Source organism: Maylandia zebra, linkage group LG8 (assembly GCF_041146795.1).
Source record: "Maylandia zebra isolate NMK-2024a linkage group LG8, Mzebra_GT3a, whole genome shotgun sequence".
NCBI classification, from domain to species: Eukaryota; Metazoa; Chordata; class Actinopteri; order Cichliformes; family Cichlidae; genus Maylandia; species Maylandia zebra.
Genome location: NC_135174.1, coordinates 20,211,696 through 20,336,352, shown reverse-complemented (window position 1 = coordinate 20,336,352; position 124,657 = coordinate 20,211,696). Strand labels below are relative to the sequence as shown.

Sequence of the window (124,657 nt, the reverse complement as noted above, 5' to 3'; positions counted from 1 at the left end):
TCCCTTCTCCTCTATTCTTCCAAACTGAACCTTTGGCTCATACATGGCTTTCCTGAACAGGTATTAATGAAAAAAAAAAAAAAAATACAAAGGAGAACATGAACCGGAACTGATAGTTTTTCTGCATTCCAACATTCCAGTTCTCCATACCAAACACTGACATTTAATTCAAGTGAAACCAGTTAGGCAGATCAGCTTGTGTATCTCCCTTTAAGGTAGATGTGAAATCAGTGAACATAAAGATATTATTGAAAGATACATTAAAAATATGAGTTTAATTTTAATTTAGTCAACTTCCCTTGCCCCTGCACTGATTACATTTTAAGCAAAAGCATCATTTCTTCCTTAAATAACAACAAAAAAGGCAGTGTTTCCTTTCTCTGTCGAGATGATTAAGATATTTACAGTGTGTCTCAAAATGTAGAGCGACACCAGAATGAGAAAGACCAGAGGATGAACCACCAACAGGAAGAAGACCAGGAGGCTGTTCCTGAAAGAGCAGTCTGTGGTAGAGAAAGTCTTATTACTTAATGGATTAGCAACGTATATCAATAACTTTTTGTTTTGTCATGTTTTTAAATCAGATTACCAAAAATCAGTGACTTTTAATAAATAGTAACAAGTAATAGTATCAGTGCCAGAGGCTATTAAGAGGTGCACAAATAGTTCACTTGTTGTGACCAAATTTAAACCAGATAAAGTTTTAGCTTTTTATCTGTGCAGGCATCAACTGTTAGATAGAACATGGATGATCACACATCATAACTTGATAATTATGTTATTTCTGATCCAACACGCATATAGTTAAACTGGGAAATTTACACAAAACAGTTTCACCAAATTGCCTAGATCAGAATAAGTTACCACAACCATGTCAGTGGAGGAACAGAACAATTTATTCAACAGTAATTTGAAATACTGTGTCTCTAATGATGAATTCAAAGGACTTTGTTAGCCCAACTCAGCATTGATGATCATAGGTCTATTCAAGTCCACCTACCTGAGCAGGACCACTGTCTATGCTGCCACCGTGCCCTGACTTGTCACAATTAGGTGGGGCCCAGCCATCTTCACAGTGGCAGTGCCCTTGATCATTACATACCTGAAATAAACATTAAAAAGAGAAAGTCTGACATGTCCTAAGTGTCTGTATGAAAAAAGAAAATGCAGTTTTACCCCTTGGCTATTGCAGGTGGTATTTGCATCACAGTCCAGGTTGGGCAGGAGAGCTGAGGCATTCACACACTGAAAGTCCAGACAGGCCTGAAAAAAAATTACTTACTGCTGCAGTTAAAATGAGTCATTAGAAGATTTTCCTTCTTATAGAAACACTATTGTCATAGAAAAAGTGAAATCACATTTGCATTACTTGTTACATTTCTTTCTGTTGTCATTAGCAACGAGAGTCTGCTCACCTTTCCTTTACCACAAGGGCTGCCAGGGTTAACATAGGCTGGATCTACCACATCGGTACCAAGGTTGAAGTCTGCATTAACACAAGTCTTCCCAGCAACTATTTTGATACTGACTGTGACACCAGGAGGAGGGTTATACACATCCACATTGGCGCACTGCACCTTTCCACACATGGCATTTCTGCATCAGGAAGTCAAAGAAACAATCAACAAACCTTTAAATGGTATGCCAAAGATGCCATTATTTTCTTTATTCTAATCAAAGGCTCTTTGTAATTGCACTTTTATTAAAAGTTTTCGCATTATCTCACTTGGACGGAAAGTATAGCTTATTTGAAAATTTTAATCTTGCCACAAAAAGTTTCAGCAAGCGCTGATGTGGGTTCACAATAAATGATTCAGGTAGCTAAAAGTAATCATGTAATATTTACGAACAGTGAACTTCATTAGTTGGCACTGTACACCTAGACAAGGTGCCAGTTTATCACATTGAGACAGACATTAGCTCATGCTCACATGCACATCTAGACCCAATTTAGAATCAACAGTTAACCTAATTGAGCTGTGGGAAATAAGCAGGATACCCAAGGGAGAACCAATGGAGGTACAGAGAGAGCAAACTACTTAAATTCACAACATGTTAAATTAATGATGTCTAATCATTAAAAGACAGTACTTACGCTAAAGTACATTTGATGTAGTTTCCATTGCTGTTGATTCCACAGCTACCAAACCGATCTCCCTGCATATTTGCATCTTGGAAACAAATATCTGCTGCTTTTATTGCATTATCTGCCAAAAAGAGAAATAATATCCAGATAAAAACAAGACAAATCTGAGAATTCTTATCTTGCCTAGTGATCGTAACCACATTACTGAAAACTAAAAGCATAAAAAAGTAATAAATTATTACTGGATCTACCTGGTGCGAACTGATGTCTGCACTGATAATCGTATGTCTGGCAGCGTCCTTCATAGCAGTACGCAGTATTGTTTTCACAGGGTAGGCCATCCATGAGATAGAAGTCATTTGGACAAAATTCATTTGTGCCATCACAATATTCAGGAAGATCACAGGTGTTAGCAGACTTTCTGCATGGTGTTCCCAAAGCCATGATCTTAAAAAAAAGAAAAAACGAAAAAAACCCAAAACTCAAATCAAACCTACTTTTATGTTTTTGGAATGCACAAGAAATGAAAAATTGCAACACAGAAGCAAAGTCCAACACATTTCAGACCTGACAGTTGTCACAACATGCTCCATGAGCACACATGGACCCACGAGTAAAGTTACATGTGGCAGCATCACAGCACTCATTCTTGCATTCCTGTATATAATAGATGGAAATAATTATTCTTACTTACACAGACAAAAAGATATGTCATGACGCAGATGTTTATGTGCACCCTAGTTAATAAAATGCGTAACATTTTAGATTTTGCACTGCACCAAGAATACAAATGATAACATTAGGTATTTTTTCCAGTGTGTGTGACCGTATCTTAAAGTAGTACCTCTGGTCTGCCACAGTCACACTGCTCCCCATTCTCCAGTAGGCCATTGCCACATTCAGTCACATATGATGCAGTGGGCTGATTTGTCAGACACACGCCTCCTCCTCTTGAAATCAGTGTTTCAAAGTCTGATGCACTGCACTGGCTAAAACTGGTGGCACCACTACAAAGTAATGGGATAATCCATTAATAGAAATATGCAATTGGATATGCCTCATATCCAATTACATAATTGCATAATAATAATTCATATGATTCCACTTGAAGGAATAATAAATGCTGAAAAATTAAGCATGTAGAAAACACAATAAATCACACTTTTTTATTTGTGGAAAATGTCTTACCTAGCACTTCCTGACATGATGCAACTTGTTCCATTACAGAGACAGTTCACAGTGTCGTGATTCATGCCCAGGTTATGGCCCATCTCATGGGCCACCACAGTGGAGACAAAAGCCAAATTGTTGTCGCTGAACTGTAAAAAAAACCCCACCAGTATATTTAAATTGTGACATTTTAATAACATTTATGCCAAAATGTATATATGTCTGTGTATATATGTCTCTGTAAGCAATATGTATATATATGTATGTATATATATATATATATATATATATATATATATATATATATATATATATACATACATACATATATATAAATTGATACATTATTACATATCCAGTGGTATGTAGCCTATGTATTATCTCAGCAGGGCTGCTGTACATTGAATGGCCAGCACATATCAGGAAGCAAAGCAGAACATAAAACATGCAACGTGAGGGACTGTCAAAATAAGACAGGAACCAAACCACAGACATTCCAATTTACAGTAACATAGGGAAAATGTGAACAAACAATGAGAGCACACACACTTTGAAGACAGGACACAGAGGCTGGACAGAAAGAGGGGGAAAAAGCCGAGACTAGAACGGAAGACATGGGGCACAACTGTAGGGACAGACAGGGATACAATATAAGCAAAACAGAACAGAACTAGATAAGAAACAAAACTATAGATTGTTAATAAATAAATAAAAACAGGAAATGGGAAAACAACAAAAAACGCAAAAAAACTGGGACCAAAACGCAGGGATCCTAACACTGAAGGAGGAACTAGAAAGCTACTTCCAGTTATCAGGAGAAGGAGTACAAAACTAGCCTGACTCCAGATGAAGTAGAGTTGTTTATACCTGAGACCAGAGCATGTGCTAACTGCTACAAGTGAATTCTTATATCCTTCCACTTCTCCGTGGTAATAGCAATGCACCTGGGAAATGCAAAGAAAAAAACAGGTTTTAGAACTAGTCTTCAGATCCAGCCTTACAAATGAGTTTGAGCTTAAACTTACTTGATTTGCTGGATATGATGTGTCGTAGTTACCGGTGGCATCACGCAAATACTGAACAAAATTTGAGTGTAAGAAGTCTCTGAATGAAAGAGAAAAAAAAATTATTCTAAAGCACAAAAAAGGAACTTACATTAATATCTGTGTGGCCTAATGCTGCACATACCTGTTCTTTTTCAGATGAAGGACATGCTTTTTATTGTCTATAGTGACTGCATATGACAAGGTCTCATCTCCATATTTCTAAATGTATACAAAAAATGTTAAATGTTCCATATTAGACCATCTGCTGAAAAGATGATTAGGTCAGGTATCAGGTACCCACCTCTTTTGAATGTCGTGGACTGTTAATGCTCCTAGACCATCTGTGAATCATCTGAGGATTTACAATGGAATACTTGGAAACCCCATGGAAAACATCTGGAAGGTAAATTCAGTAAGATACTATAAATACTGAGAAGTACTCACTTATAATCTCATTATCACTTATCAGTAAAAGGTCTTTTAAATGCCAACACTCAAAACACAATCAGATTTCTGCGATCCAATCCTTTTAAATGAGAAAGAATTAAGTATACACTATAGAGCAAACAAAGCTCTTAGTCAGAGTAATAATGAAAATACAAATGAACAACAATATGTAGCAATTGTCGTTATGAGTGTACAAAAGAAAAAGTTCAGCAGACAAACAACACAACATTTAGCCCATCTCAAATGTGATGTATCCAGGTCTCGTGCCTGTTGAGTCTACTGAGTGTCTTTTATGCTTAATTCGAGGCAAACCAAAGTAGGTCTACCTGTTTTTTGCTTGCTTGTAATAAGGAACCTCCTTTGACGGGAAAAACAGGTATGATAAATTTAGGCGGAAAATAACAGCAATTTAAAATATTTGTCATACAACAGGTATGCATTGGTGCACCTATTTAATTTTAATTATATGTGTGGACTTTTAAGACAGGTGTGTGTAGAGCTGTTGAATGGAATGAGCTCCCAAATACACCTCAAATATGTGAAACACTTACGTAACATGATAAAAATAACGATTTTCTCTGTTTCTATAAAACAATGCTGTAAACCACGACGGTAGTATCGTGTGATGGGTGTGATGCAACAAGAGCAGGTTAGACTTCCGGCCTTCGAAGGGTGCTTTCAAGTGATGTACGTTTGAGTTATCGCGTTTTTCTCGTAGACATCTTACGTCACTCTCACGGAAGTGTTTGTTGTTTTTAAAGTAAGCTAATAAACTGTAGCATCGCTTCAGTGAAGTAAAAAAGTACGGGTCTACGGTTTAACAATAACAAAAGGCTGGAAAAGTTTCTATGCTGTCCTTCGAGTCTCTTTCTAAGTAAAACGCTATCGATTAACACAGCAGCTGCTCAAGTTTTTTGGATCATTGTTGGCTCAAAAATAGTTAGCACGTAGGCTAACCAAAAAGATACGACTGCGTGAGTCGTTTGTAGATAGCCTATCAACTATCTGCTGAATGTGAAATGCAAACATATGTTTCCCTTTATTGCCATGCATTAAATTTTTAGTGTGATAACTAGTAAGTTAATGGGCTACTTTAGTAATTACGTTCATAACTAAAGCACTGGCATCTACTTTCTAAAAAGAGATTGCGTTATGTATGGCTGCGCACCATTTTTTAGGATTTGTTCATCTACTGAAAAAGGGACTGTATAAGAATCAAGTCTGTGCAAAAAACAGCATCTTATCTTTGGCGTCAGCTCAAGTTGTCCTGTAAGTGCACATGTACGGTGCAGTCTTCAAGTTTAAATTGAACCCGCACGGCACGGACATGTTTTATGTGTTGTTCTATTCTTTTGTAGAATGACTGCACTGACAGACTTAGAACCTTTAGCAAAACGACTAAAGGTGGGAACAAGTGCTCCATTGTCTTCTTCATCTTCTCGTGGAGGTATTTGTCTAAAAATATTTCCCCCCCTGCAGAGCATATTACTACATTGCAGTATCCCCCCTTTGTAAAATAAAAATTCTGTGTTTTATTTGTCAGGCTCACTTTCGAGTAGTCAGAGCGTCGGTGCTGCGACTTCAGATCAAGAAAGAATGGAAAATAAAACCGAGAGAAAGGTGGTAATAAGGCCAAAAACAAGTGGAGCAGGTGACTTAAGAGGTGTCAAAATGAAAGGTCGCCTTCAAAGAATTGGTCCAACACAGCAACAAAAGTTCAGAAATACTCTTGAAAGATGGTTGATCAAGCCAATGGAAACCTCGAGTACAGGAGATGTGTGCCAAACCCAAAATGATGAAGAAATGATGGATGATGATGGTTTTCAAAGCACCTCAGCTCAGTCTTTAGAGTCCAAAGAAGCTGAAATACTTTTTGTCACTGACACAGATGAAGAAACCCAGCCATTAACTCCAGCAGACTTAGATCAAGATCCTCCTGTATCACCAGCTGCCAAAGATTCTGCAGGGAGTGATCTTACACCAACATTGCTTCAAAGTGATGATGATTTAGAAACAACAAAAATGGACACATGCCCAGCAACCTCCGATGGTTCAGTCAAACTCAATTCTAAAATTACAGACTTCTTTTCGGGGGTGTCATCACCAGGTTTTCCTGGGAAACGACGCAGGTCAGAAAAGTCTCCAGAGAAACAAGATACAGAAAATAAACCTAACCCTTCTGAAGTCAGTTGGCTTGGGACACCAATAAATGAGCTAAAGAGGATGCCAGAATGTGGCAAACCACTTCCTCCACTGAAGAATGTTCCTGGCCATCACACCGTGATGATTAGGGTTTGATCAGTTCTCTTCTATTCAGATGACAGCACAGATATAGTAATATACCTAACAATTCAAGAAGTTAATGTTAAACCTAAAAATTCAAGAATTCAATATTAATTGAATTTGAAATTCACATGTGATTTTAAGAGATTTTGTTGTGATTTCATCTCAGTGTTTATCCTGAATATATAGAGTAGACATACTTGTATTATTAATCATGAGACTGTTTGGTTTGTGTACGTGGAATGTCCATACTAATGTCATTTATTTTGATTCCCATTAACAGACAGATCTTCTTCAAAAGGATAAAGTTCCTGTTCCATATCCCACTAGATTTCAGGATGCCTGGGACGATGTACATGTCAAGATGCCTTGTTCCAGCAGGAACTTATTTCCTATAGAAGATGAGGTAAAGGCTCAAGTGTTTAAAACTTATTTTCGATGTGAATTAAGAAATGCACATGAAGTTACAGGTTGAGGGCATAAATTCGCAAGTTCTACTTAAGTTGTTTAAGTTGTGGGTTATGTAATCAGTGCAGTCACATGATACACATTACTGAAGGCAACTATTTAATTATTTAAAGCATCTAAAGAGAACCATAATTAGATGGCAAAACTATGGATGATGAATGAATGTAAAAAAAACAAGATGTATGTAAAAAACAGTCATAGTAAATTAATAGTATGTGGAAAAGAGAATATTTAGGACAAATGTGCATGGTGCAATGTCCTATCTGATGAGGCAGTGATGCTTCATGCTCAAATAACTAATCACATAGTGTTTTGAGTGTCACGTCTTACTCGTATAGTGTCCTAACATAACAGTGACAGTGGATGCTAGAAGCTTCTCTGCACCAGTGCTACATAGGCCATCACTGTAAACTCTACCCAGTTTAGCCTTTGTTTACTGTCTGTAATAACCTTTGATAACATAAAGGTATCATAATTCAGTTAGTTTTTAAAGATTTCTTTATATTAAATCAAAAACTTTTATTAATAATAAACAACGTCAGGAACATTCCATGTACTTTGTGATTTAAAAAAAAATCTTGCATTAATTAAAATTTAATGCATAACCTTTAAATTTACTGTTCATCAAATGTCACGTGCTTAGGCCTTACCTTTGACCTCAGTATTATCTTTCTCTCCTGTCTTCTCTTTCATGCCTCTTTCTTGATTTCAGAGAGTAAAGCTGTCACACTTTAAGATTTTTCTTCTTCTAGGGAAATAGAGCAATTGATGCAGGTTGTGTTACAAACTGCACAGAGGGAGTTTGTATGTTTGCTGATATTTGTTGAGCTGCATTTAAAAATGAAGCATCTTAAACTCTGTTTATGGTTGCTCATGAATTGCTAAGTCCAAAAACTGCAACTTTACTTGCTTTAATGACATGAACACATGACAGGAATGAGAAGTAAAAAAAACCAATGTGTGCAGTGTGCAGATGGGACCATGGGGTGGCGTTAATTTCTCGCTGATATCAGAGGTAAGCAGCACCAGGCTGCAACACAGAAAAAAAATCAACTCCTTTGATATTTTTGTGAATTCAATGGACTCTAAAATGTGGTTCACTAACTCATTAATGCTGCTCTGGATCCTGCCAGCTCACTTTAACTCCTGCTTGTTAGTTGCAATAGTTAGAACAGTTCTAAGTTTGTAACATTATAGCTGGCAAGATGTCAAAAAATAGCAAAGCGTATGGTGCTTATTCATCCAGGCTGGGGTTATTCCTTCAACAATAGCTGTAAAGATTCCTCACATCTCTGAAGTTATGAAGTACAACAAAACAACACAGTATTATTGTTTATACATAAAAAATCTCAGACCTGAAATGTATACTTCCACAGGAAACACAAGAACTGCAGAATAAAAGTCGGTGGGAGCTGATCAAGGAAACTTTAAACAAGACATTTACAAATCCTCATGAGCTGAAGGTACGTTTTGTCCCTTCATTGGCAAGACAGTATGTCTCCTCTAGTATGTCTCAGTTGTTGTTACCAGACTCTACCATAAGATGGCATGATTAACCCAGATACCAAAATACTGTCACAGAATTTAAGTAAGCTGACACTTTAAAAATGCAGGGATGCATACATATGGAGTAATTGTGACTTGAAGTGATGTTTAAGATTAATTTTGATTATCAATCTTATATGTTTATTTTTGTGATATTACAGAATGCAATGTTGAAGTACAGTGCATCACATGCCAAGAAATGGGACTTCGCAGCGCTTCATTTGTATTGCACAAAGGTAAACAGCATAGCTATCAGAGTGTGATGATTAATAATTGTTGATTTTTTAATCGCGTTGAAAATATAGTGAATTAAGCATCTTTTGTTTGGAGCTGTCATCGAATTAATACTGACACAGAGGTCTGTAATCACACACAAGCACATCTTAAAGATGTCAAAAGATTAGCTGTAGTATAATAAAGTATTAAGTAGCTAAGTATTAACTGTCCAATCACGATGCTTAATTGCCAGCAGAAAGCACCGTGTTCATCTGTTAATTATTCTGCTATAAAAACACTATTAAAAAGCAGTATGAATCAGTATCAGTAGATAAGACTAATAACCAAATTTGCAGCTCCATAATTGCAAATACTATGAAGACATTACAGACACAACTTGTTTGAGGTTATTGATACTAAGAGAGATTTGTCTGGTTAAATCCTTGCCATCCACACCTGGACTTCATTAAAAGGATATTAAAATGATACAATTGTACCTTATAAAAACTTAAGATAATTGTTTTAACGGAGAATATAAGGTAATTCTAAATTATTCTAAAGTTCTCTTACTAATGTAAGGAAATCAAGTTTTGATAGATTCCCCTTGAAAACATTTGATTTGTTTTGCCCTTTTTCAGACTTTCCTTTTCCAGCATTACAGACATGAGAGTGAAAACATTGCTCATAATTATAGAGAATTTCACAGGTTTTAAGATGTTGTTTACATGATTTTTTTGGTACTGTCCCAAGCTAAGTAAAAGCACAAACAAAGATGAGCCTGAGTTGCATCATAATTTCCAGAGCACTGTTGGTTCACAGGTCTTTGCTCAGAGTTGTCAGCGTCTTCTCCGGCCTTGTTTGGAGCCCATCCATCATGTGTCTTAATGTGCTCTGTGTCATTCTGTGTAGAGAATCACAGAGGACTGTACTACAATCTGCCTCATGAAGGGGATGCGAATATTCCACTTGAAGCGATAGCTGTGTTTTTATGTTTAATATAAGTAGCACTGAGCCCGTAAGAGTAAGAAATACTCTTTTTTTTTCACGGTAAAGTATTGCTACATCACCATGTACTACATGGCATCAGCTATATGTTTCACCGATATCTCTTATGCCGCATGAAAAAGGACACGTAAACCTTTTTTCATCAATGTCATTATACCAAATGGGTTTCTGTTATTTTGCTGAGCAATAATGGATTTAACAGCGGGACAGAATCCTGCAGCCCTTTACAGGCAAAATGGGAGTCGAGAAAATATTTGGTCTTTAGTCAAAAGGTCACATTTAGTAACTTGTCAGAAATGAAAGTGGTTGAGTTTACATTCTCGGAAACTGATTTATTCCAGCCTTATGATGTTAAATAAATTGTATGGTGTATGTATGATATAATTTATGTTATAAAGGGAATTCTGTTAGCAAATTTTCAACATGTTAAGGCTGAGAAGCTTTAGCCATAGGCTAAGTATTATTGTTTCAGCTGGCTTTGGATTGTGTCATTTGTCAATTTGAATGACAAAGTTGTCTTATATCATACAAAAAAATACCAACTACCAATGAACATTTCATATAAAGTCACATTTTAGATGAGGCCCCTTGTAAAGTGTAGATAGAGACATCAAACATCTGCATGTGTGCACATTTGACTGCTAAATTGTAAAAACAAAAATTGGTATAATTGAGGGTTATGTTTGATACCAGCTGATAACTAGTGACGTAAGTGTCACTGATGGGCACCGTACTTAACTCTTTTACTTTTGTGCCATATAGAATTTACTCAGAACTTTCATGTGTTACAAATCTGTGATTTTTATATCATTATTATTAAAGGGCTGAGGCCACCAGAGCCGAGCTCCACCTCCCGATAACGAAATCACTGCTTGTTAGAGCTCAGCTTTAGCTCCATCAGCATCACAAACTCGCATACAGAATTGCCCCTTAAACACAGTAAAGTTAGCCACAGTAGACTTATTATTACTTATTATTACAAATTCAGGAGATGCCAAGTGAATAAAAAGTAAAGAATTAAAAGACAGCTATTCCAGTTATTCTACTAATGGAAACACAGTTTCTTATATTAATCCTATAAGCTCTTTTAGATACAATATTTTATTGAATGATAATTCTATAATAAACAGAAAAAATAAGATTGCTTGTTTTTTAAATGCACAAATGACACAATAAATTTAAATAACTGTCAGTCTTCTGCTTTTTATAGTTTCAGTGGAACTAATTTCTACTAAAGGGTAATTCTCCCAGTTGAACCCAGAATTAACCCTGGAATAAGCCAATAGTCTTCATGTGTGTAAATGATCCAAGAGAGCAAGTAGAGTTTAGTATTTGTTGACATTTAATTAAAAATAAAAGCGTTTGCTTTACTTCCAATTGTGTGGAAAAGCGAACAGTGTAGAATAATGCACGCAGCTTTTCACCTCCTGACGTCTCCCGTGCTCCTTGCCACATTGTATGATTTGAGTGTCAGAGAAAAGGAGGGATTGAATAGCATGGAGTGACGGGCCAGGCAGTTTCATTGAATATTCATCTGAGGACGGATTCCTTATGAATAAGTGAACAGCTGTTGACAGAAAGCATCAGTTTTGTTCTCTTTCATCCGCCCAGTCAGTGCTGTATTTACAGTTAGGAGCATGTGTGTTTTACTTTTACATGGTCTCATGTCCGTGGACTTGGTTAAGCAGATTGCTTTAATTTGTAGACCTGTTGGGAAAACCTCTGGTTTCTTGCTGCTTACACCCCCACGTCTTGGTTGATTGCTTTGTCATTTCGGTGCGATGTACAGAGCAGTATGAGGTCATACAGAGAGTTAGTATAGCTGATTTGATGCACGTCTTCTTCTGATTTAAAGAGTTCAGCTTATACTGCCTCAGCTATTTCTACTGTCTCCTCCGTCAGCTGCCTTAATTTATAATGCCTGTAGGAGCAGTTTACGATGTCAGCTAGGTCATTACTTACAACACTGTTTAGTCAGGCTTCTTTTGCCATGATATAAATGTCCAAGGCTAAATCAACAGTAAAGGCTTCATGTGCTGGGAACACACTGTCCTTTCTATTTCAGACACTTGGTCATTTGCATCTCTTCCAAGAAGACTGTTTAATCAGTTGGCACGCAAGTGTAACCTTGATGAAATTGCTCTGTTATTGATCATTCTGACATTTTGTAGCCAATATGGATGTAAAAAAAAAAAGAATATATAATGTCTGTTATCTATACGATTCATAAATGTGGTGTAGTCATGGAGGATATGCTACTATGGGGTGATATTATTATTAACATAGATGACCTGTCCCACTTAGACTTGATGTATTTTTATAATATGTCACCACATCTTTCACATTCTCTTTTTAATTATCAGTATAAGAAGAGAACAGTTAGCTGTAACAGTCATTGAGCTCCCATAGATGTTTTACATCTGCATATTGTGGATTGGAATGCCCTTTGATTTTCTATAGTGCAGATATTTCAACAGTATTTGTTTCACCCTAAAAAGTTTGATATGGATCATAGCTCGTGATTTTCTCTGTCTGTCTCAAACTAATCAGCCGAAACAGCTAATAATGTCACAGCTGATATTTGTGGCAAAGCAACAAATATAAACAGATCTCTGGTTCTCTCCAAGGTCCTGGAGCCTGATGCTGCTGAACATCTGTTTGAGTCCCTGCTGCCAGACATGGTGCAATTAGCGCTGAGAGCATCTGAGCTCTGTACCAAGGTAAATCCGTTGCTAACCAATGGAGACCGACATACTGGTCTTTAACATTATAGATCATTGCAGCACATTGATCAGAAAAGTCATATAATCCTGTAAAATCATAGTAAAAATTATGAGTTCAAAACACATAAGATGAGATGTTTTGATCATCTGGATCTTACATCGTGTAGTTAGTGTGTTTTTGCAGTAGGAAAAAAATTCATGCCCTAATTTGACCAAGCAGCCTATCATCTTGTTAAATATTACTTCACTGCATTGATTTTATTTCTACTGTGATTCATTTAAAAACTCAAACGGTCCCTCACAAGTAGGCACATTAGCCAAACAGATTTGTAAGGGAACATTATTCATGTAGCAAACTCCGCATTGTTCTTCCTTGCTTATACAAATTTATTTATAAAATCATAACTGTAAATCTCCCAGACATGAGGGTGTATGGACTTTGATTTAAATTAAAGGTTGATTTAGGAAGCACATAATGGTGCAAGATTATTAGGATTTTTTTCAGCGTCTAATTCAATAAATTGACAGAACAAATTATTTTGACCTTCCTCGGTTGTACCTATTTTCCTCTTCTAGCCAATACCCCTCCTCAAGGCAGGCATGAACCACTCCATCACCATGTCTCAGGAGCAGGTGGCATGTCTGCTCGCCAACGCCTTCTTCTGCACCTTCCCCCGACGGAACTCTAGAAAGACCGAGTACTCCAACTACCCAGACATTAACTTTTTCAGGTAATCTGGGGATGTACTACTCTTTGACTCATGGTGCTAAACGTAATATGATGTTGTTCGGTAAAGTATGTATTCGGGACAACTAACTTCATTCACTATGCATGCTTTCCTTATTGTCACATGACATAATGCTGGTCTTTGTCAGGATTATCAATGTAGGTCTTCACTTGGAAAGTATGAAGCATGGCTTGAGGGAAACCAGGGCCCAGGATGTGCAAAAAGGGAATCCTGTAGTAAAACATTTTGAACATAGGAGTATCAGTGTTGGCTAATTGAGCCACGCAGCAAGCTCCTGGTAAATGCAAATCATCCATCAAGCCTATCATTGAACTTTTTTCATACATAGAAGAAGATAGATAATGGCGCATTTTCACATGGATTTTTTCTACTGAGTGAACACAGATGTCTCAGGAAATGTTTGTTCATGAAAATTTGCTTCAGAGATAGATGTAAAAGCATCATGGGAATTCATCAGTAAAATGTATGTGAGCTCAATTCAAGAATTTAGAGATATTACATAGTTTTGCATTTTCTTTGCATTTTGATTTTAACTTTCATTTCCTTTTTCTTTTTTGTTTTTAATGCAGTCTGGTTCAGTTAGAGTCCAGAGTAGATTTTCTTGTTTCAGTTTAGTTTTTGCTGTTTGAAAATATTCAATTTTAGTTTTCATTGGTTTCATTGTTAATTTTTTGTCTTTTTGATTATTATTATTTGAAGGTGATTTGTCAGAGGAAAGATTTAGGAAATTGGTACAGCTATGAGAATAAAAACACAACTTACAGAGTCTCAATAAACACGCCCATCAGTGCCTCAACAGGCACTTTGTTAATACAATTTTACCAAACTAACAAATACTAGAAATATGGATGTTCCCTGCATTTTTTTAAGTTTTCTAAGTTAGGAAAATCATTAAAGTTATTCAATTAATTCTAATTAGGTCTAGTTTCTATTTTTATTTTTGTTATGTAAATTTTTACACACCCGCTTTTAGTTTTTGCTTTAGTTTCAGTTAACTATAATAATCTTGCAAAGATTAAGTGACAAACTATGACCTAAATGACAGGTTGAACAGAAATGTGCTAGAGCCAACCCTGAAGGGAGTGTTTCTCTGAACGAACTGGTGCTGGTGCTTTCCGTTGAACATAAATTTACATTTATTCATCGAATTTGAACGATGCTACTGTTTGCTTTCTCTTGCACTTGAACGTTTCTCCAGTATGAGAATGTAAAAACAAGTGCATTCCATTCAAAAACACTGCATGCGACAAACATTAGGGTGTTTTCTTAATTCTGCAAACTTTCACTGTGGAGATTGTGTGGGCGGTGTAATGTAAATGAGTCTGCAGTTCACTGCAGAGTCATCTCTGTTGGCATCACATTGTAATTACCTAAATGGAAGAGGAAATTAGATTAACATTGACTCAGATGGCTGCTTGTGACAATAGAGAAGGCCGTTGGCTATTTTGCAAAAGGCAGTAAAGGAGTTCACTGGCATCTGAATTTCATTTATGTTGTGGTTGTGCTGTAATTTCAAAGAAACTGCAGCATCGTCCCCTTTTCTTCCTGCGCAAAAGTGTCCTAAATATCCTATGTGGTATGAGACAGAAAATTAAGTTTATTTCATTATTCAAAATCCTTAATACATTTTTATTTCACAGGAATACCCAGAGGGTTACTAAAGGAAAAACAAACACTCATTATCTGCGAATTTATTTATTTATTTTTATCTCAAAGCAGTCTTCTTATTTGCATTGAGATAAAAGTGACTATAAACACTATTATCTTTGAGGGTTTTTTTCCAGCATTGACTCTGCCATTCAACATGTTCTTCCTGAAACTGTATCTATTATTTTACCACAGAGTGCAGCTAAGTTTATTAGAAACCCAGCAGTTACACTAAATGTAGCTATATACACCCTTTTACTGAGTTGCATCATACCTTCTGTACATCAGTTGGAGGTAAATTTATGTTATATAATTATATATTAATACCGTATTCCCTAAAGACTGTATGGCGATCTGTTACTAAAAGGCTGCCTTATGTAGTAGCTACCTTATGTCTAAGACATTTTCCCCGGGGACTACATGAGGCATGATTGTTTCTCGAGTCCACGCTGACAAAGAGAAATGAGTGCTGGAACTGACTTCAATGAATGAGTTTCCCATCCCCTAAAGGGCTCTCAGTGCACTGAGCTTTTGTCATTATTTCATTTCCTTCACTTGGAATTTCTCTCTTTATATTGTGGCATGTGGGGTGAGCTGCAGGGTTTTTTAGAGTGTGCTTGAGTGGGAGATGGTGGGCTTAATGCTCAAAGTGTATTCAAACCCATCCACTGCGCCTCGCTGTTAGCAGCTTTGTGTGTATCTGTGCTATATTCCAGGGGGATTGCCTTTTTGCCTCCTGAGGACTCTGTTGCTTAAAAGGGACACGGGGCTTCTTAATGTATCCCCAAAGAGGGAGGCCTGTTTCCCTCTCTCTCTCCCTTTTTGAGTGAGTGCTGTGAAGTGGCACATGAGTATTGCTCTGTGATGGCAAGCCTGGGGCAACTCCGTTGTCGTAACAGCGAAGGAGCTCCTACATAACCGGCTACTGACTGAAAAGGGAACTGAGTGAGAGGTGAACTAATTCATATCAAACGTTAAAGCATGACTGAACTCACATGGCTAAAGTGGACATCCTGTGTCTCAATTTTTCTTGGTCCTAGCTGTGGCATTTTGATTGTGAGGGTTGGGCATTTGGTTGGGATGCTGTGTTAAACCAACTTTCTTAAGAAGTAAGCTTTTAATTTTTGTTTAAAAAACCGGATGTACAATATCAACAGTTATGTAATTAAATCCACGATTTGTTCTCATCTGCAGGCTTTTTGAGGGGTCCTCTGCAAAGAAGACTGAAAAGCTGAAAACCCTTATGTGCTATTTTAACAGTGTTACTGAGAAAAGTGAGTGGTCACATTTTCTTCATGTTAAAAATTTACTGCCACATAATTGTCTTGCCAGATAAAACATTTCCCTTGTTTTTTGCAGTGCCTACAGGTCTTGTAACATTCACCCGAAAAAGTCTGAATAAGCCACCAAATTGGAAAAGGTATAATAATATGATGTCAAAATAATATTATATGATGTATTCATTGGGCTGTTTGGAAACTAGCATGGATACATGTTCACATGTTCTTGATGTTGATTAAAAACTGGAAACTGTTTCAGCTCACAGACTCCACTCACGAAGCTCCACATCACCTGTGAAGGAACCATTGAAGATGATGGGTATGGAATGCTTCAGGTAAGAGAGAGTATGCGAGGAATGCACGAGTTGGAGAGACTTGAACCCATTGAATCTTTGCCCAAACGAGCTGTTTGTTGGAGTGTGCTTGGTTCCCATCCTCTTTCCCTTTACTGAGCCGCCTCATTCTAGAGTCTTCCACCCAGAATGCTTACTACTGCTGAAAAGGCCTTTGAGGGAGCATTTGATGTGTCGGAGGGAGTTTGCGCTGGGACTGGGGTCGAGGCCTCTGAGCCTCTTGTGCTCTCTGGGTCGACGATACTTCCTGTATACTGTCAGGATGGCCTGCTCTGGCTTTCACCTTTTGTTTGCCTCCAGTTGCCACAAACTGACAGTTGATGTGCACACATGAAAAGCTCTGGGGCACACTGCAACTTGGATTGATGGATGCTCCATGCTTTGTTGGGGTGGGGGCTGTGGTGAGGTGTTGACAGCCTGTCAAAGCAGACTTTGGAGGCTGGCTCGCTGTCCCAGAGATGAGTGACCAGTTTAGGGAGATCTGCTCTCAAACTGCTGCTCATCCCTTTGCAGCTTCTTCCTGGGGTTGTGAGGGGTTTGGTCTGGTCTGTCTACAGGCCAATGAGCAACTGTCAGAGATGAAATTGTAAGATTATATGTTCCACATGGGTGCTTTCTGACTAAAACAATCAATTCACGTCTCTCTGAGCTGAATCAATGAGATGAACGTTTGTTCTGAATCACAAACAGACTGAAATAGCAGTATTTGTGACTGGAGAAATATGTTTATTTTCACCTGTAGGACTGCTCTCTTCATTTGAAATTTGCTACTGGCAGCCTCATACCTAAATGCCTCTCCTGGGAAGAGTTTATTTTGGCATGGAGGACAGATCTCTGAGTAATGCCAGCACCTTAGGGCACCTTTCCAATCAGCTTGTCAGGGATTCTGTCACAAACTGACTAAAAAGGGCAAAGACCATTTCATGAGGTGCTTTCTTCCTGTTTCCAAAGCTGTCCATTTTAACGTCAGACAGAATGTTAGCAGTTAGATATTTTCTTTTTATTTTCTAACATTTTCACATGTGACAAAACAATAGATGCTGCAAGAGTATTAATAATGTTTCATAATCTTTCCTTCATCATCAACCATCTGTCTTGATTTGCAGGTGGATTTTGCTAATCAGTTTGTGGGAGGAGGTGTCACCGGGTCTGGTCTGGTTCAAGAGGAAATACGTTTCCTTATTAACCCCGAGCTAATTGTTTCTCGTCTCTTCACTGAAGCACTGGATCATAATGAATGTCTGATTATCACAGGTAAGTGACAAACACTCTTTAACCTTGTTAAACAGTAGTTGTTACTAAAGGAATCCTATTCAATGATTCACAATTTAATCATATGATTCCGATCAAATCAATAACGCCATAGTCTCATTCTTCTACTTTTCTTCTACTTTGCTTTTTCGAATTTGACAGTAGAGAAATTGCATTGATTTCTAGTCAAACCCAGCATGGAGAACACATTGCACAGCTTCAGTTTACAGCTTTCTGACTCAGCATGGGGCTAAAGGATGTTTGTGGCAATTGTCCTGTTTTCTGTATCTGTCCTTGTCACCTGTTTTCTTTTGATTGGGTACACACGGTAAATTCTGGAGACAGACTATGCTGTTCTGATTGCGCTGTTGGGGCTTTCTGTTGAGTAATACTTCAGAAAGGAGTGTTTGCCACAAACAAGGCTGGAACAGGCCAGTAGACCCAGTAACAAGAGCATCCCTTAGGGAGCCCCAGCAGGAGGCTGATGGCACCTGTCTGCTTTGTGGCTTGATTGTGTTCGATGAAGACTTTAGACAACCAACCAAGATACAAACTAACAAAAAAAACAAACAAAATAAACAAACCATACTCAAATTCTCAAATATAATGTGACAGTAAAGGCCGCTAGTGGAACCAAGTCACACTAGTGAGTATGGTTGATGTGCCTTCTGATAGAAGTAAACAGAAATAGATTAATTGGTTTCACTGTGCAAGTGACCCAAAGCATACTGCTAAAGCAACCAAAGCAGTTTTCAGGGCAAAGAAATTTGATATTCTTCAGTGGCCAAGTCATCTAATCTCCGCTCAATAGAGTGTGCTACTCAGTTATTAAAAGCTTTAAAGTGAATACAGAGAAACTCAGAAACAATCATCAACTTAAGTACGTTAGGGCAAAGATTTGGCAGACCATCTCAAGGAAGAAACAGCATGTGGTGATGTTCATGCGCTCTAACTTCAGGTAGTCATTGACAGAAAATTATTTTCATCCAAGTATTAAAGACAGTATTTAAAATTCTGTTAGTTTAGTCCATTTACCGTAGTTTTCAGGTCATAAGCCGCTACTTTTTCCCCACACTGTGAACACTGTGGCTTATACTGACGTGCGGCTAATGCATTTTTTTTTCATGCGGCCAAAAACATTTTGCCTGGTAACAGTAGACCAATAAAATTGATAAGTAGTATATATACAGTATATATTTTTAGCGGTTGTTAAGAGACGTTGTAATGTTGTTTGTGCACTGTTCCGTAAAAAAACCATAAGCAACGTAATTTGTGTGTTACCGATACGTACGTATACTTAAAGGTAGCCGTGTTACAGGCGCTGTTCGAGGGAAAAAAAGCATTTGCAGTATGTATTTTTGTATGTTACCATAACGTTTATGTTACCATGTTTATGTTACCTTACGGATTGAATTAAACGTTAAAAATCCTCACATGTAGTATTTCTGTGTAAATATCTCATATTACGAGTGAAACGCATACGGCTTAAAATCCGGTGCGGCCTGTACAAGTACAAAATTGATTTTCTTTCTAAAATTAGAGCATGTGGCTTTTAATCAGGTGCGCTCTGTAGTCCGGGAATTACGGTACTTTTGAGCCTCTGGCAGATGTCAGAGGTATGTAATGTAAATAATTCCTTTGCAGTTAATGCAATTCTTTTGTTAAACTATTAGAATTAAAGCTAAAAGTCTGCACTTTATTCACAGCTTGAATTTTTGATTTGACAAAAACAAAACAATTTGTCCTTGTCTAAATACTTATGGACTTGACTGTGTACCATTGATGTATATGTGTATTAAAAAAAATTAAAATTAACCAGATCTATCTCTCTTTGGCCCCACCGGACTTATTTATGCACCATTTATTTGAGTTATTTTATTTTGTATAACTGATAGAACATATAAGCTGCTGTAATTAATCCAGGTGTCTGCACAGGCCACATATTACACATTTTTGAAATCATGCTGAGTAAAATCACTATGAAGTACTCCAAATATCTACTATGTTTTTGCCTATTTCAGCTTGTTGTTTTGCATTGATTGCAATGTTTTGGTTAATCCACAACTCATTTCGATACCCTTAAGGGACAACAAACATCATGGATTACATTATATCATGTTTAAATAGAAACATCTTAAATTAAACGTCCTCCTTACATAGCACGTGCATTGGGTAAGAACAGGAAGTGAGGTCCTAGAGGCACCAGTCATACTGCAGCATAAGAGTTTCTCGCTCTCATAGAGTCACCTTGAGACTTCTTGCTGGCCGCCTTTCCCGCGTCTCTGCTTATGCCACTTAACTTTATTACTTGGGCCCAGAATTAATTATAGCTGGAAGACCTGACTCAGACCTGCTCTACTAATGGACTCTTCCATTCCATCATCTTTATTAAACCCGGGCTGTATCTCTTGTCCTCCACGGTAAAAGTCCAAGCCTTTGCTGCAATGTGGTCATGTGGTAAATCATGTTCCCTTGTGATACATTTTGGCATACAGTACTGAAGCTAATGGATCGTACTCCTGCACTGAAATTTGCAAAAGTGCCTTATCCTAATTGAATTTTCCTTGATTGCTAGATATCTGGCTGCCAGTGGGGCGGTCACAAGTATAAATAGTATCAAGGAGAACTCATATGAACCATATGAATGGTGGTGCTGACCAGAAAATGTGGTTCATGCTCGGTGCATGCAGGAGACAGTCATAGGGATTTTTCATTTTTATTTTTTCACAGTATTTTTTTTTTTTTTTTTACAGCATCTACAATTTGAACATAATTAAAGCTATATTTTACCCATGTGCTATCCTCTTTCGTTCAAATGCAGAAGTAAAACTTGTTAAAATGAGATACACTGCTGACTTTCTAGTGTCTGGTCTTCCACAAGAATGTGAGACAATTTGTTTTGATGCATTTACACATGAATGGGACGACCTTCAGTGAATTACACCCGCTGTTTTTTAATACGACCTGTTCATTTATAAATAATTTCTAAGGAACAGACACATCTTCTTCTAGCCAAGATCGATCCTCTTCAATTCTTACTAGAATAAATTTTTAAATGGCAAATGGGTTGAATAAAAAGCAAAAGCGTAATCTGTTTTGCTCCTGAAGAATGTGCCATTCAAATGCAAAAATGTTTGAGAAAAGAAATCTTATTTGGAAAACCAGTAAAGGTCAGGTGTATGCATAGTGTATGCACACAAAACCATCTAGTACAACAGCTGTAATATCCCATCTTTAGATTAGATATCAACATCACGAAAGTATTTATTAAGTAGTAGCTTTATGGGTTTTTTTATTCAGTTATAGTGCTGGGTGCAAGTTGACATGTGTTTGCCATCAATAGTGTGACTGAAAAGTACCTTTGCATGTACCTCAGTCTTTTGCAGACCTTTTGACCCAAAGTATGCATCTCTAATTTCAAATGTGCCAATGGCACTGAAGCTCAAAAAACTTCATATGGGCACATAAGTCATGTAGAAGGTTTATTTTCTAGCGCTGTTAAACTACACGAGGTATGTCATTGTCTTACTCATTTTGCTTATTTAAAAAAATAGAGGCTGGTTAATTATTAATGATGTGTCTGTCAAGTGGAGTGCACCCTAGAGATTCCCCCATGTGTTACTAATAATAGCTGCTGACCAAGGCTTCTCTACTAATCGCTTGGTTTATTCACCTTGCAGCATGAAGCATCTCTGCAAGTGCTCTCAACAGCTAGGTACTAATGAGTGTTAATGAATGGGAAGTTAATCTGTGGCCCAATTATATTGACTGTCCTGTTGTCTACCCCCCTCTGCTCCCTCTTTACGGGTGTTGAGTGCTTCGCTGTGTGCTGGTGGTCAGTCATTGCTGCTTGCATCATTTCAAGAGGGGTAACAACTTGACCTTCTGTTTTTCAGCAATCGGATGCTCTTCGATCACTTTTAACCCCCTAAAAAGTATTTAGTGCAAAAAATTAGTAATAATTTGTTTTCTTTTTCTGTGTGCATGACTTGTTTTAACAATATTAATTTTCCTTGTGGTTTTAAGCATTGAGCTGGGTTTAGGAGCCAGTTGTTTGTGTTACACTAAAGTATAGTAACATGGGGTTTCAACTACTGATAGCATTTAGGTGGGAGCCCTAACAGAGTTTTTAAATGTCATTGCTTTTACCTATCAAAGATTTGTTATTCTGTATGTTAACACAATAAACTAATCCACATATTAGTTTTGAATCATGAAGAGAAAGATAAATAATCTTTAATTCTAAGTATGTGTAAATAAAATTGAGATTTATATGTTTATATGTTGCCTGCTTAAGTGTGCCTGAAGTTCCTGTTTGTTATTAGGAACGCAGCAGTACAGTAAATACACAGGATATGCACAGACCTACCAGTGGGGTGGCAGCCGTTTGGACACAACTCCAAGGTATCTGGTAATTTTACTTGGTTTAAGACCTTTAACATTTTAAAATAATAAATAAAAACTGTTGTAACTTTGTTAGATCTCCTTACATTGATTAGCTTGTCTTTTTCACCACCTTGGTCTAGAAATATCTTGTAAAATAGTCACACTAGTCAAACTGTAGCATGACCAAAATTACTGCCAGCGTGTGCAATGAACCTGTGAAAATGTTGCTTCTGAAATAGTTGCTATGTCAACACAGCCATAAAACCCAAATGAGATGGAATCAGTTTTTTATCAGGCTGAGACCAAGTTGCCAGTTACAAGCAATCTGTTTGTGATAATATGGCCATTCACTCTGATAAATCAGCAGATATTGCAAATCTGTTGCCATCTACATACATAGAAATTCACAATTACTAATTACTTTCAGAGTCCAGACAGAATTTTGTGAATCTGAAAGAAAAATTTATATATTTCTCATTAAATAGTGATGTGGTAGCTATGGAATTTAAGCTGCAATTATTAAAGGAGTTACTGAAGGAAACATGCAGTGGTAGATTCTTTCCTTGAAATGCATGCAAGCCACACACAAACTCAACCAAGGTTTCCACTGGCCAGCTGGCCCCACTCTGAGATCCCATTTAGAAAGGTTACCATATTTAGTACACATACGTTTTCCTTTAACTTTAAATCTCACAATGGATGGATTGCCTTGTCTTTTCTGACTCAGGGCAGCATTTTGTTCCACTAAAACATTTCAAAACCATTTCTTTGATTGAATTTTTATTTCATTTTCAGTGATGGCTGGCAGAGAAGATGCACTACGATTGTGGCCATCGATGCGCTGCAGTTCAAGAACTTTCTTGAACAATTTCAACCAGATCGACTCAACCGAGAACTTAACAAGGTTGTCTTTTACTTTTGTTTCACTCCTTATTTTGTGTTATTTTTTGCAGTTGTTTTTCTTCGCTCTGTATGTTACGATGAGTTGAGTAAAGTATTTGCCCAAAATTGTTGAAATTAGGACCATAAATCTCGGAGTTCGGTGTGGTCACTTATAGCTAGCTCCAAAAGTGAGTCCTCACAGACTTCATGGACAGCTTTGCAGCAGAAAGAATTATGTTTACAACTTCCTATGAAGAATTTTACCATAGCACACATCTTTAAAGGCCTAAATTTAGTATAATAAGGGATGTGGTCTCTTTGCATGCCAGGTTGGTTTTGTTGTAAGGCTGTCTCATATTAGCCAGTATTAACATCCCATTTATTATCATAGTGAATAATGGCTGCACCTTCATACCTATTGTGTGCTGACTGTTAACTCGCCAGTTCTATCCTTGTAGTAGATTCACTCCGGTAAGCGTTAATGACTTTGTGCTTCATCTCTGTCATCTCCTCTGGCCCTGCACCGGCTACATGAGGAGAGAGAATAATTATCAGGTGTGCCTGCTCCACCCCTCCCTCCAATTCTTGAGTTTACTGTTGCTGGAATTTGACACTATATGAACTGAAATCAATTGAATTGAAACACATAGAACCCCACAGCCAAGCCACTGCAATACCCAGATGCAGTTAAAACAATAGCTAAACAACAGATAACTAAACTTCACAGATGTAATCCACAAACCAGTTGGTTATGTCATAGTAGGTGCAGCCATCTTTTATATCCAGTCTATAATTTGTCTTATGCTTCACACCTGTTTAGATAGAAAAAAAAGAAAATTGTCATACATAGTGAGTGCTGCTGAAAATATACTTTTCCCCCCCCTTTTTAAGGGCAGCACTGTACGTTTTGATTTGGCAAATTTTTACACTGCATGCAGAGGGATATGTGTAGCAGCCTAGCCTGCCAAGTGACTTTGTTAACCACTACACTATAGAGCAGCTAGGTTTTAAAAAAATCTACTCTTAATTTCTAAATTCTCGGTTAATTTTTTACAAATTTGTATTCATGATGGTGAATCTGTAGGGAACTTCTATCACTGCCACTGAAGTAATTTCATTTTAGAATTTTGATTTGCATTGTTTTAATGGTCTGAAGCCATTTGGTTGCGAATGGGGGAAAAAAGTCTCATCACAAATGTCACCTGAGTTGATATTGACTTGTGTTTACTTTTCTCAGGCTAAATAGATGAATTATGACGTGCCATATGCATGTAATACGTACTGATAGATTGCTGTATTTGTAAAGAATAAACATAATCATATTCATTACACTGTCCATTAGGCCCAGCATGAATTCTAATAAGCATAATTAACCTTAGTGCAATTAATCACCGTTAGCACATTTGCATCATGTTAAAGACACAAAAAACAAAAACAAAAGTCCTTTGTTATGTGTAATCTTCCCATGGTTGTCATATCTATTTGTAATAGAAAATCAAGATGTTGATGTTGTCAGGTCTGCTGTCAGAAATCATGGAGGGGTTTGACAGCTCTGACAAGGATTTAAAAAATGGACCAACATGAAGATCAATCCCAGTTCGACTATTGTTCAGTTAACTGTCATATCTGCCCTTTCACAGGAAGAATTTATGACTGGTCAGTTGGAGGACGGGCACTTACAATTCGTTTTCAGTATACATCATTAATGTTAAGAGTCCCCTGCAGATATCTCATGTAACAACCTTTTGCAAATAATTTGCCATGTCACTTACAACCCACCCAACATGTGATTTCATATGTTTTTGGTTATAACACATGGGTTTAGTCAAACGAATCGATAACATTGAGTGAATAGCCATGAAGTGGAACAATGATGCTAAATGACATCGTGTTAAAAAGACATGTTCAGCCTAGTCAACCAAACCTTATTTTTCATGGCCTGTCAGCAGCATGATTGTTATTACAAAACAAATATTCAATTACTTTTTGTAGTCAAACCATTTCACTTACATCACAGCTGGACAATTACACTATTTTACCACTTCGTTAGGTGTACCATGCTTGTACTGGGTTTAACTGCCTCAGTTGGCCATGGCATAGATTCAACAAGGTTGTGGAAAAATTTATCAGAGACTTTGGTCCATGTTGACACAATAGTATCACAAAGTTGCTGTTTATTTTTTAGCTGTACATCCGTGATGTTAAGATCCCATTTAATCAAATCCCAATGTTGCCCTTTCGGACTAGGATCTGGTGACTGTGGATTTTGAAGAACAGTGAACTCATGGTCATGTTCAAGAGACCAGTTTGAGATTATTTGAGCTTCTTTACATGGCATGTTATCCTTCTGGAAGAAGCTATCAAAAGATGTGTATACTGTGATCAGAAATGGATGGACATGTACTCAGTATTGAACCCTACAGCCAAGCCACAAACCACATCCTGCCACTGCAATCCAGAAACACTGAGGTAGGCTGTGGTGTTGAAGCAATGCTCATTTGGGGCCAAAAAATATCCCCCATAAATTACAGGACCACCATCAGCAGCCTGAACCATTGATACAAGGCAAAATGAATCCGTCCTTTCGTGTTGCTTACAATATAATTACATTAAATGATTGCATTTCTAATTTTCTGCTGTCTTTGTGTAGGCTTACTGTGGCTTTGCATGCCCTGAAGAAAAAAGTCAGAACCTTTCAGCAGTTGCGACAGGAAACTGGGGCTGTGGGGTTTTCGGAGGTGACACACGTCTGAAAGGTAAGCACTGACGTAACACTGCCGTCAGAGGATCTCGTGGCGAAATGGGCTCCTGTAATCTTTGTGCACTTGGCAGTCTAATTGGAGTCTCTTCCTCGATATAACAGAATGTATTTTAGATAGAAAAGCTCCAGCAGATCAGTGTGAGCTCCATTTGTCTTCTGGGAATGCGTTCATTTACTTAAGGCCTGTTCGTTGGCTTCCTTCTATTGATCAAATGACAAAGTTAATATGTTTCATTAATAGAGAAATTGATCGCCTGCTTGAGTCCATCAATCTGTTGCAGCTTTCTGTCTGTGCCTTGTATCACTGTCACAGCAAAGGGAGCTCCTTTTTGCCAACAATTTGCAGTAATAGCTCTGCTTCTCACTTACTATCTGACTTGGAGACCTTGTGCTTACAAAGTATACATCCATCCATTTATTAATTAGCTGTAGCAAGGTACAGTCCGTTATAGGCACTATCACTACTGTCTGCTTAATGATGTGCCTCCAGGGAAGAGCTCTGTAATTCAGATGCTGTTCTCTGCCTCGATTTATTGTCTGTAGCATCGCATAGACCCCCTTTTTTTTAATTGCCGGATAATTTTTGAGGAAAGAGTTGAAAGGAGAAGGGGAGAGAAACAGCTGACATGAAGAGATTCAGCTCAGAAATCCTGTGAAAATGTTGATTCAGTTTTGCTCATTAACTTGGCAGTGTACTAACATTCATTAATCAGTAGACACATTTCCGGTCTCTTAAAATATTCACAGCTCACCGGGGCCAGACCTGGACTCCCTTTGTAACTAATCCAGCATACTCAGTAGGGGTGAGACCAGTTCCCCAGATAACTTACCTTTTGCTGTAGGCTACAGAAGCTGATACTTCTCAGTTTTAAACAAAAGCTATTGGATGACTTTTCAGACCTCTGTTTTATTTGTCTTTGTTTTGTTTTTGCAACTGAATCTATGAACGTGTGTGGAAAACTCTTCAAAAGAATGTTCAAATTGTTTTTAGCTTCTATATTTTCCTTTCAAGCATTTGCTTGAATCCTTAATATACTTGAATACTCAGTTATTTTCCTTTCGAACTATAAATAACATTTTTTTTAAAGTCCAGTTTAGTTGATATACTGCATTGAAACATATTTTGTGTCACATACACTATTGAGGCTCATCACTGCCTTCTTTTCCTCCAGCTCTGCTCCAGATGCTGGCAGCTGCTGAGGCGGGCCGAGACGTAGCCTACTTCACCTTTGGTGACAGCCAGCTCATGACAGATGTCCACAACATGCACTCTTTCCTCATTCAGAAAAATATCAGTGTTGGTAAGGGGAACAGCCCAGGCATCATGCCAGCTTCTTGTTTTTATGAAACTTTTTGCACTTTTACATTCAACATTTTTAAATTGTCAAAGATGCAATTAAAGAAATAAAGTAAATACAGATAATATGTATTGAACACGCCACCAATTTTCTAAGTAAATATAAGTAATATAAGTTTTAAAGGTGCTATTGACATTAAATTCTCACCAGATGTCTGTAATAACCAATCCAGTCCATACATGCAAAGAAATCAAACCATAGATGTCCATAAATTATATGTAAGAATGAGAAGTGACACAGAAATGGTACTGAACACGTGAAGAAAGGGAGCTGCGAAAAGGCATGGGAAGAGAGGACACCAGCTGACATCTATCAGTAATCAGAAAGCAATCCTGCCACTTTGTGCAAATGAATATCAACTGGTTTGGTTCCCAACCGATGGCCTATAAAAAGATATCTCGTTACCATGGTGTCACACAAGAAACATTTCATGATGGGTAAAATCAGTGCGCTTTATCAAGACCTTTGCAGCCTTATTGTTGTAAAACATACTCATGACATTGGTTACCGAAGAATTTTTAAGCTACTGAATTTTCCAGTGAACACTGTTGGGGCCACAATCCAGAAGTGGAAAGAAGATAATTTCATCATAAACTGGCCATGACCAGGTGCTCCCCACAAGATTTCAGACAGAGGAGTGAAAATAATTATCAGAAGAATTGTTCAGGAACAATGGAGTTGACTGACTTGTGGAGAGCTACAAAAAGGAAGGATGAATGGAAAAACTGGGGATATTTTTGCTAAAAATCTGTTGCCATCTACCAAAAGACAATGGAAACATCCAAGGAAACTTTCAGTTGGTTTTGGAGAAAGCACATAAAGCTCTATGGAAAGCACTAAAGCTCAGAGTTCATAGAAGGGGCCCACGAAACCTTCAGGAGTTGAAGACTGTGTGAAAGAATGGCCGTGGCATGACAAGCTGTCATCACGATCAGGCTTTTGCATGTTCGATACTTTTTCTCGTGTCACTTCATTATGTAACATAATTATGTTACATCTATGGTTTGATTTCTTTGAATGTCTGGATTGGATGGGTTGTTGCCGACATCTGGTGAGAATTTCATTACAATAGCACCTTTCGAAACATATTTACTTAGAAAATTTTTATTATTTTTACCAGCTGTAATAATCCAATTATTTTTTGTTATGAGTTTTGGAAAATAATATGATCTCATGAACCATGAAATTTCCATCCTATATTTCAGTCTAATATGAAGATTAGACAATATCTCCTTGTCTTGTTACAGGAAAGGCGTATGATCTCTTGGGGCAGTATTACAGCTCAGAGTGCAAGAACTGCCTTGGTCGACGCCCTGACGTCAGCCTCTATTCCTTCATCTACCAGCAGGTCAACTCCTCCCTGGCGCCTGATGACTCCAACATGGGTTCAGCCAGACAACACGCACCCACTGACTGCCATTAAGGTTAGGTGGCTGATGAGTCACCGTGATTTGCCTTTAAAAAATGAACATTAAATGAATAAAATATTTTCAGTTCCTTTGCTTTTTTAACAAAATCTATTTTCTTTTGTTCATATGATGGTGGATGTACCAGATGTGGTTTTAACCACAGGCTGATAAAAATGATAATGAAGGTCTAGCATGCATACCCTTTAAAAAAGGCAGGGGGTGGTTAGTTATGGCCGCGTCTGGCACTGTACTCCAAGATGTGTTCATTTGGCTGTAGCTGGTAATACTGCAGTAGATTGAGCTTCAGTGTGACGCGATTGTGATTTTAATGGTGAAGCAAAGGTTGCCATCCATCTTCTCAGTTTGTCATGTTGCCTATTTTTTACACCAGCACATATCCAGCCTAATTGAATTGGCTGTCAGAAATCAAGTTAGAGGAAAAGAGTAATAAGAATTGTGTGTTGGAAAGCTTGCGGTCCCAGAAAAGTGGTTTGATTTAAAGAGCAGCCTATTTCTCAGCAATAATCGCTTAACTTCTGTGTTTATTTATTTGCAGGCATTGAAAATGGATCCATTCAGATTACATTGTTGTGGGTGTTTCTCTGTTTGTGATTGCAATTAAGATATTAAAAAATAAGTGTTTGCGTCTTCCATTCATTTCAATGTAAAACAGTTTTCTTTGCCTTTTTAATTTTTATATAACATCACTAGAATTAAAATAAATATTCTTGGCAAATTTTGTTTTTCAAAGAATTAAAAAAGGTTACATTAAAAATCAACAGCACAATTTAAATTGAGCCACAAATCTCATCTCTGACTTGATGAATGATGGTTCCTTGTCCCACAGATGTTATAGCAAAATGACTTTCTACACAGCCTTACCATTTATCTGTCCCCAACTATTGCTTCATCCTTTCCTTCACAGTTTAATAAGGTCACACCTTTTATATAAACTGCACATGACACCTCATTAAGTGAAGAGTAGATCATAGAGCATCCAGTCAGATCTGGGAGTCAGGTAGTGGGAATCTGTGTGATTCGTCTGCCTGTTATACAAAATGCAGCTTCTTTTGCGTCAAGAAGCTGGCTGACCGAAGTTTCTGCAGGTAGATCTTTGGCACAATGTGTTTAGCTTTCATGGATTTCCATGGGTCTTTATTACAATTATGTATTTAAGCCAATTTGTGTTAAATAAAAGCTGATTAACACCATTAGCAGTCTGACATTGATACAGTTTTATCCTTTAATGGTAACTAAAGCATGGGCTCAAGCTGTAATTGTGTACTTCAATGAAATAGATGATGTTTTATTTCACATTTGACCATCATTTATTCAAACGCAAAAGTTGTTATCTTTCAATTTATAGATTGGCCAGTCTGCAGAGGTCTATATGCACTATTGTGCAAAAATCTAGAGCCCCCTGTCATTTCTTTATTTTGCTAGGTAAAGTGAGTTTGAAAGGCAATATTTGGTAGGACCACCTTATTTTTCAAAATCAGCCTGAACCCTTTTAGAAAAGTAGTCTTCAGGAATAGTTCTCCAGTCTTATTGAACCACATTTATGGCTCTTCTTTGCTTGTTGGCTGGCTTTAGTTCTGTTCTCTTCAAAATGACCCCACACTGATTCAATAATGCTGAGTACCAGGCTTTAAGGAGACTAATTCATGACTGATAGTGTTCCAGTGTTTTCTGTCCAGGTATGCTTAAACCGCATTGGGAGTGTGCTGGAGATGCATGGTGGATCAAAATCTATTGGTACCTTTCAGTATTTACAATTCCATTGAGTTTGACAAGATCCTCAAAACCTCAAAATTACCTTTGCAAACATTGCAATATTTCTGTTAATAGCTATTTGGGGCTAAATACTCATTTACAACTGGCATTTTTAATAAAGTCAACAAAAGAAAGGGCAACAAATTGTGTTTTTTGTGACACGTTGCTAGTAACAAAGCTCTACTGAGGATTCAGTACAATATAAAATTGGTTCTTTGCTAAGTTGTCTGTTGTGTGGAGACACAACACTGGTTTATCCCTTGAGTTAGGTGTCTTTTTCAGCTTCAAGGATGTATAGATGATTGCCAAGTTGTTCAATAAATGAAAATAAATTCTTCTGAAAATTGTCAGGTACAAAGACTGCACTGAAAATGAGTGAAAAAGCAGCAAATGTCCCAAGAAAGCCTGACTCATTTGTAAGTAAAACATAAATTACAATCTGCTCAAGAATTTTGCACAGTACTATATGATATTTTTTTTTGTTGAATGTTAATTTAGTTTTGTTTGCTGAATGGATTCATGGGAGCTTGTAAGTAAATGAGAGATATGTAGGTGCCTCTAAGCTTGGTGCTGTCTGCCTTTATAGAATCAGGGCCTGAAGCAGGGGGTCTCTCTTTGTACCTTGCTGGCTTCAAAAAAGCCTTTGGTGGCATCTCTCCAGAGGGGTTCCACCATAGACACACAGGGGTATCCTACTGGACTGATCCCTCTACAGTGAGCCTCATGTGTGTTTTCGACCTTTAGCCTGCCATCTGTCAGAAAGTCACAAACATGCCCTGTGTTTAGTCTTCTAAACATCTCTGTAATGCAGTCTGGTAATGAAAAGTCCTATTAATAATGGAGTTTCGAGATTGATCTCAGTATGGAGTGGGTCCTTTAAAGTAATTTTCTGTTGTGTATGCTTATATTCTGTTAGCTCTTCAGCTTGCTTCCACTGGTTATTTATTTTATAGTATGTAGAATATCTTTTGCTGTTTTAGACATCGAGCAAGACACTGTGTACATAAATTCAGTGATTAATCCTAATTAATATGGGAACCCACTTTTGCTTTAATGCTAAATTCTAAAAAAAAATTGTAAATGGATTGTGATGAAGTTTAGTGCAGACAAATGTACACATCTCTAAAGCTAAATTACAAAAGATCGGCCCCTTTAGTGCTTCAAAGAGAAACAAAAGTTGGCATTGGAGTAAAAGGTGATTCTTTTGTAGCAGGCTGATCCAAATAAAAACCACTAGACTATTAAAAAAGCTTTTTGAGTAAATAAATTTGGACTTTGGAAAAAGGTTTCCTGTGCCACTTGGGGTATTTTTCCCCATGGTGACTGCACTGTTAACAAAGTAATTATTAACAAAGTTTCCAGCAGTGTACGTTTTTTCCAGGCTTTGCGCTAGGCTCCAAGTGTGGTACTCAGGAAGTTTATCATTGAAAAAGCTGTCCTCGAGAATCGTCTACCATATCCTGACCACCTGTCCAGTGGTGGCTGAACGGGATAAGAAGTGAATGAATGGATGGGTGGATGGTTATTATGTTTATTAATTAAGGCAGATGTGGCTCAGGAGTTAAATCATGTCACCTATTAAGGTTGGTGGTTTGATCCCTGTCTCCTCTAGTGTACATGTTGAAGTATCTTTGGGTAAGGTACTGAACCCCGAGTTGACCCGATACATCCATCACAATGTGATTGTGACATTAAATGTGCGTAGGCATCACAAAAGGCACTTGTGGAACTGTGTACGTGAATGGTTGGATGGGGCTTGTTTGCATCATTAGGAGGAAATTATCAGCAGTATGATAATAAAACAAACTCAAATTTAAGTTTATGTTTCATATGTTAAATAAGGCGAGTTAGCAGAAATAATTACACATGCACTGTAAAAATAGACTACATGGCGTACTAATGTAAAGCCATCTTATTTGATGATTATGACCGAATCATCAATGCAGCCCAGACAACAAAGACAACACATTAAACAGCCCATTAATAAATTCGTTTTGAAGTTTGAAAAATAAAAAAACATCCACTTGTGTTTTGTTTCCATCCAAGGGGGTCAGCTTGGATAATGTAGGGTGCTGTATTATAAATTGGGAGGCCTATTAAAATTAATTATAAGCTATTTACTTCATATTTCCTCATCATTTTTGATCATTAGTGGAAACTCCCTGTAGCATTTTGAGGAGTTATGCAAGGTTTTCTTGGCCACAGATTAAAGGTATTATCAGCTGAATATTGATATGTTTGATGAAACCCTGGGAGCTGCGGCTTGTATTTGTTTGGACTGAAGACATAAAACCAAAATAGGATTCGCTGTCACGAGCAGCCTTTTGCTAATTATTCATACTGTGTCCTTTTCCATGGTAAAGTCCTTATGGGGGAAAAAAAGGATGAATGTTGCAAATACACCTGGGGAATTGAGTTCTAATGGCATGCAGCTAATTTGCAAATGATTCTGATCTAGGAAAATAGGTTATGTTTTTTACAGTATTGGTAGTAGCATTGATGGTTAATATATGTAAAAATAGTCACTGCTAACACCGAAATAGACAGAACTAAGCGTACTAACCTAAAACTTCACCCAAGGTCAGCCTATGTAGAATCAAACTGGGGGATTTGTATGTCCTAATTTGTCTTCATTGTGCATATAAGCAGTTCATTTTAAAACTGAATGACTGAACTTTTAAAGAAATGACCTCTTTATAATTAAATATTTAGACATCAAAGAGCTCTGAGCGTGCTCTAATTAATCTCTGCGCTGCAGTTTTTATTGCACAATGTTCTTTAGCAAGATCTTTAACGCAGGTACATCCTATTAAAGTAGCTACATTGCTGGTGCGGGACACAGTCAGCTAAGTTTAGAGTGACCAGGTTGTCCCGCTTTATGTGCAGGACATTTTTGTCCCTTGTTGCACTTACTACGACAAAAGTCAAAGGTAAATGAGAAGAAATACGAGATGTGTCATTTAGGGATGCACTGGCAGAACAGCAGCTGAAATAAATTGTGCATTAGCTTCCATTTTGGTTTGTTTTATTTAATTAGAGAAAAGTGGGAAATTTTCTTACTGAAGTGTAATGCAGTGGTAGTTTGTTTGTTTTTATTTTTAAGTTTTTAAGTTTAGATATACACTTTATTACTTACACCTTGCAAATATTAGCTTGGACTCCAATCTAGTATTAGAAGACCTGTTAAAACGCCCTTTTAACAGGTCTTCCTCTTTAAAGGGATTTTTTCCTTCCCACTGTTACCAAGTGCTTGCTCAAAGGGGTTGTATAATTGTTGAGGTTTCCTCCGACTGTTGTAGTGATTTGCTGCTGCATGAACTGAATTGAACTGAATTAATAGCGTCACACAGTTGCTCCATAATCCATGATGGGAATCTCCAGTTTGACCACATCCCAAAAGAACTCTACTGGATTCAGATCTGGTTACTCCATTTGAGTGCAGTGAACTCATTTTCATGTTCAAGAAACTGCTTTAAACCACTGATACAAGGCAGGATGGATTCACGATTTCATGTTGTTTATGCCAACATATCTGACCTGGCCTGAACGTTTTAGCAGAAACAAGTTATTAAACCAGACAACACTTTCTAATCTTTTATTGAGGTTTCTCACATGACACCATAGACATATTGCTTGATATTTTTCTGCCATATTGGACTTAATAAAACCACTAATTCCTCGACGTGGCTGACTCTCACTGGCACCAACAAACTTGTTATATTCAGAGTCACAAAAATCACCTTTCTGCCACATTCTGATGCTTACTTTGAACTTGAGCAGGTTATCTTGATCATTTCTAAATGTCAAAATGCACTGAGTTGTTTCCATGTGATATTTGTGTTAGAGAGCAGATGAACAAATATACCTAACAAATTTCAGACTGCTTTGCCCTTTAATCAGATTTGTGCCATCATGATTCACAGCTGTATCTGTAAATGCCCTCTCACACAGCTGTATCTGTGTGTGTGTGTGTGTGTGTGTGTGTGTGTGTGTGTGTGTGTGTGTGTGTGTGTGTGTTTGTTTGAACTCAGTGTGACCTAAATGTTTGACTACTTCTTCTGCGTCCTGTGTGGTGCCTCAGCAGTGGCATAGTTGCCATCGTTTGATGGTAATTTTGTCTCTCCTCCGGCTCTACACATGCTGAGATGGTTCCTCGTCCAAAGGCAGTTCCTTTGCTGCCCAGAAAATTTGCTTGCATTGTCTTTTATTTGGCCTAAACAGCCAGCAGCCAAAATAAATATGGGCTGTTGTATAGAGCGTGGAGGTAGTGGATAAATCCATTTAAACAGTTTTTATTTATTAGTGACAGCTTTCTATGACCATTTTTGTTTAAATGTTTACACAGCAATTGATCCAAAAGAAAAATCAATTTTAATTGATAGCCAGCAGTAATACCTAAACTGACTGCTCGTTCTGTAAGGTCAAGGAGTGAGTGAGTGAAATAATTTTTTGCTCCTTGTGTTATTTGATTGCCTATTTGTCACTGGAGTGTCATGTGATTGATACTGACTCGGCTTCAATGAAAGATGAAGGAAGGCCATCGCTTCTGGCATGCAGGAGTAGGAATATGTTGGCTTCAATTTGTATTTTGCGAGCATTTCTTTTTTTTTAAACCTCATTAAAGACATTTGCTGTACAATCATTCCACACTGGAAAAAGAGCAGTTCTTCTGGCCATAATTGTATATGGGAGAAAATGCATGTGTTAGCTTCCTAGCATTTCTATTGAATTCAGTGTCAGAGTTCTTAAAAATCTGCTGGATAGGCCTTTGCAGAAGAAAGAGCACATTCAAATGTGAGTGTATAAAACTGAGAGAACCTGCAAAGTGCTGACCACTTAAAATTGCATGAACTGTTCATTAGTGCCCATGTTTGCTGATTTTCCATTTTTGCCATGCATTTGGATTCACTACATCAAATTTAACTCTCTAAATGCACCATGCAGGAAGTTGTCTTCTTCTTCTTTTTTTTTTTTTTTAAGTTGTGCTGGTTTGCTTTCTGGAGTTTGTGTTTTTGAATGAAGTAGTTCCTCGGGCCTTTAATTGCACACTTGTTGCTCCACTCACCCGTGAGGTAGATAACACCATCTGTTCCATATCCGCACAAGACCAATCATAATTTCAGAAAGAGAAAAACATATTTCGTTCCCTGGCAAAAATTTCAAAGCAGTGAGTCTTATTAGGGAATATGAAACACACCTTTAAAATAGGCTTTAAAAATATTTCAAATTACTGTATTATTTGAAAAAAGCCACACGTTCAAGTGAAATGTATTGATATACATGTCAGTGTTGATCTTCGGGTACTTTGGGCATGTTACCGCATCAGACAGATGTCTCTATCGGGGTTTCAAAGGTGCCGGAGGCAGATGCTTCCCAAACATTTCAAAGGAGACATTTTCCTGGCTTTTGGCCTTGATCATTTTCAGGATATGATTAGATTCCAACACACGGTCACTGGGGAGAAAACAAAGTAACAAAAATAAGTTTAAGTAGACTTTACTCACTAAGACGTAGATAATGAATCAAAATATGGTGGGTTCTAATTTAAACATGAGGATATGTTGCACTGCAAATTGAAGATCTTTACAGTTTTTCACTGTTTATCGGACAAACCTGCAGTTTTACATTTTTTCAATACTGAGATTAACTTTCAAACAGTTAAACATTCAATAGAAAGCCATAGCTGCAATTTTTCCTTTAACGTATCCCATAAAATGCTTGATATGTTGTTTTGTGCATGTATGTGATGGGTCTTTGACAGGGTGGGGACCATGGAGAATAGCACTGCGTGGTGACTCGAGGCAAGGACCCGTCACGTGTCGCAGGTTGACTCTGTTTCTGTCTGTCCGTTGAGTGAAGGGAGTTGTCTGAAAGCGCTTTCAGGGCTTTTCAGAGTAGCTTTGGCAGAGTGAACCCCAAGGCTCTGCTGTGCACTGGGCTTGTTACAAAACTGTCACTGTTAGGGTGGCAGCACACAATGCAGTGGTCCCTTTGCTGGATGTAGGACAAGAAATGCATAGCTGACTGTTAGTCACAGATAAATTAAGAAACCAAATGTAGTACTTGTCTTTGTTCCCACAGGGCGAGAGTTGAGGATTTCCTGGTTAAAATGTAATTTCCTGCTTGGCCTTTTTAAAGCCCCCCGGTCCTTTAGGAGACATATTTTTTTAATCAACACATAGTAAATGAAACATAATAACATCTAGCAGCTACCTCAGATAACTCAGGGGATTTATGGCTTCTAATTGAAAAAGACTATTTTATCTTTCCTCTCTGCTTAAGATTATTCATGACTGAGTTCTTAACATGAGGTTAATATGATATATTAAAGCGCATCACAAAAGAAAAAAAGTGGATAGATTTACAAATGTTGGCAGTTTTTTCTCGTTCTTTTTCATGCGACCATAATATAAAATCCTTATTCTCTTATTTTTTCTTTGCATAGCTGTCAGTGTTGTAAAATTTTATGATGTTTGGCTTCTGTCTGGCATAAGCAACGGTGAATCTTTGCTAGCATATATTTCTGAGTCAGTCGCCTTATAGTTTATCTCAGTGTTGGGTAATTGTAAACTACAGACACAAAGCCTATTTGTTGTGCCTATCTGAGCTGTCTTGTAGGCCACTTCCCTTGACAAGTGTGGCTTGAGGAGCTATAAAGCAGCACTACCGTCATCCCTCAGCCCTGTCCTCTATTACATATGAACCTGTGGCTAAACTGACAAGCTTATTTACACCAGGAGACATGTAGCCCAGATAACGCCATCGCTCCAGTGCCAAACACTGCAAGTTCACAAACACATCTTATTGACATATTCCTAAAAGGCGACAAAGAGATGGAGAGTGGGATCCCCATTTCAGTTCACCAGTCATTTAGTTTAGATACACTTCCTTCACGCATAAGTGAATGAGATCTTTTCCGCTGTTGCTGCTCAATTACCTGAGCACCCATAAAAAGCCGCAGCTTCGGTCTTTGGAGTGAGATATTGTTGCGCTGCTTGTAGAAATCAGAGGATGATTTAAGATGAGCCCTTCTCTTGTGAGAGAGACTCGGCAAAGGGATTCTCTGTGTCACCAGATATTGCAAGCTGCAGCTGCTCATTTACCTCGGGACCATTACTTTGCGACGCTGACTCGCCTTCTCGGCACCTCCTTCATGTGCCTTCACGGCCCCGTGGAAGTAAATAGACACAAATGAGCCCAAGAATGTACAGGAAACACTTAAGCTGTATCTGTGAAAAGAGGTCACGCGGCATTATTTCACAGCTGTGCCGTCTGTAAAGTTTTTAATCTTATTTCTCATAAGAACTCTTCATGGTTGGATTAAGTTTATATCACAGGGAAGTCCCCTGTGAACTATGTTGCATAATGTGTTCGTTGATCACAGTATGTGCATTCCCTATGGTATTGTCTGTATTTCAGTTGTGATATTTGCTTTACCAGTAGGGGAAGAATGATAAACAAAAATCTAAATTCCTTTCTGCTAGTTAGGTTCGTGGATTAAAATAAAAACTACTTCTACCAACATTCCAGGTATCAGGTAAATGTAGCTTTGTAAAGGCTGATGAAATTAGCTTATATCCACAGTACTTATTTTGCTGATTTGGATAGAAACTAATGGGAATGTATGGTCTTTGTTGATATAGCATAAACTATATTTATGATAAGGTCACACACAGAAACATCGGTAACAGTTCATCTTTCTTAATAGGAAAGATGAAAAAAAATAATTTAATAAACAACAATACCGGTACATGTTAAAATAACACTACAAAGTTTTTTTTCTTAGAATTCACCTTAAAATCTTTTTTCCTTCTCAAAATCTGGCCTTAATTATCTAATTTTGGTGATCTATGTGTGGTAGAGATATCTGGCTTTTCATGAATATAAGGATACTTGCTCTGCCTTTCCGGAAAACCTGGATCTGGACCTGGATAATCAGAAAAGTCCACAAGCCTTGAGCCCCTTCATATAGGACTTTTTTATTTCTACAGAATGACAGAAGAAAGTATGCACCTACCCATGATGAGAGGCTCATGGTAGTGCATGACCGGTGTCCCCCTTATGTCAGTTAACTTCATGCTTCTGCAAAAGAAAATACTTCCTGCTTCAAATTGCACACAACAAGGTGTGTGGATTTCTTTTCAATAACTGTACCATAATTTCTGAAAAAAAAAAAAAAAACATCAATGAAACTGCTTTTTCAGATGTACATTCCTGGACAATGCTGTTAAGTCAGGTTGGTAAAATGTCCCTTTAAAACACCCTCTGGCATGTTAAGAACTGAAATGTTACGTGAAAATAAGAAAGTAAAGTTCAGTTAGATGAGAGGTTCAAAATAAGTTTACACTCCTCTTTCACAGAACAGGCAAATAAACATTTATTTTCTTCCATCTGCTGAAGCAGCAGTTGTTTTTCTTAATGGGTCACTGTAATTGGCAGCGGTCAGGGAGCGAGCCCTGCTTCGTGGTGTGTGGTTTAGTTACTGACGTCTTGAGACCGATGGAGGCATTGGCAGCTGTGGGCTCGAGGATGCTGCTTCTGCTGACGGGGGCCTCTGTTCATCTCCTCTTCACCCTACACAGTTCTGCTCCACAGGGACAGTGCTACTGGGACAAATGGCCACCTGGGATTTGAGCACTTAATGAAGCACACCTTTTTTCGCCGCTCTTCTCCTCAGTCAACCTCTTTTTCCTAAGGCCAACGATCCCGCACCTCACATCTGGCCTGGCAGCTAAGTAGATCTGTTGGGGGAATTTAGGGAATGAGAGAATTGCCTTTTTGGAAAACATGTCTCACATGACCAGAGCCACAAAGCCTACATGCATGCGAACTCATGCCTTTTTATTTGCCCTCTTGACAGCATAGCCATTAGCTGCCTGGTGGCGATTTTCACTTGTCAAGTGTTATGAGATATCCTTCAGAACTCATGGCCAGTTTGCAAATTTCTCTGCATTACTGAGATAGGGTTTGTGAGGAGAGTGCAGCTCTCCTAATGACTTCCTTCCATCTAACTTTTCTCCCTCCTGTCGCCTTGGATCCATTCATATTTTGCACTTATGCAACCAGCTCTCATGCTGAACTGGGAGGTCGTGCAGTCAGACGAGCGGTTGTTACTTCGATGTGAGGAGAGCATTTAAGCGTTTGTCTCTTCGCAGCGCTTTAGTGTATGATTGACTCTGGTCTTAAGATGATGGCCTGGCACAACCATTTACCTTCTTAACTTGCTCAAGTCATGGACTAAGACTTTCTGTTTCTTTTTGTTTGTCTCCTTAAATATAATAAGCGCATGCAAGTGTTTCAAAGACATAGAGACATCTTTATTGCTGTGAGGTGCTTATAGTAATGATTATGCTGATGACTGCAATGCTCAATGACTCTTAAGGTTTTTTCCTCCTCCCCGACACACAACTTTCTTCACTTTTTCTAACTGTAAAACCCTTACACTTACCGTCCCCACTATTCACACAGAAACCTCCTTTATCAAGGCCACTCAAATTAGCCACGCCTGTTCGATGAAAGCACAACCACTGCTGGACTCATCGCAGGGCCGAGGCATAAATCATTCCCCCGGAGCAGGAGCCTGTGGCAGGCCTGGACACACATCCACCAGCCGAGATTTACACTGCACATCGGAGCATAGCTTCGCAATCTTGATCCTCTCCACCAGGTCATCTTCAAATTGGTTATTGATCTTCCAATCACAAAATGAATCATACGTTGCCAACACTGTTTAGGTGCTACGTTTACAGTAGCCTGGCTTGGATAATGTGCAGTCTGGGGATGGATTATAGTTTAGAAACCATGAGAAAACAAGTACCTGGGCTGAACAGAGTAAATAGGAAAATAAGTTAGAGGCAGTGTGCTTTGAGATGAATGGGTGTCATGCTGTCATCCAACAGAGCCTCATTATAACATTATCACAACAGCTGAAGATACTGTTGACAGTTGCTGAAGTGAAGAGCTTGAAGTTAGCCGCTCTACTACAGTGAAATTCAAGTGTGTGATAAAGACTGGAGTCATTTCAACATTTTCATTCAGTAATAATTATTGCTGTTATTCTGCAGTCTGTCAGAAAATATGAATAGTTAGTTCTTTATTTGATGGAAACAAATCCTTCGCCTAGCTTTTAATGTTGTCTTTCCTTCTCTGAAAAAGCTGCTTAATCTAAGCTGAAATGCACCAGGTTTGGAAATTACTGTGAATGATCCTCTCACATCTACATTAAATGGGACCGGTACTGTGGAAGTAGTTCATTTCAGCTCTTGGCACATACTGTTCTGTGACATATTATTTAATGGGACCTCACTTCTCACCCAATTAGGCTTCAAGAACATGTCTAAATGTAGCTCCTGCCCTGGGATCAGCTTCCCCATAAATGCCAGTATGGCCATTATCAGTATACCTTTGTGAGGGAAAACAGACAGCTAACTATAAACCCAGCCTTAATTGAAATATTGTAAGAATGGCAGTGGTAATGTCTTTGAATCCCCTCATAAATGTCAATATTTGAGACACAAGACAATAGGACATTTCTTTCCTGTCCCATTTTGGAGGGAAAATGTCAAGCTCATTTTCATTTTCAAAGCAGGCTGCATGAGTACTTGGGTTTCTGAATTACCTGATGATAATATTAACAGTGAAAGGACAGGTTCAGAGTAACTAATTAGCTGCTGAATGGAGTCATGTAATCTTGTAGCTTTTTAAAAAAAATATACATGTTGCATATGTCCAATTACTGATCCTCATTATGAGCACAGTACACCGGGATTAGTGATTATAACAGTTGCATGATTTGTGATCCTCAGTGCTTCTGCACTCTTAAAGAAGTAATATTTGAAAATACTTTCTCAGTTTTCAAGAACTCTTCTCCTACTTTGCCTTCGTGTTTCTCTGTTACAGAGAGTTGCTTTTCATTTCTCTTGTACTCTGCCAAGCACACGAGCAGGAAAGAGGATATGTGAATGGACAGCTCTGCTCTACTCTCCCTCTCTAGTCGATAGCAGCTAGCAAGCAAGGTCCTGACTCTGTCGGCAGTGTGGCAGAGGCTTATTAGTGGTAATGTTCTCCCATCATCCATCTCCAGGTGGGCTTCCGCCATTGATCTCACCGCCAAGTCTTGTCACAGGCTGCTCCTCATGAAGTGAAAGCGCTGGTTGCCATCAGCACTCACTTTTCACAACCAATCGTAGTGTTCTGTCAATAGACCTTTGAGCTGGACAGCCAATATTGGACCTTTGAGCTGTTTGTTCCTTATTGTGGAGCTAAATTCAGCCAATAAACAGCTCAGAGTTTATTGAAAGCAAGCATATAGGCATAATGCCATATAGCGTTTAGGTTGAAGAATTTACACCTGCATTCTCACTCAGTTAATTCATGACGTCATGTCAACAAACATAACGGAAAAAAAAGTTATTGCATTAGTTGGCGTCCTGAGCTCTTTACAAACAATGCTTATTCTTTAAGCACTTTATTTGTCAAGCCACTGCTTTGGCCTGTCAGATGCAAGTACAAATTCCTGTTTAATCACTCTGTGTAAACAGTACATTTGTAGGATTATTGTAAGTGGTGCATTCATCAGACTGGGAGTGCGCGTGTGAATGTTAGACACAACAAGTGCTTGCATGAATCTCTTTGAGATTCAGAGTAGAAACGCACTGCCAAATTACAAGTCCATTTACCATTAGTAGGAACTGGGTGATGTCAGATAGCGGACTGTTTTTAAGCCTTGTGCTGGTCAGTGGCATTTTAGTGTGCATCACTTTTTAGACCATCATGAGGGTTACATCCATCTGTATCCATATTTTATACACTGCTCAAAAAAATTAAAGAAACACATCAGATTTCAATGTAAAAAAGAAAAAAAGATAATAGATATCTATACTAAAATGCATTTGGAATGAAAGATTGTTTGTTTGAAATGAAAATTATCAAAATACAGAGGGCTGAATTTAAAGACGTGGCAAGCTAGTTCATTTTGGTAAAATTTAATTCCAGCAACTCAAAATAGTGCTCAGTAGTTTGTATACATGTGCTTGTATGCATTCCCTCCATGCATCATATCCCCACACCATCACAAACTCACCACCATTCTGGTCATGCTGAACGACGTTACAGGCAACATTACGTTCTCCAGTCTCTGTCACGTCTGTAACATTTTTGAAAAACACAGGGTGCCGATGGACTTGCTAATTTGGGTATTCTATAGCAAATGCCAAGGCCAGGCTTAATGGTAACAGGCAGTGAGCACAGGGCCCACTAGACACTGGGCTCAGGCTCTCAGGCCCCCATGAAGTCATTAACACCAAAGCAGGTGAAACGTATTAACAACCCCCTCTGCTACTTAACTGGCCAGATCAATATCCCAGAAAATGAATTGACTTGATGTTATACTCTGATTAAAAAAGTCTTCCTTTAATTATTTTGATCAGTGTAAATACAATATGTGTGAAAAGGTTGCTCTCTCACAGCAAGAGAGAATTTCCTGTATCCCTGTCTCTGGTTCTCTCTGGGAATGTGAGCGGGAATGGTTTGCTGTCGCTTTGTGTTAACCCTGAATTGGACTGACAACCTTTCCTTGGTGTATCCTGCCTCTCACCCTGTGACAGCTGGGATAGGGTCCAGTTTCCCCCTTGACCATAAAATAGGGCGACCGTGGTTCAGGGGGTTGGGAAGCTAATCTTCTAACCGGAAGGTTGCCAGTTCGATCCCCAGCTCTGTCTGTCTTGGTCGTTGTGTCCTTGGGCAAGACACTTCACCTACTGGTGATGGCCAGAGGGACCGATGGCGCGATATGGCAGCCTCGCTTCTGTCAGTCAGTTCTGTCAGCTGTGGCTACTCCACCAGTGAATGAATAGTGGAATTGTAAAGTGTTTTGATATATAAATATAAATGCAATCCATTATAAAAATGATAAGTTGGGTGGATTGTTGAAGAAGACTTGTTAAGAACTCCTGAGACCAAATTGAAACTCCTATCTGTGGAAGAAGCAGACCCAAAAAGACATGGGAGCTCAGCTCTGCCCGTTTCTCTGGTGGGTGCCACTTAGACTAAAAGCCCCTCAGTGGTTTGGCACAGTTTGTACTGCAGATGATCATCATCTCAGGCTGCAGGAGGTCAGTCAAATGGAAACTCAGATACTGGCTGTCATTAAAATAAATAAATAAATAAAATAAACCAGAAAACACTTCTCCTTCCCTTAGCAAGATAGAAGACACGGACCGATTAGTTCTATAGTGTTACTACCAATAGTAGTATTTGCTAGATGTAAATACTTCAAGATAGAAGTTGCTTGCAACTAATTTATTTCTTCAGCTGATCCATGATATAGAATATTTGCTTGACTAAAGTAAAGGCAGCATCAGAAAATCCCACATTAACCTGGAGGCATTTGAGGCACAAGAGTGTATCCTGTATTCCTGGGTGCTTTGATTCAATTAAACATTTTTCACTGTTTCACTGAATACAGAGATGATGATTTGCATTATTGTGGAACTGGACAGCTATGAGTGTGCTACCACTGACACATTGAGCTGTTTCATCCACATGAGTCCACATTTTTCTTTAGCCTAATTTTTAGTCCAGATTTAATTGGACCAGTTCATGGAAGCTTTGCTAAATGGGCACTTGGTCGACCTGGTTCAGTGGTTTAACCAATGGAGAATTAAATGTGTCTCTCTCCCTAAAGACCTCATCTGATGCCAATGAAATTAGGCCATCTGTTGAGAACGTGTGACTCAAGTGGCAATGCTGCAAACAGAAAACCCCATGCAAATGAGTCCAGTTACATACAGCTGTAATTGAGACTAATCATCATTGTTAGGGTTTTCTTTAAAGCTATGTTAGCTTTGCACTAACAGAAATTAAAGTAAGCTCATTTGTATTTGTCTGTCTGACATTCTACTTCAAGATGAGGCTGTTTTGCTCAACTGTTAAGACTACTGGACCTGAAACCATTCACAGCATCTGAACAGTAATAGTTAGTTATCTGATATTTAATTATTAGACTGTCTAGTGCCAGGCATTTTGGTTGTTGATTAAACAGATTTTATTGCATGTTTGGAAGATTGAAAAAGCTACAGCTGCATCAGTAATCGAGATGATCAATTAATGTTATAGCAATTCGTGACATACTTATTGGATTTTAGGGCTCAGTTTCCGAGTTTGCAGTGTGGTCACATTAACAGAAAAGAAATGAGGGGGAGGGCAGGTATGGATGACAGTATCCATTCCCAGTTACAGCAGCATAGCAACATATTAACTGTGCAAAGTAAATGTTTAAATTAGCAGTTCAAGAATATGTTAAACGATACCCCATTTAAACAATTCTGTGAATTTCAAGGCTTTTCTCTTTTAATTGAGGTTCTCCAGTCATGTGGAAAAGGAAATTTACTGTATTACTGCATCCATAGGAGTTAAGAAGGTAAGTAGCAGCCAGGCATTGCTAATCAAATGCAGTTGTTTAATAGATCATTGGAAGGAGTGACCACCTCTAAAAGCAAAAAAGTCGAAGTTGACATTTTGCAAATCTGGGGCATTCAGCTGTATTTTAACCCAATGACAGCAAATTCAACTTAAAGTCAAACCATGTATTTCTCAGTGAAACTGCAAAAAACCCAAGAGCTACATATCATACTCTACAGTCCTTACATTTTAAATTGGGTGACAGTACAATAAAAAAAACTAAAAAAACAATGCCAGGATAATGACTCTTCTATCTAAAAAGGCAGCATGGCTTCGGTTTGCAAAGCTGCATGCAACAAGCCATAAGACTTCTGGAGCAATGTCCTTTGGACAAATCAGACCAAAATGAAGAAACACAAACACAGAACTTTAGCACAAACACCTCATACCAACTGTCAACACGGTGGTGGAAGGGTGAGGATTTTGGGTTTGTTTACAGCCACAGGAGCTGAGCACCTTGCAGTCATTGACCATGAGCTCCACTGTTCACAAATTATACAAATGTGAGACCATCTGTCAGCTAAAACTTTGGCAAACTGGGAAATGATCCCACCATAGCAGCTAATCTATAACAGAATGCTTGAAAATGAAAAGAATCAAGGTGTTGTAATGGCCCACTCAAAGTCCAGACCTCAAGCTCATTGAAATGCTGTGGTAGCTTTGCATAAACAAATGCCCGCAAACCTTAATGAACTCAAGCAACGTTGTGAACTAGTGTAGGTCAAAATTCCTCCACAGTGATGTGAGAGACTGAAAAAGTCATGCAGAAAATAACAGACTGCATGCACTGATTAGCCAGTGAGTGGTGACACTCGATGAGTCATGAGCGTCTCCTTCACAAAAATCAAAACCGCCATAAAACCTGATTAATTAGCAAGACACGGCATCAAATTTCTAAGAAAAAATAAAAAATAAAACACTGACGCGATTTTAGTTTTAAGTTATTTTTATTTATGGAATAGTTTCCAGTTTTACTACATGACAGTTTTATTACAGCTTTTACGTGTATTTTCTTCTGTGAACAAAATATTGCTACTGCCTTTCAAAATAAATTAGCATTTTGTTTTCCTTGTCAAAATAAAGAAGACTGGACTTTTCACTGCACTTCATAAAACACCATGTCTGATCTGCCAGAGACATGTTACACATTAATTACTTTTATAAAAATGTTATCATGGATGAGTGTAACATTAATTAAACAGGCTGCTTTGCTACAAATATATTATTTTACATGTATCACCCAGATTAGACAGCAAACACCAAGAGGAAACACATCAAATTAACATCAAAGCTTTGAACATCAATAGATTATAACAATTTATTGAAATTATTGAAAACAGCTTGCATGACTTTAGTTTTAAGGCATTTTTTAAATTCTCTTTAACAATATTTCACTATATTATAAGACTTTCCACACAGACATATAAAAATACAGCTATTATTCTAAGAATAAACATGGATGTGTCACCTAGTAATTTTTCTGGTCATAGTTTTGGAAATTGTGACATTCACTTTGGCTGATGATACACAGATACATATCCTATGTGTCATTTGCACACAACTAATATTCTCACACACCGCACCACTAATTAACCATGGATTTGCTTCGTTGTAACACAAGCCACCACACGAGATTAAAAAAAACCACTCACAATTTATATGTGTAGACAAATCTACATCCCAGTTTTAGTGAACATTTAAATGCTATAACATCATGCATGATGTAGATCACCGGAATTAACTGAAATCGTACTCTGTTTTATTCTGAATATTAAAAATGGTCACTGTAGTTAATTTAAAATTACACAAGCTCCATGCATTTAATGATCTGTTTTGGCAAATTGCACATATACCCTTGATTTTGTGTTATTGCACAGAGAACCTACAGTGTAGCTAACATCAACTTCCTTCTACCTCCAAGTGCAAATAAAAAGCACTTACATAAGTGAACACAGTGGTATGCCTCAGTCATTAGTGGACTGTATCTTGCTTATAATGCGGCACTGTTTATAACACTTTACACATAATATAACTATTGCTATTAAATACAGTACATACATTATAGCTAGACAACTTTGAATGTGCCACTGAAACCATATCACATAACTCACTTACAGCCACTTTTCTATGTTTGAAGGTATTCACACACACGTTGACAAAAACATCTTAAAGTTCATCATCACACAGACTTCACATTTGCACAGCCTCTTTGGCAACCTGATGGCATCAGAAGAATAAAAAAACTAACTTTAGAACATTTAAATCTTACAGCACACAACAAGTGAGGTTTGCAGAATCACATTTACAGGATGTTATGATTGTTATAAGTGACTTTTATTTAGTGTTGGTATTTTTTTTTGCCATGTAAAGTATGTTACTAGTCTAAAATATACACTAGGATCATTCGGCTGAATCTCTCACTGACTGAGGAATTGACCCTCAGATCAGTGCTACAAAGCGGACATGGCTTTAGTTTCCTAAAGGCAGCAGACCAGTTAATGTCAGTCTACCAAGTCAAGCAGGATCAGTGCTGGACCAAAATCGTTCTGTTGTCCACACAGATCCAAGAGAAAACTTTTTGTTTCTTCTTTTAGTTTTCATACATATATATATATATATATATATAATTTTTTTTTTAAATGTACATGTTTTATATACAGTTACATGTGAACTTTATGGCTTTAAATTTTGTTATGAAAGTAACACTATTGCACAGACAACAAAGACATGTGAAGGCATCTTAACTACTGAGTCTAATGCTAAAGCCTAACAGTGGTGAGTGGAGCAGCTGAGTGGGCGTACTCCCTCAGTATGGCTTACTTCCCTGATTTATGAGGCTGGCTGGCTCCCTGGCTGGAGACAGCAAGTTTGCTAGCTGTAGCATTGCTTCTATTGCACAAGTCCCTGATTTCCAGCAGGCCCTCATTCAAGGCTTTAACGAAAACGACCGAGCTAGTCTCTGTGTTGTCCCAGAAACTAGAAATGCAGAAGATGATGTGGTCTGACTGTGGGTTGTAACAGGCGCCATAACCGTTGGGCACTACTGGGCCATAGCAGCAGAACATTTCCACAGTGGTAGGAACCTGGAGTCAAGACCACATAATTATAATCATCATCATAATAATACTACATTTTATTTATAGGTGCCTTTTAAAACACTAAAGGACACAGTTGAAGACATCATAGAAAGGTAAGAAGCAGATTCCTAAAATTAATGTGATATTTTACAGGAAGCCAGTGAAGCTGCCAAAGGACGGGAATAGACCTGATTAATTTGCTACTGTGGGGTGAAAATGTTCTGAGGGAAGCAAAAGCTAAATCTAAAGATGGTCTAACAGAATAAACTCACTATCAGGGGACGTCAGATTCAGGTGAAGTCTAGCAAAGAAACAAAAACAAAAAAAAATGTTTTGGTTGGATAAACAACATCATCATTGTCATCTTCCTTTTCTTCTTCTTTAAGCTGTTAGTGGATCATCTACCATCTCACTAAAAACACCATAGCAGGCCTTATTACCGTCTTGTAAACCTTCCCTTTCACTGTTGCTGCTATCTGCACCCACCCACCCATACATCCCTTCTCTATCTCTTTTGTGGGCTGTCCATTGGTTTGGAGGGTTGACCATATAGGTATTTAAACTCGTCTACCTTAACTATGTCTCCTTGCAGCCTCACTGATACACCTGTCTCCGTCTCATTCACAAACATCTGCTTCTTTTCCTTTTCATTCCTATTCTCAAGCGCATACCTTCACCTCTCCAGGCTCTCTTCCACCTGCTCCCTGCTCACACTACACATCACAATGTTGTCTGCGAATATTATAGTCCATGGACACGCCTGCCTGACCTCATCTGTCAACCTGTCCATCACCACTGCAAACAAGAAGGGGCTCTCTCTTATTAACCTAGCTTCAACAACTCTTGCCCATTTATTTATGGTGTTGTTCATCAGCTTTATCCCTCTGTAGTTATTATAGATGTCCACATAATTCTTGTTTTTAAAAACTGCTACCAGTACACTTGTTCTCCATTCATCAGACGTCATCTCAGTCTCTAAGGTTGTGACAAACGATGTGGTGAAAAAGTCCACTGCCCTCTCTCCTCCGCATCTCCTTAAACCTAATATCTTTAATTAGGCTTCTGCAGTTTGGAAATTGGCACGTGCACATTTGCAGACTCCATTACTGCTTTAAAATAATTACTTTATGGTTTAGTGATTCTCTTTAAGAGGTCTCTTCATTGTTCTTGATTGTCTTTGTTGGTTATAAAGTGTGGTACTGAATGAAAATTTGCCCTTAAAAAACTCCACAGCGGCTTAACTTGAATTAAATGCACACGAGTATCCTCAAATTGCAGAAAACACAATAGCAGATTTATTTGTGCTTTACAGGTATATTAACACATCATTTTTTTCTTTTTCATTCTTAGTTTGTGGAAAAGCAGAGAAACATCTGTATTTCTCTTTTTGTCTCCATGGAACATCTGGTGTTTCATCTGTCCCGATAAAGGGAAACGTATAACTTGAAGAGTGTAGGTTCTGCAGAGGATTTGTATTTCTGGTATCAATTATATATATATTTTAATAGCATATGATTATGTAGTACCTGACTGGTAGAGAGGATGAAGTGGTTACTGGCCAGATATGTCTCATCACAAAAGATTTCTGGCTTTTCCATGTTGAGCTCCTTTGCGATCCTCAGAAGTCCAAGGAGGTGATTGTCTATCGCCATTCCTGTAATCGCCTGAAAAACATATTTTTGACAATTTAAGGGTTTTATGAATAGTTACTTTTCCACATCCATTCACTAAAACGGACTTCTTTATCCCAGAAATGTGGCTCACTGTTCTTTGAAATACAGCTGAGCCACAACCAGAGCCTCATCAAAGCTTTCACCAGCCTCTTACTGTCATTTTTGGGGCAAAACCAAAAAAAAAAGAATTTTGGAAGTAAAACTTGTTCTAATTTTTTTTTTACCAAAAATTAGATGAGGAGATTAATGTAGAATTTCCATCTGTGCATTATAGATATCGAATCTAGAATCTAGAATCTACCAGTACTTTTAAAGCTAATTACATAGCATGCTTTATTGCACATGTCGACCATTTCTTGGCTGGTGTGGTGAGAACTTTGGATTAATACTCACTGCAATTGTATAACTTGTCTGGGCTTTAATTGCATCCCCCAGTCGCTTCATCTTTTCTGAGTCCTGTCAGAGAAGAAAAGTCATTCAATGAAAAAAAAAGTGGACACAGGACATTTGTTGCATCGAGACAGCAGCAAAGCCAGCCATTTTTCATAGATCCGCTAAATCTTCAGGGGGATCATCTGGTTGACTGACTTTTCCTTGCCAAGGTTGCCAGTCGCACCTGTTTCATAAGTGAGGCGCGATGAGCAGTAAAGTGGGAGTTAGTAATTAAAGCGGAAGTGAGAAAAATGACTCACAGAGAACGCTCCCCTCTCATCTGCCATAGACTTTACAAAGGCCAGGGCCTCGGCGGTCGCTGAGCGAATGTTATCTACGCGACCTTCTTGGAAACGCCGAATTGATGCACTCTCGTAAGTGGACACGAGCCTTCCAGTGCATCTAAGTGCAGGGCAGACATGATTTGAAATTGCACCTTGATGGCAAACAGTTCAATTAGAGATATGCTTATGATATCACACATTGAATATTTGTTACTTGAAAAATGCAAGCTGCAAGGCAACTTGTATGAAGGCATCTGGACTCATCTTCTGCTGCTTGATAAATTCTTTCCCATAATCTTTGAATTTGAAAACATTCATGTCAAGATTATTCACCAGCCTGAAGAAGAAAACAGTAGATTTTTGTGACTTCCAGTCTCAAAAAAATCTGTACTTATTTATAATTGTAGTTGTGTGTTTGTGCTAGTCTTGCCTCTGCAATCTCTCTGCAGATGCTGCTAAGAGTCCTTGGATATGTGGGTTACATTTCCAGCGTAGCCTCCTTGGAGGAGGAACCTCTCTATAGCTGGAGGACTTGACCATCTTGGAAGGACTTTCCATTCTGTTCAGAACAACAACACGTTTCTTTCAGACACTTCTGGCCTCATCAGCATTCATTTAGATGACCATATTCAGTGTGCAGCCTGTCTTGCTACAGTGGGCTAACTTACATATATTTCATTATGTATTCACAGCACTGCACCAGAACGATCCCTTCAAATGGTGAATGCTCACACACCACTCCACATATCCCATCCATGCCTACAACAAACTGAGAAAATGGGGATTAAATGATTATCCAAATTTTAAAGTCATGGAAAACTGAAGCACCTGCAATATCGTCTTACCTGCATTGACTTGTCATACCAGCGGTTTGCACCGTTCTTTTCATGTCCTCCACCATGTAGCATCAACAGGGCCCTGTTGGTGTCACTGGGTTGCAGGCCGCTGGGCTCATCCAGACACACCACACAGATGCAGCTCTCAATCAGTGCCAGAGAGTCCCTGTTGATCTGATCTGGACAGATGAAAGAAGGAAACCCATGTCCTGGATTTGCTTTTTCTAAAAAAATTTGATTAAAATGTTAAATTGAGTAAGAATGAAGTTGTGGTAAGACCTTTTATTAGTGCCTCTCTAGCTTGCGCCCATTCTGTCCTTCCATCAGATGTCAAGATGCCAAAAGGGGGGAGCTTCTCCTCAGCGTTTTCAGACATTTTCACAATCTTCTCCAGCTGGGATAAGATCTCCTCCTCACTGAGCTGCTTGCTGTTTGCGACTACATCCAACACGAAAAACTAGTGAGAAAAATAAATTACAGCAATCACAAGTCTCTCAACTGTTCCATCAAGTACAGCTTCACCAGGGTGATTCAACTCGACAAGAGAATATTTAAGTTAAAATATTTCCTTGCATGCTAATTGCGCTTTATAGCTAACCTTACGGCTACTGTTTGAACAGCTGAGATAATAACGACATTAGTAATAATGACAGGGACTGAGAAGGGCCAATTACCTGCTTCTCTTCCACGATCAGTTTAACATGCGACTCAAGGAAGCTCTCAGACAAAGTGGCCGATTTAATCTGCAGTAATTAAGTTAACTCGCTGTATCTCCATAGGGACGGGCCCTTAGAGGCTACAGATTGATGGCTCCCAGAATCATTTCCAGGGGAGAGTTCCTGAGTTTTTCCATGTTAATTTGCAGTCTCATTCTTAACCTTCATAAAAATCAATATATTAGCCATGGGCTATAGATGCTGCAGATGTTGGTGGCATGTGTTTGAATGTGGATCGGTGACTTTGATGTGACTCTGAGATGAGATGATAATGAGTACAGGCTGTTTTGTACAGGGGATTGTGTTAGATGATAGGTAAGGAAAAGACCACACACACACATAGAAGCCCGTTCAGCTATCTTGGTGAAGACCTTCATTGACATAATGGTTTCCCTAGCCCCTTACCCTAACCATAACCATTAAAAATGAATTCCTAACCCTTACCCTTACCCTAAACCTAACCATAACCTAATTGTAACCCTGAAACTAACACCACATTTTGAGCCTCAAAAAGGCCTTCAAACTTGTGAGGACCGGTGAGTGTGTCCTCACAAGTGACTGTTGGTTCTCACAAGCATAGTAGAATGCAGATTTCGGTCCTCACAAAGATAGCTAGACAGGAACACACACACACACACACACACACACACACTTGTTTTAATATCTTAGTGAGGACATCTAATTAACATAATGTTTTCCCTAGCCGCTTATCCTAAACCTCACCATCAAAATTGAATGCCTAAACCTAACTATAACCTAATTGTAACCCTGACACTAAAACCACATCTTGAGTCTCAAAAATGCCTTTAAACTCGTGGGGACGGCTATTTTGTCCCCTTAAGAGACTGTTGGTCCCCACAAGTATAGTAGCACAAGTATAGTAGCAAGTATAGTTTTTGGTCCTCACGAAAATATCTAAACACGCGCGCGCACGCACGCACACACACACACACACACACACACACACACACACACACACACACACACACACACACACACACACACATAATTCTTACCTGCTTTATTTTAAAGCTGGGTTAAAAGCTGGGTTTAAAATAAAGCAGTTAAACTATAAAAGTCAAGTAGGAGAGCCTTATTGGGGATTTAAATGACTTCTGTCACCTGGCTCCTCCTGTGAAACTATAGCTTACCTTACCGCTACATGCTGTCTATTATGACAATTCCTTTTTAGTACTTCCTGGTCCGTCTTGTCCCAGTATGAAATTTTGGCCAGTTTAAATATTCAAATAGACACAGTCAGCCACAGATAGTCACACTTTCATAGCAGGTGCTGCTTTTTGAGAAAGAACTGACTCCCCTGTTACAGCAGAATTAAAATTAGTCAAATAACTAACAGGTCTAATTCTGTTCTATCTGTCCTTCATGCAAAAGGTCTATAAGATGATCCTCAGGAGGTGCAGTAGTGGGTACATTGGGTAAGTTTCTCAGATTCCTTTCAATAATGACTTTACTTACAATTATTATTTTTCTTAGCTTTTTTTCTGTATTTGAGAGGGGTGTAGAAAAGGTTTCTTTATTTACTGTTACCACAGGGAAAAAAAGGTATAATTATATTCACTCAAGTAAAGGTGCTTAGACTAGTCCTTACTTTAAAATCTGACTTGAGCATCTCTGCTACATAGAAACTGACTTGTATGTCACTCTATATGTATTCTCTCAAATGGACAGAAAACACTCTTTAATCAGCAGTATTACTGAGTGTGAGAAGTCTCCTCAACGGCCAGTGTCCTGACCTGATTCTTGCATGCCACAATCATGTGCTCCAGTGCTGAGGATGCTGCCTTCATCTGGACCTTCAGCGTGTCTGTCTTTAACCCCGGATAGCGGTAGGAGGTGAAGAGGCGATAGTACTGCTCCATGCACATAGGCATGACAGCTAGCTGGCCTCGAGTGAAATCCACTGGCAGCGATCGCCTGAGAGACATTTTTACACACACCAGATCACCTATGAAAAGACTTGTGATTCATTATTATATAATTTTGGTTTTAATCTTCAATCCACATAGCTTGCAGGTTGAACTTACGTATCGATGAGAGCCTTGTATTCCAAAACTCCACTGATGAGACGGGCGGCAAATCTTAAAAGAGCAAGAAGGAGGGTGAAATTTGAAAGTGGTATTGTTGTGAAACACCAAAGTTATACAGCAGAATGGCTTGTGATTGTAATTACATATACTCCCATCTCTCAAAGAACTAACAGTAATCACATTATGGTGAATTACTGGGATACAGTGTGAGAGTTGCGTGTGTTCATCTGCGAGAGGGAGAGAGCCGGTCTGTATGTGTGAGTGGGTGAGTGGGCAAAGAGGGAAAACGCAGCGGCTTGTCAGGTCTCATGTTGTATATCATTTGTCTTGGTGTTATTACGTTCAAAGCCAGATCAATACAAAGGAGGCAGCCTCAGTGCACCACACCCCTAAATGAGGCCTGACTAAGAGTCTCCGTGGAGAGCTTGGCCCTGTCACTCCCAATCTAATAAGTGGCCGTGTCAGTAGATTACCAGCTGCTTGGGGTGCTCTGGAAATATTCACTTAGTGGCTGTGCAAGCTGACAAAAGCTAATGTTGAGCTACAGGGCTGGATGGACCGGTGTAATTTCTGGCAGACCACAGCTCATTTAATAACGGTCAAAGATTCTTTCCATGACTGTAAAATTCAGATAATAATCTGAGTCTGCATCTATACAAAAGAACATAAAAATCTGTCAGCAGCTAAAGAGCTGATTATGTGTTTGCGCAGTATTGTGTGCAACATTCAGCATGTGGCCTTTTTTTCCTTTGGTACAGAACTTACAGCGCACACTCACTTTATGCTCAGTCATTGTGTGACATATTAAGTGAGTTACTTTGTAGTTCTCCCACATTTGCTTGCAGCTTGACAGAGAATATTGGTTTTAAGGATAGATGATCAGAGAATAACAGTAATAATAAGTAAAAGAATATTTTCAGCACATTTACATACATTTAAAACAACTATTTAAAGGTTCCAGCTTGTGTTTTCTGGATCATATAGAAAAATAAACTCATGATTTCGGATGGTTTTCAAATTTTAAAAAAATCTGTTATTTAAGACAGTAATTGAAAGGTAGATTCACTGTTAATAAAAGAAAGCTATATTTATTTTTGTTCTGACTTATTGAGACTTTTCCCCTCTGGATAAATATGCTTCTTTGTCATTCATTCCCTTGATAGACACCTAGAAAGACAACTTACAGAGAATCAAACTAAATTTGGATGTTTATCTGACTCAAATATCACCTGCTAAAGAATTTAAATACCGAAATGGAAACATCTGCATCTTCGATTTTGATTAGTTTGACCTTTTATTCTAAAAAAAACTTTGGTTTTACAACCTCCAAAGGAAGGGTGAATAAAAAAAAGTCATCATAGCAGAAGTCCAGAACATACCTGAGGGCGTCTTTATGATCTTTAAACATCTGCTTAGGAAACACCATGGCAGGACTGGAGTTGACTGGCAGGGCCAACCTGTTGTTCAGGTACATGTCCTCCAGCCAGTAGTCATAGACCTAAATGTGAACACAGGGACAGTTTTTGAGAAATGTTGCTTTGTTAAATGTGTTTGGACTCAAGTTATTACTTTCAGAGTTGAGACCTGTGCAGTGAAGTAAAAAGCCATTACAGTGTATCACTGCCAGATGAAAAGGAGAGTGGGAGAGTGGTGCTAGTGTGAGAGTGGGAGTGTGATAGATTTCACTGAGCTGGATGTCTAGTGGACTGACCGATCACCCAGACAAAGCACAAGCGGAGGCAGGGATAAATGTTTATCACGGAGTTTAAGACTTTTTAAACTAATTTTTTATCCTAAATAAAATAATTTACAGCTGATTTCAGCAATTCAACTATCTAACAAACAGTGCAAAAACACATGCAGGTATTTATATAGTCATAAAGTCAAAACAATACAGAAGCTCCTTATTGATAGAAGTAGGATGCACACTGTAATTTTTCCTGTTCATGCACACAAACAACTTTTCATCTGTTAGGTCTGTGTTTACCCAGTTTGCCATCTTGTCCCTCCTCTCTAAAAGCTTCTTCTGGAGAGTCTCTCCCACGCCCCCAGGAGCCCCAAACTTCTCCACGATGGCTCTTGTTTTCTTAAACTGCTCCTCCTTCGCCAGGTGTTGAACGCACTTCAAGTAAGTGTCAAGGGTTTGTTTCAGCAGGGGAACGGGGACCTTTGGCAGCACCTGATATCACAAAAAACATCACACGAAGAGTAATGGAAGGAAAGCAACTGTCAGCATTTTAATGGGATTCAGTGTTCATTAGCTAAAGCAGTCGTTTATTATTAGAACCTAAGTTAATAATGCATTTTGACTGCTTCAAGGCCAATTTGAGAATAAACTACACAGTCTCCTGTGCATTGCAAATTACCCATGAGGTAAGTTCAAATTGATAATATTATCTGTGTGATGTTTGGTCATTTGCATGCTGTTGGTAAGCCAAGATTATAATATGGAGACGTGCAGTGCAAATGCAGAACAATGTATCTGCAAATTCTTGGAAATCTTTAGATATTTTCAGAAGGTCCTTAATTGGTATTTAGAAAATAAATAAATAAATAAATAAATAAATAAATAAATAAATAAATAAATAAATTTAATTAAGCACTGGTTTGACCCTGTAAACGCAGCATTGTCTCTGTTATATTATAGTCTGCTGCATCATTTTGATCAAATTTCTGCACAAAATTAATGTGTGCTATAGTGTCTTGAACATACTTTCTATGTTCACGAATGAGGGGTTTTTTTTGCCCCTAGCGGCCAGTTAGGCAAATGAAGCTGGCGCTTTCCGTGGTGCTGAAAGCCAGTACCCTTACTTTGCCAACTTAGGCACCACGGGCGGCGCTCGGCACAAAAAAAGTAAAGCTGACTTAAAGAAGCAGCGGTGTGTGTTCATACTTGGCTGTCTCGGTCTCTCGCCGTCCCTCTCTCCAAGATTGGCATGATTAGTCCAGTCTCGACCAGTGAATATAACTCGGAATCTCCCCCCACCCTTAATAGGGTCTGGCTTCAGCCGTTCCTGCATGAAGCGTGTTCAAGGAGAGAAAAGAAGCAAAAAATAAATAAAAATTAGGCCTGTTGATAAAATGTAACTACACATTTGTGTGCTGTCTGAAAGTGAGCCAGCAGGCTTCCATTTTTGATCAAGTTACAGCCTAACGCAATTTACTTCTTGTGCTTGCATTCCAGCTGCGCCTCCTGACTCACTGCAGACAGATAAACATTTTAAAAAGCCCTTTCCTATTTCCTTCCCTTCAAAAAATCCAAAACAAAATAAAGAGGTTTTTCTTTTACATCAATTTTAATATTAAAAGTGATAAAATCCTAAAGAGACACAATGAAGAGGAGCATCATTAGATGCAAGTCCTTTTAGTGGAAAACAAGTGGACTGATTAACTAAAACTTAACTTGAGCAAAACTGTAAAGTAAAGAAATCTCCCCCCGCTGTGCGCCAAACAGGCTCAGAAATATGATGATGATGGTAACTTTTGAAATGAACACCAAGTCTCCGTTTGTTACAGTTTATCAGAGCCTTACCCGATCAGCGAAGCGATCAAAAGGTCAGAGAAGTGTGTGAAAGTTGGCATCACCTGCCACGTCCAAGCGGTGAAAGCCCATGTTAGAGGAAAACTCCGTTTAGACGCTGGACTGCTCCCCTGTCCCCACGCGTCGCCATACGGCTGTGGCTCCACATTAAAGCACGCCTTGGAAAAGATGCTGAAGGTGTTTGCGTTTACCTACCCCCTTGAGGCAAGAAACTCCTCCCATCGAAATCTATTCGCGGAACATATTATCTGACAGCTTGCTTCCCCCCTCCCGCCCACACCCTATAAAATTTTTTAATATATATCAAAAACTGACCGAGCGTCTGGTTGTCATTCAGGTGTCCTGTGATCACCCTGCGGGGTCCACAGTTTTGTTTTTTTTGTTTTTTAGATTTAAATGCTAAGCTTGTCTCATGGTCTCGGGTTTGACAACGTGGTGAGGTTATAACCGAGAACTAAATCAGTTTATGCGTGTTACACTTGAATTTGTTCGATTTTTGTTTACGCACTGTGACTAATGTGCGCCTCCTGTGTCAGCAAGCAAACATTCAAAAATAAAGATTTTTTCCTGATCGTTTAAAAAATAAATAAATAATGAAATCAAATAACACTTCTCTTGTGTTTTTATGTTTGCAGGAGGGGTGATGCGGACTTTTAGCCACTTTTATCGTCTACAGTTCCTATATTAATATCGAAACAAATCCGGCATTTATGTTGTTTTATTCATTTGAAATTAAAATTATGAAAATGAAATCACCACCGTCACACTGATCCAAACAGAGATTTATTAAAACCACAATTATTCAATTAATACACATTAGTTCATCTTAAGGGGACTGACATCATTAGCTACGTCTTGACAACATGTTTCGTACACACACACCCGCGCTCAACGGCATACACACTTTGTAGAGATCCACGGATATATATATTTTTTTTATTTGAACAATTTACATTGTGCGTGTATCCACATATGTACAAAATCCATTTATTATGATACATTTAATTTCAAACAAAATAAATAAATAAAACAAAGAGGCCTACTTATTAAAATCCACAATTTTAACAACAAAACAGAAAGAGGCCTTTGATGTGCAAGTGAAAAAAGTTTCCTCCGAGACTAAAAATATAGGCTATTTTGAGAAGGGGAGAAATGTGCTGCTTACAGTTGGTCCCATATAATTTTGTACGCACATTATATCTATTTATATAGTTTGTATATATAATACTGAATAGTACACACAAATTCAACGGCAGCTGAAAGATCTCTCACAAAACTCGAGTTATACATCCTTGACAAACGCTACATAGACTTGTTTGTTGACACAATGAAACCACAGTCAGAAAAAAGATGAAAGAAAACTTTGAAAAACGAGTCACACAGTTGTGACGTTGGTGACTAGGTGTTTATATTGCACATCGGTACTTACATAAAATTTTAAATCACTACATTGTAATTTGTCTGCCTCACAAATCTCACAAATGTTTTGATTTGTCGGTCGGATTGTAACCGGTCTAAGTGCACTCCGGGCCGGAGGACTCTTCTGACAAGGACCGCTGTCCTCTGAAAGGGTCAAACCCATTCTCATCTACCGACAGGCAATTCCCTGCCGAACTGTAGCCCTTCTTCTTCGCTCTCCTCTCCTCCATCTTGATTGTGTCGTACAGCCCCTGCGGAGCTTCGTCTAGCAGGTTATCTCTCTCTGAGTAGGACGGTTTCATTTGGCACACGTTGCGCAGCAGCAGCAGGGCTGGTGCGTAAAGCACATTGACAAGACCCATACCAAGATTAAGTTGTACAAAACCGAGACTGTGCACTATCTGCCCGGCTACTATGGGACCCATAGCATAAGCGACAGAGTAGGAAATATCTGCAATAGCATAAACACTACCATACACAGAAACATGACGCACATCAACTAAAAATGCAAGTGTGGGCAGCAGGGCAGTGTCTACCAGCGCTATGCCAAAACAGATGCCGCACAGCGGGGCGATAAGCTGCCCAAAAGTTTTGCATGCGGGAACTGTGCAGGAGCTCGCCCCTATGATAACCATGCCCACAGCTCCGTAAAACCACTGCAAATTTGGATGTTGTGCTGCCAATTTAACCGTTATGTAAACACCGAGAACGTGAGGGAAGAAGGCTGGGAGCCAGGTGAGCCCCATTTCCCACTGAGATGAGTGCATGGTGGTTTCCATCCAGTTGGCTATAGTTGGCTCTAGAAAGGCAAGGGGGATGTTACACACTGTCAGTGCCCCGGCCACCACAGCTATGTAGGGATCAATCATGAGTCTGTATATGGGGGTGCCGACTGGCATGTTCTCTCTAGTCCTGTTAGAGAATGGCTTGATCACGGTCAGTAGCATTAAGCCATCCGCCAGGCAAATGCAGGCGAGCACGATGAACGGCACTCGTTTGCCGACAAACTCGTACAGGACGCCCCCGAAGGGAGGCGCCACCAGACTCCCGAAAGAGATGAACGCCAGAGCAATGCCGAGCGCCCTGCTTCTCTCTCCCTCCTCCGTGTATTTGTCAGCTATCATTGCGATTCCAGAGGTGTCTGCGAAAGCAGAACCGAGACCCTGCAAACTTCTGGCCATAAAGAGAGTCGCGTAATTCTCCCCGAAAGCGAAGATGCAGGTAGAGATAAACATGACAGTCAGTCCAATTAAAAGTGGAATGTCATAGCCCACCCGGTCTATGAAAGTTCCCGACAGGGGGTTAACTAAGAGCTGGAGGATGGCTTTTGATGCAAAAAGTATTCCTATCTGGATATCTAAATTGTCCTTGTTGCTTTTGTCCTGGCTTGTGCTGTTTGCCGAAGTGTTGGAGTGCATCACAACGTGGACGTGTTCTGACTGCTCAAGCTCCAGATCAGCAAGATAGTCTGGAATAATTGGCACGATTACCATGTAGAGCATATTGTCCAACAGGAGAGCCACGCAAACAATCACCAGTATGATCCGTCTTTGCTGGTGAGGATCCCGCATCGCGGTGCCTAACTGCTTGGTTCTTTCACCCATCTCGGACAGTTTTACAGCGGCTGATTTGGCCAGCCCCGAAGAGCCTCCTTCTCCATCCATGGTGTGCTTTTCTTTAAAAAAAAAAAAGGATTTTCGATTCAAAACTGTATTTGTGCTTCTTCCGTCTGATGCCGATCTTTTTAACACCTCGGATGACTCATTGGTGCTTTCTTTACACTGAAGTAACGCTCTCCGTCCTCACCTCGCCTGTGCGTAAAGGGAGAGGCGCAGATGAACTTGGTTGCCTCATCTGTGAAGATGGTTTTCTTCAGCTTTCTCCTCTTGTCCTCGGCTCAGCCACGTCCGATGATGTTTCATGATCTCCCGAGAAGTGACGTGGTGAAATCGTAGATTTTCTGCACCTTGCAGAGGTTTCAGCTTCTATTCTTACATATCAAAGTTTTTGTTTGGAGCGATTTTGATAATTATTTGCACAACAGAGAACACTCAATCTCGCTTATCTCTGTTGTCATACCTCCTATCACCTGTGGCACTTTTGCGCTCTGCTCCGAGACCACGAGTGACTCCGTGGCCATTGGTGCACATTAACCCGCAGGTTCGGCGCTATTTTAGTCCCTTTTTTTGTCTCCTCTTTTCAGCAAGTGCTATGACGCATCACCAGCTTGCCCCCAAGTGGATCCCTTCTCCACTTGTCTCTTTTATGTTAATCTCCAACCATTGGCAGCAATCACTTCAACCAATAAGAGCTGGTGAACACTATTACAAAGGCGCAGAAGAAAAATCGTTTCGTACTCTCAGTGTGTGACTCTAGACTTTGGAGATATAGAAAAATATATTGCGCTTTGTCATCACCAGTATATACGCACAAGAGACGGTACATGTTTTCAGAATAAAAGTCTATCCATATCAATCGCACAAAACACAACATTTACGACATTTCTTAGACTTGCCAGTAACGTCATTGACCTTATTGTTTAAAGTTACTTTGTCACACTGCCCTTTTCTGCACCCAAAAGACTCCAGTACCGTGGACAGATTCAGCCCCCACGGGCTCTTTAAACGGCCAGGTTTGAGTCTCTCACTCATTTTTTGAAGCAAAGATACTTTTCATGGCCTTCTTAAAAATGTTGCCTAAACTCCCAAAAGTCATGGCTCTTGTTAGCGTTTGCATTTACACGGAATAATGTCGCATTCAGCTATCAGCGCAGACACTGTGCAGGGTACACGTTTAACATCGGCGACACCTCGTGGAGAAAATTCATTGGTACAAACAACAGGAGTGGAAATCACTGCATTACCTTTACTAAGTACTACAGTCCTGACATTTTATACAGTTGTAGAATTATTTACAGGCTATTACTACCCAAAGGACCCATTAAAAGAATTTCAATTAAGTGCTTTAGTTTCGGTTTCTTTCAAATATTTGTCTTGCGCAGTACTATTGCTATTTAAGTCTGTTGTTCGTTGTATGACGCTACAAAAGAAACTGCAAAATATTTTTTTTATAGTTGTTATTCTTACTTTCTGTCAGTGTGTGATTCTAATATATGCATTTTAACAAGACTTCTTTCTGTTTGTCAGTAGAGGGCGATAACGACCTACAAATGATTAAAATCACAGGGTAGCGCATGCTCAAGGACAGACTACAAGACTGGCACCTCTTCGTTGGTACTAGAAAACTAATATTAATTGAAGTACAGCAATCTGGGTAAAAAAAAAGAATAACATTTAAATTTATTAAATTAAAATTTGCTAATACAACAACAACAATAGTAGTAATAATAAGAATAATAATTAGGCTCAAATAGTTCTTGGTCATTCCTTTAAAAATAATTCTGCTCTATCCCTTGGAAACACGGAATAAGGAGATGGGAGAGGTGGCTCAGGAGTTTTGCACAGGAAAGTGTATGAATATATATGTATGCACATGAGTTTGATTAAATATTAAATATTGAAGATAAAAAGATAAAAAAAAAGATATAAAGATTAAGCAGCATGTGCTTTATGTAAGTGACGGTGCCTAAGTGATTTATATACATATATGTATATGTGTAGGTACACACACACACACACACACACACACACACACACACACACACACACACACACACACACACACACACACACACACACACACACACACAGAGAGAGAGAGAGAGAGAGAGATAAACATACATATTACATAAACACTTAAAAAAATGTATAATATTATTGCCTTATACATCATTCATGCATAACTTGGCAGAGTCAAGAGTTTCAGCCTAATCCTCAGAGCTGAATTATGGATGATGACTCGGCCTCTGACGTGAAGACAGTACAACAGAGAGGCTTAATGGATGAGACTAGGGGCAAGGTTTTCTAGATGCCTAGTGACACAGGCGTGATCTAATTCTTTAAAAATCATTGCATGAAAAATCCACTTCAGATATGTCACATCTTTGACACAGTTCGTGGTCTAATGGCATCAAAATTTATGATAACACTTGTGACCGAGAAACTATTATGAACAGATAGTATTATGTAACACTAAGCCAAGCATCAGAGCTTGGGTTTTACCATCTAACGTGCTTCCTTCCACTGATATGATCTGACCTCTGGACTGTAGTGTGTAATATTTAATGGAGGGTTTAGTTGCCCTTTGGCTTTCTTCTTTGATAGGCAGCTTTCACCTTTGTCTCTTACATGAGTAAACACATGCTCAGTATTAATGCTGTAAACATGCAGGACTTCACCAGCTAGGTCCATATAGTGTCTCTGGAGGTTTTACAAATAGTGTTTTCACTCAGCCGCCCCTTGTGGCTAAACTTCAAAGATGATTTTTGCATCACTCACTTTTCCTGTTTTTAGATATTTTAGGGCCGTTTAGCAAAGCGAGTGTTCTTCGACCAAAATTCTTCAAAATGTTTTCACCAATTTAATTCAGCTGCACAAATAAATGCTTTTGGAATGATACACTTCCATTATATCGGCTTGCTGTTTCGGAATTAAACACTATTGTGCCAATTTAAACTAGGATAGAAGAGTAGGGGAGGGCATGTAACAAACTGAGGTTCTTTTGAAGCATGCAAAAGAACAATCTTCACAAGTGATTACAACACTGGAAGTTATGACGCTTTTTCATTAAACAAGCCTACAATTGATTGGTGTTGACGTGGTAGGTCAATAAGTGTTTTTTAGAACTGAAGATAATGTTAAAGCAGTGATATCCTCTGTATTTTAGTGACCTAATTTATTTTTCCAGCCAAATATAAATGGCACACAGTAGATTTTTAAGGCTCTTCTTTAAACATCTTGGACTTTTATTTTCTAGGGATGTATTTATTTATTTATTTATTTTTTTAAATTGAAGTTATTATTATCCTCATCCTTATATTAGAGAAAGCTGCCAAATAAGGACAGGCATCATTCTGTTTTCTAACATTGTCTGTGAAGAGTAATAAATTTAGCACACCTCTATTTTCTGTTAACCTTCAGCTTGCCTGGTGGGTGGATCCCAAATCTTAACGTTTCTATTGGATGAAAAGGGATGTAATCGCTTATTTGTTTTGGGGGAAGGCTCAGTCAGGCTTTATCTGTCTGTGACAGGTTCTACTTTCTTCCTGTGAACTTTCTGCTATTACCACAGTGTCTATCTACAGCTCTGACCAAATTAGATCACTAGACCACACACACACACAATCAGCCAACTGTTTCTAAGAACTTGATGCTGATCTTTTAGTTCTTTAATCTTTCTCAAGAAAAGTCCTGATCGCAGCAGGAGACGTTGGAGGAAGGACATGATTGTGCCAAATATTTAACTCCTCCTAATGAGCAGAGCTTGCTCATATACTGGAAGGAAATCCGATGCTAATGAGCAGGCTGCATAACAGCATTCCCGAGGCAGCTTCTGATTAGGCGATGCATTTTTTTTCCCCCTGCTCAAGCTTTTCAACTTACTTTTATCCCCACTTGTCACATTTTTACATTCAAGAAAAGATACAGAAAAAAATACAAACTCACAAAGACATTGCTAACTTAGCACAATGTTCAGCCTTTTATTTTGGTTAGGCATGCTACTGAAAGTGCAGCTGAAGCAAATGGGAATATCATTTAATTTGCAGGTATTGTCACTGTTCATACTGTACATTAGTTCTGAGTTGACTCGAGTCTTCTGTCTGTCTGCACTATTAAAAACAAAAGCGTTCAAATAGCAACTTTAAGAGATGCCTTACTGGGGTAAAAATGATCAGGGCTATGACTTCATGCAATTCAACATTTAAATGCAGGGGTTCATCATTCTAATTTAAGCAGCCAACAGTCTAATTTCAGGACTGCTTCACTGTTGCTCATTAGGCTGAGTCCTTCTCCCTTAAAGAAGGCTGCCATTGATGGTGAGAGAATTTAATCCCCTTACGACCAGCCTGCGGGCAACAACGTCACACCTCGGAGGTTAGTGTGACAAGGATCGTCTCACAGTGGATTATTTCTGCTGTGGATACATTTAGCATCAGAGCTGGAGTTGTTTCTTCTACAGCAGAAATGGCAAACTCTTTTTACATCGTGGGCCACATATAGCCCACTTTGATCTGAAGCACCTTGAGGCGACTTTTGTTGTGATTTGGCGTTATATAAATAAAATTGAATTGAATTGAAGTGGGCCGAAGCAGGGAAACCCCTCTATTTGTCAGTGTAAAGAAGTTTATATAGACATTTAATCCAATTTAATCCAAGAAAAAGAAGTGCAATTTCAGCAGTACAACTCAAGTTTTTCTACACAATAAAGAAATGCTGACATCTGTGAGCATGTCTAAAATGACAGAAAAAGCTAAATCTAAATTTACTCTAAAGCTTAACATAAATTTCTTTAGTAGATTGCGATAAAACCGTTTTTTTGTGTTTTGTTATTGTTTATCTATTACTTAATTACTTTGATGTAGTATGAATGACAGTAAAGGAGGTTCCTTATTAGTAGGAAAAACTGTAAAACAGTTAAAAATCCAAAATCTATGCCCTCCTTCACATTTTCCAAAGTCATCAAGTGGGCCGGAATAGAGTCCTCCATGAGCCAAATCTGGCCCCCAGGCCTTATGTTTGACAGCCCTGCTCTACAGTATGTGCCCCTTCTGTGGTGATCTTTGGAATATACGTGGCTTAGTAACTCAACCCACAAAGACATTTCATTGCTGGTATTATGAAATTGCTAAGCCAATATAGCTTAAGGGTAACTGTGTTCCTGCTCTGAAGCATCTATTCATGTGCATGCAGACAGAAAATGCAAACGTTTGCCTATTTACTAAAAAAACTACAGCATTTGTTTTAGAACTATTCGGCGCACTGAAAAGTAAAAACAAAATTGTTAAATATGTTTAAATATAACTGAATATGTCATCAAATTTAGCTCAGTGTAAGTTAATATGAAATGAAGACAAAACGCTACCAAACTCTGTGTAGTTTAGTGTATGCATTTCCTAATTTAGACAAGTACCTGAAATGAGATTAAGTCCACGTCGCCTAAGAAGGAGCTTAATTGCGCAACGGGCTTAACACAGTAAATATTTCCTCACTGTACAGAGGGGCTGTATTATTTAGCTGTCTACAAAACAAAACCACTATTAAATAATCTGCTTATTAAAATACTTTAGATTTGACACTGACATGTGATAAAAGGCACATTTCTGCTTACAGCAATTAGGCTTCTTGCTTACAAGCATCTCCATTAATCGGATTAAAATAGAAAGCGCAAACAGCAGAAGAGGAGCAACATCTGTGTTTATTGTCACTGGATTCATGTGGATGCTTGAGCAGTGCAGGTTAAAGTCAAGCTGCTGAAAGAAAGAATGCATGAACATTTAAAATGGTCAGATTACCTGCAGCATGTTTTTTTGTTGATTGAGCTAAGTCCAACATGAGGTATGGTGGCTCCAAGCAAACAGACCGTCCTGTAATGTCATGTACTGTACAAATATGAAATATGAAAATAACACAACTGTACATCTCTGACCTGGCAATGTTTATTTCAAAACATCCTACTACGTTTGAATGAGGAACCTATCATGAAAGCAGTTGATGATCTTGGATTTTTGCCCGATTTTACTGGGTTTTCTTTTACTTTGACTTCTTAATATCTGGTTCAACAATCTTCTGTCCAGTGAGGAAATTCCAAACTCCCCCTCGGTAGAACTCATTTCCAAATGAGTAGAGGAGAGCGTTAAATATAGGATTTGTCTTTGCAATAACTGGAAGCATCTACAAGGGAAAAGGCACACAAAAAAGCAAAGGTTTAAGTTGTCTCACATACTATGGCAAGTGTGACATTAAAATGATTGACTCCTTTCATTGTCTTGCTTGTGGAATAAGTCACAAGAATGATGACTGAAACTGCAACTAAGAAACTGTTAAACTAAAAGTCAACAATAAGAAGAAGAAAGAGGTGTTTAACTGTTTCATTTTCACATAGTGTTAGGTTGCAAAAAACAAAATAAATACATACCATTCTTAGCTTTGGAGAGATGAGCTTCACATTGTCAAAGCAGGCATAGACACACATGATGACATATGGGCCCCAGCACATCAGCAGTACCCTCACAGGCAAACTGGTGTTAAACTGTAAAATAAAATCCATTGTGTTACATACAACAAGGCTTCAAAAACAGAAAGAGTGTGTCACAATTAGTCTAATAATGATAGTGATAATGATCTTATCAAGCTTGTGTGTAGTTGCTGAAACAAGAGATGAAGTAGAGATGCACTTCCAGGGGTCTTACCCTGGAGCCAGGCCTGGGGTACAGTCTCGAGGACAATTGTCTGATGGCCAGGCCTTAAGACAATGGGGCCCAGCTGGTGTCAGCTTGAAAAAGCAACATAGGTCCATCCTCCTGTTGACCACCCACAGGAGGGGCCCACAGGAGGTGTTCAGTGCTTAGTGGATTGACTGGCAGTCAGAGCAGAGGTCCTGGTACTCTGATCCCTGGCTTCCAAAACTGGTTTGTGGTAGATTCAATATCACCTCACTTATGAGGGACGAGTCCAAGCTGATATAGATATAGTCTGACTCACTCAACGTACAACTTGGGGTATGGAACCAGTTTCCTTCTCACTGAGGGGTTTGACTCTGTTCCATTCTGGAGTTTCGGTGAGAAGCTATGGTCAGGCTTAATGTTGTTTTTTATACTTGTATCCCTGTTTTTTGCTGCCTGTGTTTTGGGGTTTAGATTAGATCCAGACCGTTGTTTGTGCCTATATGCCAAATGACAGTTCAGAGGGCCCAGCCTTCTTAGAGTCCCTTGGTGAAACCCTCTCCAGCACTCCACCAGAATGCTGACCAAGTGTAAGTCGGACTTAATTCTGATTAGTGTTGGACAATGCCAGGGCTGCCATCTGAGCTTTCTCTCAGGGTTGGTGAGGAGCTTGATCATTCAACAGGGATTTGGAATAGAGCCGCAGCACCTCCACATCAAAGGGAGCCGGTTGAGGTGGTTTGGGCAGACTAGGATGCCTCCCGGACACCTCCTAGGTGAGGTTTTCTGGGCTTAATACCCCTAGATGGGCAGGAGGAAGTGGCTAGGGTGAGGGAAATCTGGGCTTATTTGCTTAGACTGCTGTCTAAGATAAGTGCCGTGCCTTTATCAAGCCATAATTTTCATTTTCTATACAAATGAATCATTATCTCACATTTTTGGAGGATTTTCTTCTTTACAACTTTGCTTCAGTTCATTGTCTGTGGACTTTAAGCAAAATAATACAATTTTGGAAATTAACAGAAAAAATAAATAAATACAGAATATTTTTTCAGAGAATGTTTTTCTTGACTTTTCCTCTGTAAATTGCCCTGTTTTTATTTTATTTTATTCATAACCTTATTCTTGGAAATTACTTTTTTGCCTGAGTTTATTATCCTTTTGTACCTGAGTGCTTTAATAATAATAATGACTATTTTTACCTACAATGGCCCTAATATTGCAACCGGTCTCACTTCTATGCTCAGCATGAAAAAACTACAATAAAGAGTGGCATGCAAATAGAAGAATGGAGAAATAATAAGCCTGTTAAAGATTAAATAAAATAAAGAAGAAAAAGAAAAGCACTCACCAGCAGGTTTAAAGGTTGTGTTTCATTATGCGTAAAATTAATCTTCTTAAACTCGTGGTTTGATTAGAGCCCCTTTGATTAGAGCAGAATAACATTTAAGCTGCTTTCTTCTACACAGCCAGTGATCAGACTCTTTTGTACGACTGTCCAATACTTAACAAAACAAAATATTTTGAAGGCACAATTGGATGTGCTAATACACAATGATTTTTAGTAAGACTGCAGCATGTATTACCCGGTGGTGATGGATCTTCTTGAAATGCTTGTAGATCAAATCATAACACGAGTACATGTTAAAAGCTGGGAGCATCAGGTAGAGCACCACCAGACTTAGCATGTAGGTGATGTAGTCCCTGTTAGAAAAATAACCATGAACAACAACAACAGCTGTAAAAGTCTATGTACCCGTTTTCCATGTGAACTGGCAGGTATGAAAACAGAAAACTATTGTTCATGGTAAGATTATCTTTTAATATTTACCCATTTACCTGTCCCCTTTGGTGTAGTCCAGCGTGCAGCACGTCCTCATGGGCTCAAAGTCATAGACGCCCCATCCCAGTAGAGGAACAGCAGACCAGAAGATGGAGAGAATCCAGATGATGCTGCTGATCGTGATAGATGTGGTCCAGAAAAGCTTCTGTCCTACACAGTGTTCATTTTTTAACAGAAAAATCTGATTTAGTTTTAGTCACAAACTTTTGACGTGAGCACAACTTAGTTTTAGTCTTATTTTGGGAATCGAAATGCTTTTATTTTAAGTTGACTAAATATCACAAGGTTATCGCCGACAAAATATAAAGTCGATTCAGTTGACAAAAACATGAAGAAATATAAAATGTAAACGTTTAAGAGTTGCTCCACATGGTTTACAAAGCGGCTTATAAAGCGGCTTATCCCCTGCCCAACATGAAACAAAAAATGAATAAATAAAAAGTTATACCATTTCCCAGGGGCAGATAAAATATGCATGTTTCAGTTTTTTTTAAGACTGACTTTCTCTGAATATCTCATTTCAATTGTGTATAAAACTGCATTAACTAACATTTTGAACACCTATTTGTAGTGCCTTTACTCACTGGTGCAGTACTGGTGATATCTGTCCCAAGCGATTGCAGCTAAGAAACTGATGGATGCCAGTATGGATATCATCCCCTGGAAACCATGATAGGCACAACCATCTTGACCAAATGGCCAGTATCTGAAGAAGACAAAGAAACATGTGTCATACTACAACTTGCAGAAAAATGCACCTAAAGTTACACAAACTTATATATAAAAACAAAGTGCTTAGGTATAAAGGTATACAGCTCAATAAAATAAAATAAAATAACCAGAAACTCATTGATGTGGAGGCTATTCTGATCACAACCCATCATAATTCATAGGTTGTTGTAATTTGTGAAGCACAAAAAGTTTTTTCGTCATTGAGTTCTCTAATGAGAATTTAAATTGAAAGAAGTCAAAAAGTTTCACAAATAGTCATATACAGGACATATTAATGTAGATCAACACAAAATAAAAGTGTTTAAGTTGAGGAGTGTTATGACTACATGGTCAGCAGTAACCATCGCCATTCAGTAAACGGCATAAATATATGTGACCATATCACTGATGTTAAGACAGTGGTGACAGAAAGGCCCTAACTGGGAGTCAACCAGTAGGATCACTCCCTCCATAATTATGAACAATAACGTCATTATCACCATGTAGGGCACATGTGAGGCAAAGCAAAAAGTCAAGCTATCACCTCATTTGGTATTTCATGCAGTTTTCTTTATCATTTTGTGCACACTAAATTCAAACTGTAAATAAAATCCATAAAGCTTATGTTGTGAAAAGGGAAAAGTCCCAATGTAACACCAAATGTGTCTCTGACCTTGAGCAGAATTTGGGTGAAGCATCAATAGGTTATCGTTGTATGCACGTGTCACTAAAATAGGATCGATTCTCTAGAAGGAGAAGTCTTTGAATTGTGAATGGATGGATGCTTTGCCACATATTAAAAGCAGCAGACAACAAGCATATGAAATATCATATGATGGGTCAGTATACACATCTGTATCATAATAAGTTGTTGTTTTTGTGTTTCATTATGTTCAACTGCACAAACTAAATAAAGTTTAACTTCATTTTATGATAGCTGTGACACTACGAGTGCAGTGGGCTGCTGGGTTCATGAAGGTGTACTTACAAATGATCCCACTTAAACTTAAACAATTGAGTCTAAAATTTGAAAAAGTGGTTAGCTTGATAACTGGATTCCAATTAAACACGTGGACATTTTTACAATAAGCAAAAAATGAGAAGAGAAATGCAAAAACCAAGTTGATTTTACTTAAATAAATGTATTAATTAAAAACCCCCACTGTAGTTTGTACAAAAACAACTGTCTTGCGTAACACTTTACATAATAATTTTAAGGAAAAATCAGCTTTCTTAATAGGTCAAGCTGGAAATGTCTCACAACATCAGTGCACATTAAGTTTTATAAACTTTGGGCTGTTTGGTCACTTTCAACATATTTTCTTGCCAAATGTGAACAAAGTAGATTGTGGATTTTATTATGAAACCCCGAGACTTAGTCAGCTTGTGCTGGACAGCTTAATATGAAAACTTCTGCTGAAAGATTCAGATATAAAGTGACTGTAGAAGGCCAGAAAATACATTTCTAACAGAGCATGCCCTGTTTGTTACCTGAGATAGCTTGCATAGGCTGCAGTGAGTCCATTAATATTCAAACTGAGGTCAGCTACAGCAAGGTTGAACACCAGGAAGTTGCTGGGATTGCGCATCTCCCTCACCCTGAGGAAAGAAAGGATGCTGATGGCATTGAGGAAGAATCCCAGCATCCCTAAAAGTGAAAACAAAGAATAAATTACGTTTCTATTATTTGGTTTCACATTTAACCTCTAGCTGTATTTGTCTGCATGGCCGATCTTATTGGTTTTTTGGCCCACAAAGTGTGCAAACAAACAAAATGCAATTTAAGTAGTTTTGGTAACATCTAACTCATCTAACTCATCTCCAAGCATTACCCCCCCCCCCCCCCCCCCCCCCCCCCCCCCAACAAACAAAAACAAGGAATCCCGCTAAAAATACAGCTCTTCCAAATTTATTCATGGTTATCTGGGTCCTTCCTTCTTGTATAACCATACAGCGCGCTTCACTTACCGCCAACAAGGAGTGCTGAACCGAATGTAAACATGTCAAACTCTGTGAATCCCTCCGGTAACGTATATGTTGCCATGATGAAGCACACAAATTAGACTTTGCAAAGAAGACGAGTCGTTTTCCTGCAGCGTAGCCACCCACAGTCTGTGCCACAATAAGGCCTTATAAAGGTGCTTTCACGTGAAAAAGCACGAATGCGCTAATCTTAGCAAAGCCCTCTTTACAATCCCCCGAAGAATGTCCTAACAAGCAGACTTCCTGCACACATTCTGCAAGTGAGTGGTTGCAAACACTTTGCGAGTATTCTGCGCAATTCTGTCATCTAAAGGCTCTGAAAGTTTATTGCCGAACATTCTGTGGCGAAACCAACCTACAGCTTTGTAAGCGATAAGAGAAAGGAAACATGGGAAATGTTGTCTTTTAACTTAAAAGAGTGTTGGACTCTTAAGCAGACTTTGACCGGCAGTCTGGACAGTTACAACTCTTAAATGCACTTTAGGGCTCACCCCACCGATTGGGGTGGGCATAAGAAGACAAGATGAAGCACAGACTAATGTAATAATGGTGTATAAACACATGGGGAATGGAGAATAGAGGTGGGCGGATCTATGAAATTTTTGCAAATGAAAAAAAAATATACCTCGAACATGCACTTTTTGTGTTGACCGTCCTGTCTATTTTATTTATAGTAAATAGCATATTCAAATTACAGACGTTGACCCAAAGTGCTTTAGAAAAAGAGACCTTTACATTCCAGGTTTCCAAAAAACTAGTAGAGAAGGTGTCTTTCTCCTGAGTTAAAACTGGGAGCTGGCTCCACAGGAGCCTAAAAGCTGAAGGCTTTCCTCCAATTCTACTTTTAGCTCTTTTCAAAAATCACAAGTGCTCTGTTACGATAACAAGGGAGGTGTTCAAGACCTTGTATCTGAGAAGAAGGATCTTAAATTCAATTCTGGGTTTAACAGGGAGTCACTGTTGAGTTTTGGATTAATTGGAGGCTTTTCAGGCAACTTTGGGAACAACCGTAAGTTACTTAATGTCAAGAGCCAGTACTCACTTTCATGACTACATCAGGCTATCTCTTTTCTTTCTGCTGTAAGAACGAAATGTTTTCCAGACCAGCCTACACATCACTTTCAGGAAGTAGACCTCTTTTACCTTCAGAACTGTTTTATTTCCTTTTGGCATAGATTCAGCACGGTACTGGAAAAAATCCTAAGAGATTGTGGTCCATATTGACAAGATAGCATCATAGTTGTTGCAGATTTATTGGTTGCACGTGTGGGATTACATCCTGTTCCACCACATCCCAAAGGTCTGTGATTGTATTGAGATCTGGTGAGTGTGGAGGCCATTTGGATACTTGCTGTTACGTACTTGCTGTCATGTTCAAGAAGGCAGTTTGCGAGGATTTGAGGATCTGTGACATGGCATGTTGTCATCCCATGTCACAGCTGTCCTAAGTTACCTTTGGCTATTGTGGCTGCTTAAACCTTTTAAAATGTAACATTTGGGTAGAGTCTGATTGCACCACTAAGCTTGCCACAGATTACCACAACCTCATTAACTATGAAGTAATGAATTGTCCCAATGGACTTATAATACCCTTTTCTAAACTGTCCATATTGTCTTTTCTGTAAGCTCTGTGTTCAATCCACACACACAAAAAAGCTATGACATGTGTACTTGTCATCTGCTGGCATCTGCTGCTCTGGAACATTTGGGGCGGTAAAAATGCCAATATTTCACAGATAAATTGACAAGTTGGAGCATCTGAATCACATCGCAGAATATTTGTGTGGTGCCCTCAATCCCAACAAAAGGCCTAGCGAGGTGTTTGTTAGAAACTGGTGGAGCAGTGTGATGCCATTCAGGAACATAAAGCAATGCCAGTTTCTCAATTTCAAAATATTTAATAGCACAATCTGTTAATCTGCTGGGGCTGAGTGTGAAGAAAATAGGATTAAAATATGAGCATTGAAGTAACTAAAGAGCGTTTTGAGGTTGAATAAGTTTTAGTCCAACAGCTGCACTATGACCTGCACTGCCAGACTTAACATAATGCCAGAGATCAGGACTGTAGCTTTCTTTAATTTAACTGTTTAATTAACATCATCTCAGTCAGAGAGAATTCGTCGTGTTTAGCCACACACAAATGAAACTGTGGCATAAAACACAAGGCTACAACTCCCTACAAAGGCTAAACATTGATCCGTTGACAAATAGTTAATTACTGCAGCATAATCTGTTGGTTTTGCAATGAAACAAAGGCTTTATTGTTGAAACTCCATTTGAACAAATGACCAGGAACTGAAAGCATTTTTAAAAATATATTTCCTAATTTAAAACTAGAAGCAGTTAAATGGGATAACTCCCATTTTCTAGACACTGGTCTTTTTCTACCTTTTTCTCATAAACAGCTCAGATGGAAATGCCCCCACCCCAGTGCACATACAGGCGCCAATATACTGTGTTTACATACAGCACCTACTTTAGGTATTGTACTTTCAGGCATGTGAAAAGAAAAGTTTTCACAGGACTCCTGTGAAAAACTAAGAACACCCAGTGAGCAAGAGCTTGTAGAACCACCGTTATAAACAATAATAGTAATAGTTTTCTGTGTGATTTTATGAATCTCTCATGTTATTGTGGAGGAATTTTATCCCACCCCTCTTCAAAACAATGCTTCAGCTCACTGAGGCCTGCAGACATTAATTTCTTCACAGCTTTCTTGAGGTCCTAACACAGCATTTCACTTTGACTGGGCTATTGCAGCATCTTGATTCTTTTCTTTTTCACTCATTCTGTTGTAGATTTGCTCGTGTGCTTGGGATCATTGTCCTACTGCATGACCCAATTTCAGCCAAGCTTCAGCTGTCGGACAGATGGCCCCAAATTTGACTGTAGAATACTTTGTATTGCTTGGTAGACAGAGGAGTTCATGAACTGGTCAAGGACAGGATTTCATGAACTGTGCATTTTGGCAAATATCTTTCCTTCCCTGTCCAAAGGATATTGTTTTAGAAGTCTTATTATTTCTTTAGTGTGCAGGCTGCCGTGTTTGACTGTCAGCCCCTTGCTGCTACTTGCCTTCTTAATTCTTTTGTTTTCAAAAAAAATCTATGCATAGAGTCCTGTGAAAGCGATACATGTTTTTTTTTTTCATAATGTAGAGAATTGCTTCTATTTTGACTTAATATTTTTTAAATTAATAATTGTATTTATTTAAAATGTATATTTTTGGTAATTAAAAATGAAAAATGTCATTTTGCATCAGTTTCTTTCATTATTATAACACTTTCCCGTTGATAGATCATTTATTCTTGTAAATAAATCTTAATTGCTATAAAGGCATTATTAAAAGATGCGCCTTACACCCCAATTCAAGATGTGGGGTCATATGGGGAAATGTTATAGGGACAGATGCGGGGTTGGAGGTTTTCCTGTCTGGGACAGCCCTCTTGAAAGAAATGGAACAAAGTTGTATTATCAAGAGACTGAGAGATGACTGGATTAAAGGATTTGAAAACCCTGCCGAGCAGCCATGTCTTTAAACCTCTTTACCTGTGAAAAAAAACCCCTCAGACTGTGACAATACATCTGTCATCCACAAAGTATGTCATACTCAGATAGCCTGCATATGATGATGTATGAATGTACATGTGTTAATAGCACAGAAAAAAAATCACAAAGCATGATGAAATCCAAGTTTTTATTAATGTTCTTTTTGGGGGGAAGTAGATTCATGCAGTCTTGCAGAGATTAGAAATTCTCTCCATAAGAAAAACTGTTTTAAAATTGTATTCAAACCCACTGATTACCTGGACGGAGACAAGCAGTGTAAGTGTTTAACAATTGTTTACACTCAGTGACTTCCCACTGCCATCTAGTGGTCGCTCACTGCTACTATTTAACTACAGTCTGTAAATGAAGTTTCTAACAAAAACGACGGTTTGAGGACATTTAAACCTAATCGAGAGGAGTTTTTATCGTCTTGTGTTTCATATCAGAATTTATTCAGTTTGTTTGTTTTTGGTGAAACTTGGTCAATTTACGTGGAGCAGAAAGCCTAGAGACGGATAAAAATGATAAGATAAGAATAACGTTTTAAATGTGTTCAGATATTTCCCCTTTTACTCGAAGAAAAAAAAAGAAGCAAATGCTCACTCAGGTATGGTAGATTTAGCGATTGTAGTTCGTCCACCTGCTACTTCTTTATGTCCTATAATTGCAGGTAGTTGTGACATAACTGTCCATCCAATCATTGCTTGGAAAGTATGTCTAAGAATGAAAGTAAAAACGCGGTAACCTATCAGCTTCCAGGAAGCAATAGCCTAATCGTGTGAATGAAAATAACCCAAGTCCTTCTCTAATCCCTGCCTATCCTTTTTATCTCAGGATTCAGACCAGTCGGAGCAGAGTGGATCTGTGAGCGTGCAAAACACCACGATGCATCCCGCGTCCCGTTAGACCGAGTAGCGGCGCATGCTTTGTAACTGTAGTTTAGTTGCATAGTGTTCAGTAGCTTGCAAAATGAGTCGACATTTTCCTGCAGCTTTTTGTTTGGCTTTAGTTTTTCTTCCTCTGATGAGCAGTCCGTGTCCTGCCCAGTGCAGCTGCTTCTTTCACAAACTAAGCGACGGATCAAAAGCGAGGTAAGCTCTGTGAATTGAATTCAGAGCACAATTGTATTATTATGCTTTGCCATAAAAGTGAGAATATAGCTTTGCTATATTCAGTGACTCCGTGTGCTGGAATTAACTTGGATTTGTTCCTTAATCCCATTTGCGTATAACTCAAAAATAGTCTGCTACGTTTTTTCTTTAATAAACTGAACTTTTTAAACTTATTTTTTTATTTAAAACTAACGTATAAAATATGCTTTCATCTTGAATTTAAAAGTATCTTTAATATTGTTACTGCTACATGTTCTGTAGAGGTAGTCATATTTTTTTATTGTTATTTTCTTGCAGGAGTGTTCTTTGCAATGATCCGGAAATCACTGTGGTTCCTCAAAATTTCCCAACTGACACGGCAAAGCTCCGCGTTGAGAAGACGGCAATCACACGGATTTCTAGCAGCACCTTCCACTACCTCAACAGTCTGGAGTTTCTCTGGATGTCTTTCAATTCCCTGAACTCCCTGACTCCTGACAGTTTCCGGGGTCTTTACAACCTTAATGAGCTCAGGCTGGATGGCAACTCCCTTACCTCCTTCCCCTGGGAGTCTCTGACAGACATGCCAAACCTGAGGCTCCTCGACTTACACAACAACAAGATCTCCAGCATGCCTGCAGAAGCCATCATGTATATACAGAACATAACCTACCTGGACTTGTCTAGCAACAGTCTCACAACCGTTCCTGGTGAAATTCTCACAATGTGGCTAAGTGTGAAGCCACCCCAGGACGCTGATTCTTCTAAACTAATACTTGGTGAGGATTGAATGTTAATGTATTAAGATTTCTTTGTAATCTGCCTTGTATGAGAGCTACTTCTTTAAAGCTCAGTTAGGGATTAGTCTAAATATACTGTGTGTGCAGTGTGTCAACTTGTTAGGCTAATTATGTTTATTTATACTCAATCCCAGGTAATGGTCTGGTCTTAAAATGACTCAGTGTTGGGTAAAACAACTTAATTTATTGTTTTCACTAATAAAGTCTTTCCATACATTCCTCTGCAGGTCTTCATGATAACCCGTGGCTGTGTGACTGTCGACTCTATGATCTGGTTCAGTTTCAGAAGTCCCCCTCGTCCTCCGTGGCTCTCATTGACACTCGACTAAGATGCGCTGATCCTGAGAGCCTATCAGGGGTTCTTTTCACTGAAGCAGAGCTGCAGAGGTGCCAAGGCCCTCGAGTGCATACGGCTGTGGCTCGTGTTCGGAGCTCACTGGGCAACAACGTGCTGCTGCGTTGCGGCACAGTTGGAGTCCCCATCCCAGAGCTGTTCTGGAGCCGTGCTGATGGCAAGAAAATGAACGGCACCAGTGAGTTTTGTTGCATTTGTTCCAGATGTGCTTAGATTTGATTTATTTCTGCACACGTGTCAATTACATTAAAGTTATTCTTTTTTTATCAATCTGCTTATCTCTGTGGATCTCTACCTTTTTGTTTTTTCAGTTCAGCAAGAGATCTCAAAGGAAGGCATCATTTGGTCGATTCTGAGCGTGCCTGCTGTCTCTTACCGGGATTCTGGGAAATATGTTTGCAAGGCGACCAACTTTGTGGGCACGGCAGACGCTGTCATCTCCTTGGTGATCACAGATTCCTTTCGGTCAGAAGAAGCAGGAGGTGGCGGTGGTGGTACTTCTAAGAGATCAAGGGGGAAGAAAAATGGTGGCATTGGCAGAGCGGCATACCAGGAAAAGCTTATTGCCAGATACGTTCCTCCACCTACATCTACAGCTGCACAGCCCATCATTGAACCTCTTAATGGCAAGGGGGTGACTGGGAAGTATGAGATTGAGAGCTACAGCATCTCTGATGGTGTTTCTCAGGGACGAGGCAAAGGTTCGGATGCACAGAAGCCACTGGACGTGCAACAGGATGCTTTAAGTAACCTATCGGCCAATGCCTCATCGTTACAGCAAGCTCCTGAGAAAAGGATAGTGCGTTCTGTAAAGGTGATTGGTGACACTGACCATACTGTCTCTCTGAACTGGCGAGCCCCTACAGCCACAAATACCACCGAGTTTAGCGTCCTATATGCTATATTTGGTGAGAGAGACATGCGTCGAATCAATGTGGGCTCTGGAAGAAACAGAATCACAATTGACGGCCTTGTGCCAAAGACAAAGTACATTGCCTGTGTTTGCGTCAAAGGCCTGATCCCAAAAAAGGAGCAGTGTGTAATCTTCTCAACCGATGAAGCAGCCAGTGCCAGTGGCACTCAGAAGCTCATTAATGTGGTGGTGATAACGGTGGCATGCGTGATTGCTGTTCCTCTTACACTGATTGTGTGCTGTGGGGCAATAAAGAAACGTTGCCAAAAGCTGCTGGGGAAGCAATCCAAAGAAATACAGGACTCGTACGTCACGTTTGAGACCCTCGGCCCTGGGACCAAAGCTAAGGGGATGGAAGGCGAGTATCTAACGAGGCTAAATCCTGACGAATCCAACAGGCTGCTCTCAGCGAGATCTAGTGTTGACTCAGAGGCCACAGCCAGGACTGAAGGGCTACCTAATGAGTACTTCTGTTAAAACCAAACATATGCCTCAGTTCCCAAAGGATGCACTTTGCACCGCCGTGCTCCACTGTTAGAAAGATTCAAATGATCCTCTTTTTAAAGGGGTATCCAGAGGACACTTGTAGCTCTTTTAGGACTGGATCTATTCAAATAAATTACAGCCTTGTGGGAGTAAAAGCTACCATTCATTTGGTGGGAAACAACAAAAAGGGAAAATATACACAGTAACGCAGTTGTAAATTTACAAGTGGTGTAGAAATAACTTTTTTTAATTCATCGTGCACTTTTAAGAATAAGAGAAAACTCTCTCGATGCCCTAAACTCTCTTAAACCCAATACATTCACTTTTCTTTGTTTTTTCCTAAGATGTAACTTATGCTTTGTGTGAAAATCTTTATTCTACACGTATTTAGGGAAACAATAGTTTATTTAGCCTGTTTTATATGTCAGTATGATGTGAATGTGCCAGGTTTACTGTTGGGTGAAAAACCTGAAATACAGTACATTTTGTAATGTGTAAATATTTGTAACCTAAAATATATGTGTATGTATGAATGTACTGTATAAAAATAAATATTTTTATATTGATTTATGCTTACTTTTTTCCTACATCTTTACTTTCCTTAAAAACACCCACACGTATCCCCTGTATCTATAAACTGCTACAAAACATGCTTAAACTAAGTAAATACAATCAATTAATACAGCTGTAGGCAAATCCAAGGCAGTTTTTGTAGCATTAATATATGAATCACTACAGTTGATACATATAATGGCATAAATTTGGACTAATATTCATATTTTCCATTGGATCAGTCTTTATCATTTTGATTATGGGTGCTCCAGCATCTAAATTACCTACTAGTACAGTCTCTGTATGATTAACTCAGCATTCAAGCAAACTGTAGCAATAAACGACGATTATGATATGCCTTATGTAAAAGACATTTCCTGAAATGCTGAACATGTGGCTAATCTGTTTATCTGTTAAATTATAATGCGCATGTATAAAAAGCGTGGGTATTAAAGGATGTGAAACTGCAGAGCTATAGTGTAGATGTTTGTTTTCGCACTCGCTTTGGTATATGCTGATTTGGCCTTTATCAACCTGAGAGACAAACAGTGTTTAGATTATTGAGGTCAGTCCTCTCCAGACATCTGTCTCTGTCTCTGTGCAGCCCTCCCTCTCAGTGTTGCTAAGCCTGACGGGCTCCGGCCCACTTAACACAGATGGGCCTCCTGTCATGTCAATGCTGCTGCTTTAGTGGGGAACAAATAAATTAAATTAATCTGATGCGAAGCATTTTGGGGTCATATCTGAGACAAGAACTACTATCAAGCCGAACTCATAGCTCTCGACTGAAAAACACTTGTGAATGTTAACTCTTTATGTCCTTTTGAAAAGATCTAACATTGTGTTTAGAAAAAGTGGACCATTGCTATAAATACACCTGTGTCTCACATGTCATTTGGCCTCTTAAGGGTTACGTCAAGGGAGATTAAGGTAATGGGCTTTCTTTCACGCAGCCCATGAGCATGTCCTGCCCTGACAGGCCTATTTCATATGCGTGTCTAGGATCATGGACGCCTTTTATGTCACATTGCATATCACTTTGGTATTCCAGTTCATCTCTTTTGGATCGTCAACTTGTTTGTTCGGTTGCTCCTGCACAGATGATATCTTAGGAAGGTAAGTGGCCACTAAAAATATGCTACATTGTAAAGCTCGGTTGTATATTTGCTATGAGTCTGTCCTCTTTTGAATAAGTTACGTGCTACAATAAACATTACTTATAGCATGACTAGTGTGAAATGCCCAAATAAACACTATCCAAAATTTGCGTTTAAGCTAAGTGTACTACACCATTATCTTTGTATAGCACAAATTTTCTTGTCTGTCATTTTAGGTCTTTACTATGTATGGAAACCTCCATGGGAGAAATCCCAGTGGACATCCCACATGATTTCATTAAAATCCGAATTGAAAAATCCCATCTGACTGAGTTACCTCGAGGATCCTTCTCAAAAGTGCCTGCCTTGGAGTTCCTCTGGCTAAATTTTAATGAGATCGCTCTGATGAACATGAAAAGCCTAGAGAGGCTCGCTAACTTGACTGAGCTAAGGCTACAAGGGAACAAGCTGACTTCAGTACCATGGACAGCATTTCAGGATACACCAAAACTCAAGATTTTGGACCTAAAACACAATCACCTGGATGTGCTACCCGAACATGCTCTGAGATATTTACCTGCACTGACCTACTTAGATTTATCCTTCAATCAGCTTAGTGTCATAGCAAAAGAAGTCTTCATTAATTGGCCCCTTTTTCAAATAGCTGAGAAAGCCTGGGCAAAAGAAGGGATGGTGTCAAATGTGGTTTTGGGGCTGCATGATAATCCCTGGTTGTGTGACTGCCGCCTCAAAGGCTTTGTGGAGTTCACCAGGGCAGTCAGCCCTCCCATCATCCTGATGAACTCTTATCTGATGTGTTCAGGTCCAGCTCTCAAAGCTCACAAGTTTTTCCACGAGATTCAGTTAAAATCATGCATGAGGCCAGTGACCTCTGCCCCAGAAACCAACATCACTTTACCTCTGGGAGCAAATGCAACCCTAACATGCTTAGTGAAGGGCAGGCCAGAGCCGACCATTCAGTGGATGTACAGTCTGAAGATTATAAGAGGATTTGTTGGTAAGATTTTTTTTTAATCACTACCATCCATTAAATTGTTGTGAACCTGCTGTTGGAGCACTTAGCGAAGTATATATAGTGAACTCCCAGGCTGCAGTGTTTTGAAAGAGACAATACTTACTGCATAATATCAGAATACCTGAGCATGTCATTACCAGATGAAAAAAATCCTGTGATTTGCTCTGATGCTGTTTTCACCTTGCAGCATCACAGACAAACATCGATGAGGAGACCTTCTCTTCCCAGCTCCTGATCCCCTCTCTTCATCTGGCAGACCGAGGACTCTACACCTGCACGGCCAACAATTTCATTGGCAACTCCTCTGTCAACATTACAGTTAACATCGCCTCTTCTGATTCCTCCCTTCCTCTCCTCCCGCCTGTCCCTATGCTGTCATCTGAGGAGAATGCCTACATTGAAATACACATAGCCAAACAGACAGTTTATGGAATTACCTTAGAGTGGCACGCAGCAACTGAAAATCCTGCAGAAACTTGGTTCACCATCCACTTTGGCAAATATGATTCACCAAAGAAGGAAATGATCTACATTGGCCCGGGCATCAACAGTTACTCGGTCAGTAATCTGCTTCCTGTCACCAAATACGAGGTGTGTGTGACCCTGAAGAACCACCCACCAAGGGAAGGTCAGTGCATTGTGTTTGTAACAGGAAGTGACATTAGTGAGATGGAGCAGAAAGAAAGGTTAATCCACATTATAGTTATTGTGTGCGCAATGGTGCTGGCTGTGCCGGTTGGCATGTATGCCTGCACCACAGAGGCCAGGTTCAGCTGTGTGGACCGGTTTGTGGATCTGTGGAGGATGCACAGAATGCATGATGAAAACCTGCAGGAGGGGGCGAGGCAGGGCACTTTTGACAGCCTGCAGGCAACCAGCGATGAAGCTTTGTGCAAAAGTTCAATGGAAAAGCCAACAAAGAGACGGAGGTCTGAGGATAAGTCCAAAGGAGGAAGTGCAGCTTACCTGTACTAGCATCAAAGTCAAGAACTGCATTCATAATACATTTCTACATGAAGTTTATTTGTAGTTTAAGTTTGTGCCTCTAAATGTATGTGTTACAGTTGAATTACAAAGCTAAGTATACTATTTTCTAAAATACATGCACCATTATTTTTCTGGTTCACACTTTGAAGACTCTTGTGACCATGTAAGTAAAAACATTAAAATAAAACTTTAAAAAAAAATTGAATTGTACATATATTATGTGGTAAAGTAACACATTTGTTCATGGGGTAAACATGTTTTCCCTTTCAGTGTTGGACTTTTGTTATAATTCCTCTTTTTGACTTTGCTGCTTATATAAACTCAGACGCACACATCCACTTTGAATGTATGTATATTGCAAGCTGTCACCTGAAAATGGAGATGCCTTTCTTCCTTGTTAAATGGAGGGTTTATTTTCTATTTTAGTGTCACTTTGTGAAATAAAAAAATTAATCGTGTGTAATTAAGTTATCATGCAGTACTGCAATATGATGTTGTGGATTGTACGTGTGTTTCTGGCCTGCTTTGATTTACTTTGTCTTGAAAATGTTTTTAATCTTTTTGTGTTTTCTCTTAAGGACTGCAGATTTATTATGACTGAATGAAATGCGTTTGATGTGGATTAAAAAGAAGTCAAAGACAAATGCTGAGACATACTCAGATTTTTTTATCACAATCACTCAGAGGATTTGTTACGTAAGCTGTATTTTCCCATGAATTTATACATACACTGCTAAGCAGATTAAAGTGATTTTCTATCTGAATCCTAGTCAGTAGAACATGATATTTCCATTTAATGCCTCTGAGCTGATCGTGTCCACACGGTGACTGTATTTTCACATGATTTTTACATGTGCATCAGTTACTGCATGTTATAATAATTTTATGTTTTAATAGATAAATAAAACAATTGAAAAAGGCTATTATTTAGATAATATATTAATATATAGTACTTTTTCCAGACATAGTTGTTTCAAGAAGTTAATCACCGAAAGGTGATTAATTGATTAATAAATTGATTTAATATAATATGTACAGCCCAGTTAAAAAGAAAGTGATGTTAAATGAAAAGTAGGGACAGTAGTAGTAAAAGACTGGAAAAGTTATGTAATGCTGACTTTTCTTTTTCTTCTTCTTTTTTGTTACCTGTTTCTTTCAGTATAGCAAATTATTCCAAATAAATGTATTTCTAAATAAAAAAAAAACAAGGTTAATTCAGCTTTGATCAATTTTAGTGAAGGTTTTGCTTATTTTAGAAGAACAATGGGAACCCTAATGTACGTTCATTATAGCAGCTAGTACTTGTCCAAGCTATAGAAACTTTGTGATTTGTATTTTTTTGGTGGTTGTTAGGTGTCAAAATAACATTATAATATTGGATCTTCATAAGTACCTGCAGGAGCCTAAGATGCCAACTCTTGATCCTGTTGTAGGAGTTGGCTAAAAAAAAAACAAAGAAAAAGACTGATTTTGTGTATTATGGAAAGATACAATACAATACAATACAATACAACTTTATTTGTATAGCACGTTTAAAAAACCAGCGGTACACCAAAGTGCTTTACAATAAAAACAGGTAAATTAAGACATGATTAAATAAAAGACTATTTACAAAGTACCACATATGTCATCAGGTTGAGGGCACTAATTATACAGCAATAAAAGGGAATATAAGAACAAAGTTACTAAGAACAGATAAAGCTAAAAGGTAAAGTACATAAATAAAAATTAAACCAAATATAAAATAAGTACACTAACTAGATGGAAAAGCTATGTTGAATAAGTGAGTTTTTAAACGGGATTTAAAAGATAAAATGGAGTCTGACGCACAGATAGCGATGAAGGTTATTCCACAGATTAGGTGCAACCAGGGCAAAAGCACGGTCACCCCTAGATTTAAGTCTAGATCTAAGCTGAGTCAAGAGTAATTGGGCTGAAGACCTGAGGGCTCGCCCAGGGACATATAGACTAAGAAGATCGACAAGATAACGAGGGGCTAAATTATTTATAATTTTAAAGGTGAGCAACAATATTTTAAATTCAATGCAATATTTTATGGGTAGCCAATGCAAATCAATAACAACAGGGGTGATGCTTTCTAGTGCCAGTCAGGAGGCGAGCCGCCGCATTTTGGACAAGCTGGAGTCTGTGAAGGAGAGCGGAGTGAAGACCAAAGGAGAGAGAATTACAGTAATCCAATCTAGAAGTCACAAAAGCATGAATGAGCCTTTCAAGATCTTTATGAGGAACATAGTGCTTAGCCTTAGCAATAAGGCGCAGTTGGTAAAAGCTAGATTTGATTACTGAGGACACTTGTTTGTTAAATTTGAAAGAGCTATCCAGCAGGACACCTAGGTCACTAACTGAGTCAGAGAAAGAAGTGGCAAAGGAACCAAAGGTATCAGCTAATAGGCCCCAAGGGATATGGTTGCCAAACACCACAATTTCCGTTTTCTTATCATTCAGGATAAGGGAATTGCCTGAAAGCCATTCTCTGACTTCTCTCATGCACTCGAGAAAGATTAAGCCTAGGGGGAGCATATATAATGAGAATAACACTGGGCCAAGTACAGAGCCTTGGGGCACACCACAGCATAAGGATGCAGTTGAGGAAGAATAAGTACCCAAGGTAACGGAGAAAGACCTGTTCAAAAGGTATGATTTGAACCAGTTAAGGGCTTCACACCGAATGCCCACAGTGCGTTCTAACCTCGTTAATAAGATATTATGGTCAACCATATCAAAAGCTGAGGACAAATCCAATAAGACTAATACAACAGAATGCCCTGAATCAGTAATTAAGAGAAGATCATTAAGGACTCTCAGCAAAGCTGTTTCGGTGCTGTGGCGTGGTTTAAAACCAGACTGAAATTTATCACAGATGTCATGCGCATCCAGGTAAGCCTGGAGTTGCGAGAGAACTATGTTCTCTAGGATTTTGGAGAGGAATGGAAGTTTGGATATCGGCCTATAATTAACAAAATCACAATGGTCAAGACACCTTTTTTTGAGAGCAGGTTGCACTATAGCATGTTTAAAAACAGAGGGAACATAGCCAGAAGACAATGATGAGTTCATTAAAAATAGAATACTGGGCCCAATTACATCAAAGCCGTCCTTCACAATGCGAGACGGAAGAGGTTCATATGCAGAACTAGTAATTTTCAGTTGCTTGACAATTTGCTTAAGTGTACAGAGTGACACTGGCTCAAACTGATGAAAAGTAGAAGCACATTCTCCAGTGAAAGCAAGGCTCACCACTGGGGGGAGTGAGGATTTGAGAGATAGAATTTTATCAGTAAAGTATTTTAGAAATTGTTCACATTCCAGACATTCTGGAAAGATTGAGAAAAAACCAAGCCAAGAAAGTCTTGAAAAGGACTTGTACTAGTTGGCTAGAGGCAGAAATCGAGCTGGAAAGGATGTGCAGTAGATTAAGTGAATAAGGTTAGAGATGCAAATATACTAGTGAGTGAAGACATGGTTTTTAGAACATACATGAGGGTAGCAAGACTGTGAGGAAAGGTGCTATTGGAGTAACAGATGGAGGTAGGATTACATCAGGGATCATCCCTGAGCACCTTGTTTGCAGTGGTGATGGACAGGTTGACCGATGAGATCAGGCAGGAGTTTCTGTGGACTGTGATGTTCACAGATGAGACTATGATCTGTAGTGAGAGTAGGGAGCAGGTGCAAGAAAGCCTGGAGAAGTACAGGGTGGGCCATTTATATGGATACACCGTAATAACATGGGAATGTTTGGTGATATTAAAGTCCTGTTTGTGGCACATTAGTATATGTGAGGGGGCAAACTCCTCAAGATGGGTGGTGACCATGGTGGCCATTTAGAAGTCGGCCATCTTGGATACAACTTTTGTTTTTTCAATAGGAAGAGGGCCATGTGACACATCAAACTTATTGGTAATGTCACAAGAAAAACAATGGTGTGCTTGGTTTCAACGTAACTTTATTCTTTCATGAGTTATTTACAAGTTTCTCTTTGTTCACAGCCATTGACATGTCGAAGAGGTTAACACGTGAGGAGCGGATCAAAATTGTGTTGATATCTGGTGAATGCAATAACCGGGTCATTGCAGCAGATTTCAATGCAAGACACCCGACGAGACCACCACAGTTAGCAAACTGCTTGCTAAGTTTCGTGAAACTGGTTCAGTGTTGGATTTGCCAAAATGTGGACGCAAGAAAACTGTCACTAATGAAGAAACATCAGTGGCTGTCCTAGCTTCATTCAGCAAGAACCCACAGCGTAGCACTCGCTGCACGTCACTGGAGAGTGGTTTGGTGTGGTATATAGGGTACAACAATAGTGGGTCCATTCTTCATCAATGGAAACCTCAAGGCCACTGGATATTTGAAATTGCTACATGATGATGTGTTTCCCTCTTTATGCACTGAAGCTGGCACGTTTCCTGAGTTTTTCCAGCAAGATGGTGCACCACCACATTATGGGTGCCAGGTCCGAGCATTCCTAGATGAACAGTTTCCTGGAAAGTGGATTGTTCGTCGTGGGCCAGTTGGATGGCCCCCAAGGTCTCCTGATCTGACCCCCTTAGACTTTTATCTTTGGGGTCATCTGAAGGCGATTGTCTATGGTGTGAAGATACGAGATGTGCAGCACCTGAAACTACGGATACTGGATGCCTGTGCTGGCATTTCTCCTGCGGTGTTGCTATCAGTGGGAGAAGAGGGTTGCATTGACAATCCAACACAATGGGCAGCACATTGAACACATTTTATAAGTGGTCAGAAACTTGTAAATAACTCATGAAAGAATAAAGTTACGTTGAAACCTGGTAGGCTGGTAGAAAGGTAAAGACGCAAGGAATCGAGATAGTGAAGTTGGATGAGTTTAAATACCTGGGATCGGCTATTCAAAGCAATGGACAGTGCACACGAGAGATAAAGAAGACAGTGTAGGCACCATGAAGCCGGTGGAGATGAGTGTCAGGGGTGAATTGTGATAGCAGCAAGAATGAAAGGGAATGTTTACAAGAGGGGTGTGAGACCTGCTATGATGTTTGGTTTGGAGACAGTGACCCTGACAAGAAGACAGGTGGTGAGGCTGAAGATGCTTAGACTTTAGTTGAGAGTGACTAGAACGGACAAGATTAGAAACAAGTCCATCAGAGGGACAGCTCAGGTTGAGCAGTTTGGAGACAAAGTTAGAGAGGCAAGGCTGAGATGATTTGGACATGTGCAGAGGAGGGATACTGGAGATATTGAGCAAAGGTTAGACAGAAGGAACAGAAGAAGACCATAGAGTGGAGGAGAACATACTCATGATTGGCATGTCAGAGAGTGCTAGGGATAGGATGGAGGTAGACAACCTACCATCATAACCCCAATAAGCTCAACAATTAACCCTTGTGTGGTGTTCATATTTTTGTTACTCAGCCAGTGTTCATGGGTCTGGTGGACCCGCTAGAGTTTTGGCTTTCCAAATTAACACTATCAAACAATTTTATGTTAAATTACTCAACAGATGTTTACTTCATCCCAATTACAAGCCATATGAACAGTAAACATGGTTAATTTTTTCCCTTTACCTTTGTTAGATCACATTTATGAATTAATGTGCTTCTCGTTTTTTTTATTTTTTTTATTTTTTATAAAATGTTATAAAAACATAAATCAGTTATAATCAAGTGGAGTGAGTGGAAAGACAACACATTTACACGTGAAGCAATATGTTTCACAACTAAATGGGATCAGCTGCTCATCAATGGCGACATTAGGCCCAGGGATGTAAAACAGGGGTAGGTGGTGCACACACTTATCCCACACTGTCCTGATGGCAGCTAGCTTGTCTCTCTGCCGTCGAGCTGGTCTGTCGTCTCGGCTATCAAAACGGATAATCCTGGAAATTTTGTGGAAGTTTTCCAGAGACATTGATGCACGGAAAGGTTCTTGCCGGTTTCTGCATCCCACAGGATTCTGTGGATTCCCCTTTGGACCTGAAAACTCCTGCAAGGATAAGAACCCCAAAGTAGGCCTGCAGATCAATTTGGTCCATCTCCTTCCACCTCTCTCCAAAAACACACCTTCCTTCTAGATTACTGCAATCCAGAATAATTTTCTGGATGTAATCTGGGATGAAAAGCTCAAATGAAGACTTGATGTCCTGCACATGAGTAACTGTCAGCCGTGTTGGCCCTGGCTTATCACAGTAACAGCTCTGCAGGGTGGCTCATTTCTTGGGCAAGAAGACCATTCAATTTCACCAGTTATTGACATCCATATTTCTTCACTTGCTGTCTGGTGGGCTTGTTCTGGTCCTGGAGCTGGCTGCAGATGGGGTGCTCGTCTTCGTTTTGTTACTAAATGGTGCTCAACCTCATCCTCTTCTTCAAAGTCACTGTCAGACTCTAAATTTTCAGAAATGTGAAATATTCTGAAACCTCTTTGTCAACATCATCATCCGAAGCCACTCTCTCTTCCAAAATCAATTGGATGGCCCTCGCAGCAGATAATCTTTTGCCATCTTGATCAGTTGTGATAAAGAACCACACTGGCAAAGTCTTATTTATAGTATTATGCCCCTAATTTGCAGGTGGGACAGGGGATGAGAAAATTTGGATCCCTCAAGAAAGAGGGTAAAATGTGTGGAAATGTAAGAGCAGACGGTGTTGATAGTTGAATTTTCAACAATGTTGCAACTTTGTGCGGAGCAGGAGGGGAAGAAAACACCATCAGCAGCACCAGAAAGGAGGAAGACAGAGTGTGGGAACACAGGACCTGCACTTTCGACACTTTTATTAGGCCTGGGTCCAGTGGACCCGAACACCTTGTATGTAATGTAAATGCGTGGGGGGAGGTACAGTATGAGGTCATTGAAAATTAGTTCGGATTCATGTTCTTCACAGAAAATAAGCCAAAGCCAATGAATTTCAGGTTGAAAAAATAATTAATTGTTTAATTTTTCTTTTGAGAAAAACTGAAAACGGGTCTCACAGACCCGAACACCATACAAGGGTTAAAAGAAGGTAAAGACTTCTATGCACTGGTCAAACCCATGGCTACAACTGTACTGGAATTTGGACATGGAAAGGGTGGCCACATGTTACCACTTACTGCTGTAGTATTAGTCATGGTGGTTCATCGATAGCCAGGTTGAGTTCCACCCTCAGCCATGAAAACAGTGACATTTACATTAGAAATTCACAACAACAACAAGAGACTAACAAAGCACAGCTGCTATAACATTGTGATTTACATTACATAACAGACTGACATTAGTCCCACGCTTGTTTGCACTAGTGATCCCTCCCCTTGCATTGCTATGATCTTCATAAGGCAAGATTAACCATAAAAACTCTAAGTACCAAAACATCAAAATTAAGCGCTGTACTTAAGCCAGTCCACTTAAGCCAATGCATTATTTGCAGTGAACTTTTCAACTATGGGGACAGTGTTGCTGTGTAAAAATAATGTATGTATTGTTTTCTTTATTTTAATCAGTGTCTTAGTTTTTGTGTCTTTACCACAACCCCAAAAAACTAAAAAACTACATCAAACCACCAGGACGAAATTGAGCACAGACCAAGATATTTTTGAATATTTATTCAAAATCAAGACAGTACAAAGACAGTACAAATATGTTACTTTGAAATACCAGGCAAGTGTTATTTATATGTAACATATATAGTTTTTCTAAACTTATTTACAATAGTAAGCTAAGATAGAATCAAGAACATCATATTTCTTGCAGTGATGACACTGTATTTGCCTACATTTGAAGGCATTTAAAAGTAACCTGGAAAGTAGCAGTGCAAAGACCCTACATTTTTGACACTACATTTAAATACCCATATGAATTAAGTGTCCAAGCAGCTTATATAAATAGTAATCTGAGCTTAAAAATTTCAAGCATATGACTGATTTTTATCAACAACATCCTTCAAGAGGAGTTAGACGGTCTAATTTTGACTTTGCTGTATTTACTGCATCATGATACAGCTGCGGTTTTGCCATGTTTACAGTGCTGTACAATTAAAATAGATCCACATCCACTTATATAAAAGCATTTTCTACAGTTACTCACTCAACAAAATAAAAGCAAGATGCTCTTACTGTGAAAACCTACAGTGGCACATTTTCATCATACAAAAGAGCAACTTCTCAGCTTTCAATTTCTTGTAATGCTTCTTAATGTTAAAATGATAATCCTCCTCAAGATGGCAGTGTGGTGAATTATCTAGTACTGTACTGCTGACTCAAGCTGTCTCCTGTTTTTATCTAAAGCAGGTCAACTGAGAATACACTGCAGCCCACTTCTATCTTGTCTTAAGACATAATTATGTAAACCACTCTCTTCTTTTGTTTGCTTGTAAATAACATAAAGGTAGGCTCACGTAACCTCATCATCACACAGAACTCGGATGAAGTGAGTTAAGAGCCATCAAAGAAGATATTTTTGCATTAAAGTTAATAATAACCTTGGTTGTTCTCGTGTATTTTCTGCTCAAGCTTCATTTTAAGCTCCGACACTAAAGCAGAGCTGATGTTTCCCTCCTTACGGCGGCTGGACTTAGCTTTCTTGGAGCCTTTGGATGCCAGTGCGCCAGATATTGTTGGGACTGCACGCAGCCTTTCATTGGGCCGCACGTTAGAGGGAGGTGGAGGCGGAAGACAGGGAGCAATGGGAGGTGGAGGCTTCAGCCGGGGGCTACCTGTCTCCTGCTGGAGGCTGCTCTCCGGGTTGGTTATGAGGAACTTTTCTCCAGGGTTGGTGAATTTGATAACAGGTATCTTGAAGGTCCAAGGCTGCTGGTCCCTGGGTCGCCTCTTAATGATGCGGCGTGCTGGCATGATCCTGTTGGACTTTGAGTTGCGCATGTACATAGCCGTAGAGATCAAGACAGTCCCTCCTACCAAAACACTAATGATAAAAGTGACCATGCCTAGAGCTTTTAAAGGATTGTCCCTACTTTTCATTAAAAAGGCTGCCATAGGCCCCTTGAGAGGAGTCTGTAAAAGAGCAAAAATAAAACAGTTTGAACCTGAATTCCAAGTATTTGTCAAAAGCATGCAAACATGAAATTGGATGCCAAAGCACTGACAGAGGAGGCCCAAACAACATGTCTATGAACACTCTAGCACTTTCACACTCGCACCCAGACATCCATCTTCTGCCCTACAATACAGGAAAGCTAGCAACTACATATGTCTCTAATGTTTAGGAATGCGTCTGGCAGTGCGATGCATTAGGATTTCTCTTTGACTGACGAGGGCTAAACAATAATAATGACCAGTTCATGGGACCAAAAAAGTTTGTGGAAGTAAAAATAGTAAATAATAAAAAAGACTTTTCTTTCAATGTACACCGGTACTCTTTTACAGACCTAACCCAGCCAGTAAACATTATTTTAATGTTCATGAATGAAAATGAAGGAGAGGCATTGGTTATTTCTCACTTGACTCTGCGGACCACTTTAATGTAGTTACTCTCAGGGTTGATTCTGGACTTTTTCACTGCGTTACAGTACAGGATGGTGGATATGCAGATTGTTAGTAAAACAAGGGACGTGAGAATGCTCAAAAAAATTCCAAAAACAGTCAGCGGACGCTTGCTGAGGCCCATGAAGTATGAAACAACTCGACCTTTTATCTGAAAAGCACGATACACAACACACAAACAGAACCAAAAACATCATGGAGAGTGAAATAATGGATTCAGGATGAAAACACAAAAAGTATTAGAAAAATATGGATCAATGCAAATGAGCAAAAACTTCAAAGGATAATGCTAATGTTTATATCAATATTTCAAAGATCAAAATGAGTGTGAATTTTTCCATCAACAAGTAAAATGTGTAGCCATGACCATATATACTCACTGGCCACATCATTAGTCACACCTTGCCAGCACTAGGTTGGCTTTGGCTCTTTTGCCTTCATAATTGTTGTAATAATCCAAAGCATACATTCAAAAAGGTGCTGGAAACATTCCTCAGAGCTAAGTATTGATTTGATAGCGTCACACAGTTACTGCTGATTTGTTGGTGTCAAATCCAAGATGCAAATCTTCTGCTCCACTATATCCCAAAGGTTCTCTATTGAATGACTGTGGAGGTCATGACCAAGAAACCAGTTTGAGATGATTTGAGGTTTGTGACATGGCACATTATCCTGCTGGAAACAGCCATCAGAAGATGGGTACATATTGGCCATAAAGGGATGGACATGCGCAGTAACATTACTCGGATAGGCTGTGGTGTTTAAACAATGCTCACTTGGTACTGAGGGACCCAAAGTATGCCAAAAAATTTCCCCACATGATTACACCACCATCACCACCACCAGCCTGAACTGCTGACAAGGCAGGATGGATTGATGCATTCATGTTGCCCAAGCCAAATTCTGACCCACCATCTGGATGCTGCAGCAACAATTGTGACTCATCAGTTTAGGCAACATTTTTGAGTCTCCTCTTGTCTTATTTGGTGAGCCCAAATGATTGGCTGATTAAATATTTGTGTTAACCAGTAAATGAAAAAGTGTAACTAATGAAGTGGCCTTTGACTGTTCAGTGGATCAATCCCAGAATGGTTAAAACTGTTTTTTTGTCCAAATAATTTTTTATGATAAAACTTTGTTCTGAAAGGGAAAGCTACAAATTTAGAGTTAATTGGTTTTAAAACTCTGTAATAATTCATATTTAAAGCCACAAATTAGATTGCATTCAGAACCTGATAGTCCAGTTAGTATTAATGGATTTTTTTTCACTTCTTAGTAGGAAACTTTATTGTTAGTTCTGATCTTTAAATAAACTATAAGAAATTACCAGTGTTATCCTTTAAAGTAGATGAACTTAGTGAAATGTGACTAGCTGAAACAAGGACGCTGATTTAGCAGAAGCATATAGTAGCATGGCAACAGTCCCTATTGACTCATGTTAAAATGCACGTCTACAGCTCAGCTCTGGGACAGGAAGCACTGCAAGCATGCTCCGAGTCGGAACAAGTCTTACCGCCTCTGTGATATCGATGTTGACCACAGCTGTTGTGCTGAAGGACGGAGAGCCTCGGTCCCTGGCTTCGACCACCACAGACCACTTGCAGTCCTTCTGCTTGGTGATGTTCTGTACAATCTCCATAGACTTAATATAAGGCTTCAGCTTGATCTCGCCAGTGTCAGCATTGATGTCAAATGCATTGTCAGGATCTGCGGTCATGATGGAGTATTCAATGACGTTGTTTGGAGACTCCGCATCTTCATCCACGGCCTGTAAAAAGCATCATGCATCAATAGCGTTTAGTTAAAATGTAAACGAATAAATCTTTATTCTTAGGCTGTGATGTTTCTGTAAAATGCATTAGATTTGACATATTGCATGCAATATGTCGTTCTTTAACCTAGCTTTGGCACATATATGCATACATTTTAAGATGAGTCAATTTATCATCCGTATACTTGGCTATGGAATTGTTGTTTCCCTATTAATAATTTTAATTAGTCACACTGATTACTTTATAAGAAGTGTTTTAAACCAGGTATTAATGCAGAATATCCACTGCAGGCTTCAGATTTTCCTTAGATTTGAAATCAAATTTTATTTAATTTAGTTACACGTTTCTAGTTAATCCACACAACTGAATACATTTTAAACAGCTGTTTTTTGTAGTCTTTATCAGAAAGGCGCAAATAGTGTTTTTTGTATTTATAGCCATGGAATATTAACAAATTTAGAAAGCTCTACACACCAAAATCTTAGTCTTTTGATGCCAAATTATGCAATCATAACTTTTCTAGAACCAAAGCTCAATACATTGAATGTTTACTGTTATCTAAGCTCCCAAAACATTCAGTTTACAACAAAAAAGCTGAAACTTGGTGAAAGTAGAATCACAGATTAAGCTAAAAGAGACGAGATAGATCAATTTCAAAGCAAAATGTACCTCTATTTTGACAGGCGTGCCAATAATCATCGTCTTCTCCACGAGCACTTCATCAAATTCTGGCGCGTGGTCGTTCATGTCAGTGACTGTGACAAAGACTTCAGCCAAGCTGTACTTCCCCTCTGAATCTTCAGCCTTGACATAAAAGTTGTACTTTGACCTGACCTCTGCATCCAGGCTGGTCCAGGGCTGTGTGGTGATGAGGCCTGATGAAGCGTTAATGGAAAACCTGCAGTTCAGATCACACAGTGCATGAGTCACAACCACAGATGTCCATTTAGCTTCATCTCAACTAACCAGGCGTTTCTAATACAGGCATCGTAATTCACAGCTCAAGTGACAGATTTTCATTGCTCCCTGTGAATCTCTACATGACACACTTTGCTATAAAAAACAACTTTACAGCCATCGTTGGACAGACGTGTTGTACTGTAAGGCTTCAGATGTTAATCCAGTTGATTTAAAAAACGTGTAGGAAAAACAAACTTGTACATTTTTGCTGCTTATGCTTATTTGTTTGGGTGAAAAATCCTGAACCCTGATTTGCAGGGAGAATATGTTTAATGAGTTGCTTCCTTAAAGACAGATCTCCAGCATATGAAATGCATATGTACATCTGTAGAGAAATATTGATTTACACAATAATTGCCAAGTTTTTTTTTTCAATTTTGTTCTTATTGTTATACACTGTTTGTGTTTTCTGAGGATCTGGAACCACAAAGCTTCTAACTATTTTGTCATTTCAAACATTGTGAATGTATATTTGAGATTTTCAGACTTTCCAGAGGTTGTTTTAAAGTGATCACTAATCAGGAGAGCTTGACTATACCCTGTAGGGCTTAATTTTTTTTACCACCTGTTATATTTCTCTAACCTAAAAACACATTCATAACAATTTCAGGGATACAATAAGGAATAAATACTTGCTCGTACACACAGCAGGTTTACTCATTTTAAAGCTTGCCAGGAGCTTTCTGAGTGCCTTCTAGTTCAACATTGGGCATGCAGCCATTTTATTCAGCAGACTTTTCTGTCTTGTTTTTCGCTGTGAAATTTCACAAGTTTTCTTGGAACTGATAACTTTCACACAATTAACTCAGGTTGCAGCCTGCAGACAGGCATAAATTCTCACTTTCCCTTCGCTGTATGTTGCCTTGCTTCTCAAAGCTGCCGTTTCTGTGGCTCCAGCTGTCACATTGCATATTAATTGGCTCTGCCTATGTGAGATGGGCCAGGCTCTCTATTTTTAACCTACCAATCCAATTAGGAGATTAGCCAGCATCTTACAGCCATTTTAGAGCGAGCTGTTTGTGCAGCAGAGGGGCCGATCAAACCAGTTTCCCGCTTACCTCTTTCATCAAAGACACAAAGATGACTCAAGACTAGTGTCCTGCTGGCACTAAACACCCTGAGCCTCTGAGCATTTTTGACTCATACTTTCAAAATAACTTTAGGCTGTGAAATGCATTTTGTGGAAATGCCAGAATTAAAGATCTGATCAGAATGAACCTAAATTGGCAGCAATGAAAGGTTTATACTCACAAATCAGATCCTGATCCATAAATCGTATATTTGACTTCACCCCAAGACCCGGAATCTGGATCGTTTGCCTACAGAGAAAAAAAGGAAGGCGATTATACACCTACATACTCCTACATACCACACATACATACTCATGCTTACACAACAAAATATTAAAAAATTACACTTTAAAATTTTTTAATTACTTATTTGGAAAATTACATCATAATAGTGTATAGATATGTAACTTAAATAAATATGATTACTTTAAGGTGACTGAAAATAATTTATTGTGTCATTTATTTTTACTAAAACCCCCTGTGGACAACTAGATAGAGTCTTAAGCTCATATACAGTGTGTTGCGAGGGGATGTTCAGCAAGCATCGGTCAACATGATTAACCTTGAAGCAAAATTAAGCTTTTTACTTCTCACTGCTTAACTTGGACACATTGCCTGGTTGCAGGGTTTCTACAGTATGATGACAAGCAAGGGACAAATGTGCCAATATATTTTTTAATAATCTCCCTCGATGAGGAGTAACATAGGACATATGCCAGATTGTGACATGGAGATAACAAATTTCATAACCAGGAGTAGCAAACTGAAGCAAGAGAGCGCTAAGCCTGTTTTTGTCTGGCACCAATCTGCTTTTATCTAATGAACTGTGCTGAGCAATATGCATTTAATAGAGGAAAGATGGATTATATAATCACTTTGATCAGGTTAAAGCTGAGTTTAACTGTGATTGACTCACTATTACAGATGAAACACTGGAGCCTCCAGGAGAGTTCTCAGGGACCCTGGCGATGTAATACTCAGATGTGAATTTAGGGATGTTGTCATTTGTGTCCAGCAGGTTGATCACTATGTCCGCTGTTGCGCTGAACCGTTCGGGAGTGTCAATCTCCACTGCCAGGAGCTGCAGGAAGACACACTCAGAGTGATTAAATTAGTGCTGAAAGCTTTAGTCAACTCATAATTTTTTCAGGCAATTTTTGTTTTTTGTTTTGTGCATTTTATGTTCAATATAGGTATTTGTTGTGCCTGAAAATGAACAAATAAATGAATGAATAATCAATGAGTTCATGGATATACAGATATCTAAAGCCACACTGGCTACTCTGTGAAACTGTAAACCAAGCAAAGAAAATATTTTCAGATTTGATTTATGATTTTTAAAATTAATGTCACTGCAGTCAGTGAAATAAATCAGAGACTTGCTAGGGCGCTCATGTTGTTATTGCTTATCTACAGTCATATTGATAGATGGATTTCTAGCCTGGGTCCTTTACAAAGCACAAATGATTGGAGTAAATTATCTTTGTGGCAGTTTACAAAAGGTGAGCTATGTATTTATGTTGCAACATTCACAAAGTATTAGTATACAGGCAAAGCTTAAGTTAATGAAAATGCAGTTAATTCATGGGCTAAAGCCATTAATCAAAATCATATTTCCTAGTAACCAAAAGAGATTACCCACCCAGTAAAATAACTAACAGGATTATTTCTTCGACACTTGTTAATAATAACGTATTGTAATGTTGTAATATTGCCCATACGGCGCCTCACCTTAAAAGAGAGAGTTGGCCCCTTTTCATAGTCGATGCCGGATGTGTCTTCCACAATGATGGTCACCTGTGCTTCATTCAGGACTGTCTGGGGAACCACACGAAGCACTCGGCTCGGCCCAACTAGCCTCAGTTTAAATTTGGCATTTGCTCCCTAAAAATGTCAGCACAATACAGAAATCCATTACATAAACTCACTGGTTCTTTTAGAACGCTTTTCTACTCTACCTAAGCACTAAAAGCGCTTTATACAACATGTCTTATTCACCCATTCACACAAACACTTTTTTATGCTTAAGTGCTTTCTGACATACATTCATACACACTCACACGCCATTAGATGCAACTTGGGGTTTGCAGTTAGCCCAAGGATTTCGCATGCAGACTGGAGCAACCACCAACTTATTATTAACATTATAACATAACTTGTGCTACCTCCTGAGCTGTTGCCACCACATAAATAAGAGTATAAGAGTGTCATGTAATGCTACATGAGCTATTATAAACAGGTAGAGGAGACTAACCATGGTGGCATAGTGAGTGACATTTTTACTTTCAATACTTTTGCTGGATATTTGCAACTTTGGGGCGGCATTATTGCACAACACGTTTGTTTTCACATATTTAGTTAACTTTGTACGTAATTTCTTTAAATGGATCTGTCAACTGGCTAATATTCTTTAAATTTTAATATTATTGCACCACCTTTGATCACAGTTATTGATTAGTAATAGCACACTGCTGCATGTCCAAGGAATGAATCAGATATTTGCAATTTGGAATTCATGTACCTGATCAGAGTCGTTGACTGTGATCTTGAAGCCACGGAGGATCTCCCCTGCAGGTGGATGCTCATACATGGTGACTTCAAATTTGTTCTGTGGCCCATTTTCTCCATAAAAGGTTGGGGGATGGTTGTTGAGATCAACCACACGGACAGTCACTGTGGTAACATCATAGTCCTGGAGCTCATTGTTTGGGCCTATCTCAGATGCCTTCAGTTTAAAAAATACACAAGTAAATAAAATTATAGTCAATGAGAGTAAGAAGCACCGGTGAAAAAAGGTTTTCATGGGACTCTATGCAGTCCTGTTAAAAACTATTCCAGAAGCAGAAGAAGAAGCAGCAAGATGATTCTAATCAAATGCATTTATTTAACCGATCATCAGCGAGACCACCTCTGTACGATAACAAGTTTTGGAATTTTGCTGGTCTGGAGCATTCAGGTGTATGTTAACACAATGTAGCAACTTTCCTAGGAGTGGACATCCCAGAAAATACGCCCCAAGGCCGGGCAAAACCTGACAAACATGTTTTAGAAGGTTTGCCAGAGGAAAGTCTCTTCTGTCTAAAAAGAATATAGCAGAACAGCTTAGGTTCGCAAAGTTGTGTCTGAAGAAACTCCAAGACTTCTGGAACAATGTCCCTTGGCTAGACAAGATCAAAGTGAATGTTTGGCCTTAATCCACAGCACTACATCTGGTGAAAATCAAACACAGCATATCATCACAAACACCTCATACTGTGAAACACGGTGGTGGAGGGGTCATGATTTGGACTTGTTTTGCAGCCACAGGACTGGGACACCTTGCAATTATTGAGTCAACCATGAACTCCTTTCTATACTTTCTAGAGTCAAATGTGAGCCCAGCTGCCTGACAGACAAAGCTTGGCCAAACTTGGGTCATGGACCACGATGATGATTCTAAGCACAGCAATAAATCTACAACAGAATGGCTGAAAAGGTAAAGAATCAAGGTGCTGTAATGGCCCACTCAAAGGCCAGACCTAAAACTGATTAAGATACTTTGATTGGCACTTAAGAGAGCTGTGCATAAACAAATACCTGCAAACCTCAATGAACTGAAGCAATATTGTAAAGAGTGGACCAAACTTTATCCACAACCATGTGAGAGACTAATAAAGTCGTACAAAGAAAAAAATCTATCCGTTCAACTTATGGCTGCTGAAGGTGGTTTCAAAAGCTACTGCGGTGAAAAGTTTCTTTTAAAAATGAAGATAAGTAGAAAATAACTTGTTACCTTGACTTTGATTTCATACAGCTCATTTTTCAGCAAAGATGGAAAAGTTGTCAGGGTGATGCAACCACTTGTGCTATTTATGTCGAACACACCATCACTACCTGAAAGGTGTTGATAGAAGTTTTGTTTGAAATCTGATCATAATCTAAAAGAAGACACAGTAACACACTTTTGCCTTACAAACAAGCAACTAAATCTTGCACTTTTCTCTTTTTGCTATTGTTCTTACCATTAATAATGGAATAATGTATCGGGTTAGGATTGCCTTGGTCACCATCTTTAGCGTACACTGTGTATATTTCAGAGCCCTAGAAGTAAAAAAGTACATCAACACAATGGAGACAAAAGCAATAACTGAAATCAAATTTAATTCAGTGAATGCGACAAGAACTTACAGGAACAGAGACCTCATAGATGTATCCAAAATATGGTGTTCCTACAAAGTATGGAGGCATGTCTTGGGAATCAATAACATTAATTGTTACTGTGGCTGTGGAAGTCAACACCTGATGCTTCCCCTTGTACTTTCCACCTCCATCCTGTGACAACAACAAGGTAAAAGCAAAGTTACCACATGGCATAATTAGTTAACCCTTTATATTTAATCAAAGACATGGTTAAGTTTATTTTACATTCGGCCATGTTGGGATTATGGGATCTCTGCTACATGTTATCTGTCACAACAGCTTGAAGCCAGCTCACAAAAAACACTAAAAATTTAGTTTAACCAAAAATATACATTTTTTTAGTATTCTAACCTAAATGCTATGTTACTTGCACTTTAAAGAGATGTCTTGCTTGAAAAAGTTAAGAGTTTGTTTTTTCTTAACTTGCTAAAAATCACAAACTGCAGAAAGAACATGCATAAGATTTTAGATACATGTTCATGGTTTAGTATAATTTTAGAAGCAATTATTGTCTGATTTGCCACTTTAGTTCAGTGCATTGAGCTTGTGACCACGTGCCATACAACTGAGATCTGCTGGCCCGGGTTCGAGTTCAACCCAAGGTCCTTTGCTGCATGTCTTCCCCTCTTTCTCTGCCTCTGTTCTCCTGTCCTATCTTCACTGTGTCTATCGACTAAAGTTGAAAAAGGCCAAAAAAACCTAGGAAAAACTTGCACCTTAATAAAAATCAAAAGTTAGGCAATGAAATTCATTTTTAATTGGGAACACTATAATATAATATTTTTATACATCATAGCTTTACCTTTTTAATAACTGGATTATCTACTAAATGTTACACAGCCAGGTATTTAAGTAGCCAGAGCCGAGGCTACAAAAAATAAACTAGCTTTCACCACCAACTATTATTCACAGTGATAAATTATACTTATTTTTGGGAGCAGGACTTTCAGTGCGTCAGCAGACCAGCAACTTAAAATCTCACCACTTCCCAACAGATTTTTTTTTTAGCTCCCTGTTCCCCTTTTTCACTCTTTGCTTTTCTCTCACCCAAATCAGTGAAGGTAAAACAACTTTTACTCTGAATCTAGTTCTGCAGCAGGTTTCTTTTTTCATATTAAAAGGAAGTTTTCCTCTCAGTTACTGCAATGGGTTGCTCATAGAACATAATTATGTTATGTGTGTATTTAGTATAATGTTGTTTTTGTTTTTGTTGTTGTTGTTTTGTTGTTGTTGTTTTTTTACAATATGCAGGATTTGGTTCTATATGAACAAATTGTATCAGAAGGAATGTTATTGATAAACTCCAATAACTAATTTTTAGATTTTATGTAATTTTCTACTTAGAATTAAATAATTTTAAACTGCAATTTCATTTATCTTTTTTAAACCCCATGATTGATGCAATTGCATGTCAAAAATACATGACTTTAAAGTTGAAAATCCTTTACATTTGAGGACAGAAATACCTGCAAACTAAGCTACTTACTGTGTTTACATGTATTAAGACCATTTGATTAAGCAAATAAAGGCACAACCCAAATGTAAAAGTGTCACAGTGACCTCTCACCTTTGCAACTACTGTCACAAAATGCGTTGGTGTGGTCTCAAAGTCCAAAGTCTCACCAGGTTTAACTCTGAGGATCCCACTGTGTCCATCAATGGTGAACTTGGTGAATGGGGAGGTCTGGTAATATAACAGTCACAGTTAATAAAGATAGTAGGAGTGCTTTATTTCGACTTAAATTTAGCAATGAAAACCAATAAAGCTAATTCTGATATGGTACCGATCAATTTTAGCCTGGCTCATTTTAACCTTGGCATTTCAGGGTAGCTTTGTCTCACAATTGACACATGGAGACTAACAACCACTGTGCTGTCAGCTGTTGGCCCAGACCAAACCTAAGCCCCTATTAAGCTTTCAATGCCATGCTCAAATGTAATTGAAATTTAATCCACTAAAGTAACACGATTTCCAGACTGCTCTATGGTATGAGATTAATCTTTCCCTGCATCACTGTCCCATCACTCATATGCCCTTTTCCTCCCTCCATCACGCGCAATGCTCGTGATGTCAGGTCGACCTCTGGTTATCCCTGAGTGTTAGGGTCATACAACGCTAGTTAAAAGTGTTGCTATTTGCTTATTTTGCATTGCAGTCTTGGTAATAAAAAATGTAACTGATTTTTAAATGGATTGCAAAGCAGAAATTGAATCAAACCATAGAAGAGCTTAAAAAAAAAACCTAGAACAAACAGAAAAATTAAGATATGAAAAAAATGAAATGCTAAAATTATGAAAAAAACCCAACTTGTTAACAGTTTTAAATACATTTTGGGCTCTAAGAGGATAAAGGTGTTGGCAGACTTCAGGGAGTATTCCAGGATGTGAGAGTTAAGAGAGCTGAAGATGTAAAGAGGTGTAAAGCTATAAAGAGCCCTCTGTGTGATTAGTACTCTCTTACAATCAACTCAGTATTCATCTGGACGCCATGTGCAACGCGGCTAAAAAAAGCTTCAACTTTAGCCTAGGTTACACTGGGTCACTTTTCAGCGCACGTGCTGCCGTAGAAGCCTAGCTGCTATATTTTGGAGAGTGCTTTTTTCTGACTGATGGCTCAGTAAACATAGATGCAGTAGCCAGAATTAATCAAGTATGATATTTGGATCTTTGTGCATTATATAGTTTCTAATTTGTGATATGTGGCTGGCATTTTTCACCTGAGTTTAAACAAAACTTCTTAAAATTCACAACAGCTTCTTTAACGTGCCTGAATTTTACTGGTGACTTTGTGCATCTTTACTTCAATTCAACTTCAAAAATATTTGCAATTTGGGAGTTACTACTCAAGTTGTTTTGAAGTTGCCATGGTAACAAAAGCACATTACAGTGAGGCTGTGAAGTTACCTGTAGATAATAGGAAACACTTCCTCCTGAGCCCATATCTTTATCCACTGCTTGGACTCTGTAGATGCTACTTCCTGGAGCAGTGTCCTGGGAAAGGAGCAAAAAGTTCAATAATTTTCAAACATTATTGAATTTTGATTATTTAATTAGTTTAACACTTTTATTACATTCAGGAAAAAACACTCTAGAATGCATGCATGTAACTGTATAGTTATTTTATATAATATACCTCTGGAATATCAATAATAAAAGGCAAATTTAGAAATTCAGGTGGCTCGTCATTGGTATCCGTGACAAAGACTCTCACTGTCTCAACAACCTGAAACACATGTGAAAAGCAATTACAAATTTCCAAAACAGCTGCTTTTGCTACAGCTTATTAAAAAAATGACATTGTTTGCAGAGAAATAATCTAAATAGCGATCAGAGAAAATGTCATGATGCACAGTTAAATAGATTTTACAGGCTGTCATGGCACTTTTTTGAAGTACTATTTAATCCTAATATTTATGATAGAGTTTCCAGTTAAATTGCAGTATTAAAATGTGACTGTAAACTGAATTGCACTGTAGCTTATAGAGCTTACTTTATTACGGCCATCCGTTATGCTCACGTGCACTGAGATTTCATCTTGTTTCTATGAAAAATAAAGATGTCACATCACTTTGAGCCAAAGTGGGTTTTTTTTTTGTGTGTTTCCAAACCAGGAGTCTTTATTAAAATGCTCACCTCTCTGTCGAGCTCCTGAATTAGAGTCACATTTCCTGACTTTGGGTCCACTCTAAAATATTCTGTAGAGCCCTTTTCAAAAGCAAGACCATATCGTACTGGATCTTCCTCCGGATCTGTGCCATTCAAGACATATATCTGTGTTCCTATGAGAAAAGAACACATACAGGGACAAAACCTTTGAAATGGGGCAGAAACGTGACATGTCTATATGCAGCACTAGTGTAAAAGGCACGTTTGACAGGTTAGGTCAGATGAGCCTCTACCCATAATGTTTTCTTCCCGTAAGACTGTGATGTACGTCACAATCCAAAAGATCTTATAGCGATTAGCTGGAGCCTTAGCACCATGTGAGATCATTTCATACAACACTTAGGCACTTAAAACACACATCTCAAACTACACTAAATGTAAAAACATGCTCAAATTATACCAAACTTAAAAATATTAAATTATAACAATAATAATTTTTAAAAAAAATGTAATTTTACGGGAGCCTTACCAACGGGTGTATCCTCAGAGATGCTGAACAAGGCCATATTTCCATTTGTACTGCTGGGACCATTATCGTAAAAATATGGAGCATAGTCTGATTGCCCTTTGTGATAAAAAAAAAATAAGAAAGAAAAAGACGATTCACATTATTTGAGCAGAAGAGAGATATAAAAGAAAAACAATGACCTAATCTAAAAGGAAGCTGCTCCACACACTGTACAAACCCCACAAATGTCTCTCACCACATCAAATTATTTTTCTCCTTAATTATTATTTTACAGTGAGAAGAGTTGCACTCACTTGCTAACAAGGGCAGGAATTGAAAGCAGGGAGGAGAAAAGAGTTAAATTAGAAATAATAAGGCTGTAGTATTAAGACCCAGACAAAAACGGCATTGCATGTTGAAATTTATGAAGTACAAGCAACATGAAAGTCCACACTAAGACAGACATGCCCTCTCTGTGTTAGAGGATTAACCAGATAAGTGCGAGGCAAGAAGTCTTAACCACACACAACAAAGACAGTAAAAGAAAAGCAGAGCCTTACCCGAGGTGAAGTGAAGCATAAGGAGAAACAGTAAAGCATGCGTTTTCTTTTCTTTCTTCATCCTGGTGGGGAGGTAAGGCTTGGCTGGCTCATGTGGAAGGCTTGGTGGAGGGAAAGCGAGCAGTGAGTGTCGTGCCCTTCTTGAAGCGTCTCAGTAGGCTCAGAAGTAGGAAGAGGCTGGGACAGCGTCTCAGGCACTAATCCAGTGACGCATCCCTTCTCTCTGCACACATCTTCTACCACATTGCTCTCACTCCAAATTCTCCTGGATCATTGAGAGACGAGAGTTCAAGTTTCACACAATATGGTGTGATCATCGCACCTCGCCACACATATGACAGGCGCACACATGAGGCACAGAATCCATGTTTAGTCTGGAAACATTGATAGGAAATGTTTGCAGCTCAGATTTTTGTTTGGTTGTTATTATCAGCGGTTTGTTTTGTCATGTTTTTTTGTGCTGAGACGGGCCACCTGGCAGGTCACTAGGTTTCCTGGGGAAAGTAGACTGCAAGATCTAAAGAAAGCTTATTGGCTGTAAGTGCATGAGTGCAGCTAAGGCTAGTGTTGGTAAATGAGCAGGCAAGGTTGGCAACAGCGGGCAGTTTAGGCCACCTTGGCTATATGTGACTAATGGGCTTGTTAAAACCCTATAAATAAAAAGGAGAGAAGCCAATCACACCATGTGGGCGAACAAAAAACAAAAACAAGAACAAATAAAAAATAAAATAAATAATACAAAATTTAAACTGTAATATGTCCTTCCGGTATGAATTACCAGCAGACAAATCAGGCGAAAGACAAAGCATAATGCTCGATTAAGAAGAGCTGATTTTATGAAAGAAAAAAAAATTGACACTCTGAAGAGCAGAGTGGAAAAATCAAGTATGACGTTTTGAGCTTGCAACCTTGACAACAGTTAAAGAGAGAGTTTTGCACCATTTCATGTCATGTGACTGCACGTTTGCCTGTCATTTGAGCTACCGTGTTAACTGTATTCCAAGGTGTAGAGTGTGCACTTCCTGTATTCACAGGTATAAAAATAGTCCCTGGCTGAACATTTTCATTTAAGGCAGAAAAATGTTAGAGCACAAGCATAGAAACTCAGCATTATTAATTAGATCTCCTACATTCACAATAATAGATGTACAGTAGCATTATATAATTTTTTTAATTATATTTTTCTATTTTAACATTTTGATTAAAGAGCTTGAGGTGGATTAACCAGTAGAAAAACATAAAAAAATTATTCTGATAAGTACCACTGTCAAATACCAAAATAATATAATATGAAAGAAAAGATCAATATGCATATGCCCTATACTGCATTATATTACTGGATCATTATTATTTATAATGAATTAGTTTGTCATTCTAATGTAGCTGAATATGATTTTATTTACTCATTTTGTGCATAGCTTATAATAATACTAATAATACAGCATAGAGGCCTTTTATTAAATAAATGGTAGAATAATTAGTAAATAAAGCTTTAAAATAAATTCGATGGAGTTAAAAATGTGAATCAAACATTCAAACAACTAACATTAAATAAAAGCACTTAAAAATGTCAGTAACTTCGGTAACTTCTGTTAAAGCTGTAACTTCTGTTAAGTAAGTTATCTATCTTATCCGGTGGTGCTGAGTATTGAACAATTCACAGTAGTCTTGTCCAGTGGCTTTTGCAGAGGAGATAACTGGGGAGGGGCTATACCACCCCATGCCACACCCCTGGACATAGCCCCTGCTTAGAGAGCAATAGACCTAACAGATGCCATCCTTAGAGTCATGCTGCTTGCTTGAACAATCATGTTTTTTAAAAACAAAACACTGACAACAGAATAAAAATAGCACTGATGACGCATCAGTTTCTACCGTGTCACGGGTTGAAGTGACAAAACGTCCAGCACAGATTACTGTCATCTGAACTTTTAATCACAAACTGCTTCATGCCTATTTTATGCAGCAACAGCCTTGGAACTCTACCAAATATTGGTCATCAATCTGAAAATGACTGGCAGTCACATATCCCCAGTAATGGCAGGTTTCTGCAAACTGGAGCTTTGTGCAGGCTCATCCATTATTGCCCTCTTTATCCCTCCCATCTGTGGGATTTTTCAATACACAGTATATATGAATCATACGTGTCCTAAACGTGAACATTATGTGAGATTTAAAACCATGCCTGACAGCTGCGTGCGCCACGTGCATGTGCTTTAATGAAACACCTGCATATTTACAGATGTTAGCATCTGTTGCAAGTGCCCTGGTTTGAAGGTTTAATTTTAGATGAACAGCCAGATGGTACACAAGAGGATTACTACACTAAGCCTTTGTCATCTGCTGCAACACGCTGACTGTTTATAGGGAAATACAAGGTGGACTCCCGCTGGTCTCAGTCTGGTCTGAAGTGGGGAGAGCTAAATAAACATAAAAATATTTAAGTTTGAGGTTATTTAGTTGCAATTTTTTTAGACCACAGTTTACACCAATTAAATTTACAAGGTGCCCTAAGCTTGTTTTACAGGTCACTGAACTTTATCGCTCTGACTTACTGGCCAGAGCAGATATTTTTACTGCACCGTCGACACGGCACGTAAGCACAGGTGTTACTAAGAATAGCAGCATTTCATTGTGTACGAGTGCACCTGTGGGCTGTAACAGTAACAGAAACTTCTAGAAAGAATTCAACCACGGTTCTACTATTTATCCCAGTGTTTCTGTAAAATGTAAAACTGAATATGATTTTCATTGCACTGGATCCCAAAATTTGCTTTGCTATCTAATAACTTTAGTCAAGTGACAGAACATGTATTTTGGAACCTTAAATAGAAACTATAATCCTACTTAAGAAGAGCAAGTTTTAGAATGGTCTAATCTTAAGGGCTGCAAAATTTGAAACAGTCACACAGCAAAAGATCTATCTGTGCATGTTCATGACTCTCTCCCCCCATATTTTTCATAGCCGCATGAATTTGCATGCTGTCCAAAGGAGGGACATGTCACTGTGACAACCAAGAAACCACAGCTGTAGAAAAACTGTTGTATTTTAACCCAATCTGATCTTTTTCTAAACCTAAATGAGTAGCTTTTAATTCCAAAACTCCACAAAGCCATTTCCCAACACTAACCAAGTTCTTTGTTAATGTTTAAACTGAACCAAGTTGTTTTCAGTGCCCCAACTAACATATTTGGAATAAATAAATATAAAATACAATGAATGTTTGAAATATGGAACATGCCATGAAATTCATGTTCTGAATGAGCAATCAACAGATTAGAGGTCATGACAATTTTACAAACTGCCATGACAGTGTGTACAGCAACGGAAGTAGAAGCACTCCTGTAGAATGTCCTTTTTCAGTATCATACCCTGAAATATAAACCACATATCCATTAATCGATCATAATTAACTCATAATTACTTGATCAAAACAGTTTATTAATATGCATTATTATAATGCATATACAGCACAAGTATAGTTATTTGACTGTGGGCAGTATTTCATGTCACTTAACTAAGTTATCATTCCCAATACGTTATCCAGTGCAGACAAAATTCCAAAAAATCTCCATCAGCAACATGTGCCAAAAACATCACATGGACATATTTACTTTGTTTAAATTACTTTTATTCCCCCCCCCCCCCCCCAAAAAAAAAAACACATTACGAACCTCTTTAACCCATTACATAAGCGCTATACCAGAGAATTTCTTCAGCAATTACATCCAGCACAGTCTGTTTATTGTACTGTGAATGTGGACCAATCTATGGTTGACATATGTGGCCTTTTGGTTGTTTTGTGACATTTTTCTGTATTTTCACTCCAAATAAAACCTGAAACACCACCAAGTGGAAATAAATAGAAACCAGAGAATAATACAAATGACTTCTGAGGGATGCAAAATTAAACTGACAGATTTAACTCATCTGTTAAAGCGCCCCAGGATAAACCAGATACTTTCAAAAATCAAAGTAAGATCTCTGTGTTATCTTCTTTACTTTGACAGGTATCTTGTACCACACAGTGCAATCCACATCTTTACATGCTTTCAAAGCATTCATGTTGATCTAGCAGTTAGATAGGATTTGTCTCTATAAGATAACATCTGGTTTATGCTGCTAGCAGTAAACATGCTGTCTCAGGCTCCGTGGAAGATAAAAGTGAAGCTCGAGTCATGATGGTGTTTACTTCCTCCTGCCGCTACCGCCGTTAGCTAGAATCATCACCAGCCTGATGAAAATATTCAGTGTGTCCATGTAAATCCCCATACACCTGTAAGATTAAATAAATGTATCAGATCCACATATCGGTACAAGTAGATTACCAACAATAATCTTCAAAACCAGTTATTTTTAGTGTACTTTAATTCCTGAAGTGACTTACGCATTGATAGGGTCATATTTCTGTACGCCATAGAGTGGGTGTGTCTCTGCCTTCTTGATAACCTTCTGTGTATCATAGAGGAGGAACATACTGAACAGGACCAGGCCTCCATAGATAGCAATGGAGTAGAGCCCTGCTCCAAATGCTGAGGTGGGTGGCAGGAACATTGATCCTGAAGAAGACAAAAGAAAGTTCAAATTGAGTCTGACAAGTACAATTTCTGTGCAGCTGTCAACTAAAAGTTACAATATAGAAAACTAATAAGTAGGTAATGATACAGCTCTAATACTGCACAACACACATATGCGAGTATGAATCTGATGTTTGGCTGTAGCTTCTGTAAAAACATTTGAAACTTGTAGCTGGCTGTCACAGACGTTAACTTGGGAGATTCAATTGTTAACCACCTTGCAGTTATTTATACATTTATATTAATTCATAAATATGTCTCAACTGCAAAGTGAACTGAATTTTGAAATAACTTCTGTTTTGCTTTTCTGGACAGAGACGCACACTATCCACCCCATTTTCTATTTACTTCTTATACCCAAACTACACCGTAGGTGTACACCTTCTCTTACAAAGTATCCAATAAGAAGATACGGAGAAGACTGAGAAAGCCCTTTTACAGGTACATTTCCCAATATACATTTCACTTCACCGACTCCACTACGGTTTAATTTGAACATATGCGTTACCCCTGACAACACACAAACACTGTGCTATGTATTACTTTTTAGCATTTAATTACTGTATAGTATTAAAATGCATTTCTACACAAAAATGATATCTACTGTAATCTCATGGGAATCAAAAATCATTTGGATGAAGAAAGAAAAACTAATTTACTTATCAGATTAGGTTTTTAAGCTGTATTTATATTGTCATTATGAAAATGTCAAGCTTTGTGTGGTTCTACAGGAACAAAAACACAATAAATACAGTCAAAATCCTGCATTCAATACTTTGCTTTAGTCTTAAAGCATTTAGTGGAATGATATGCATTTAGAAATTGTTTATCATAATATAAGTACTTCAGCACAGAACCACTTTGATGCAAAAAGGACACTGCTGTTTAAATATGTGACACCCTATAAATAGAGTGCATTGCATTAGGTTGGAGATCAGACTTTCAACAATGACAAAAAACACAACAACAACAAAAAAGCAGCCGCTCCCTTATACTTTTCAATGAAACCACAGAGTGAAATACAAAGATGATATTATCAGGAACATTTTCAGCCTGAATGTTCACTAGCTTGTAATACTCATGGCTATCTATAAACAAGATTGATGAAATAAAAGTGCTTTATACTAACCAAGAGAGGAGGCAAACACCACTCCAAGTCCAACAGCCAATGGCCCTCCCATATTGAGGAACTTCTCACTTGGGGCACACATTGCAACAGTAGACAGACCTCCCACGATGCCCGCGGTGTACCAGGCAGCCCTCACCATCAGAGGCCCTCCCAGGAGAGTGAGGGGGGCAATCACAGCACCCATCACGCCTTATCAATTATTGAAAAAAAAAAAAAAACCAGTTAAAAACAAAACAAAACGATTTCTTTTAAAAAACAAATGATATTAGTGCCATCAACTAGTGTATCGTTGAAGCAGCTTTTTCCTCTAACCTGTTCTAAGCCTGCCTTCTAGTGTTCACCCAAGGCAACTACATACCAGAGACAACAGGGCTGAGAAATTTCTTAAAAGATATTTAAAAACACAAACCTGCGTGGAGCATCCAAGCAAGATGTTTTGGCACTGGGCTGTGCTCATATGAAATTGACCTGACCAGCATGCCCGCACCAATCACAGCAGCAAAAGTTGCTCCAATTGCCTAGGTGGGAACAAACAAATCATCATATTAATAAGTTCAACGGAAAAATTCAAGCACATCAGATAAACTACGGTTTAAAAATTGGTATTTGACTAAACAAGCTCTGTAATATGTAATTCTAAGGTTAAAATAATAATGGTGCAGTGGAGTGAAGACCATTAAAAAACAAAAAAGCAAGCAAGTATTGTAAAGCTTACCAGCCAGGATCCTCTCATCATCAGACCCATTAAAGCTGGGGTCCTACTCACAGCTACAGCTGACAGAGCCGTCAGCCCAACACTGCCTGCAAAGTACATGTAGGTAGAGTGGATCCTGTCCTTCACATACTGAGGCCAGATCCTGTACAAAGATGAAAAGAAGCCTTTAGTTTGTATGATACCATCACTTTTCTACTGGTCTGCATTTCAAAATAAAATTCAAGTGCTGTTGGTAAAATAAATCTGTTACTCACATTGCTTTCTCTATGGCACCGATATCATTAGCCATGCCAAGTCCATAATAGCACAGAGCTCCAAGGCCAACTGCTGCACCTCCAGCCAGTATCATTCTCCCCATGCTATCGACTTCAGACACGACACAAAAATCATTTGAGACACAGTTTACATTTTTGCCTCAGAGGAAAAAAGATTTACTATAACAAAACCATTTCAAACCATGAAATCTCACATTTTTCTAAAAATGAAGTTGCATTGCAGGATTTACATTTTAAAATACTTGTTATTTATCTAATACTGGGTTTTGAGTCCCACCCCCAGCCAATTAATCACAGGTAAGACAGTTTTTTTTCTCACCTGAATGTATGACATATGGTGTAAACAGTATGTGATAATGAAATCTCTTGGTCCCCTTTCAACACTTGTTAAATCATCTATCAGAAACCTTGGGCTAACTTTTGATTCCACTCTCACTTTGGATGTTCATGTCAAATCTCAGGTTCAGTCTTGCTTTTATTACTTAAGAAACATTAATAAATTAAGTCATCTTTGTCTTGAAAGGTGCTATACAAATAAAATTTTACTTATCTATCCATAGACATGAATAACAAAAAATATGTGAAAGCTTAACAGGTCACCCTTAAGTCAGTAGACAGCATAGAATTCAGGCTATATACGAGTAGAAAATATGTAACGGTGCCAAATGAAGTATGTATCAAAGCATTTACTTTTGATGGCTGTATCAGTGGCTGGTTCAAAAGCTGCTTCCTTTAGCTGGTCTCTGGTTGTCTTTGCACGGCGAAACCCAAACCTGGCCTTTGAGGAATAACCCTGAAAGAAGAAGCAGCAGCTTTACATGACTCTTCAAATGTTGAACATGAGTTAGGGTTTCACACCCACCATCAATCAAAAGTAGGGAAGCAGCAAATACCCAGTTTCAAAAAAATACCATGTTTACATAACAAATTAGAGCAGTGGCAATCTGACATTTGCACTGTTTCTAGTCCAGCTGCAAGTTGCACCCCCTGTGATCATTACAAACTTATGACTAAAATTTCTAAGGTGTTCTACCAATATTATCCAAGATGAAAAATTAAGCATAGCTGCATTTTTAGTACTTTACAAAGCAATGGTTTTTAGGCATGTTTTGCCCATACGTGCATTGACCTGTACAAAAAAGCATCCTAAATTTTTTTTTTTTTATTGTATTGGTTAAGAAAGGCATTATTGACCATCTGAACCGATTGCGTGTTGCTTTGCCGTCCACTCAACTTGATTATAGCTTGCCTCTACCACCTTATCAGACAGCTTCATAAAGTCGGTAGAAGTCCATAAAACTCAGTTCCAATACTATTTTGAAGGCCACAATTTTCTTAAAGCACATATGTTTACTTTCTAGGTTTTTCTTTGGCTTGATTGGCAACAATCGTAAACACCTCCCAATAAACAACGCTGACATCTGTGAAGCAGCTGAAGCCATAACATGCAAAACAATGAAAATGTGGCCCAAGTGCAACCCACAATTGATATTAAAAGCACTGACTCAGGTGTCAGCATTACTGCTACAACTCAGCCATATATGTGGTCCAGATGGCAGGTGTGCCTAAACATACAGTTTATCACAGCTGTCAAAACCAGCACATGTAATAACCCGTGTAAAAAGCCTGACTCATGACATTTGGACCACACAACAAAGATTAGGCCCAAATGTGATGGTATATTTTCTACTGACATTTTTCCTTTATTTTACTTCACTATGTATTAATTGGTGTATAGCTGAGACGAAAGCCCAAATACTTGCCAGGAGGCACTATATTTGGGAAACACTGCTAAAAAGTCTGGCTAATGAAGCATAGAAATGCCACAAAGCATAGAAATGCCAAAAAAGCTGTGTGTGTGTGTGTGTGTGTGTGTGTGTGTGTGTGTGTGAGTGAGTGAGTGAGTGAGTGAGAGAGAGCCTGGCGACAAAGTTTACAGTACCTGCTGGGGCCTGAGCAAGGGTGAACAGGTCTTCAGGATGGGTGACCGCATGGCTGGGGAGCCCTGAGTGAGCAGTGGTCGGAGCCCAGCAAGCGGGAGAGCCTTCAGGCACGTTAGCCTCGCCACCAACATTGTCACGATATATTACTGTCCCGTGTCACTCTAAAACACAAACACGGAGAAGAATTTTTTTGAGAGGAATTCGTGTGACAGAAAGCTGAACTTTGAGCTAAGAGTCACAAAAACAGTGTAAAATGTGCTCTTGCACTAAAAAACGCCACAAAAATTGAGCTAGCTAATGCCGTAATATCATGCGACTAACCCTTAGCCTAACGACCGCTGAACAAACACATATTTAACTACAGACTAAATATGTCTTATCTGTTATATGATTACAACGTTCAAAATACTAAATAGAAAGTAAATGTTACATACCGAGAGAAATGTCGTCTATCACCTTTCCAGAAACAAGACGCCACGGTTTTGTAACCTTCCTGAAAATTCTTTACTTATGCGTCATCACTAAGCGACAGATTTGATGGGAATTGTAGTTCTAACGCAGTGATCCTCAATATTGCGTTAAAGACGTTATACCTTTTAAAGCATTCGGCTGATAAAGAGAAAATGATCTTAATGCGAATAAAGTACATGTAAAATTTCCCGTAAACAACCTGCGGCTGCAAGAGTTTATTCAACAACCTATCAGAGGTTAAGTCTCCATGGCATGACAGTGTTATATAATTTGCATTATTACATCATTGTTTTTTAAAGTTTACTACTGAGAGAGTAATAGCAAAAATGTGTTATGTTGTTTTTAACCGATCAAAGAACAGTTAATTAAAACAATGCATTTTGTTTAGTAATTATTGTCAACAGTTCTTTAGAGGGTGGCATTTTCAGTGTTTATCTCTGATGTGCTCTAATCACACTGCTACCAAAAAACTGTTTATCATCTTTTCTCAGAAAAATATTTTTTTAAAAAACCTTTATAAACAACTGAATGCATACCTAACAACTCATTATGATGAGTACCAATCAGATTTCATCACCAATTAAACCCATCAACAACCTAAAGACCTAAAGATCACCAGTAATTAGAAGACTCATGATCGACACTGACTCTTGACTTCTTAATTCAAAGTCTTTATGATTTTGTTGATTTAGATATGTCATCATGTCTAAAGGGTAGAGGTTTCTACATTTCGATTAATAGTTTGAGATCAGCACAAATTTAAAAATTCAATCAGTGGTCCCTCAAATGTCTGTTCTTGGTCCATTACTCTCGAATCTTCCTGCTCTCTCTTGGCCCTATCATAAAGAATAATAAATAAAGAAGAATAAAATATCCAATGCGGATGATACACATAACTGTGTGTGCGTGTTTACATTTATTTTTTTGTAAACTTATATTCCTCTGGGGTTTTTTGTTTTTACTTTAATGTTACTGTACATTTTAAGTTTTTTTTATCTTGATATTAACCATGTTAAGTTTAAATGTAATGAAATGTGTCATATAAATAAAACTGACATTAAATTGACACTTCCATACTGTTGTGTACTCAAACCACTTTTAAAAGGTCATATGTTGAATTATTACGTTATCCATGTATGCAAAAACAATATCATCCTGCAAAGAAGCCATACAAAATTGCTCTTTAGGTTACACTAAAGTAAAAATGTAAAGTAAGATTGACCCAGCCTATCTTTAACGACGCTATTATGATATCATATCATGTAAAAGAAAACCATGTTTATTTGCAGACCACCTTGTTCTCTCTGTAACCTCTATGTTATACGTTTCTCCACTAGGTGGAGTGCTCGCCCTTTTTTTTGCGACGACTTTAAAAACTAAAAAGTAAAACCTAAAACTGACCCCCAAAAGGAACACATAGGCTATTATTTAGGTAGCACCGCTATATTTAACCTATATTGTTTACCATGTCGTTTATGTGTGCAAAGTCAGCTTTTTACTTTAAAGAAATGGTCCGTGAGGGGCCGTGGCAGTGCGCCAGTGCTCCCTGAAGCTCCGCTCCTTTGGACCAAAGTTTCCCGTGTGATTCAGTGACTCGCAACTGTTGGATAGATTTGTCATTCAGATCAGCGAGCAGCCTGACCTGCAGCCCCCTCAAACATGATTTCATCTCATCTACGAGTTTTGCTCACTGAAACTAGGCCAGCCTCTCCTTTTGAATTCGATTGTTTTCTGTCATACAAGTGAAGCAGTCTTGGCAAAGTAATGGAATTAATTTCTCTCCGGAGTCGCTCTTTGAGGGAAGGCTGATCAAGTGGATGAAAAGCGGGACGCCTTCAGAGACCGCAGTTCATTTATAATGGTGGGTACAGAGAGCGGACAAGCTGTTCTTTACATATTCGCATGATATTTTAGAAATGAATAAAGAAAAACTAACACGTCATTAATAACACTTGGCTACAACGACATCACTCCAAGTGACTCGTGACTTTTCATTCAGTTTTTTTTCTTTTTTTTATTAAGAAAGCATGATTTCGGTTTGTCCTTGTGACCCTTTAATGCGGCACATGATCTCCAGAGAGACTGCTGCTTCAGTCTGACTTCCTCCCCCCTTTGCCCTTCTGTCTTTTAGTGTGGCATCTTTATAAACTAACAGATAAAGTTGCCGGAAAATTAGCACAATTTATTTACAGTAAAAACCTGCCCTCTGCATAAACAACTGCATGCATATGTTTATGGCGAACAGATGTGTTGCATGACCCCCACAGCTGCTCTGAAATAACCACAATGACTAAACACACATGCATATCCCCCAGCATAATCTTAATTAATGGGGTATAGGTCATATCGTGGGGAAAATGGGTTGTTTCATTCTTGTCTATTCTATGTCTATTTTACTCAGACCTTTACCCTTAAACTAAAACCAGTTAGGGCTGCGTCCATACAACTCGAATGATTTTAGCAGTTTCTACAGGTTTGTAGCCCAAACTCATTCACTATTAATTCAATAAACTATTGGAAAAGTTTTTAGTGACTGAGTAAATAACTTAGAGTACAATATTTCCTCCGATGATTATAAAAATCTTCCCATAATGACTTAATGCAACTAAATATATACAAAAAATTCCCCACTGTAATCCCTTTATCTTTTTTTATCTATCAGAAAAATGTGTTGGACACCGCAGTGCACATTTGCAATGCAATCTCGAGCAAGATGGGTTTGGTTGGCTGGTGTTTAATTTGTCTCCACATAAGATTTACATTAAATAAGAGGCAGCTATTAAAAGCATTTGTAACAAGATGATAAATGGTGCAGTGGCAGTTTTGTTATGAGCAGATGATCAAACGTGTCATATGCCTCAGTGGTTTGTGAATATTCAAGAATGTCAGCTTCTTTTTTTCTGCTTTACCCAGCAGATGCAATAGGCTGAGATAATTGGTGTACATCTAATTTACCATATAAATGACAAAACATCAGACTACTTATTTTCTTGATGAATGGTTGATGTTGAATATTTTTGTTTATTTTGAATCATATATGAGGAGAACTACACACTCAATCCCATAGAACTGTAAGTGTTACAGAAAGAGACATTTTTGTTGCTAATCATCCTCTTGTGTCTTATTTATTAAGCTAAATCGTTTTTGCTATATGTCGTAATTTGTTAATGCACAACAGTATTACACAGAGTGCACAACAGCTGTACTCTATCTTTCCATGTGCTAAATATCTGTTGGCTTGGTCAGACATTGGAAATTCATTTGCTCACTTTAAAAACTCCCATGGGTTTGAAGACTCACTCATTTAATTTGGTGCAGTTGTCTTATCTGACCAGTTCTAGATGACTTGGAACATCCACGAGCTTAGTCACTGACCCTGTGACGTCTGAATGACCTGAAAGTTTATGTTCTGCAATCTCTACCCAAAGGAAGGTTTAAACTCACTCCATGTGTAAAGAGGCCTTTGTGGTTGTGGCATGCGGCAAGGTGGTGCAAGACAGCGCTGAGTTTTCCTTCCAGTGAAAACGTGTCTCAGTATACAGGCTGTTCACCTTTTCATTACGTGCCGTTCCACGTCAACAGTGCTCTATTGGAGCTGTAAACTTCCCATTCCCACTCAGAGAATTTCACAGGGAGTGTCTAACCATTCCCCGTGTTTAGACTGCAGTCATCTGAACTGGCTTCTGTTCTCAAACATGGCCCTGGACAGAAGTTGTAACAGGATGTGAGAAGCGGACCTCCAGGTGTGAAACACAGAAAGGCAAAGACATTAAAGAATTGAGAAAACAGTGGTCATCCAACTGGGTTTCCAACAGGATTTGGCATCTTATCGTAGCCTGATGCAGTTAAATGAAAAGGTTGGCCTGTTACTTATGGATCTTAACCCCCACCTCCACCCCACAACCTCCCAAAAAACAGCAGTTTGATGATGCTTTGCAAATATCCTCCAGGTGGAGGCTGCCTCATTTGCTCTTGCTGTGGTATTGACCCAACACTAGCAGACAAGGTAAGCAGGATTATGCTTAATTCTCAAGATTAGTCAGGGATCTGAGTCAAGCTGCCATTATCTTAAAAGTGAACCAATATTAATCTTTCAAGAATGTGCAAGACATTCACAAATAGTCCCCATTAAATCCACCCTTATCTTCATTTGATTACCCACCACTTGCCCTCTGCAGACTTATAAAACAACTGAATGGCCTCCAGGCTCAGAGCACGGCAATTTATGGTTCAGTGACAAGCAGGATTTCCCCTTTCAATTCCACGACTCTGCAGTCCTGTTAGCATTTGGACTTCTATTAGTCCTTGTGTAAGATATCCTCCTGGTGTTGAGGAGGAGTAGCTGGCAATTTGGACTGTTCTGTTATCTACATCAGTGGGAGGTAAAGGATCTCACTCCAAGCCAGACAACTCTGGAGTTTTTTTGGCAAGCAGCTTGACAGCTGTGGGATTGCAGTTTAATTGACAAAATTGTCCTTGATTGCAGTCTGTACCCACATTTCTTTGTGCCCTAATAGTTGTTTATCCACTCATTTTTGAAAGCAACTTCTACAAAGACTAACTCATAAATACAGTTTGCACCATCCCTCAGACTTGCAGTGGTGGGTGGGCATGTACCTGAAACGCACTGCTGCACTTAAAGATAACAAGTACTTCCTCATGGCAAGGACTAGCTTAAATTCCAATGGGAAACAATGTGTTATACCTTTTTGTATTTTTAGCATCTTCTTATAGGTGGGTTTTTTTCTTTAGTAAGTGACTCTCATCATAGTTTTGCAGAACACAGTGGTGCTGTATGCAACTAACAAATTCAGAAATAAAAGAAGAGCGGAACCTCTGTGACTCAGCATCACAGTGCATTGTTAGGTTCCCCATTTACAAAAATAGTGTTCTACCACAGCCTTGCTCAAATGTGTAAAATTTGTAGCTGACAGTTTGATGTTCATTTCATTTGCAGGATAAAACATTTTCTACAACAGGGAACACAAATAACTGGATGGCTCTTTAAGAACGCAACTGGTGACTTGGCGAGATTGGCAGAAGCTATTAAGAAGCAGTCTGTAAAAGCATATCCAGGCTCAGCCACATCCAAGAATGAAGATCAAATACACTCTACCCATTGTCTTTTTTATGGCACTTGTTATCATTGAGAAAGAAAACAACATTATCTCAAGGTAAGTCAATTTCAATCACGAAAGGAGGATTGAATTCTTTTCTGAGCGAGATATTAGATATTAAAAAAATGCTTTAGACGTCAAGGCTCTGACTCTATGTTAACCTGAAATGTAACATGCGTTTGGTTTCTCTCATGCTTTCAGGGTGTCAGATAAGCTAAAGCAGACCCCTCAAACCTCTCAACAACCCAGCAGTTTGTCCAACGTACTGCTGAAGCACAGTAGTTTCCGTCTGTCAATCAGCAAGAGGAATGTCACGCTGATGAAGCCGCGGGTGGAGGACTACAGCGAGCACCGAGGGGCATTGAGAAGGGGTAGAAAACACATTCTCCTGCTAACCACGACTAGGACAGGCTCTTCATTTGTGGGCGAGTTTTTCAACCAGCAGGGAGAAAACATGTTTTACCTGTTTGAGCCTCTGTGGCACGTGGAAAAGATGTTGACTTTGGACACTGGAGGCACCAATGCTACAGCGGCAGCCAAAGCATACCGTGATGTGCTCCAAAAACTCTTCCTGTGTGACTTTTCTTTGCTAGAAACCTTCATCGACCCCCTTCCCGTGGACCACATCACCCCAGCCCTGTTTCGCAGGGAGTCCAGCAGCTCTCTGTGTGAGAAGTCTGTCTGCAGCCCTGTTGTCAAAGGGGTTTTTGAACGATATCACTGTAAGACCAGACGCTGTGGTCCCCTGAACCTGACAATGGCATCTGAATCCTGCCTTAAGAAAGAGCACATTGCCATCAAGTCGGTACGAGTGCGCCAGCTCGAGACTCTGCGTCCTTTGGCTGAGGACACACGTCTTGATGTAAAATTCATCCAGCTGGTTCGCGATCCCCGGGCTATCTTGGCATCACGTATGGTGGCCTTTGCAGCCAAATACAAGAACTGGAAGGAGTGGGCCATGGGTGGAAATGTTCCTATTGACGATGACGAGGTGAGGAAGTTAAAAGGAAATTGCGACAATATCAAAATGTCTGCCGAGTTCGGCCTCAGACAGCCATTTTGGCTGCGCAGGCGATACATGCTGGTGCGGTATGAGGACATTGCTCGGTTCCCCATGAAGAAAGCAACCGAGATGTACAAGTTTACTGGAATCCCATTCACTCCACAAGTGAAATCCTGGATTCTGAAGAACACCCAGGCCTCGAAGGAGACAAGCGGAGTTTACTCTACACAGAAAAACTCATCTGAACAAGTGGAGAAATGGAGGTTCAAGCTTCCATTCAAGATAGCCCAAGTGGTACAGAGAGTTTGTGGACCAACAATGAAGCTTTTTGGGTACAAATTTGTGAGCAGTGAGGAAATGCTAACAGATAAATCTATCAGTCTCATTGAGGACAAAGTGTTCAGCTTTTTATAGATTTTAAAAAATGTTAACTCCAACACTTGATGCAGAAAATTTCAACCTTTCTAAAGCCTCTGTGATAAATTATTTTTATGAAGATCCTGATACAGAGTGATATATTTTCTGATAATGTCCTATTTAAAGTTTTTTTTACTATTTAAAACAATTTGACAAAGAATAGACTGTTGAGCAGAAAATACACATGAAACGTTTAACTATGAAAGCAACAGTCTGGAGTTTTGATAAAATCTTCACATAGAGCACATCTTTGTTTTTGCACTCTGCACAATTTCTTTTCCTGTCTTACACAAATGGTGCTTTCAGCTCGTCCTGCAAACCACTCCCATATTTGTTCCTTAGCAAATATAGAAAGTTATTAGGGAGAGCTTTTGAGCAACAATGAGCTGTTTCAAACATTTCCAGGAACCTCAATTAGTTATTTTTGTAAAGTCACTCCTTAGCAACATATGCTGCTCTTATGCCAAAGAACCTTGCAGAAACCGCTTTGTATAGCAATGCTCATATACTTGAGAGGAAATACCAGTGTCTTGCCAGGCAACTTCACCTTCGTCATTTATAGGTAATGTCCCATGATGATTTATTTATTTGTTCCATTTGCTAAACAGTCATTATGACAAAGTGTCTGAATGTGCCCCACAGGTTCTACCCCCACTATGCAGGGGTGTTTTTGCACATGTATGCTGTAGTTTTTTGTACATGAAAATGTGTTCAGGAATATAAGCACCCATCCTGTAAAACAGACTGTAACAGTGCTACTTTATGTTAACATTCCAACTGCAGCTGGTTTGCAGAATCGTGCAAAGTTTGTCAGGAGGTCTCTGTCTTTTGAAACAAGCCTCTTGGCTTTTGGTAACAGGCCTTGACGCTCTGGCCTGTCAGGCGATTTGTTGACACAGAACCTGTTCTTTTTTTTATTTTTGAAAAGAAAAAGCTTGTTGCAATAAATCTTTACAGTTGAAAAACGCTTTATTTCTGAAGAGGACATATTTTTCACATGAAAGCACTCCATCCAGGAGTGTTCAAATTCAATAAATTGTCTGAAAAAATTTTACATTCTGCTGACAGGAGCATATTGAGCATGAGCACATCCCATTTTGTCATCTTTGTCAGATATTTTTTAAAAAGAGGCTAAACAATGACAGTGTAACAGGAAGCAAATATGGCACATCACAGCCATACATACACAGATGGTGTAAAATAAAACAACACAGATGGCGTAAAATAAAACAAACACAGTAAACAGCTCTCCTGTAGAATCCCACTTCAATCAGTGTTAGCGGGGGTTTGCTTGTAGCTACATCCTGTATTTGCTTATGTAGCAACATTAATTTAGCAAAGAGTGATGAAGGATGGACACAAGTGGACACTGAAAGATTCTTTGCAGTCTTTAGAAAAAGATCACAGTGAAATCGGTGTTTTCCAGATGGTTTCCGACAATACTCTAACATCTGAAGAGACTTTGCGTGGGTACAGTGGGCACAGTTGGACTGATTGAAACTTTGACCAGATGTTGGGGCTAAATGAAAAATCAAAGCATTTATCACGATGGTGCCACCCAATGTCAGGTTCAATGTCAAGTGCATATATGGTACAGATATCTGTGGATATAAGGGACAGAACAAGTCATACCAATAGATAAAAATATGAAAATGAAATAAAAATGTATCCTTTTTTAACCATGAAGCATTCACACTATTGAGATCCTGTTTCTCTTTATTCTATCTTCTACCTTCTACCTTATTATTCTAGTTGCTCAGTTCTTTGCTGGTTAACTACTCCCCCAGTTTTCATCTGATTTTCACCATTCAAATTTTAAACTGTTCTGCTCTTTCTGCTAATGCCTCCTATATTTGTTGGTGCTAGTAACTTTTATACTATACAACACTATAAATAGTAAGCTTTTTATGCCATGTTTGACCCATTTACAGTAGATGAATAGGACCACATTAGAAGTGTGTTCGCTGATTTAGCTTGCCAGGGTGAGCTGTGTTCGAATCCCACTCATGGCAACATTTTTTTCAGTATACAGGTTAATTTTTTAAACTCTTTTCAACCAAAACTTTCAGCTTCTTCACCTCTTTTCAGCAGAAAATTCAGCTTTTTCACCTCTTGTCAGCACAGATTTCAGCTTCTTCACCTCTTTTCAGCAGATAGTTCTTCAGCTGTTTTCAGCAGATTCCACTACACAGCATTCACACTGCATTTTCGCAGGAAATGCAAGTTTTTCTAGTTGAAAATGCCTTTGTCTCATTTCAGTCTCAACTCAGTTTTTATTGTTGTTGTTTATGTCTGGCCCTTTTATCTCTGAAACAATCAGCACTTGAGATATAAATAAGAACCAAGCAAGAGTGACTTATAAATGATACTGCGCTATATCTCAGTGAGCAGATTCAAGTTAATTTGGCTTCATTCTTTCACCTTTTATTTCTTCCAGTGGTACTTTGGCAGAGTGTTGCTTGAATTCCTCACAGCACTTCTAGCAATTGCCTTCCAATGCTCCTTTTCTTTTGAGTTTGGAAAGCTTTTTTAAAAAATTAGAAATCTGTACATGAAAGTAATCCACAGAGAAAAAAAAACAGTCAGTAAACATTCACAGTTAATTTCATTGTTTTAGTTGTGAAACATGACCACTCACTTATTTCCCGTATGAGTGGTTATCTAAAGTGACCATTGCTTTGTTGTCATATCTAAATATTTAAGCTTTTGGTACATTATGTTTGTCTTTAAGGAGGCAAGGAGGAAGGATACTGCAGTGACAGCTGCCTTGACTTCCAGTGTGTTTACCACTGTGGGCCCAGCTATTTAAGTCTTTCAACCTAGTAATTACCCGAACTTTACATATAATGTGGTCCAAGTCATTTTTGTCCACCTGACCACACCCTCTTACAGAAATGCAGAGAGACAGTTTATAAAGACTCTCTATCTTTTTTATATTAAATAGAGAGATTTTATAAAAAAGGATCATTCATTATCCATTCCTCCTCTACTGTTGAGCTAAGCCACCTCAATGCAAGTGCATTCACTCATATTAACAGGTCATTATCTGGTTATTTTGGTCGTTCTATTTGAGTAATAAAGAGCTGCCAGGTCTGCAGCATCTGAGTCCAAACCTAATGGGTTCAGTATTCATAAACTCTTTTAGTGGAGTGACTTTATGTGGGATGTGTGGAGGGTGGAGTCACTGTATGGTTGGGGCAAATATAGAATAACCACTTTCCAGTGAATTAAAGCCTTCTCAGCCCCCCTCCTCAGCAGTTAAATAAGGGCATTTAGGTAACCACACCCTCGCACTCTGTTATATGGTGCTTTGCCACATCAACCATGAGGGGTTTGAAATATGCAAAACAACCCTGCGCCGTTGATCCGAATGATAGTGTGTTGTACGATCTGCGACAAACAGACACAAAATTGAGGTAATTCAGACATGTCTCAGAGCGACATATAAAACTGCTGTAGGCGATAATGATGGTTTAGCAGGAGACATAAATCTAAATACACAGCAAATTATCTCACACTGAGGAATGCAATTCATAAAACTCAGGTTGTTGCATGTGATAATGAGTGACTACGTGAAGTGAGAGCAGAATTTCACTCAAGAACTCATCCAGTACACAACTTACTAGCTGTTAAGAGCAAAGCTGGAAGGTTTATCTGTCATTTATTGACACTCCAAAGCCAGACATTTTCCTTTTTTGTGCGCTAACCTGGGCGCTAACTGCTTTCATTTCTTTTTTTCCCACAACATACGGCCAGGGACAGACAACAGAGATCTGTGGTTGCACCACAGCTGCACTGGTGTGTCTGCTGTTAGCAATGTTTCTAAAAGCAATGTCAAAATGAAAAGAAAGACCTTTTTCTCTCACTTA

The 124,657-nt window shown here is 38.7% G+C and overlaps 10 protein-coding genes across 12 annotated transcripts; 4 read left to right on the top strand and 6 right to left on the bottom strand.

Moving 5' to 3' along the window:
• Positions 1-3,018: 3,018 nt before the first annotated feature.
• LOC101481682 (disintegrin and metalloproteinase domain-containing protein 9-like) lies at positions 3,019-5,471 on the bottom strand. The gene is made up of 7 exons (XM_076887580.1): positions 5,301-5,471; positions 4,604-4,698; positions 4,445-4,521; positions 4,282-4,360; positions 4,124-4,200; positions 3,275-3,405; positions 3,019-3,093 (listed from the first exon to the last, which is right to left on the bottom strand). The coding sequence occupies exons 1-6, from the start codon at positions 5,305-5,307 to the stop codon at positions 3,336-3,338; spliced, it is 405 nt and encodes a 134-aa protein (XP_076743695.1). The 5' UTR covers positions 5,308-5,471; the 3' UTR covers positions 3,019-3,093; positions 3,275-3,335.
• A 10-nt stretch (positions 5,472-5,481) lies between these two features.
• On the top strand, positions 5,482-29,713 carry LOC101473737 (poly(ADP-ribose) glycohydrolase). Its single transcript, XM_076887579.1, has 17 exons — positions 5,482-6,018; positions 6,108-6,196; positions 6,293-7,041; positions 7,316-7,438; positions 8,877-8,963; positions 9,207-9,281; positions 12,894-12,986; positions 13,566-13,720; positions 16,580-16,659; positions 16,745-16,805; positions 16,925-17,000; positions 18,125-18,272; positions 22,595-22,673; positions 23,451-23,559; positions 26,188-26,293; positions 27,471-27,599; positions 28,904-29,713. The coding sequence occupies exons 1-17, from the start codon at positions 5,906-5,908 to the stop codon at positions 29,077-29,079; spliced, it is 2,448 nt and encodes an 815-aa protein (XP_076743694.1). The 5' UTR covers positions 5,482-5,905; the 3' UTR covers positions 29,080-29,713.
• A 16,532-nt stretch (positions 29,714-46,245) lies between these two features.
• On the bottom strand, positions 46,246-58,063 carry chatb (choline O-acetyltransferase b). Its single transcript, XM_004561209.4, has 15 exons — positions 57,897-58,063; positions 57,258-57,378; positions 56,352-56,543; positions 55,744-55,862; positions 54,362-54,415; positions 54,071-54,251; positions 51,880-52,057; positions 51,610-51,779; positions 51,433-51,533; positions 51,195-51,323; positions 50,979-51,101; positions 50,741-50,882; positions 50,442-50,504; positions 49,902-50,039; positions 46,246-48,381 (listed from the first exon to the last, which is right to left on the bottom strand). The coding sequence occupies exons 2-15, from the start codon at positions 57,300-57,302 to the stop codon at positions 48,115-48,117; spliced, it is 1,902 nt and encodes a 633-aa protein (XP_004561266.2). The 5' UTR covers positions 57,303-57,378; positions 57,897-58,063; the 3' UTR covers positions 46,246-48,114.
• Positions 58,064-58,675: 612 nt separating this feature from the next.
• On the bottom strand, positions 58,676-61,599 carry slc18a3b (solute carrier family 18 member 3b). Its single transcript, XM_004561211.4, has one exon. The coding sequence runs from the start codon at positions 60,986-60,988 to the stop codon at positions 59,420-59,422; it is 1,569 nt and encodes a 522-aa protein (XP_004561268.1). The 5' UTR covers positions 60,989-61,599; the 3' UTR covers positions 58,676-59,419.
• Positions 61,600-66,620: 5,021 nt separating this feature from the next.
• rgrb (retinal G protein coupled receptor b) lies at positions 66,621-72,454 on the bottom strand. Its single transcript, XM_004561212.5, has 7 exons — positions 72,128-72,454; positions 71,651-71,807; positions 70,033-70,154; positions 69,445-69,598; positions 69,192-69,309; positions 67,359-67,472; positions 66,621-67,114 (listed from the first exon to the last, which is right to left on the bottom strand). The coding sequence occupies exons 1-7, from the start codon at positions 72,201-72,203 to the stop codon at positions 66,974-66,976; spliced, it is 882 nt and encodes a 293-aa protein (XP_004561269.2). The 5' UTR covers positions 72,204-72,454; the 3' UTR covers positions 66,621-66,973.
• A 4,074-nt stretch (positions 72,455-76,528) lies between these two features.
• On the top strand, positions 76,529-79,902 carry lrit1b (leucine-rich repeat, immunoglobulin-like and transmembrane domains 1b). Its single transcript, XM_004561213.5, has 4 exons — positions 76,529-76,782; positions 77,101-77,561; positions 77,810-78,115; positions 78,249-79,902. The coding sequence occupies exons 1-4, from the start codon at positions 76,661-76,663 to the stop codon at positions 79,325-79,327; spliced, it is 1,968 nt and encodes a 655-aa protein (XP_004561270.1). The 5' UTR covers positions 76,529-76,660; the 3' UTR covers positions 79,328-79,902.
• A 914-nt stretch (positions 79,903-80,816) lies between these two features.
• On the top strand, positions 80,817-84,154 carry LOC101475376 (leucine-rich repeat, immunoglobulin-like domain and transmembrane domain-containing protein 2). The gene is made up of 3 exons (XM_004561214.3): positions 80,817-81,004; positions 81,222-82,003; positions 82,209-84,154. Exons 1-3 carry the CDS (start codon positions 80,895-80,897, stop codon positions 82,994-82,996), a joined length of 1,680 nt encoding a protein of 559 aa, XP_004561271.1. The 5' UTR covers positions 80,817-80,894; the 3' UTR covers positions 82,997-84,154.
• Positions 84,155-90,574: 6,420 nt separating this feature from the next.
• Positions 90,575-105,317, bottom strand: LOC101475681 (cadherin-related family member 1a). Of its 2 annotated transcripts, XM_076887577.1 has the most exons (18): positions 105,141-105,317; positions 104,602-104,697; positions 104,100-104,245; positions 103,957-104,007; positions 103,600-103,689; positions 103,371-103,457; positions 102,034-102,150; positions 100,455-100,598; positions 100,289-100,367; positions 100,060-100,160; positions 98,809-99,012; positions 98,019-98,171; positions 97,204-97,368; positions 96,469-96,536; positions 94,927-95,155; positions 93,999-94,253; positions 92,443-92,636; positions 91,832-91,996 (listed from the first exon to the last, which is right to left on the bottom strand). In XM_076887577.1, exons 1-18 carry the CDS (start codon positions 105,199-105,201, stop codon positions 91,963-91,965), a joined length of 2,274 nt encoding a protein of 757 aa, XP_076743692.1. In that variant the 5' UTR covers positions 105,202-105,317; the 3' UTR covers positions 91,832-91,962. The 2 variants fall into 2 exon arrangements, with proteins under 2 accessions (XP_076743691.1, XP_076743692.1); XM_076887576.1 differs by lacking the exon at positions 92,443-92,636 and having other exon boundaries at positions 90,575-91,996; positions 105,141-105,315.
• Positions 105,318-108,561: 3,244 nt separating this feature from the next.
• Positions 108,562-114,368, bottom strand: ghitm (growth hormone inducible transmembrane protein). The gene is made up of 9 exons (XM_004561216.5): positions 114,215-114,368; positions 113,780-113,941; positions 112,528-112,630; positions 111,817-111,928; positions 111,563-111,704; positions 111,257-111,365; positions 110,848-111,036; positions 109,529-109,700; positions 108,562-109,417 (listed from the first exon to the last, which is right to left on the bottom strand). Exons 2-9 carry the CDS (start codon positions 113,909-113,911, stop codon positions 109,330-109,332), a joined length of 1,047 nt encoding a protein of 348 aa, XP_004561273.2. The 5' UTR covers positions 113,912-113,941; positions 114,215-114,368; the 3' UTR covers positions 108,562-109,329.
• A 1,438-nt stretch (positions 114,369-115,806) lies between these two features.
• On the top strand, positions 115,807-122,474 carry chst3b (carbohydrate (chondroitin 6) sulfotransferase 3b). 2 transcript variants are annotated; one of them, XM_076887575.1, is made up of 4 exons: positions 115,807-116,112; positions 118,202-118,257; positions 119,209-119,425; positions 119,570-122,474. In XM_076887575.1, exons 3-4 carry the CDS (start codon positions 119,346-119,348, stop codon positions 120,783-120,785), a joined length of 1,296 nt encoding a protein of 431 aa, XP_076743690.1. In that variant the 5' UTR covers positions 115,807-116,112; positions 118,202-118,257; positions 119,209-119,345; the 3' UTR covers positions 120,786-122,474. The 2 variants fall into 2 exon arrangements, with proteins under 2 accessions (XP_076743690.1, XP_004561274.2); XM_004561217.4 differs by lacking the exon at positions 118,202-118,257.
• The last annotated feature ends 2,183 nt before the right edge of the window (positions 122,475-124,657 follow it).

What these genes read in the sequence shown, in the direction of transcription:
- LOC101481682 (XM_076887580.1), bottom strand. An exon ending in CTTCATCTGAAAAAGAACAG is followed by an intron (nt 4,361 to 4,444) that starts GTATGTGCAGCA and finishes TCTTTCATTCAG; the next exon opens with AGACTTCTTACACTCAAATT. An exon ending in AGCACATGCTCTGGTCTCAG is followed by an intron (nt 3,406 to 4,123) that starts GTATAAACAACT and finishes TTTTTTTTACAG; the next exon opens with TTCAGCGACAACAATTTGGC.
- LOC101473737 (XM_076887579.1), top strand. Translation starts at nt 5,906, where the DNA reads ATGGCTGCGCACCATTTTTTAGGATTTGTTCATCTACTGAAAAAGGGA. An exon ending in ATGGGTATGGAATGCTTCAG is followed by an intron (nt 17,001 to 18,124) that starts GTAAGAGAGAGT and finishes CTTGATTTGCAG; the next exon opens with GTGGATTTTGCTAATCAGTT. An exon ending in CGTTTGGACACAACTCCAAG is followed by an intron (nt 22,674 to 23,450) that starts GTATCTGGTAAT and finishes TTTCATTTTCAG; the next exon opens with TGATGGCTGGCAGAGAAGAT.
- chatb (XM_004561209.4), bottom strand. Translation starts at nt 57,302, where the DNA reads ATGCCAATCTTGGAGAGAGGGACGGCGAGAGACCGAGACAGCCAA. An exon ending in CGAGAGACCGAGACAGCCAA is followed by an intron (nt 56,544 to 57,257) that starts GTATGAACACAC and finishes TTGTGATATCAG; the next exon opens with GTGCTGCCAAAGGTCCCCGT. An exon ending in GATCATAAAGACGCCCTCAG is followed by an intron (nt 54,416 to 55,743) that starts GTATGTTCTGGA and finishes TGCTCTTTTAAG; the next exon opens with ATTTGCCGCCCGTCTCATCA.
- slc18a3b (XM_004561211.4), bottom strand. Translation starts at nt 60,988, where the DNA reads ATGGATGGAGAAGGAGGCTCTTCGGGGCTGGCCAAATCAGCCGCTGTA.
- rgrb (XM_004561212.5), bottom strand. Translation starts at nt 72,203, where the DNA reads ATGGCAACATATACGTTACCGGAGGGATTCACAGAGTTTGACATGTTT. An exon ending in TTCAGCACTCCTTGTTGGCG is followed by an intron (nt 71,808 to 72,127) that starts GTAAGTGAAGCG and finishes TTTCACTTTTAG; the next exon opens with GGATGCTGGGATTCTTCCTC. An exon ending in AGAAGATCCATCACCACCGG is followed by an intron (nt 67,473 to 69,191) that starts GTAATACATGCT and finishes TTTATTTTACAG; the next exon opens with TTTAACACCAGTTTGCCTGT.
- lrit1b (XM_004561213.5), top strand. Translation starts at nt 76,661, where the DNA reads ATGAGTCGACATTTTCCTGCAGCTTTTTGTTTGGCTTTAGTTTTTCTT. An exon ending in AGCGACGGATCAAAAGCGAG is followed by an intron (nt 76,783 to 77,100) that starts GTAAGCTCTGTG and finishes ATTTTCTTGCAG; the next exon opens with GAGTGTTCTTTGCAATGATC. An exon ending in TTCTTCTAAACTAATACTTG is followed by an intron (nt 77,562 to 77,809) that starts GTGAGGATTGAA and finishes ATTCCTCTGCAG; the next exon opens with GTCTTCATGATAACCCGTGG.
- LOC101475376 (XM_004561214.3), top strand. Translation starts at nt 80,895, where the DNA reads ATGGACGCCTTTTATGTCACATTGCATATCACTTTGGTATTCCAGTTC. An exon ending in ACAGATGATATCTTAGGAAG is followed by an intron (nt 81,005 to 81,221) that starts GTAAGTGGCCAC and finishes CTGTCATTTTAG; the next exon opens with GTCTTTACTATGTATGGAAA. An exon ending in GATTATAAGAGGATTTGTTG is followed by an intron (nt 82,004 to 82,208) that starts GTAAGATTTTTT and finishes TTCACCTTGCAG; the next exon opens with CATCACAGACAAACATCGAT.
- LOC101475681 (XM_076887576.1), bottom strand. Translation starts at nt 105,201, where the DNA reads ATGAAGAAAGAAAAGAAAACGCATGCTTTACTGTTTCTCCTTATGCTT. An exon ending in GTGTTTCCTATTATCTACAG is followed by an intron (nt 102,151 to 103,370) that starts GTAACTTCACAG and finishes TTATATTACCAG; the next exon opens with ACCTCCCCATTCACCAAGTT. An exon ending in TATGGATCAGGATCTGATTT is followed by an intron (nt 95,156 to 96,468) that starts GTGAGTATAAAC and finishes TCTGAACTGCAG; the next exon opens with GTTTTCCATTAACGCTTCAT.
- ghitm (XM_004561216.5), bottom strand. Translation starts at nt 113,911, where the DNA reads ATGTTGGTGGCGAGGCTAACGTGCCTGAAGGCTCTCCCGCTTGCTGGG. An exon ending in CACTGATACAGCCATCAAAA is followed by an intron (nt 111,929 to 112,527) that starts GTAAATGCTTTG and finishes TCGTGTCTGAAG; the next exon opens with TCGATAGCATGGGGAGAATG. An exon ending in GGTGCCATAGAGAAAGCAAT is followed by an intron (nt 111,705 to 111,816) that starts GTGAGTAACAGA and finishes ATCTTTGTACAG; the next exon opens with GATCTGGCCTCAGTATGTGA.
- chst3b (XM_004561217.4), top strand. Translation starts at nt 119,346, where the DNA reads ATGAAGATCAAATACACTCTACCCATTGTCTTTTTTATGGCACTTGTT. An exon ending in GAAAACAACATTATCTCAAG is followed by an intron (nt 119,426 to 119,569) that starts GTAAGTCAATTT and finishes TCATGCTTTCAG; the next exon opens with GGTGTCAGATAAGCTAAAGC.